Raw genomic sequence first — 141,495 nt, 5'->3', positions numbered from 1 at the left:
CCTGAGCGCTTCCTCCTCCACATCACAGCTACAGCGAGCACAACTCCAGTGAGCACAGCTCCAAAGTTGACCAGGCCCAAAATGAGGGCCACAAGGGGGATGGTGGCCCGAGGAGGCGGCTCTGGAAGGGAAGGGGAGGTGAGGGCCCTGACCCCCAGGCCTCAGCCCCGACCCCACTGAAGTCCTCCACAGGCCCCTGCTTCCCTGAGAAGAGGCTCTGTGCCCACGCCCCTCCTCACCCCATCTCAGGGTCAGGGGCTCGGGCAGCCCCTCGTGCTGCACATGGCACGTGTATCTCTGCTCCTCTCCAGGGGGCACCACCAGGGCCGCCCACTTCTGGAAAGTCCCATCCCCCGCAGGCCTGGTCTCCACCAGCTCCATGTCCTGGGTCTGCTCCTCCCCATCACGCTGCCAGCTCAGGCTGATGTCCGCAGGGTAGAAGCCCAGGGCCCAGCACCTCAGGGTGACCTCATGGTCAGAGATGGGGTGGTGGGCCACGTGTGTCTTTGGAGGGTCTGAGGAGAAAGGTGAGGAAATTCAGGGACTTGGCACTGTCACGGGAACCCTGCAGCAGCCCTCACGTGACCACCTGAGCGTGGACAGGGCACCTGGGGAGGGCGAGGGAGCACACAAGCACCACCAGCCTGGACAGAGCACCTGGGGATGACCTCTCCTCCTTAGAAAGTTCTAGTCAGAGTGACACAGCCCAGGGCAGGAGGCAGGTCTCAGGGGGAGAAAGGGATTTCTGGTCCTGGCCTGGGTGGAGGCCAAAGGACTCAGAAGAGTGGGTGTCAGACCTCAGATACACTGGGTGAGGGGCAGGGAGCAGGGCCTGAGAGAGCAAGTCCCCCATGGGTCCCAGAGCCACTGCAGGGTCAGTGGGAACCGCTGCTCAGTTCCTTCAGGCTTGGTCTCCCCTCTAATTGTCCCTGAGAGACTGCACCCCTAGGTGTCCCTGAGAGAAGGGAGGGCGTCACTGGATTCGAAAAGCCAGGCGGACTCAGTCTCCTGGCCCACAGGAGGGGGGTCTGACACTGATCCTGTGTCCTGTCTCCTTGTTGAGGCCCAGTCGCTGGTCTCAGTCCTGCCCATTGAAGGGGACACAGGCGTAGAAGCCACCATCTTCCACAGCCTCTCGGCTGATGATCAGAGAACCATCAGGCTACTGCTGGTGTCTGGGGAACCAACCAGCGTCAGGGGGATCTCCACCCATGCAGATGGAGATTGGTGGGGGGGGTGGGGGGGAGGGTCTTTTCCAGATGAGAGTGGGTCTGACAGGGCCCTTGGGCAACCAGCTGTCAGCAGGCTCATTTACTTGAAGGTGAGGGAGGCCCCAGGCCCCTGGTACCTGCGCGCTGCAGCGCCTCCTTCCCCATCGCCAGGACTCTGTGCAGCCACTCTATGCACTCCTCCTGCAGGTAGTGTCGCCTTTCCTCAGTCACATCTTCTGCCTCCCACTTGCGCCGGGTGATCTGAGCTGCGGTGTTGGCCGCGGTCCAGGAGCGCAGGTCCTCGTTCAGGGCGATGTAGTCGGTGCCATCGTAAGCGTACTGGTGGTACCCGCGGAGGAGGCGGCCGTCCGGTCCCATGTCACAGCCAAACAGCAACTGGAGTGTGTGAGACCCTGACCCGTCCCGAGGTCAGTCCCGTACCCTGAGTCCCCCCAACCCTCGCCCTTCCCGCTACCAGGAATTGAATCCAAACTGAAAGTAAAACCGGGTCAAATCCCCACGGGCTCCTCCCGGGTGGGAGCAGCGCAGGGCCCGCAGCCTCGGGGTGAAACTCGCACCCGGACACTCGGGGCGACCCCGGCCTGTCCGTGGGGATGGGGGCCGGCCCCCGTGGCTCACCGTCCTCGCTGTGGTTGTAGTAGTCGCGCAGGGTGTGCAGGTTCCTTCGGAACGTTTGTGCTGAGTCCCTGGCGTTCAGCCTGCTCAGGTCCCAATAGCCCGGCTCCACCTGCTCCATCCATGGCGCCCGCGGCTCCGCCCTCTGTCTCTCGGAGTCGCTGTCGAACCGCTCGAACTGCGTGTCATCCACGTAGCCCACGATGGTGAAGCGGGGTTTTAGCTGGTACGGCTGGGACACCGCGGTGTAGAAATATCTCAGGGAGTGAGGGCCTGGGGGCCGGAAAAGGGGGACAGGACGGAGAAGAGAGGGGTCAGGACCGGGTGGGTCTGGGTGTGGGCGGGGGATTGGGGAAGGAGACGCCCTTCCCCGGGGTTCCGTGCCCCCCGCCAGGTCCCCTCGCTCCTCCTCCCCGCAGAGGACGGTCCCTCCGGACCCCGCACTCACCCGCCCAGGTCTGGGTCAGGGCCAGGGCCCCCCAGAGCAGCAGGAGAGTTGGGGGCCTCATGACCCGCATCTTCCGGGTGTAGGGAGTCCAGCAAACTTGCTAGGAGACTGTGTTGTGCAGTGACCCTGATTGGCTTCTGTCGCACCTGACACCCAATGGGAGTGAGAACTGGGGACGCGTCACGAGTATCCAGGAAGGAGGGCCCCACACAGGTTGCAAGAGGGAGAAGTGAAACTGCGGGGAGCTGGGGACTCCCCAACACTGAGTTTCCCGCTTCAGTCTCCGCCCTGGGGCTGGGCCCCTGAGACCAGGCCTGGGACCTGGGACATTGCCCTGACCCCTCCCCCTGCACGGAGAGCTCTGTCACTCCCTCTCCCTCAGTCCTGCCCAGGGGCTGTGTGAGAACCAGGGAGACTCCCCAGGCTGGGACCAGCCCTTTCCTCCCCTTCTCCTCTTGGAACCCCTCTCCCTGGAATGCACTCTGCTTCCTACCCGTTATCTCTGCCCTGGACTCTTCTAGAGGGAAACTCACCCTGGGTCCTTGATGCCAGAGAGTGAGCTCCCTGTGAGAGGAGGCGGAGGACAGGGTCTCCTCTGTAATCCTGGGGGAGTTGGGCCTGAAAAGACCAGTGAAGGGCAGGGGGACCACAGTCTTGGGAAGCCTGGACATCAGGAAGCTAATCTGTAAATGAGTGATTTCAGAGGCTTCATATGCAAAGTGTCTAAACAGCCCTGCAGCCAGAGTGACAAAGCTCCTCAACTCTCCTTCCCACACAGGAAGTGTGTGGCTGGGGCTGTTACCTTGTGAAGTGACCTGCATTCCCCAGCCCTGAGCTTGTCCCTGTGAGTCCCCCACACCCTCCCTACAGGAGCCCAGGGAGCATGTGTGACTGCATTTCAGCAGGAGCCTGTGCATCCTCTCAGTCGCTGGTGCTCAGTGGGTCACAGCGCCCTTCACCAGCGCTCCTGCCCTGCCATCCTTATGAATTACTCACATGGAAGCAGTGAGCACATTTCATCGGGACACATTATTTTTTTTAACTGATTAATATAAAGTGACAATTACTTTTTAGGCAGCCCCACAGAATGTATTAAGTAACAATGGCAAGGAACACGCTGCTAGTTCTGTAGATATATTAACTATAGATCTATAAAGCAGATTTAAATCTGAGAGTTCCACTGCTTTAGAATATCTACCTCCACTTCTTTTCCTCGCCCCTGCTTCTCCAGCCCTTCTCTGACTCTCATCCCTCAGGCCTCTTCACCCCTTTGTCTCTATCACCCTCCCACTCTGGACTGTGGCATTAGCAGCACCTCCTCACCTGCCACACAGGGACTATTCCCCCCACAGGGTCAGCAATCCTGCTAATGTGAGTCAGGTTGTGTCATTTCCTCTCTAAAAAATGCACCAGTGACTCAGTCTCATTCTGGGAAGCCTCTAACAAGTAAGACACACAAGCACAGGGGCTTTGGGCTGTTTAGGTCAAAGTTGTCTCCTAGCACATGAAGCTGCTTCTGGTACATAGTAGACATTAAATTAATTGTTGTTGAATGAATGAATGAATGTCAATTGTATTACATTTTTAAATGTATTACATAAAATCATAAAAAATACAAAAATGTTAGCAAAGATTTTAGTACATGTACATGTACTACTACTGTGCATATCAGTTCATAAATTTATTCTGGGGGAAAAATGCTGTGTGCTTCTCTGTGGCACAGTTGAGCCTGTGTATTATATAAATGCTGTCACATATAAACACAACTATATAAACATCACCACAGACTTGTGGCTCAAAACAACCCTCATTTATTTGCTAACATTACCTTAATGGTAAATGCAGGTGTGGTGTGGATGGGTTCTCTGATCAGTCACAAAGCTGTGCCCTCATCCTGAGCTCAGACCCTTGTCTAAGCTTATATACAGACTAGTAGCTGAGCTAGTAGCTTGCCAGTAGCTCACTGCCTGGCCCTCTTGTAGCACCCTCCCAGCCCCCCCTACCCCATGCCCCCCTCATAGCTTGCTGCCCTGCCCCCTCCTGTAGCTCTCCACTTGCCACTTGCAGCTAGCTGCCCCACCCTCCTGCTGATCCTTGATCCGGTGGTTATGATGTTGGTTGGTCGTTATGCTTCACCAGCAGGCATAACGACCATTTGCATATTACATCTTTATTACATAGGATTGTCAGCAGAATTCAGTTTCTTCAGTTGTGGGTCTGAGGTGCCTGTTTCCTTGACAACTGTCAGGGAGGAGGAGCCTGGGGAGGGCTGCTCCCAACACCTGGTGGCACCAGGAGTCTTTACAGTGTGGCCCTTTGTTTTTCAAAGCCCCCAGTGGGGAAGATGGCTCACATTGAACTCCTCTCACCCTTGGGATCTCTTTGCTCAGGAGGAACCCCAGTCAGCCCTCATCTGATTAGGACAGTACCACCCAGGGCAGTCTAAAGGTCAACTGATTTGAGATCTACTTCCATCTGCAAAATCCCTTCCCAGCAGCCCTAGGTTAGTGTTTGGTTGAATGACTGGGGAAGGTGAATAACCAGGTTGGTTACCGGAGACCATCATAGCACGACCTGTCCTTCCGTTAGTGTTTATTGGTCATGGTTGGAAAATGAAGTGCAAATAAATAGATTGTTGTCAATGGTAATAAAATGCATCCTGCCTATTAGCCATGGAAATTCTCCTCCTCCTCCTCCTTCTTCTTCTTCTTCTTCTTTTTTTTTTTTAATATATTTTATTGATTTTCCACAGAGAGGAAGGGAGAGAGACAGAGAGTTAGAAACATCGATGAGAGAGGAACATCGATCAGCTGCCTCCTGCACATCTCCCACTAGGGATGTGTGCGCAACCCAGGTACATGCCCCCGACCGGACTCGAACCCTGGACCCTTCAGTCCGCAGGTCGACGCTCTATCCACTGAGCCAAACCGGCTTCGGCCCTCCTCCTTCTTCTTAATCCTCCTCCTCCTCCTCCTCCTCCTCCTCCTCTTCCTCCTCCTCCTCCTCCTCCTCCTCTCCTCCTCCTCCTCCTCCTCCTCCTCCTCCTCCTCCTCCTCCTCTTCCTCCTCCTCCTTCTCCTCCTTCTCAGGCTCCCTCTCCCACTCTGTCCTGCTCCTTCTTCTTCTGCTTCTTCTTCTTTCCTAGCCATGTAAATTCTTACATCTTAAAAGGAAATTATATATTTATATATCTTATAATTATTTCCCAAATGAAAATTAAAGTGTAATCATTCATTCTCCCATTGGAATCTGTTTTACTCATGTATGGCAGCATAACAAATTACTTAACACTAAATATTGTTTCAGGATTTTGCAAGTCAATGCTTCTTTTACCAGATTGTTTTCTTCAATACTCTAAATTTCACTTTGGAAAGAGTGGTTAAATGAGACAGAGTAAGAAGGAACAATAATTTGTAAGTTGCTTTTAGAGAGACCTTTAGTAGTAATGTTGCCTACAGTAAGTGACAGCAAAGTTGAGAACACACAGTAGGTAGATCAAAGACTTTAAAGACTGGGCATCTCAAATACGGGATTCATGTTCGTGTTGAATTGGTGCCAACAAATAACAGTTGACACTCACAGCTGTAATCTCTATCCCATCCCCTAGTTGTAACCTCTATCCTGAGCCCTGTGCTTCTTATACTCTTGAGATTCTCTAAAGATTTTCAATAAGTATGTACTTATCTCCAAACCGAATGTTATTTAGTTTTGCCAGTTTTTAAATTTCCTGCACAGAGGACTGGTACTGCATGGACACTCTGAGACTCAGCATTACCTAAGACAGTCACCTCTCACCTGTGAGGCTGTGCTTACACTTTTACTGTTGACGTCTTATATATTATACTTATAGTGAAATTTTTCTATTTTCCTATTGATGAATATGTGGCTATTCCAGTTTTGCCATAACCATTAGTGTACATGTCTCCTGGGGCACAAGGCAGGAATTTCCCCAGAGCAGGTGGGCAGGGGTGGGAATGCTGGGCCCTGTGGGGCCTGTATGGTGACCAGACTCCATGACCCTCATGTGATTTCCAAAGTGCTCCTGGCACACTGTCATTTCTCATGTGGCCAGGGTGGGACAGTGTCAGAGGTTTCTCTTTGTCCTTCAGCACAATTACAGCCCTTACTCCACAGACAGGAACCCAATGTGAAGGTCACAGCAAGGGCCACCTGTACTGAAGCCGATTCTGTATGTGGAAAGTGGGACCGTAACCCTGGGACTCATCCATGGACCCAGCAGTCACACTGGGAGCTTGCACCTGTAAGCTCCGCTGTCATAAGGGCAATGGTGATGCTGTGAGAATCGGTGTCAATGCCAAGTCTAACCCCAGGCGCAATACTCAGAGTTCTGGCCATTTTTCTCCCTGGTGGAGAGTCACTGGAGTAAGGGCTGCATGTTTCCATGCAGAGGGGTTGAGAGGATTGTCCCAGCTCTTACCACGGCTTCCCAGGGGCCTTCCTCCTAGAGCAGGGGTGGGCAAACTTTTTGTGAGTGCGTGCCAAAAACCAGCAAAATCTCTGACTCAAAATTCTTCTGTGTGCTAACCCTAATTTTTTGAGAACATGTTACGCCTACTTGTTATCTCTTAAGGTGTACGTATGTGAAGAACCTTGAAGAAATAATAAAATTCATTCAAGCGACAAAAACACAGTATAAGATGATGAAAAATACATTTATTTTTAAATGTATACATGTACACTGATAGTCCGACAGAAAACTTTATGACTCCGTTTGATATTATCATTGGGACTTTTGCTGCTGCACCACTGATTACAGATTTTATAAGTACCGCACGCTAACCGATTGCACCACTGGAGCTCCAGCAAGATGACAGAGATTCTACATCAGGTTTATATTTTGTGACCTTCAGAGATATTCATGAGCTACTACTTTCATCCGTCAGGCTACTCCTATTACGAGACTTAATAAAATTCATCACTGAGAACAAAGATTCACAATTGTAAATGGAAGATTATAAGAGAGGGTTTCGCGTGCCAGCAAAAGTTACTGGTTTGCCAGGTTTGGCACACGTGCCAGGGGTTGCCCACCCCTGTCCTAGGGATTTGGACACTTCTTCAGTCAAAAGGTTCTCCAGCTGAACACTGGCTGAGGCCTGGGTACTCAGCAAGGGATCCTGGCTTTTTATTGGGCCAAACACCCTCAGCCTCCTGACCCTAATTCTTGCTCTGTTATCTACATTAAGCACCATTCTTGTAGACTACCCTCCACCATGGTCTCAATTCATGTTTAAATCCTAACCCCCACGGTGCTAATATTAGGAGGTGGGGCCTCTGGGAGGCTGGAGCCCTCATGAATTGGATTAGTGCTCTCATAAGCGAGAGAACCCCTCCCACCTCCTGCCACCTGATGTCACAGCTAGAAGGCACCATCTATGAGAAAACACGCTTTACCCAGACCCCAATTCTGCCAGGGCCTTGATCTTGATCCCAGCCTCCATAACTGTGAGAAATAGACTTTTGTCGTGTATAAGCCACCCCGCTATGATATTTGTTGTAGCAGCCAATACGCACTAAGACGCAGTCCGTTCTGACCCAAGCGTCCCTCTGCATCAGCTTCTCCACAGCTCCCTGCAGGTCCAGTGCCCTCCCTCCTGCTCCACTGGGGTTGTGGTGGTGGTTGTGGCTTCTGGCTGTGGTTGGTTAACTGTCACCCTTTGGTCCCTGTGTCTTCAAGGTCATAACCTTGCCCTGATATTCATGAGCCAACTCTGGGACCACTTTTCCTACTGTCATCCCAGCTGCAGAGGACACAACACTGTCCTGATGGCTGTGGTGAAAGGTGAGCCTTCTGGGCCCCCTTGTGGAGCACAGTCCTCCGGTGGGTCTCCTAGCCTCACATCCTCCACCACGTGCCAGGGCAACTAAGTCATGTCGACCCCCATTTTGCAGTTGGACATAATTTTTTCCAGGTTATGAAGAGCTAGCCCTGCAGGGAGGCCCCATGTCCTGGGGTTCTTGATAAACCCATGGCCTGTGAAAGTGCCTCAACCAATACATTTTTGTTGACCCAGTCTGACATCCTGGCCCCTTGTTTTAGAACCCACACAACCCAATCTCAGAAGTGCTCTCTGGCTCCTGCAGGTATGTGCTACCTCTTTTTTGCCAGGATACCCATTGCATCAGAGGGCGAGAGCTCTGTGGCATCTGCCAGCAGGGGGAGGAACTAACCTTTACTAGAGAAGGACAAGCCTCTGCTCCATACCCAGAGGGTGCAGAGGGCATCCATGACGATAAACCTGTTCCAGTTTGCAGAATCCTGGCTTCTGCCCACCAGGGCCCTGACTTTCACATAACAGACCTGCCATGGCTGAGTATCTAAAATCTCTAGATGTTATGTGACCCTCAGAATTATGCCTTCAGCTGCCATTCAACTCTACCTGCCCTCCTGTGCAGGAGATAAAGTTTCTCTGTGATCCCTAGCGGAGGTTCTCACACTAGCCAGCAGATATGTTCACTCCCTCAGATTCTCATTGTCCTTCTCTAGGGCTTCAGCACAGCTTGTAGAAGCAGTCATCTCCCTGTCTTTGTCGGTAGCCCAATCCCAATTTTTTTCCAAAGGCTTCTGTTACAGAGAACTGGAATAAATCAAGCAATGCTCAGAGAGTTTGGAGTTATACTTTATTCACCGCGGTGGGCTTAGAGAAAATGAATTCAAATTCTAAGCAGAGCTACAAGCAGAACTTCCCTTTTTATGAAAGAGCCAGCCCTATGTGTGCTTAGTGGTTATCTCGCTGGTAGCCTTGAAAACTACACAGTTCTATCCAATTAAAAAATGCACCTGGCATGGCATTGAGAGTATGGGCATATCTAGTCTCTGGCCTACAAGGTCAGACAGCTAAGTTTATCTTCCTCAATATTCAAGCAGGCTAAAGCAGGCTAGAAAGCAAAGTTATTTTTAAAAATAAGAGGCTATCTAAAGAATAGCAGAGAATTCCAAACAGTAGTTTTACAAAATAGGGGTTAGCCTTCTCACTTCTATCTTCACACCTCTGATAGCATTCCCCCAAAGCAGAACATTGTCTCAGGTGATCACCAGTGACATCTAGCAGTTCCACAGCCACCAAGTGCCCCACCTACCAACCTGGACGCTGTCCTCTTGTTCTGCAGGCAAGGGGTGAGCTAGTCTTAAATCCCCACCTGTTGCCTGTGTTCTTGGACCACTCATGATGCTACTTGTGTTAGCGAGGGTCCTGTGAGGTGCAGACACCAATGCGGTATTACATGTGTAAGATATTATTGGAGCAAACACCTGCAAGAAAAAATGGGGAGGGAGCCAAAAAGGTCAAAGAGCCATCAAATCTCAATGGGTGTCTGCATCCCAGTGAGGGAAGAGAATGAAGGTTGGCTGAAGGCCTCCTAGACTCAGGAAAGAGGAAAGAATGTGCAGGGAGGGTGTCTGGGAGCCTGGAGCCCAAGTCAGCCTACAGAGGAGCAATGGTCCTGCCCTAGTTGCCGTGCTGTTCTCAATCTTTGACGGGAAGAAGCCCGTGAAGAGCGAGGTCCCTGAACAAATGAGGCAACACAGTTGTGAGCCCAGCAGCAAGACCACCAGTCAGTTATACCCCCCAGGCTTGGGTCTGGGTGCTTGTTCTCATGCTGCCACCTGGTCTAGCGGAGGGAGAAAATGATGAGAGGAAAAGGAAGACCTGCTGGAGCAGCACCTTTAGCAGACAAGAAGGAACGAGGTCGTGTGGACAGCTGACATTTCTCTTTGCTCCGGTCTGAGTCCCTCTGGGCCCGCTCTGTTCTTAGTCCCATGGGGGAATCAAGGTGTTGTGATTGCTTTGCCCATCTGTTTCATCCTCTTCAAGTTAATCTCTCTCTCTCTGTCTCTCTCTCTCTCTCTCACTGTCTAACATAGTGGTTATAAATATTCGTGCGTTAGTGAATGAATGAATGAGTCAACAAATAAAATGAACTGTGGGCTTGGAACGTTAAAAGAAACTCTCATATGCTTATGAAATGTGCATTTTAAATAGCCATCTCTAAAAAAATTTTAAAAAAAACAGACAGAAATAAATAGCCATTTCTGTTAGCATGTTAAAAAGAATTTCTCAAATTTAAACACCAGATCTAGTGTATTACACAACTGCTGAGATGTCACTTAATTGCATATGTGGTGGGCTGCAAATGTGTTTTTATTTATTTACTTATTTTTCATATACAATATATGTGTATATATGCATGTGAATATTTATTATTATTATTATTATTATTATTATTATTATTATTATTGAGAAGAAAGGAAGGGAGAGAGAGAATCATTGATCAGCTGCCTCCTGCACGCTGCACACTGGGGATTGAGCCTGCAACCCCGGGCATGTGCCGAGACCGGTAATCAACTGTGATCGCCTGGTTGATAGGTTGATGCTCAGCCATGGAGCCATGCCGGCTGGGCTGCACATGTGTTTCTAAATAGGATGCTCACCTGTTTGCTCACCCCATCCGGGGAGAGCTGGGAAAGGGTGAGCCACCTATGAGAAGCAAAGTCCTGCTTCAGCCCAGCCCTAAATAAGGGGAGCCTCCTGGAGGGTAGAGGAAAGTAGGATGGAAGTTCAAGGAACAAGAAGGGGCTGCCTTAGGGGCGATCTGCCTGCTATCTCTGTCATCATAGTGATGGCCAGAATAATTTTGGTCCATCTGGTGAGTTCTGTCCTTCCTCCTGCCCACTGGAGCTGGCGGCAGAGGGGAAAGGGTGGGCTAGCCTCCGGGGTCACCAGAGAAGACTTGTGTCTACAGTATCATTGCTAAGGCGAGATCCCACTTCTTGGCTTGGCTATCTGACCTGCCTCCTCCCCTGGTGCCTGGTGCCCCAGTTCCTGGGCCTAGAAGTCTTTCAGCCTAGAAGTCTTTCTCATTCAGCCAGCCATATGCCTCTCCCCACCCAACTGCCCAGTTCTCATGTGTTCCCGTCATTGTAATCAGTTAGCCCCAGCTTCTCCTCCACATTTATCAGTCAGGGAACATTTGTCAGTTTAGAAAAACAATTTTGAGACTTTTGGAGGTGACATTTACCCTTTTAGAGTGGAATCTTACCTGCTGTGACGAAACAGTACTAGGCACCATGGGCAGCCTGTGCTCGCCTCCTGCCGGACATGGCTCAGTATCACCCAGACACTGCTCTAGCTTCCTCTCTCCCAGCCTCTTCCCTCTCTGATTCCAGGAAGGGCAAATAGACACAAGCGATGAATGGGTTCTTTGGGTAATTTAAATAGTCATTATTGTACAAGAACAATACTCTTTGTGGAACCCTTGAAGGAACGCTCAGTTGCCTAGCATCGTTTGCAACGATGTAGGTAAAGTCATCTCTGACTCAGAAGGGAATATTAAAAAAGTAACTACTGGGGCTGTCCGAGGGGCGATATGTCGCAAGAGGAACATGCTACAGGTGTGGGCTCAGGTCCCAGCTCTGCCACTCAGCTGTGATCTTGAGCACGAAGGACCAAAGCTTCCAGTTCCTGAAATGTCAACTAGTCATAACACTGATAATACCTTGCAGGACCACCTCTGTGACATATGTGGCATGTGTCAGCTCCCTTCCCCTTCCCAGGTGTGGTCTGTTCTCACATGTGTGCAGTTCTGAAGGACCTCATGGGAGAGATGGACCAGTGCAGCCCATGGCCATGGGAAAATCTCAAGAGGAGGAGCCATTTGACTGGACCTTAGTGGTTGAAAGGTTTTGTTGACTGTTTGAGGGCTAAATCTTCCCATTTCCCATTTTCCCCAGTGGATTTATTTACTTGTGAGATAAGAATGGCAAAAGGGTAGGTACACAAAAACTCACACCCACAGTCCCTTCTGCAACTGCCCAGGTGGTGTGACAGGGAGGACTTGGGACTGTGGCCAAGAGCCCTGGGGTAGTGAGTGTGGTGAAGGGGTAGCCCCAGTCCGGAAAACTCATTTCAAAGTGTCAGAGCTAAAAGGATGTCGCCTCTATGAGTGGTGTCTTCAAGTTGGTCTGCTGCCTCACTTGCTCACTAGGGTTGACCCCCTCCTTAGTCCCATGTCTGCCCTCTGAGGCCTGTTCCCCTCTGCCCTGTCTGAGGTTGAGGACAGAGCAGGAAGGGTAGGTAGGGCGTTGTACAATCGCCCTGCCCACTCTCCCCACATCTTCCGTGAATCCACATCCTGTGGCAGCAGGTTCTTAGTGAACATTTGTTCTGGGCAGGGTGCTCTGGTAACCTACCCTCATCCCTTCCACACACCTGCCCATCTGATCTCTTTCTCACAAATCTCAGTGCACCTGCTGCCCCCCACCCATCACCCAGACCCTGTGCTCTCTGTTTACCCCAGGTCGGGGTTTACTCGATAGCTGCAACCACTGTCCATTGTTCACAATGAGAGAACAGCTTTCCTGCTTCCTGGCCAGCAATTCCTGCTAGGAACACACCTTCTCCTTCCGGGCCTGGTGGGGTGGGGGGGGGGTGGGGGGGACAGTGAAGGGATGGGTGGAGAGGGATCAAGGGTCAGTGCTACCCTGGGTGTCCTAACACCACTGTTGGTCCTACTGCAGGTGACACGCTTTCTGGGACTGAGGAGGACATATGAGAGGTCTCATCTGGGACTTGTGCCTACACAGCATCCTGCCTGACAAACCCCAGAGCCATAACGCCTGTGTGTGACAGAGTTGGACATGGCTGGTGGCTTCCTTGCACCCCCAGGGCCTTTCCCCAGTCTCTCTGCACTTTCAGTTCCCTGGGAGCACGCATCCTGGGCCTGCCATGGGGTGAGATACTGCAGCTTCTGACCCAGCCAGGAGGTGGGTCTAGAGAGCACTGCCCCCCCCACCCCCCGGGGTACTTATCAAGCCTACAGCGTGGGACACATGGAACAAGGATGGTCAGCGCTCGCTATGGGGCTGATTTACTCTGAACTATTCCTCACAACACCTGCATGCCACTGCTCACCTCCTTAGACACCCCTCTCTTATTTCACCCGGAAATCTGACCACTTCCGGGCTCTGACCTCTGGTCCCTTCCTCCTTTAGGCAGCAGCAAAGGCCCAACTCCCACCAGGCCCACTATTTGCAGGAGTTTGCACAGTAAAGGTGCTAAGCCCTTCGTGACTCAATGTCCTTCACTGCACAGCACAGACACATCTAAGGTGGGGCTGGGCCCAGGAAAAGGACAAGCACAGGCTCATCTGGACTGTACCCACTGGTGCCCTGGACCCCACCCTTCCAGCTCCACTTCTCCCCCCATTTTCTTTCAGGAGCAGCCACACCACTTTGGAGATCCCCAATGTGCTAGCTGGTTTACTCACATCTCAATCCCAGCTAGGGATTAAGGTCCTATCTCTCCCACCAGGTACCTGGCCCAGAGCAAAGTGTGGGGACATGGATGTGTATCTGTGTCAGTTGGGGATTCTAACATAAACTTTTCCCCTATGATCTTGGTGGAGCACTGGAACTAGAAGTTGAGAGGTGCTTTGAGGAGTTGATACAGGAAACTAGAAGTCACAATATTCAATTTTGCTGAAGGGGCAGCTGGAGGAGGAGGCATTTCCTGTTCCTCACTCCCTCTCTGACGCTGGCCTAAGGTGCTGGACGTGGGGATGCAGTAGGTGCCCCGTGGGCCTGACCTCAGCTTGTCCTCACTGCCCTCTTCTGACCATCACTGGTCATGGGCTGGCCCCTCTGGCTCCGTGAAAGGGCCTCCACCTGGGATCCTGGACACTGCAGAGTACCTGTAGTTTCCCCTTTCCAACCTTTGATGTTGAAATCTCTCTCTGTCATTCTCTCTCTCTCTGTCTCTCTCTCTCTCCCTATTTTTTAATTCTTGTTTTTGTCTTTTTTTGTGAAAAATTAACATAAAATACTGTATTAGTTTCAGGTGTTGCTAAGAGAATGAAAGTTCTCATTACAAGAAAATAATTGCAACTATGCGTGGTTACAGATGTTAACTAGACTTACTGTGATGACCATTTTACAATACTGTATATATGCAAATATCAAATGTTTCTGTTTACTCCCAAAATGCTATCTTGACCCCTCTGTGAGAACCTTGTCCCTCCAAAATCATTCCAGACCACCATGTACTATTGCGTGCAACACACACACACACACACACACACACACACACACGCCTTCTCTTCCTGAGCCAGGCCCTCCAAGAGCAGCAGGTCTGCACTCACCTGGGGTCTCTCTGCCCTGAGCAAAAGGGGAGCTCAGCATCACCAAGGACACCATTAGAGCTGCCATCCAGGGGGCCCCAGTGACCTGCAGGACCACCATCCTGGAGCCGGGGAAAGGACGGGCCGGCCAAGAGAATCCCAGTCACAGTAGCGCTCACTCCATTGGCCTCCCTCCTAAACTATTAGAGTTCATGAGCCAGGACAGCCTCCTGCATCCCCTGGGTGTGGCCAGATTTTAAAAAGGAACCAATTAGTAGGAATGGTCACTGTCCAGGCAGAGGGTTGGGGGAAAGCTCAGGATCCTCCAGGGATTAAGATTCACTGAAGACAGTGTCAGGGATCCTTCCTGAGCCACTGGTGCCTCATGGGGCTTGTTTATGTTTTCCTTGATCTGGAGCAGATACCAGGCATATCATTCCCCTCCATGGTGATGGCAATTCTCCCCCAACGCCCGCCCCGCGCATGTTCTGGGAAGAAGTCCTAAGCAGTGTGTTAAAGATCCAGGGGGATTAGCCCCCCCTACCTCAACACTCTGAGCACCATCCTTTCTTTGCATTTCAATATTATTTTTTATAATTTTAAAATACCAAATCATTCTCCCAAAGAAATTTACAGATGGTTCCTGGTAGGTGGTAAATATCCTCTTACCTAAATACAAAGCCTAAGGGACAAAATGAGTATGTTTCCAACAAAAAATTAAGTACCATAAAGATGTGGATACAGTAAACAAAACACTTAAAATTATTTAACTAGAGTTATCTATTTCAGCGAGGATGTGTTACAGGAAGGCAGTCACACAGGCTTTGAGTGACATTTCCTGTCTGTCAGGCCTCTCTCTGGCTACTTCCTGGCTCTCTGAACACGGACCAGTTATGTAAACGTCTGTGACTTAGTTTCCTCTCCTTTAGAATGGAGATTATTGTGGAGCCTATGTAACTGGTTTAATTGTAAATCTAATTGGGATAAACTCAGTATTTGTGATTCTCATAAAACAGAGCCTTGCGCATAGGAAGATATCAAGAAATGTTTGTTATAATACAAGACTAGTTCAAAGCAGAAAAACATTGGTTGGTTGTTGAATAAATATAACATAATTACTTTTAGTAAGTTCGATCATTTTGTTAATAAGTAACAGGCTTTTACTACACTTTTACACAAATTTATGATAAAATAAGTAATTTATGAAGCAAAGAATAAACTTCACATTCAGTGGAAAAATATTAGAGAAAGACATAAAGATAAAAATTCAAAAAGAAATAAAAGGATAATTAGAAATAAAGTAATTTAAAATTTTACATTTTGATTATATGTCTGGAAACATCCATCTATCATCAAATTCCTCCAAAATTAGCAAAGGTATAAAATGATAAATGTAATACATTTGATAACAATAAAATGAATTCCTATATGATACTAAGAATCAACATGAAATTATAAAGATAATTATCTATTTGTGTCAGTAATTAGACATAAAAAATACTCAAGGGTCCACTTCAATATCATATTTCCAAGCACCCCCATGAAAAGGTTGCTGGGGTGATCATAATGTCTCCTTTTAGGGTTCTGCTTCAAACCTCCAATCTCAATGCAGGCCCTGACAGCCCTCTCACCTCCTTTCCCAGCAGAGCCAGCATCCTGTTCCCATAGAGGTGCCCCTTCCGAGGTTGTCTGATTGGCTGAGCCCCATTATGCTGACTTCTCTCCCCCTCCTCCCTCCACAGAGGAGGGAAGTAAGTGCAGGAGTCAGCTCCTCCCTGCCCTTCCCTGCCTCCTCTCCTCACTGTCTGGCTCCTGTGGCCATAGCTGATGCTCCAAGAATAGATAAGGAAAAGAAGACAAGCCTGCCCTTGCCCTGAGTGAGGAGGGTTGAAGGAAGCGGTGCAGGCCTGTGGTCACAGGAGTCACGGTTGATTTGCCACATCCCCTGGCCACCCTCACTTCATCGCTCCATCCTTTCTGCACAGTAGGAAGGAGAGTGAGAAGCTAGGAAACTTCCTGGGTCAGTGGGAAGGGGACACTGAGACAGAAAATTAAACAAGGCCAAACAATTTGAGCCACTACAGCCAGCTAGTGAACTGCAAGACCTTATCTTCTCTAACCAGGACACTCCCCTCCCTAATTGGAGGGGACATAGCTTAAATCACCCTGGCCAGGGAAAATAGAGAACAAAGGCCCAACTAGTGCCATTATTGCCAGCTAATCCCAAGGACAAATGAAGCTGGGGTGCAAATAACAAAAACCCATTACAGCCAGATGACCCAAGGTAAAGTAAAACAGTAAAGCCGACCAAAGAATAATCCCAAACTCCCTATAGGCTCATTTTAATGCATAAGCATATTAAAAACGCACCTGGAAAGCTGATGAATATTTCACTGGAACCCTCCCCTATGATTGTCCCTGTTAGGTTAGGTGTCTCAGGAATCGGCATAAGAAATAAAGACTTGAGTGAATCAGAAAAGAAAAGGAAAGGAAAGGTTTATTGCGTCCCCAGGAGACCCACGTACCCCAAGGACAGGGCACGTGGATTCATGCCAACAGGGAGGGGGGCGCTTTTTTTTATACTGCAGTTGGGTGAGGGGCGGGAACATGAGCTGAGGTATTCAGCTGAGAAAGTTTCAGCTGCAGGGGGTCAGCAAGGTATTCAGGAAGGAGTCAGTATCTGTGGGGGGGTCGTGTTGATTCAGTGAGAAGCCAGTATCTGTGTCTGGCACGCTGATCTGTTAGAAATGGCAGGGGAAGTCCATTATCTGCATGTATCCGATCCTGGCCTCTCTCCGACCTAACAGTCGCCTGCAGGAAAGAAGATAAAAAGAACCCCAAGACAAAGACTCAGTGCAGCTCACTGTAGAGCACGCCCATGCCCCTTCGCAGGCATGAAGTTTTGGCCTCCTAAACTCTAAGGGTCCCCAGGAGACTTGCTGCCAGGGGAGCAGTGGGCAGCAGGAGCTCATCCTGGGCTCACCCCTGACCCTGTCTCCAGGGCCCGCTTTTTCTCACTTACCAGGGAGCTAACAGCAGCCCTGCCCTGGCTACTTCTTGTTAGGAGTAGCCTGAGGAGCTGAATACCTCAGCTCATGTCCCCGCCCCTCACCCAACCGCAGTATAAAAAAAGCGCCCCCCTCCCTGTTGGCGTGAATCCACGTGCCCTGTCTTTGGGGGTACGTGGGTCTCCCGGGGACGCAGAATAAACTTTCCTTCCTTCCTTCCTTTTCTGATTAACTCTTTTTATTTCCTTCGCCACCTCCTGAGCCATCTAACCTAACACTTCTTTCTTCTGTTTCTTGTGTTAAGGCAAAAACATTCAAACCTGTTAAGAATTGTTGTGAGTTCATTTGATCCAAACTGTCAACAATTGTGAGGAAGCAGAATCTCAACGGATTGGGATAATGCTCCAGAGAATGGCGTTTTTTCACCTTGTTTTATAGACATAAGTGGGATCCATGAAATCCATTGGTGATAGGTTAGAAAGGCAGGAGAAAGCAAAGCGGGGAAACCTCTGGGATTGGATAAAATGTAAAATGATAGACACATACTTCTTTTACTTAGGTGAGTGCAGGATAGTTAATAAACAATTAACATGAAAACAATAACAATGAAGGAATTTATGGTCTCTGGCGCATTTGATTGTGCCCTCTGCGGTCCAGAAAAAGGGAAGTTACAAGTTACCCAGACATTTCATAGTTATGTTTCTGTAGGTCCAAAAAGACAATAGGCTCAGTTAAATTGACCCTGTCAGTGAAGATACTGGCCTACGACATAACTACCCACCATCACTGCTTTCATTTAAAGTTTAATTTCAGACCATCCTTTGTGGTTGCTTCAGGTCTTTAAGTTTGCAAGACCACCATGCAGGCCTTTCCTGAGCTTGTCAGGTTCCCATGTGGCCTTTTTTCCATCCACTCTAGGGAGCCAAAGCCAAGTGCCACCTAGGCTCTCTTCTGTTGCTTCTTCTCCCCCAAGTCCTTCCTTTGGGGGCAAACAAGATGCAGGAGCTGCTCATGAGCAGGGAGAGAGGCACCTCTGTGGGTGTCACATCTGCTGAGCCCTCAGCCTGTGCCTCGGGGGGTCTCACTCTGCATCAGCGATTTGCACTTTTCCATCTCATGGCGCACACACTGACTGCAATTCTGCAGCTCACCAAAAATATAGTGTACTTTTGCCAATCTGATTCTTTTAAAAGGTATAATTTGGATTCATTCACACCAGATGGCCATTTTGTGTCGGTTGTTGACATTTTTTTCATTTGACAATCTAAGGGAAAAGAGGTCAGTGCCACTGACTAAAGCCGGGTACTGCATGTTTTAAAAATTGTGGCGGCCAAGGGTGGAAGTAGAATGTCCAAGGCTGCAGTCATGGTGCAGGAAGAGGAAGATACTCGGGACGACAGTTTGAAGGAGAAGCAGAAGGCGACCAAGGCCAAGTGTCCTCCAGTCAGTGGAAGTACGAGTACTGGATCCGACAGTGGGTGTCTAGGCAGATGCGTGGGGAGATGGTCCGGAGAAGCTTTCGAGCAACGTGCAATGGCCACGTTTGGGTCCATGACAGATACTGAGAGAATGGAGCCCCTCCTAGCAATATAAGTAGAAACACAAGGAGCGGGTTTCTGTTTCGCTTTTTGGATGATTGGCTTTGTAAGTTCAGTGCTGAGGAACTCTTCCTGCCTCAGGAAATGAAAGTACTTAGTCTTGAGCAAGTAAATGCCAAATTATGGTCAACTGGGTGTGGAGAAGAGTTCTCATTGCCCAAGCATCCTCAGGGAACAGAAGTCAAGGCAGTAGCATAGTCAGCCATGCAGGGCTACACTGAAGGGAAGCCAGAGGTGTTTGTGATCATTGACATTTAAGATGAAGAAGAAACTCCTATGAAGAACTGTTTTGTTTTCTCTTCCTTTTGAGAAGATACCATGATATAAATTCTACAGTCTCCGACGATATATGATGGTTTGCAGAACAGAAATTTTTTGCTTAAAGTGTGACTTTCACAAATGGAAAATCAAGGCACAGCCTTCATCTGTATTAACCAGATATTCGAATGTTAAAGAATTCTTCCGGTGGCAAGTGTTGTTCCTTATTTATTAACTCCTTGCGGTGGCAAAAGGTGCCTCACTCCCTTCCGATGGAATGCCAGCCCTCCAGCCTGGTCCCAAAAGGGAGCATTCATGTAAACAGTAACCTGAGAGATACTGAAGCCTTACGTTCTTATCGAATCCAATTTGGGAGAAAAAATGATAATTTGAGGAATTTTACAATCAAGATTTCACTTTCCCTCCAAATTGGTCAAGACATATATTTTCAATATGTATATTAAGAGAGGTTGTATTTCAGATGGCTGTAGGACAGAGCCATCCTGTATTTCAGTTGGATATCTTAGAAGAAATAATTCTAATTGGACAATTGGGAGACTTCTCTAGAAAGAGCCCTAATTTTCTATCTCACTTTTTTTTAAGCACTGATGTATTGACACTTTATTTTCCCACAAGAAAAAAATTTAATGCCCTTAAAAATGGGCTCTTCTATCATGTAATTTTATATTAAAGCCAATATTTTTATACAGTTAAATAAAAATGGGAGAATTAAAAACATTTTTTTTTTTTTTTTGGTTTTTAAAAATTATTTAAGCTCTTCCTTTCTGAGAAGACAGGAGGCCAGGAAAACAACTTTACAATTATCTGAACTTTTGCCCTGACCGGTTTGGCTCAGTGGATAGAGCATCGGCCAGTGGACTGAAGGGTCCCAAGTTCGATTCTGGTCAAGGGCACATACCTTGGTTGCGGGCACATCCCCAGTAGGGGTATGCAGGAGGCAGCTGAATCAATGTTTCTCTCTCATAGATGTTTCTAACTCTCTATCTCTCTTCCTCTCCCTTCCTCTCTGTAAAAAATCAATAAAGTACATTTAAAAAAATAAAATAAAATTATCTGAACTTTTGCCTGGCCACGGTGGCTCAGTGGTTGAGCATCAACTTATGAACCAGGAGGTCACAGTTCTATCACAGTCAGGCAACATGCCTGGGTTGTGGGCTCAATTCCCAGTGTGGGGCGTGCAGCAAGCAGCCAATCAACGATTCTCTTTCATCATTGTTGTTTCTAGCTCTCCGTCTCCCTCTCCCTCTCCCTCTCTGAAATGAATAAAAGTATATTTAAAATGTAAAAAATAAGTAAATCAATAAAAATTGTGATGGCACATGCGTTGAAAATCACTCTCTGAGAACTGCTGTGCTGGGTCAGCCTCTTTGCAATCCCACTCAAACCATCTCCTCCTGGGTTCAAGTTGCTCCCAGCTAAATCGTCCATGGCCTCCAGGGTGGAAAGGAAGGCTTTACATGCCCTGCACCTGAATCCTTCCTCCTCCTGCCAGTTCTTCTCAGGTAGAGATTTCTTCAAAAGATTCCTGAGTTACTTTGAATCCTGACTCAATCTCTGTTCTTTCCTTTGCAAGTTTAATGTACTGTATGTCTCAAGAATATCAATTGCCCATTATGTGTGCTTTTCTAAGCTGCCAACTTGGTCTCAAAGTCTGGTTGCCCAGCTCATGGTGCAGGGGGAAACCCCTTCACACCCCAATCTCCTCAATCATCCCCTGGGTGTCCTCGACGCTCCTCCTCCCAATGGCACCTCAGCAAATGGCTCCAGGAAGCAGCAGCCACAGTGCCCCACACCCATCCGGAGCAACAGGGGAGGAGGAGGACTTAACATTTTAAACTGCAGATTTTCCTTGCTGCTTATTTTTATTTTTTCACTAGAGGCCCGGTGCACAAAATTCATGCATGGGGGTGGAGGGGTGTCCCTCAGCCTGGCCTGTGCCCTCTTGAAATCCGGGACTTCTTGGGGTATGTCCAACTGTCAGATTAGGCCCGATCCCGCAGTTGGACATCCTTCTCGCAATCCGGGACCTCTGGTCCTAACCACTGGCCTGCCTGCCTGATTGCCCCTAACCACTCTGCCAGCCTTCCTGATTGCCCCTAACCATGGGTGGCTCCCTTCCTCGCAGCCTCAGGTGGCCACTTGGGCTGGGGTCCCTCCAACCATCTTGCCCCTCCCTCACAGACTCAGAGGTTTACTGGATCCTGCGGCAGACGCCTGCTCAGAGGAGCTGGAAGATCCGGAAGGATGACGGTCCAGAATGACTTCCACTCTAATTAGCATATTACCCTTTTATTATATAGGACTACAGGCCCAGTGCACAAAATTCATGCACTGGGGAGGGAGCGGGGTGTCCCTCAGCCCAGCCTGCACCCTCTCACAGTCTGGGACCCCTCAGGGGATATCCACCTGCCAGTTTAATCCAGCAGTCAGACATCTCTCTCACAGTCCAGGGCTCTCGCAGTCCGGGACCCCTCGCTCCTTACTTCCTGCCACCACTACTGGGCTGGCCAGCCATGAACCTGGCTTCTGGCTGAGCGGAGCTCCCTCTGTGGGAGCGCACTGACCTCCAAGGGGCAGCTCCTGCATTGAGCATCTGCCCCCTGATGGTCAGTGCACATCATAGTGACCATCGTTCTGCTGTTCATTCAATTTGCATATGCTTTTATTATACAGCATGTTTTTACTGATTTTTTTTTTCTCTTAGAGAGAGGAAGGGACGTAAAGGAACATGGATGAGAGAAAGAGATACATGGATAGGCTGCCTCCTCCACAGCCCCTACTGAGAATCAAGCCTGAAACCCAGGCATGTGTTCTGACCAGTTTCATTGAACCTGGGACATCTTAGTGCAGGGGCCCAAGCCTAGCCAACTGAGCCACACTGCCCAGGGCCTTCTGTTTATTTTGAAGTAATTCTGTATCTTACTTTGGGTTTGTGGCAGTATGCCACCTGGAATCAACTGTGGAGTCAATAAGTACAGGAGGCAGCTGATCAATGATTTTCTCATCACTGGATGTTTCTATTTCTCTCTTCTCCCTTCCTCTTTGAAATCAATAAAAATATATTTTTCGAAAAAGGAGCAGAGAGATGACCCAGCTGAGGAGAGACCACTGGACACAGGATGCACTGACCAGGAACTGGACACAGCCCCTGACCACAGTCGGTGCTCACAGCCTCTCCTGTTCCCACCTGCAACAGACTCAGCACAGAAAACACATGGGTTCTAGAAAGTTCTCAGTGATGACAATTATTCCCTCTCACATTTTAGAATCTTCTCCTCTTCTTAACCCATCAGCCCTTCATGGCAAGAAACGGGAAAACAAATTCACATCCAGAGTCTTATTTCAATCAGGCAGTAAGAAGTTGCCACCACGAAGTACAGACAGGGATGGGGAGGGCCCAGCCCTGGCTGTGCTGGACAGGAAAAATGGGGGGAGGGAGGCGAGCCTCCCACCTCCTCACGTTATGCTGATAGGAAGGCACACACATTCAGATGCCCTTTGCAGAAAGAAATCAGAGCTTGCTCTTTCTTTTTACTTTAATATATTTTATTGATTTTTTACAGAGAGGAAGGGAGAGGGATAGAGAGTTAGAAACATCGATGAGAGAGAAACATCGATCAGCTGCCTCTTGCACAACCCCCACTGGGGATGTGCCTGCAACCAAGGTACATGCCCTTGACCGGAATCGAACCCAGGACCCTTGAGTCCGCAGGCCGATGCTCTATCCACTGAGCAAAACCGGTTAGGGCATCTTTCTTTATTTTTTATATTGAAAATAATTTTAATTAATACATCACAAGAGCATTGAACATGCAAGTAATGTTAATAAAAATTTTTAAATGAAATATTTAAAACAAAACAGCAGTGCAGAAAATAAAATGTGTGCATAATCACACATATTTTAACACTTTCACATTCATTTGGGAACTCGGGCCTTTCAATTTTGGAACCATGTTAACTTACAGGCAAATGAAGGAATGTAATGAACATATTCTACAGAAAGTTATAACCTGGAAAACTACTTACCTAGCGTATTATTGCCAGATAGTAATTAAATGTTTTTGAGAATCACCAATCTGAATTTATTTTTTTTAAGTCAGAGATTCTTGATGTTTGGGCTATCAGACAATATAATCCTTAATGGCCATTTGTACGCTTCCCGCCACAGGGGAGCAAGAGCAGGAAAAACTTTTTTATTTGTTTTTTGTTATTTTTTTTCCAATTGTTTTATTGCTTAAAGTATTACAAAGAATATTACATATGTCTCATTTTTTCCCTGCCCTTAACAATCCCCCGGCCTCCCCTACATCCCAGTGTCTTATGTCCATTGGTTATGCTTATATGCATGCATACAAATCCTTCGGTTGATCTCTTATCCCCCGCCTCCCACCCCCCAACCCTCCCTGGCCTTCCCGCTGTAGTTTGACAGTCTTTTCGATGCAGCTCTGACTCTGTATCTATTTTTGTTCATAAGTTTATAATGGTCTTTATTATCCAGAAATGAGTGACATCATGTGGTATTTTTCCTTCATTGACTGGCTTATTTCACTTAGCATAATGCTCTCCAGTTCCATCCATGCTGTTGCAAATGGTAAGAATTCCTTCTTTTTTATAGCAGCATAGTATTCCATCGTGTAGATGTACCACAGTTTTCTAATCCATTCATCTACAGATGGGCACTTTGGCTGTTTCCAGATCTTAGCTATGGTGAATTGTGCTGCTAGGAACATAGGAGTGCATATATCCTTTCTGATTGGTGTTTCTGTTTTCTTGGGATATATTCCTAGAAGTAGGATCACTGGGTCAAATGGGAGTTCCATTTTTAGTTTTTTGAGGAAATTCCATACTGTCTTCCATAGTGTCTTCCAAGAGCAGGAAAAACTTGCTAGACACCAGGAGTTAGACCATGTAAACAACTGAAATTTTCCAAAAGGCACCTGATCCCACACCTGCATTCTATCCCCATTCCAAGCCACCTATTCAGCCCCCAGACCCACTGACCAGAGTTTCCTGCCAGTGACTGCATATAAGGATGAAACTCCACATCTTGGGTGTTGCCATCATCCACCCAACCTCCACTTGGCTCGGTGCTGTGCAGCCCTTCCCTTTGGGTATCCCATCCCCCACCCTCTTTCCTTAAATAAATTCAATTTTTTTAAAAAATTTTCATTCCAGATGGCTATGTAGCCTGCCCACGTATCACCATGCTAACCTTTCACTTGAGTCACAAAGTGGGAGTGTGGACAAATCTCGCATAACTCAGTTCCCTACTGAGCATCACAAAGTAAAGACAGGGATGGGGAGGGCCCAGCCGGGCTCTGATGGACAGGAAACTGTGAGAAGGGCGAGTGGTGGGCAGGTGTGGGCCAGCCTCCGACCTCCTCACGTTATGCTGATGGGAACACATACATTCAAATGTCATTTGCAGAAGGAAATCAGAGGTTCTTGAATCACAAAGTAGGAGCTCGAACAAATCTCCCATCACTGGTTCCCCCACAAGGCACGTGCCTCACGCTGTGGAAGAAAATGATCATGAAATATTCAGCTTTGTGGCTGTAAGTGGTGACATTCTCAACAACCCATGCAGGCTCACTATGTCCCAAAGAATCCCCATCACCCAGATCTGTCCCCTCATTACATCGGGGTTTTACCTTTAAAAGCCAAGAGAGATTGATCAGAGCTCTGGGTATTGTAGCTGCCTGAGGTAGAACAAAACAGGACATGGTCAGAGCCCCCAGGAGAGGGGACTAAAGGAGTAACTATGGGGGTGAGGTCCCCTGTGGGCTCTCCTATGCACTGTCATACGGTCTCAGAGATCACCCCTCCATACTCACTGGCAGCCTAAGCATAGCTCCCTCCTTGTCCACCTGTGGGAAGAAAACATCCTGTGAGAAGACAGGGAGGAGGCAGGGCCATGAGTTCCTAAAGCAGCGGTTCTCAACTTGTAGGTCATGACCTCTTTGGGGGTTGAAGGACCCTTTTACAGGGGTGGCCTAAATACATCCTGCATATCAGATATTTACATTACGATTCATAACAGTAGCAAAATTACAGTTATGAAGTAGCAACGAAAATAATTTTATGGTTGGGGGTCACCACAACATGAGGAACGGTATTAAAGGGTCGTGGCATTAGGAAGGTTGAGAACCACTATGACCTAAAGGAATTCCTAGTCCTAGAGCCCAGAGAAGTTTCTAGATCTGTGACTAGAAACCCAGGGCAGGATCAGGAAACCCGAGGAAACTACACATGTGGGGACTGACCAACCACCCTCCCAGAGGTCTGTCCTCAGCAGGGACCTTCCGCCCTGACCTGGGAGTGCTGGGAACCAGGCCCCATCTCTAGAACCATCAAGGTGATGAATCTGTCCCTCATTTCCACACGTGTCTTACTAAAGAGTGAGTGTCAGCAAACAGGGCCCCACACTGGGCAACCACACGTGTGGGGATGGTACTTGCCATTAATGAAACAGAACACACGTCTACCTGGGCTTGCACCCCCCAGTGAGACAAGACACTCAGGCCCCACCCCTTCCCTACCTGAGCGCTTCCTCCTCCACATCATCACAGCTCCAGCTCCAGCTCCAGTGAGCACAGCTCCAAGATTGACCAGGCCCACAACCAGGCCCACAGCGGGGATGGTGGCCCAAGAAGGCGGCTCTGGGAAGGGAAGGGGAGGTGAGAGCCCTGGCCCCCAGGCCTCCGCCCCGACCCCAATGAAGTCCTCCACAGGCCCCTTCTCCCTGAGAAGAGGCTCTGTGCCCACGCCCCTCCTCACCCCATCTCAGGGTCAGGGGCTCGGGCAGCCCCTCGTGATGCACATGGCACGTGTATCTCTGCTCCTCTCCACGGGGCACCACCAGGGCCGCCCACTTCTGGAAGGTCCCATCCCCCGCAGGCCTGGTCTCCACCAGCTCCATGTCCTGGGTCTGGTCCTCCCCATCACGCTGCCAGCTCAGGCTGATGTCCGCAGGGTAGAAGCCCAGGGCCCAGCACCTCAGGGTGACCTCACGGTCAGAGATGGGGTGGTGGGCCACGTGTGTCTTTGGAGGGTCTGAGGAGAAGGGGGAGGAAATCAGGGACTTGGCACTGTCAGGGGACCCTCCAGCAGCCCTCATGTGACCACCTGAGCGTGGACAGGGCACCTGGGGTGGGCGAGGGAGCACACAGCACCACCAGCCTGGACAGAGCACCTGGGGATGACCTCTCCTCTTTAGAAAGTTCTAGTCAGAGTGACACAGCCCAGGGCTCCAGGGCAGGTCTCAGGGAAGAAAGGGAGTTCTGATCCTGTCCTGGGTGGAGGCCAAAGGACTCAGAAAAGCCGGTGTCAGACCGCAGATACACTGGGGGAGGGGCAGGGAGCAGGGCCTGAGAGAGCAAGTCCCCCATGGGTCCCAGAGCCACTGCAGGGTCAATGGGAACCGCTGCTCAGTTCCTTCAGGCTGGTCTCCCCTCTAATTGTCCTTGAGAGACTGCACCCCTAGGCGTCCCTGAGAGAAGGGTGGGCGTCACTTTCGGGAACTGGATCTGAAAGAAAATTCCCTGGCCCAAAGGAGGGGTGTTCTGCCTCTGATCCCATTCTCTTCTCCTTGCAGGACCCGCAGCCCCAGGGGAAAGTGGGGAGGCCCCAGGCCCCTGGTACCTGCGCGCTGCAGCGCCTCCTTCCCCATCGCCAGGTATCTGCTGAGCCACTCCAGGCACTCCCCCTGCAGGTAGTGTCTCCTTTCCTCCGCTACACCTTCTGCCTCCCACTTGCGCCGGGTGATCTGAGCTGCGGTGTCGGCCGCGGTCCAGGAGCGCAGGTCCTCGTTCAGGGCGAGGTAGTCGGTGCCGTCGTAGGCGGACTGGTCATAACCGCGGAGGAGGCGGCCGTCGGGTCCCATTTCGCAGCCAAACATCAACTGGAAGGTGTGAGACCCTGACCCGCCCCCCTCGAGGTCAGGTCCGCCCACCCAGCCCGGACTCCATCCAACCCTCAGGATGAAGCCGAAACTGGAAGTGTAACCAGGCCCTCCCGGGTGGGGACCACGAGGGTCACGCGGCCTCAGGGTGAAGCTCGGACCCGGACGCTCAGGGCGACCCCGGTTCGGCCGTGGGGATGGGGGTCATGACCGGGTCCCAGGCCCCGGGCCCCGGGGCTCACCGTCCCGGCTCTGGTTGTAGTAGCCGCGCAGGATGTCCAGGTTCAGTCGGAAACTCTGTGCGGCGACCTCGGCGTTGCGCGTGTTCAGGTCCCAGTAGCCCGGCTCCTCCTGCTCCATCCACGGCGCCCGCGGCTCCATCCTCGGGCTCGCGGAGTCGCTGTCGAACCGCACGAACTGCGTGTCGTCCACGTAGCCGACGACCACGAAGCGGGGCTTGCGATGTCCGGGCCGGGACTCAGCGGTGAGGAAATGTCTCAGGGAGTGGGGGCCTGCGGGCCGGAGGGAGGGGCTGACACCCCCGACCATCCTCCCAGCGCCGTTCGGGGCCGAGGTCTGAAGGACAGGATGGGGTCCGGCTTTGGGGGTCTGGGCGGGGGGGGGGCGGGGGAGGTGTGGAGACGCGCCAATTCGGGGTCCTGCGCCCCCGCCGGGTCCCCTCCCTCCTCCACTCAGAAGCCGTTCCCTCCCGACCCCGCACTCACCCGCCCAGGTCTGGGTCAGGGCCAAACCCCCCCAGAGCAGCAGGAGGAGGGTTGGGGGCCCCGTGAGCAGCATCCTACTGGTCTGGGGAGTCTGAATCCCGGTGAGTTTGCAGAGACTTCTAACTGGGAGGGAGGTGACACTGATTGGCTCTGCCCTCTGAGTCCCGACAAGGCCCTGGAAGCATTGGACCAGGAGCAGCGGAGACGCTGATTGGCTTCTGGGACCTGGGACCTTGCCCTGACCCCTCCCCCTGCACGGAGAGCTCTGTCACACCCTCTCCCTCAGTCCTGCCCAGGGGCTGTGTGAGAACCAGGGAGACTCCCCAGGCTGGGACCAGCCCTTTCCTCCCCTTCTCCTCCTGGAACCCCTCTCCCTGGAATGCACTCTGCCTCCTACCCATTATCTCTGACCCTGGACACTGTTAGGTCGCTGAAGGAGGGACGCACGAGGCCAGAATGGTGAGGGATTACAAATTTATTCAATCATCCGCACACCAGGTGGCTGAGCCCCAGATGGCTCCAGCACCCAGTGACAGGAGTCAGCTGTTTTTAAAGGACTTATGGCAGGCTTTTGTGGGCGGAGAATTTTCTGTGCAGGTCTGGAGGGGAGAGATAACAGAATGTGGTCTCAGTAAGTAAACTGTGGTCTCAGCAAAAGGGAATGTCCACAGTGAAATGGCCTGAAAAGTCAGTTCCTGGGGGAGGGGTAATAATTCAATTGCTCAATCAAACCTAATAGACACTTCTAGAAAAAAAACCTCTCCCTGGGGACTTGATGCCAGAGAGTGAGCTCACCCTGTGAAAGGGAGAGGAGGGCTTTCTCTTTAATCCTGAAGGAATCTTACCTGAACATATTGGATAGAGATTCTCAAAGATAAGTCAACTGCAGTGGGGAACACAACCTGGGAAGCCTGAGCATCAGGAAGCTCATCTGTGAAATGAGTGATTTCAGGGCTTCATATGCAAAGTGTCTAAATAGCCCTGGAGCCAGAGTTACAAAGCTCCTCAATTCTCCTTCCCACACAGTATGTGTGACTCGGGACTGGTGTCCACCTTCCCCAGCCATTCCACCAAATAAAATATTGCTTGCTTTAATTGATTAGTTTCTTCAATGCTCTAAATTTCACTTTTGGAAAACTTTGAGATAGAGGAAGGAGTTACAACAATATTTGTCAGATTTTCTTAGTAATGCCATCAATCATAATATTCCCTACAGTAAGTGGAAACAAAGTTGAGAACATACAGTAGCTAGATCAAATAGTTTTAAGACTGGGCATCTCAAATGGGGCATTCCTGTTCATGTCGAATTGGTGCCAGCAACCATCAGTGGACACAGTCCTGTCCCCCAGATGTAACCTCTCACTAATTCCTGTGCTTCTTATACCCTTGAGATACTCTAAAGATTTTCAATAAGTATATACATATGTCCAACCCGAATCTTAGTTTTGCCAGTTTTACATTTGCCTGCACAGAGGACTGGTCCTGCATGACCCTCGTATACTCAGTGTTACCTAAGGGTCATCTCTCACCTGTGAGGCTGTCCTTCCATGTTGAGTGCTGAATCTTACATGTTATGATTATCCTGAAATCTTGCTATATTCCTATTGAGGTATATGTGGTTGTTCCAGTTTTTGCTCTAAACATTCGGGTACATGTCTCCTGGAGCACAAGACAAATTCCCCAGAGGGGGTGGTCAGAGGTGGGAATGCTGGGCCCTGTGGGGCCTGTACTTTAACCAAACTCGATGATGCTCATGTGATTTAAAAGTGCCTGTGCCAGTTTAAACGTTTACCAGGATGTGGAAGACTTCATGTTACTGATATAGTTGCTCTGAAAATAAACCAAACACAGATTAAGTAGAAGCATTACGAGTTGAAAGTCAGTTCTTTGGTTCCTTGCATTGCAGAATCACAGAGACATTTTCTTTTCAGACTAAAATTAGTTCCTTTACTTTTATTCCATAGCCCTTGTATTTATACTTTTAACATATACACCCATGTAATGCTTCCCTCGGCATGACCACAGAGCATTATTTTATACGATTGGGAGATCTGATGATAAGCACAAAGGAAGGAGAGAAGGAAAGACAGATGGGAGAAGGGAGAAAAGACAGAAAATATAGGAGAAAATAGAGGAGAATTGGAAACAGCGAGTGCAGGTAACATTTGCCAAGTGCAAGGAAACCAAGGTGCAGACTAAGAGAAACTGCAGAGAGCTTTATTACTTATCCACTGCCGAGCAACAAACTACCCCACACTTTAGTGGCTCCAAACAATAACACTAAAGCAGGGATGAGGTCGGGTGGACAGCTGGCCTGTGGTAAAGGTTTTGAAGCAGATGGTGTTGGAAAGCTGTAATTGTCCTCTAATGTGTTCAGTGTTCTCAGTGAAGCAGGCAACAGGACACTAGCAGTAACAGATGGGGAAGGAGGGCGGCTGTTTGAACAGAGGATGGGGGACTGAGGGAGCCGTGCACAGACAGAATGATTGTGGGCAGTGGAGTGGATGCCTTTGTGGTCTGAGTCATGACCTTAACGTGACAGTGTCAGCATGTCTGTATTGTTCCCCAGCCTCCTGTAGCTGCATGGGGCCAGGTGCACGGTAGGCAGAGGTAGAATTCACAAGCAAGAGTGACACAGCAAGGGAGAGCCAAGGGAGGGTGAATCATGAAATTTAAGAAAGTGAGGAGGGAGGAGGGGACATGAAGGGTGCGGGACAGTGAATAGATGGCTGGATAATCAGCTCGGATCCCAATGGGCTCCAAGGATTGTTGGAGTTGATGTACCTCAGAGAGGACTTAGGCCTGGGAAACAGGCACATCTGTGATGAATGGTTTACTGATATTGCATTACAACGTATGATAAAACTAGAGGCCCGATGCAGGAAAATTAGTGCAAGAGTAGGCCTTCCTTCCCCTGGCTGCTAGCACCATCCTGTACCCGGAATCAGGGCTGCTTCCCTCTGGCCCCTCTGCTATCCTTCTAGGGGACAGAAGGCCCTGGAGACCCTTGCTTTAGCCCCAATTGTCCCAATGTGCAACTCCTCACTGTGGAAGATAGTGTAGACATTGAGATGTTGTTCCCAAATAAGAGATGACTTTATTTTGAAAACTGACTTTGAAAAAAAATCACAAAACAGAAATAGGCAATAGAAGAAAATGTGTCTACTTTTCAGGTTTCCATGGAGTTGTCCTCAAGGGATTGGAGAGAGGGGTGGCAATTAGGAGATGGAAACCTCAGATGGCTCCTGAGCACTCTTCTTGGTCAATCCCTGTCCTGTCATGACCTTGACACTGTGGAGCCCAAGACTCGCCAAAGCTTCTTCACTCCCCGCCCTCCCCGCGGATGCCCCGCCTTCCAGTCAGCCCCCTCTGACCCACTCACAGCACAGCCCCTGCCAGGGCGCAGGCAGCCTCCGGAGCAGCGCGGCGGCGCCCCCGTGTGGCCACAGGGCTGAGAACAGAAGAGACCGCTCCCCTTTCTGCTGCTCAGCCAGGACCTCCCAGGGTCCTCTCTGCTCCCAGTACCAGAACAGGGCTTTGAACGCAGGAGGGGGGCCTGTCCTATGTCTAATTCGGGGTGCAAAGTGTTTCTCCAAATGCACACTGATGTCGATTCTTCCTCCCCATTGAGTCACCGTGGACGCTGCCTCAGGAAAGAGCGAGGTCTCCTGGGCCATAACCGCTGGCTCCCAGGTCCAGCTGCACCCCACAAGCAAACCAGGAGTCCTTAGTCTCCCGGATGGGACCTTGGACACCCAAGAACCTGCCCCCTGTTCCCGCTGCTGTCTCTGGAGCTAGAGCACCTTCCTCCTGGGAACTAGTGCCGCTGTCTCAGAGCTTGGGATGGGGGTGGGGCTGGGGTGTCAGGCCTGGGAAGGCAAGGATGCCCCTGAGGAGGTCAGGATGGGGGGGAGTCAGCACGCAGAGGGGTAGAGGTTTCAGGGAGAAGAGCAGCAGGGGAGGGTGTGCCATGGGGACCCCTGCTGGTGTTTGGAAGGGGTCTTCCGGGTCACAGACAGCAAAGGGCTGGGCTGCCCCTGTAGGGATGAGCCCTGGTCCCAACGTCCTGGGGTTTCCAGGGTCCCACTAACTGGGCCAGTGCTGCTGCCAAGTCTGAGCCCAGCCCCGAGCAGCCGGCCATCCTGGCCTTCAGTGGTCCCTTCCTCTCCTGGGACAGGACAGGCCTCGAGGGCCCGGAGGACCAGCCGTTGAACCTCGGTGTGGGCTGCGCACCTCGCTGGGCAACAAGGACCTTAGTGAGAAGACCCAGGCTGCCCATGGCCCAGCAGCTTTCCTGGCACCCCCTGCAGCGTGTGGCCAGAGGATTCTGGGGTCCCATCTCTTTCCATTGCTCAGCCCCTGGAAGCCTCTCCAGCCTGCAGCCCCTCCCAACCTCCCCACTGCCCCCTAACCTCCCACTGTTCTCAGAGCAGCAGCCACAGTGATCCTTTAAAGGGGGTATCAGGCCGGGCCTCTCCTGCTCTAAACTCTCCTGTGGCTCTTTCCTCATTCAGAGCACAGTCCCTGCCCTGCTTCCATCCTCCAGGCCCAAGAGGTCTGGCCTTGCCTTTATCTCATTTCCATTAGTCTCTGCTCCATTCCCACACTGGCCTCCTTGCTCTTAAACCAGACAGACACACTCCTGCCCCAGGCCATTCCCACTGGAGGTGCCACTGCTGAAAAGGACTTCCTTCCGACATCCTCAGGGATAATGCCTCGTCCCTCAATGCTTTCCTCAAGCCACCTTCCCAGGGAGGCCCCCACTGACTAGCCACCCAAATCAAACAGACAAGCCCTAGCTGGTTAAGCTCAGTGGATAGAGCATTGGCCTGCAGACTGAAGAGTCCTGGGTTGTATTCTGGTCAAAGGCACATGCCTAGGTTATGGGCTCCATCCCCAGCAGGGTACATGCAGGAGGCAGCCGATCAATGATTCTCTCCCATCATTAATGTTTCTATTTCTCTCTTTCTCTCTGATATCAATTAAAAAATATATATATACTAGAGACCCGGTGCACAAAAATTTGTGCACTCAGGGGGGCCCCTCCGCCCGGCCTGTGCCCTCTCACAGTCTGGGACCCCTCGGGGGATGACCAGCTGCTGGCTTAGGCCTGCTCCCCAGGGGATTGGGCCTAAGCTGGCAGTCAGACATCCCTCTGGCAGTCCGGGAGCCCTCGGGGGATGTCCACTTGCCAGTGGGGAGCAGGCCTAAGCCATCAGTCAGACATCCTTAGTGCTGCCGTGGAGGTGAGAGAGGCTCCCACCACCACTACTGCGCTAGCCATCCATGAGCCCAGCTTCTGGCTGAGCGGCGCTCCCCCTGCGGGAGCATACTGACCACCAGGGGACAGCTCCTGCATTGAGCATCTGCCCCATGGTGGTCAGTGCGTGTCGTAGCAACCGGTTGTTCTGCTGGTCTGTTGATCTGCATATTAGCCTTTTGTTATATAGGATAATGTCTTATTATGGGCAAGGCCTCTAATTCAATTTTTTTTAGGTAGTTAAAGGGAGGGGCAGAATTTTCACTTGAGTCTGAAGCTAAAATTGCCCTTAGCTCAAAAATCTGCATACCACTGAGACACATCTTGGTGAGGCTCATTCTGAACCCATACACTGTTCTATTATGTGTATAAGTATTGGGATCCATCTTATCTCTTTAGTGAAAAGAACCTTTTGTTATGTTACAATGACTAACTTTATCTCATGAGTTGTGTTTTGGCTTCAAGCCTGCAAGTATTCATGCAGCAACTTCAGCGCTTCTGTTCAATATTTACATGGCATATCTTTTATTTTATTTTCTCTAAATCTTTCTAGATTTTTATGTATTAGAGAGGAATAGCCCATGGACAGAGACAGTAGTCTGGCTAAGTCCGGAAGGGGTGGGTAAGGGTGGAGGAGATCAATGGGGGGGAAAAAAAAACTGAAACAAAGGGACATCTGTAATACTTTCAACAATAAAGATACATTTTAAATAAAGAAAAATATCTTAGTTGAAAAGAGTTTTATGTGAAATAATATAAGTAATTGCTCTACACTGTTCTTTATATTCTCAACTTCTCTCAAAGAGATATTAATTGACCCAATGTCACTTAATATTAATTGACCCCATGTTCAGTGACTGCAGGATTGACTTCCACCACACCGACCCAGCACTGACTGCCATGGGGCTGCGATCAGACCCTGCTTTTTTCTCCCGGTCTGTTCCAGACCGAGGGTTCCATCTCCGTGAAACCCGGGTCAGTCTTTGCATTGGGCAAGTGGAATCGCTGAGGCCTATTTGAGAGTTGCCAAGGCTGGGAGTATGATCTCAGAATAGTTAAAAACACATTCGTGAAGTGATGCTAGGGATTCTCATTGTGTCTGTGCTGCACCAACAGGGTTGCTTTAACACAGATGCCTCCATCCTCAAGCCCACCGGCTCCAGGAGCAGGCGGGAGGTTGAAAGTGGCCATGGGTAGATGAGGCCGGTGCCAGGTGACTTGGCAGGTGTCAGCAGCTTGGCTGTCTGAGCCCCAAGCGCGGGGAGACAGGCTCTGATGTCACCACCGCGCGGAGGATTTGACAGCAGCGGCTTCAGAGCTTGTTGCTATTTTGTTTTATTTATCTCTCCTTTTCCTTTAAACCTCTAGGTTGCCTTTGTTGGAGAGAGGAGCAGCCTTTGCAGCCTCCTCGGTGGAGAGCAGGCCTTCGATCTGGGTTCACACGCAGCGAGACAGACTCCTGTTTAGAAACAACGTGTGGGTCTTGCATTATTTGCTCTGTTACCCAAAAAGATGGTTTTAGATTCTGGCACGTAAATGTGTTTCCTGCTTATCCACGACTGCTGGCCAAGCGCAGCCACAGGCATAGCCACAGTTCTTCACTCCTTCGCAGGCCTCCGTCCAAGGGCGGCGGTGCAGGCGCTTCACACAGGGAGGGGGACGGAAACCAGGTGGGGCAGCCCTGCTTTTCCCAGACCTTCTGTCTCAGTCCCCATCTTCCTGCTCCGGGTCTGTAGGGTCTTCCTTTTGAGTCGGATTCAGGCGTCTGGGGGGACATGTTTATCACACGCTGTTTTCCGTGTGGGTGGTCAACAGGGGGGTGTTCCTGAATCAGGCTTCCTTCAGCATTGCAGTGGGGGTGGGGGGGGGTGGGGGGGGGGGAGAGACAGCATGAAGGTGCGAACACAACCTGTGGGGACTTCTCCCTGAGCGCCTTCTGTATACCTTCTGCATACCTGGTGGGCGTCTCCCCCAAAAAGGGCGCTCCCTGCATCTGCGACCAGTAGGTGTGTGTGTTGTGGGGTGGGGGGAGGAGGATGAGGCTGGTTGGCTGCTGCAGTGCCCTCATAGCTAGTGTCAGCGGGTGGGGCAGAGTACCTGGGACCCTGGATTCCCTCTGGGGTTTGCAGAATCTTCCCCTTCCTTTGTTCTCCCATTCTCCACGGAGGAGGCAGCTGTTGTCAGACAGCAGGGCGGATTGATCCTCCATCAGACCTACCGCCGGACCTCCAGGGAGGTGCCGCACCTCCAGGGAGGTTTCCTGACCCTTCTGTGTCCCCTGCTCACCTGAAGCCCCTAAAATAGTCGGGGTGTCCACTGCTCAGAGGCTCCCGTGAGCTCATGGAGGTGGGCCCTTGGTCATCGGTTTTTATTTTTTTACTACATTGTTTCCGTGTGCAGGGATCACACTTCATCTGGAGCAGGGCGGACTCAAGTGACCTTGTGGAGTGTCTAGGGCGGGGAAGCAGCCCCAGTGCTATGGTTGTCAGTGCTTGCAGCTCCGGACCACTCCACTTGGTTTTAAACACAAACTCGCCTTGGACAGGTCTTCAAGGTCTTTTTCCTTCTGTCTGCTCACATTCAAGTGCTGGCAGCGCTGGTCCCTTGGTGCCTGGCCTGTCCTCTTCAGATTCAACCTGCAGGACTACTAAGGGAGCCAGTCCAAGGGAGGGGAAGCAGCCTCAGTGCTGATCGCAATCACAGGGCGCAGGCAAGGCGGCACACAGGCCTGGGGTGCCACCTTGCCTGTGCCCAGGCTCTCCTATGGCAATGCAGCTCTCTCTCCTTCCGATTGCCATGCGATCACCGGGTGCAGGCCAGCCGGCACCCCTGGCCCCCAGGGTTCTGGCGGTGCCGCCTGGCCTGCCCCTGGCTCTCTCTCCCTCCAGTCGCCATGGCGATCACGGGGCAACAGGCCAGCCAGCACCCATGGCCCTGGGGGATCCGGGGGTGCCGGCTGGCCTGCGCCACAGTTCTCTCTGCCCCCGACTGCCATGGCGATCATGGGGTAGCAGGCCAGCCAGCACCCATGGCCCTGGGGGATCCGGGGGTGCCGGCTGGCCTGCGCCACAGTTCTCTCTGCCCCCATCGCCATGGCGATCATCGGGTAGCAAGCCAGCCCGCAACCCTCCCTGGGGGTCCGGAGTGCCAGCTGGCCTGCGCCGGGGCTCTCTCTGCCCCCAATCCACAATGCAATCAGGGATCACCACCGCCTTTGCCCGCCCCCTACCTCTTGCCTGCTGCCTGGGTTTCCAATCCCTTTCACCTCCCAGCTTTGTGGCTATGTATGCAAATTAACCACCATCTTTGTTGGCGGTTAACCGCCATCTTGGCTGGCAGCTAATTTGCATATCGCCCTGATTAGCCAATGGGAAGGGAAGCGGTCGTACGCTAATTACCATGTTTCTCTTTTATTAGACAGGATGTGTGTATATATATATTAAAAACACACAAATAAATGAAGAAAACACCCATGTTGTGTCCCCCACAGCCTTGAGTGGGATTGCCTTCCCCACGATGTTATTTCAGAACAGTTACCCCTTGTCACACAGACGCCTTCCTTGTTTCCTGTGCTTTTTCATTCACTCTGTGTCTTCCCACACAACGTATGTCCCACAGGAAAGCAGCTTCTCTGATTGTCCTTCAATGGACCCCACATGCGGAAACACTGTCACACATCTGGCACACAACTAATATTGGTTCATGAATGGTCAGTGTAGAGCACCTCCCTATGCTAGAAACACATCTTCATTAATGTGGTCTCAGACCACAGCTGTCCTGTGGCAGCTACAGCACAGCGAGCTCTCACATTGACATCAGGGAAGCTGCTCTTCCCACAGAACAGTGCTGGGGTCCAACCCCAGCAGGTCCAGGGGTCCCCAAAGGTGTGGACAGAGTAGGCGAAGAAGGAATGACACAGAGACAGCGTTCAGTTGATCAGCAGCCTAGCCAGGATCTCTAGCCAAGTTCTGGTCAGGATCTCCAGTGAAGTTCTGGTTAGGATCCAGCCAGGTTCTGTGTCCATGTTCTCTTGCTAGGTTCTCCAGCCAGGTTCAGTCACCAGGTTCTATTGCCATGTTCTATCCAGGTTTTGTAGCCAGGTTCTGTCTCTAGGATCTTCAGCCAGGTTCTCTCGCTAGGTTCTGTCTCTAGGTTCTGTTGCCAGTTTCTGTCCAGGATCTTTTGCCATGTTCTGTCTCTAGGTTCTGTCTCTAGGTTCTGTGTTCTAGGTTCTGAGTCGAGGTTCTGTGTGTAGGTTCTCTGTCTTGTTGTCTTGTTACATCTGTATTTATACCAGTTGATTCCAATCCTATCAATCTCTATTCCAAAGATTAGGGCGTTTCTTATCTCCATTCCAGGGAGTAAAGATTATGTAGCTTAATCGTGATTGTTCATAGTTAAAGTGATTAACTACCCACCTGGCACTTAGTTAAGGGGTTTTATTCCCTCCCTAACTTCAGGGGAAAATTCCTACCTGGGGAAACAACCTTTCTTGGAGAGGTGACCTTGGTTAAAACACATAGCGCCAAGAAGATGAGCAAACATATTAAGAACAGTATGCCATATACGCCAGGTCCCTTGAAACATATGCTGTGCAGATGTTTCTTCCCTGCAGCGACTGTGTCAAGCAGCAAGGATGGAACGGCTCCCAGCAGAGCGGCTCTCCCTGAATCTACAGGAGACTCTGCTTCAGAAATCCCAGGGTTCCCACTGCAGCCAGCATTAGATGGAAGGGCAGGGAGAGAGGGTGGGCGAGCAGAGCAGAATTCCAACAGGAACTTATCTAAGATGACCAGTTACAGGACCCCTCCTCCCTGCTAATTCCAGGACCTGGTTCCTTGGAGAGTTTAGGAAAAGATGGAAAGAACAATCAATTCCTAAAGGGAGCCAAGAGCAGCATGAGACTGAAAATTCATCTCTCCATACCACGGACTCTTGTGTGCAGGGAGCCCTGAGCCTTGTGGGCACAATGACAGACAAGTCACATCTGGCTGATGTTGGATAGGGGACACTCAAAAGAAGGATGAGACCAAAACTTATAACAAGAACACAAACAGGCACAATCCTCTCCACAAAGAAACAACAAATACAGTCCCAGAAGATGAGGGCTGAGGGCAGGACCCAGGTCTGAGCCTAGGCTGACACGGACACAGGAAGGCCTTGCTGCCCACGGGTTTGGAGATGTTCCTCATTAGGACAATTTACAAGGCCTGGAGAGGTTTGAGTCCCTGTGATGGAAAGTCCTGGGGGGACAAGGTTCTACTGAAGGGAGAAGGACAAAGGAACAGAGAGGTGACCCAGCTGAAGAGACCAGGGAACCAACTGGGCACAGCCCTGACCACACTCGGTCCTCACAGCCTCTCCTGTCCCCCCTGCAATAGCCTCAGCACAGCAAACACACAGGATCTGAAAAGTTCTCAGTGCTTTCATTTATTTCCTCTCAAATTTTAGGATCTTCTCCTTTAATTCTTTTTAAAAATATGTTTTTATTGATTTTCCGAGAGAGGAAAGAGGAGGGAGAGGCAGATTGAAACATCAATGATGAGAGAGAATCATCTATTGGCTGTCACTTGCATGACCCTGGTGGGAACTGAGCTGAAATCTGGGCATATGCCCTGAAAGGGAATCCAACCATGACCTCTTGGTTCCTGGGTGGACACTCAACCACTGAGGCACACCAGCCGGGCTTTTCTCCTTTATGGAACCCATCACCCTTTCATGGCAAGAAGTGGAGAAGAATGCATATCCAGACTCTAATTTCAATCAGGCAGTAAGAAGCCGCAGCTGAGAGCACCAGGAAGTAAAAATGAATGGGGAGGGCCTTGCCCCACCTCTACTGGACAGGAAAGGCTGGGGAAGGGGTGTGGTAGGCAGGGGTGGGACAGCCTCCCACCTCCTCACATTATGCTGATAGGAACACACACATTCAGATGCCCTTTGCAGAAAGAAATCAGAGGTTCTTTTTTTTTTCTCCCTCCGTATCTGGGTTTAATTGTTTGCAGAATGCTCGACAGAGAAGGGATTTGCGGATACTTTGCTGTGCAGAGGACAGTGCAAAGCACGGATGGTGTCACGATTTCCTTTAAATAAAAGCTACACACGATGGCCCCCAAGGCGGGGAGGGGCAGCCCTGCCTGGGACCCCGACAGGGCGTGGGGGTGCCCTCCCCCCCATCGAGGCTTTGAATGGAGTGTCAGTGGTCATGATCAGAAGGGTTTCGTCATAGAGCACCGCCCTGCGCTACCATGATCTGGCCTGCGAGGACGTTGGAATTTCTGGAAGTTCAATGGTCCGTAACCGTGAGGGGCCTCCGCGGCCCTGGGGTCCCGTGTCCGGGCAGGCGGGGCGCCTAGATGACCTTCTTCAGCCCATCGTACAAGACCAGCACGAAGGCCCCGCCCATGCCCCTCAGAGGTTGGACCAGGCTCCCTTGAAGAAGGCCTTGCCGCCCTTGTCCTTGAAGATCTTCAGCCAGCAGTCGATGGTGCCCGTGTACATGATGTCGGCTCCTTTGCGCCTGGACTGCATCATCATCCGTCGCCGCACGGTGTCAAAGGAGTAGGACACCAGGCCCGCCAGGGCCGTCACCGACTGGGCGATCATCCAGCTGGTGAAGATGTGGGTGTTCTTGGGGTCGAGGAGCATGCCTTTGGCCGTGTCCTACACCCCGAAGTAGGCTGCCGGGTAGATGATGATGCCTTGCACGGAGACGTTGAAACCCTGGTACATGCCCCCATGCCGTCTGACCTGGTGATCTGCACCAGGCAGGGTCCCAGGCCCTTGAACTGGTGCTCGTCGCCGCCCTATTTCCCCTCGTCGGCTGCCAGCCAGTCCAGGCGAAATCCAGGGGTGAAGCAGAGGGAGGTGGCGCCCGCGGCCCTGCCCCAGGCCAGGTTGCCTGTGAAGTGCCTCCAGAACTGGGTGTGCTTGGCCTCGCCCCCCCAGGAAGACCTGCTTATACTTATCCTTGAAGGTGAAGTAGAGGGCTTGGGTGAGGAAGTAACAGATGACGTTGGCCATGTTGCTCTGCCAGGACAGCATGCCCTGCTCCTTGGGGATGCACAGGATGCAGCCCATGATGCCCTTGTACTGTTTGTCGGCCGTGATCTGCTGGCTGGCATGTTGCACCTGCTACAGCAGCTTGACCCACTCCATCGGGGCCACGGCCGTCATGGAGATGGCGGCTGGGACACCTTCGACTAGGAAGTCCTTGGCGAAGGAGATGGCCTGTTCCATCCTGGCAGCACAGCATGGGGAGCCAGGGGCATGGAGCAGAGTGGAGGCGCGGAGAGGAGCCAGGAGTTTGGGCGCCCCTGGCTCAGCACTGCAGCCGCCACCGGGAACGAAAGGAAGGGGGAACCTCAGAGATTCTTGATTCACAAAGTGGGAGCGTAAACAAATCTCCCATCATTCAGTTCCTGACAAGTGCCTCACACTGTGGAAGAAAATGATCATGAACAAATTTAGTTCAGTGGCTTTAAGTAGTGACCTTCTCAATAGGCCACCGCAGGCTCACTATCTCCCAAAGAATCCCCATCACCCAGTCCTCTCCCTTTCGCCCAACCCCTGCTATCATCAGAGTCTCACCTTCAGAAGCTGTGAGAGATACATCAGAACCCTGGACACCATTGCTGCCTGGGGTAGAACAAAACAAGATGGAGTCAGAGCCCCCAGGAGAAGAGACTAAGGGAGGAACTATGGGGGTGACGTTCCCCATAGGATCCAGTCTGTACTATCATAGGATCTCAGAGGTCACCCTCCATACTCACTGGCAGCCTGGGCATAGCTCCCTCCTTTTCCACCTGTGGGAAGAAAACATCCTGTGAGGACCCAGGGCCATGAGGTCCTAAAGGAATTCCTAGTCTTGGATCCCAGAGAAGTTTCCAGAACTGTGACTACAGACCCAGGGCAGGATCAGGAAACCTGAGGTAAGTACGCATGTGTGGGGAGTAACCAACCACCCTCTGGAAGTCTGTCCTCAGCAGGGACCTTCCACCCTGACCTGGGAGTGCTGGGAACCAGGCCCCATCTCTAGAATCACCAGGTGATGAATCTGTCCCTCATTTCCACACGTGTCTTACTAAAGAGTGAGTGTCAGCAAATAGGGCCCCACACTGGGCAACCACACGTGTGGGGATGGTATTTGCCATTAATGAAGCAGAACACACTTCTACCTGAGCTTGCAACCCCCAGTGAGACAAAAAACGCAGGCCCCACCCCTTCCCTACCTGAGCGCTTCCTCCTCCACATCACAGCTCCAGCCACAGCTCCAGTGACCACAGCTCCAAGGATGACCAGGCCCACAACCAGGCCCACAGGGGGGATGGTGGCCCGAGGAGGCGGCTCTGGAAGGGAAGGGGAGGTGAGGGCCCTGACCCCCAGGCCTCAGCCCCGACCCCACTGAAGTCCTCCACAGGCCCCTGCTTCCCTGAGACCAGGCTCTGTGCCCACGCCCCTCCTCACCCCATCTCAGGGTCAGGGGCTCGGGCAGCCCCTCGTGCTGCACATGGCACGTGTATCTCTGCTCCTCTCCACGGGGCACCACCAGGGCCGCCCACTTCTGGAAGGTCCCATCCCCCGCAGGCCTGGTCTCCACCAGCTCCATGTCCTGGGTCTGCTCCTCCCCATCACGCCGCCAGCTCAGGCTGATGTCCGCAGGGTAGAAGCCCAGGGCCCAGCACCTCAGGGTGACCTCACGGTCAGAGATGGGGTGGTGGGTCACGTGTGTCTTTGGAGGGTCTGAGGAGAAGGGGGAGGAAATTCAGGAACTTGGCACTGTCAGGGGACCCTCCATCCGCCCTCATGTGACCACCTGAGCGTGGACAGGGCACCTGGGGAGGGCGAGGGAGCACACAAGCACCACCAGCCTGGACAGAGCACCTGGGGATGGCCTCTCCTCTTTAGAAAGTTCTAGTCAGAGTGACACAGCCCAGGGCAGGAGGCAGGTCTCAGGGGGAGAAAGGGATTTCTGGTCTTGTCCTGGGTGGAGGCCAAAGGACTCAGAAAAGTGGGTGTCAGGCCTCAGATACACTGGGGGAGGGGTAGGGAGCAGGGCCTGAGAGAGCAGGTGCCCCATGGGTCCCAGAGCCACTGCAGGGCCAATGGGAACCGCTGCTCAGTTCCTTCAGGGTTGGTCTCCCCTCTAATTGTCCCTGAGAGACTGCACCCCTAGGTGTCCCTGAGAGAAGGGAGGGCGTCACTGGATCTGAAAAGCCAGGCGGACTCAATCTCCTGGCCCACAGGAGGGGTGTCTGACACTGACCCTGTGTCCTGTCTCCTTGTGGAGCCCCAGCCCCAGGGGAGAGGAGGGAGGCCCGCCGGCCCAGGGTACCTGCGAGCAGCCGCGCCTCCTTCCCCATAGCCAGGAATCTGCGCAGCCTCTCCATGCACTCTCCCTGAAGGACATTCCTTAATTGCTCAGCCTCACGGGCCTCCTCCAACTTGCGCCTGGTGATCTGAGCTGCGCTATTGGCCGCGGTCCAAGAGCGCAGGTCCTCGTTCAGGGCGAGGTAGTCGGTGCCATCGTAGGCGAACTGGTAATAACCGCGTAGGAGGCGGCCGTCCGGTCCCATGTCACAGCCAAACGTCCACTGGAGCGTGTGAGACCCTGACCCGCCCGGAGGTCAGTGTCGCCCACTGAGCCGCGCCCCCGACCCACCCGCGGGGATTAAACAGAAATTCTAGGTAAAACCGGGTCCAAGTCCCCGCGGGCTCCTTTCGGGTGTGTCTATGTGGTGGGAGGGGGAGGGGAGGCGGGGGTGAAGCTCGAACTCGGATGGTCGGGGAGACCACGGCCCGTCCGTGGGGATGGGGGTGGTGACTGGCCCCGATCACCGATGCTCACCGTCCTGGCTCTGGTTGTAGTAGCCGCGCAGGGTCTGCAAGTTCAGTCGGAAAGTCTGTGCGGAGACCTTGGCGTTCCGGCTGCTCAGGTCCCAATAGCCCGGCTCCTCCTGCTCCATCCACGGCGCCCGCGGCTCCGCCCTCTGACTCTCCGAGTCGCTGTCGAACCGCTCGAACTGCATGTCGTCCACGTAGCCGACCTCCAGGTACCGGGCCTCCCCGCGGCGGGGCCGGGACACGGCGGTGGAGAAATATCTCAGGGAGTGGGGGCCTGGGGGCGGGAGCGGAGGGGCTGACACCCGCCACCCTCCTCCCGGCGCGGTTCGGGGTCCGGGGAAGGGGGGACAGGAGAGGGGAAGGGACCCGGGAGACGGAACAGGGGCAGCGGGACGGAGAAGAGAGGGGTCAGGACGGGGTGGGGTCTGGGGTGTGGGGGTGGAGACGCCCTCTCCCGGGGTCCTGCGCCCCCGCCGGGTGCCCTCGCACCTCCTCCCCAGAGGCCATTCCCTCTCGACCCCGCACTCACCCGCCCAGGTCTCGGTCAGGGTCAGGGACCCCCAGAGCAGCAGGAGGAGGGTGAGGGACCCCTTGAGCAGCATCCTCCATGTCTGGGGAGTCTGAGTCCTGGTGAGTCCGCAGAGACTTCTAACTGGGAAAAAAGGTGACGCTGATTGGCTTCTGTATCACCTGACACCCAATGGGAGTGAGAACTGGGGTCGCGTCACGAGTATCCAGGAAGGAGGGCCCCGCACACTGGTTGCGAGAGGGAGGAGTCAAACTGCGGGGAGGTGGGGACTCCCCAACATTGAGCTTCCCGCTTCAGTCTCCGCCCTCGGGAGACCAGGCCGGGGACCTGTGACGTTGCCCTGACCCCTCCCCCTGCACGGAGAGCTCTGTCACACCCTCTCCCTCAGTCCTGCCCAGGGGCTGTGTGAGAACCAGGGAGACTCCCCAGGCTGGGACCAGCCCTTTCCTCCCCTTCTCCTCCTGGAACCTCTCTCCCTGGAATGCACTCTGCCTCCCACCCTCACCTCTGCCCTGGACTCTTCTAGAGGAAAACTCACCCTGGGACCTTGATGCCAGAGAGCGAGGCCCCTGTGATAGGAGGCGGAGGGACAGGGCCTCCTCTGTAATCCTGGAGGGGTTGGGCCTGAAAAGACCAGTGAAGGGCAGGGGGACCACAGTCTTGGGAAGCCTGGACATCAGGAAGCTAATCTGTAAAATGAGTGATTTCAGAGTTTTCATATGCAAAGTGTCTAAGGCAGCCAGAGCTACAAAGCTCCTCAACTCTCCTTCCCACACAGGAAGTGTGTGGCTGGGGCTGTTACATTGTGAAGTGACCTGCATTCCCCAGCCCTGAGTTTGTCCCTGTGAGGCCCCCACCCCCTCCCTACAGGAGCCCAGGGAGCATGTGTGACTGCATTTCAGCAGGAGCCTGTGCATCCTCTCAGTCACAAGTGCTCAGTGAGTCACAGCGCCCTTCACCAGCGCTCCTGCCCTGCCCATCCTTATGAATTACTCACATGGAAGCAGTGAGCACATTTCATCGGGACACATTACTTTTTAACCGATTAACATAAGGTGACAATTAGTTTTTAGGCAGCCCCACAGAATGTATTAAGTACCAAATGCAAAGAACACCCTGCTAGCTCTGTAGGTATAGTTACTATAGATCTATAAATCACATTTAAATCTGAGAGTTCCACTGCTTTAGAATCTCTACCTCCACTTCTTTTCCTCACTCCTGCTTGTCCAGCCCTTCTCTGTCTCTCACCCCTCAGGCCTCTTCATCCCTTTGTCTCTACCACCCTACCACTCCTGACTGGGGCAATAGTGTCACCCCCTCACCTGCCACACGGGATCTATTCTCCCCACAGGGTCAGCAGTCCTGCTATGTGAGTTGGGTTGTGTAGTTTCATCTCTAAAAATGCCCCAGTGGCTGCATCTCACTCTGGGAAGCCTCTAGCCTGTAAGACATGGGAATGCAGGGCTTTGGGTCAAAGTTGTCTCCCATCACATGGAGCTGCTTCTGGTACATAATAGACATCCTGCCTATTAGCCATGGAGATTCTTCTAATCCTCCTCTTTCTTCTTATTCTTCCTCCTCCTCCTCTCCCTCTCTTCTTTGTCTTCCTTCTCCTCCTCCTCCTCCTCCTCCTTCTCCTCCTCTTAGTCCTCCTCCTCCTTTTACTTTTCCCCCCTAACTATGGAAAGTCTTACATCTTAAAAGGAAATGACATGTTTGTATATAATAAAAGGCTAATATGCAAATAGACCAAATGGCAGAATAACCGAACAACCGGTCACTATAACGTGCGCTGACCACCAGGGGGTGCATGTGGAACATGGCAGGCATTGGCAGCAGGCGGCAGAGTGTGGAACATGGCAGGCATCGACCATGGTGGGATGCTGGAGCAAATGACCAGGGGTGCCAGACCAAGGCGGGGCGCCAGTCACAATCATCAGGGCAAGCCTTTGGTGGTTACTAAAAATTCTTGGCTCCCATGCACCGTGGTCCCACCCAGTGCTTGCACCTGCTGCCAGCACCGGCCCTGCTTGCACCCTCAACTGGAGCTGCCACTGGCACCCACTGATGGTGCCAGCCCCACTCACACCTGCTGACAGTGCAGAGCGACTAGGGCCTGTGCCATCAGCGAGTGGGAGCAAGGCTGCGGGCAGACAGGGGACCTGGGGTTGTGGCAGGAGGGGTCAGGAGAGGGGATCAGAAGATAGGCCGAGGCCCGCCCCTGTGATCACTGCAGCCTTGCAGCTCACAGTTCCTTTTAAGGTGCACGAATTCATGTACTGGGCCTCTAGTATCTTATAATTAATTTAGAACAAATGAAAATTAAGTGCAATCATTCATTCTCTCTTTGGACACTATATTAGTCATGTTTTTCACCTTAACAAATCACTCTAAACTCAGCAGCTAGAAACAACAAATGTGTGTTATCTCCCAGTTTCCCAGGGTCAGGAATCCAGGGAGGGTTGCCCTGAGTGCTTCTGGCTCAGGCATCTCTCAAGGTTGCAGTCACTTGTCAGCCAGGGCTGCATGGTCTGAAGGCTGGCTGGGCTGGAGGACTCACTGACACATGGCTCACTCCTAGGGCTGCTGGCAGAGGCCTGATTTCCTGCCTGGATGGTCCCAGGAGCCCTCAGTTCCTAGCCATGGGGACTCAGCCATAAGGCAGTGAATGACTAGAGCAGGGGTGGGCAAACTTTTTGACTCTAGGGCCACAATGGGTTCTTAAACTGGACCGGAAGGCCGGAACAAAAGCATGGATGGAGTGTTTGTGTGAACTAATACATGTTAACACTGCTGCTGGTGAAGGAGCGGAGGGGAGAGCAAGAGAACCCTCCGCTCTTTCGGCTTGGCGGGCCGGATAGAACAGCCGAATGGGACGCATCCGGCCCGCGGGCGTAGTTTGCCCACGGCTGGACTAGAGCTTCTTGTCCTAGAGCAAGTGATGAGAGAGAGCAACCAGCGTGGAAGGTGAGTGAGGTGAACGTCCTAGGCTGAGAGTCACACACATTACATCAGCCTTACTCCTCAGTTAGAAGTGAGTGAGCAAGTCCAGCCCCACCCTCAGGAGAAGGGAATTGCTCAACCTCCGGAAGTGGGAGTGTCACAGAATTCACACACATGTGAAAACCAAAGTTCACACTACATGCTGTCTCAGGATTCTGTAAGTCAATGTTTCCTTTATCTGATTATTTTATTCAGTGCTCTAAATTTCACTTTTGGAAAGTAATGATTAAAAGTTTGAGACAGAGCAAGGAGATACAACAATATTTGTAAGTTTTTCTTAGAGTTGCCTTTAGTAATAATGTTCCCTACAGTAAGTGGCAACAACATTGAGAACACATAGTAGCTAGATCACACAGTTTAAAGACTGGGCTCCATAACAATAATGCCTTTAAAATAATTCTTTGCTATTTCTCAGAATTTTCAAATTTAGTTCATTAAGAATGTAAAAATATTGGCTAAAATGTCAGTTTTCGTACTCAGCATCTTCAAAAACCTGTGTGTCAGGAAATCGATTTTTAGTTAGAAAAATGTGGATTTTATACTTGGTCTACACACCCACCTTAGCGTCATGACAGCAATTGGGTGAGATGCTGCGGGCAGAGAGCGTAACAGCCCTGCTGTATCACACCCAGCTGTCCCACAGCCGTGCTGGTCTCGCTGACGAGCTGTATTACCATCCAGCTGATTGCAGTGAATATAGTGTCCTTCAGCCACCTCACATTGGGGACTCCTGTTGGCAGTGACACTAACAGTCCGGTCCCCCAGATGGAATCTCTGTTCTGAGTCTTGTATTTTATACTCCCTTGAGACTCTCTAAAGATTTTATAATCTATATATATATATCCCAAATGAATGTCTTATAGGTTTACCTGCTTTAAATTTCCTGTAGAGTGAACTTGTACTGCATGGAGTCTTCTGAGGATCAGCATTACATAAGGGTCATCTCTCATCTGTGAGGCTGTCCTTACACTTTTAGTGCTGAAGTCATATTTTACTAGAGGACTGATGCACGAAATTTGTGCAAGGGGCTTGGCCCCCCGTGGCCGTGGTGGCTGCCTCTGCCTCAGCCCACACAGCCCCGGCTTCATCCAGAAAGTTGTCCGGAAGGACGTCTGGCCTACTTACCATATTTTGCTTTTATTATTACAGATGGTTATAGTGAAATTTTGCTCTTTTCCTATTGATGAATATGTGGTCATTCCAGTTTTTGCTGCACATATTAATGTACATGTCTCCTGGGGCACAAGGCGAGAAATTTCCCAGAGCGGGTCGTTGGGTGGGGGGGAATGCTGGGCCCTGTGGGGCCTGTACTTTAACCAGTCTCCATGATGCTGATGTGATTTAAAAGTGTGTGTGCCAATTTAAACTTTTAACAGGAATGTGGAAGACTTCATGTTGCTGATATAGTTGTTCTGAAAATAAACCAAACACACATTAAATAGAAGCATTAAGAGCTGAAAGTCAGGTCCTTGGTTGCAGAATCACCTGGGCATTTTCTTTCAGGCTATTAATTACTTCCTTTCCTTTCGTTTCCTTTTATTCCATATCCCTTGTGTTTATACTTTTAACATATACACCCAGGTAATGTTTCCTTTAGCATAACCACAAAATATTATTTTATACTAGAGGCCCGGTGCACAAAATTCATGTATGGTGGGAGGTGTGTCCCTCAGCCCGGCCTGTGCTCTATTGCAATCCAGGACCCCTTGCTCCTTACTGCCCACCTGCTCACTCTTTTTTTTTTTTTAATATATTTTATTGATTTTTTTACAGAGAGGATGGAAGAGGGATAGAGAGTTAGAAACATCGATGAGAGAGAAACATCGATCAGCTGCCTCCTGCACAACCCCCACTGGGGATGTGCCCGCAACCAAAGTACATGCCCTTGACCGGAATCGAACCCGGGACCCTTGAGTCTGCAGGCTGATGCTCTATCCACTGAGCCAAACCAGTTAGGGCCCACCTGCTCACTCTTTACTGCCCACCTGCTCACTCTTTACTGCCCACCTGCTCACTTTTTACTGCCCTCCTGCTCCCTCCTAACCACCGCCTGCTCGCTCTTTACTGCTTGGCTTGCCTCTCCCTCGCACTTCAAGGGAGGCAGGAGAGGCTCCCACCACCTCCACTGTGCTTGCCAGCCTTGAGCTCGGCTTTTGGCAAAGCGGTGCTCCTGCTGTGGGAGTGCACTAACCATCAGGGGGCAGCTCCTGCGCTGAGTGTCTGTCCCCTGGTGGTCAGTGTGCCTTATAGTGACTGGTCATTCTGCTCGTTATTCTGCCCATTTGGTCAATTTGCACATTAGGGTTTTATTATATAGGATGGTTGAGATATCTGATAATAAGCATAAAGGAAGGAAAGAGAGAAGGAAGAATGGAGAAAAGACAGGATGAAAGCGAGAACAGGAGGAGAGGAACTGGAAATAGTGAGTGCAGGTAACGTTTTCCAAGTGCAAGGAAACAGCGATGCAGACTGAAAGAAACCAAAGAGAGCCTTGTGACTTATACACTGCAGAGCACGGAACTTCCCCGAACTTTAGTGGCTTGAAACATAAGCATCTGTTACCTCAGAAAGATAATACAAAGACCAGCACAAGGGAGCCGATGCTGGTGGAGAAGTTGGGGAAAGAGAAGGATTTTACCCGATGGGGTAAGAGATCGCTGGCAGAGATGCGAATGATTTTGTTAGTCCAAGTCCCCCAAGCAGCAGATTCTAGGGTGGGATTGCCCTCAGCAGTGTGTACCAGGGGACACCTGTCAGAGCCTATGGAGAGGGAGCCAGAACTCGCTGGGCGAGCCAGCAGACCCAGATCCAACCCGATGGTCAGGAAGAGGGGGTTTGTTAGACGTGTCTTAGGTCACTACTGGGCGATCTCAATGAAGTTGAGCGAGGCCATAGGACAGTCCTTGAGCCACTGTCAGCATCAGAGGAGGCCCTGACCCCAGGAATGGCTGCCTGGGTCTCTGCAGTGCACGGTCACTGTCTGGGAACAACCCGTGGGAAGGGGCCTCTGCTCAGGGGCTGCCATGGAGTTCCCAGCTGAGGGGTGGGGACCCCTATGACTTACCTGGGGTGTGACCCAAACCTTCCTCCTAAGGGGTCTGGGTCCTGGAACTCCAGCCCTCCTCATGCTGCGCTGCTGTACATGTCCATCCACAGGCACAGGGAGCAGAAGGGAAGTGCTGTACCCGGTTCCCCACCTGCTCCTCTTGCCCCCACTGAGTGACAGCAGCCCCACACCCTGTGGATCAGGGTCATTCCTCCTGCCTCACGGAGCGGGGACTCCTCCCCTACTGGTCTCTAGGCACCTGCAGTCCACACTTCCCTGGCGACAAACATAATATAGTTTGGGTGGCCCCTTGTAGAGCATCCCTACTTCTGAGAACCTGGACCTCCCACCCTGGAGAGCCCAGAGATGTGGAGACAGGAATTGCAACATCCCCAGTGGGTGATGCTGAGTGATGGGCAGTGGGGTCACCCTGCTTCCACCCCTTGGTCCTGGGCCCTCGCACTGTTCCTGTTGAGAAGTCGGCACCACACAGAGGTTCCTGCCCTGATGTCCACTGGGTCCCGAGAGATGTAACCCGTCCTCTCAAGGCGTTTCCTCAGAGCTGGTGCTTCCATTGTGACTTCAGAAGCCTGTCCAGGGTCCTGTGTGGCCGGCAGCCCCTGGATGGTGCAGATGGGATATGACCAGGGGATCCCATGGCACAGCCCACCCTGCACCTCCTTCACTGGGACCTGGGGCCCCAGGTCTGATACTGTGCTAAGAGCAGGCCCAAGCCCATGGATCAGGTGTTTGGAGCCCCCAGATCATGGTTCTAGCTGAAGTTCTGAGCACAGGAAAGAGAACCCACCATGGACTAGGGGGCTGTCCTGTGAGGATGACCCTCTGACCCTCCAAGAGGGCAGGGCTCACTGTAGTCACCTTGTCACGTGGTGGCTAATTGGTCACCTAAGGAAACTGAGCCACATAAGGGCCCTGTATTGGTCTCACTCTGACATCTGGACATGCAGAGGTGACCATAGCTTGGACAGCTTTGGTCAGAGGGAGTCAGTGCTGCTGGCCCTCATCTCTGCATGAGGTCCCTCCATTCCTGTGCCCGTTCTGCCCGTCCTGCCCGTCCTGGGCTGAGCGGTGATGCAGGCTGGCTGAGGCCATTCTGTCTGCCTGGTTGCTCAGAGCCTTGTCAGGGGAGGGGGTTTTCTGGTGGGTGCTGACCTGATTCAGTCTCAGCTGAGAGATGGGCCTTGTCCACCCTATGATGGACTGGTGGCCTGTAGAGTTACGACCTTGTGGGGGACCCAGAACCGGGCATGTGGGCACTTGTAGTCACATGGCTGCTGGTGTCCCATGGCCACGTGCTCTGTCTTCTCAGGTCCCAGTCACACACCCAGAGCAGCTTCCGAAGGGGGATATGTGTCTGCTGTGGATGGTGGGGCCTCACCCAGAACCCCCGGGGCCCGCACTGCCCTGCTCCACTGGTGCCTGGCTCAGCTCCACAGCGTCTTTCCCACCACTGACCCCAGCGCCGGGGGGGCTGCTGGATGGAGGCTGACTGCACCGGGATGTGGATCCGCTGCCGTGTCCTGCCAGGTCCCCGTCCCACTCAGAGCTGGCAGCCTCCCATGTCACCCTGAATGTGGGCCAATCAGCATGCCTGGGAGTGGAACGAGTTGTTAGAATCCAAAGAGACTGACCAGACAATACCCTGCCTTCACTGCAGGGAGGGGTGCAAGATGCAACCGTGTGTCTTACTGTGCAGGGCATCCCCTGGCTTGGTCCTCACCCTGACACCCAGAACTGAACCCAGGCGGCCACTGCCTGAGTCTCTGTGAGGTGCATCTTGCACCTTCAGGAGTGCATGTGGTTTACTACAGCCTCCACCCCACCTTCCCCTCCAGCCCCTCCATCCCCGTCCACATGATGTGGTAAATAACCTGAATTAATGGGACATTCTATGGAATGGCCTGGAGGCCAGATCTGTTAGAATTATAGTATAGAGAGCAAGAGAGTTAAAATGTCCCTGAAGCAAACTATGACTATATGTTGCTCATCCTACATTCACGGCAATAATTCCTACACCACTTTTCTAACGAGTTAAAATGAATGACTTTGGAGAGAGGGTGGGGCAATGGGCATAAAATGGGGAGGAAAGTAAGAAGTACAAACTTCCCGTTATAAAATAAATGATAGCATAGGGAATAATATTATAGTGACCATCAGTGGTGAGAGACGGTTACTAGACTTACTGTGGTGATCAGTTCTAAGTATATGAATGTTGAATCATTATGTTGGACGCCAAAACTAACATAATACTGCATGTCAACTACAACTAAATGTGAATTAAAAACCCAGAATGCACTCACTGTGTTAACCCCCGCAGGTGTGCCACAGCCTGACTGACCTGCACCAGGCATGGTCTCCCACCCAGGAGGAGGCTGCAGGCTGCGCCGTTCTCAGTCAGGTCTGAGGTCACCTCACGCCTTCTTTAGACCCTGTCAGGTTTCTGCAGGGACAGCTGGTGAATGAATGGAGATGAGAGTCAGCACCCACCCGGCCCCCGCTTCCCTCAGGTCTCTGATGGTGCTGCTGACCCACAGCACCTGCAAGACCTCCACACCTGCCCCTGGGACACAATCATTTCTGCTGTGACTGGGATGTCAGAGGTTCCCTTTGTCCTTCAGCACAATGAGGGACTAAAGCCCTGTGGTTGGAAGATGTGCTTGGTATGATTTCAACTTTCTTACATTTGTTGAGGCGAGTTTCGTGTTCCAAAATATGGTCTGTCTTTGAGAATGTTCCATGTGCAATAATGAAGAATGTATAACATGAGGTTCTGGAAGGAAAGGCTCTGTAAATGTCAATTAAGTCCATTAGTTCTAGGGTGTCATTTAAGGCTGATATTTCTTTATTGATTTTGTTTGATCTGTCATAGCTTTTAATGAGGATTTAGATATCCTACTGTGATTATATTTCAGTGCTCCCTGATTGGGTGCATATATATTGACAAGTGTTATGTCTCTTGATGTAATGTCCCTTGATCATTAAAAAATGTCCCTTTTTTGTCTCCTTACCTTTTTTTTATCTCGAAATCTACTTTGTCAGATGTGGGTGTTACTATATCTGCTTTTCTCTGGATGCCATTTGTTTGGAGACTCATTTTCCACTCTTTCCCTCTGAGTTTGTATTTGTTGTTGCAGCTGAGATGTGTCTCCCAAGGGCAGCATAGGGTTCGGTTTTGTTTTTTGATTGAATCCACTACCTTGTTCCTCATTATTGGTGAGTTCAGTTCATTTATATTTAGGGAGATTATTGTTGAACTAGGGGCCTGGGGCATGAAATTCGTGCCCTGGGTGGGGGGTGGGGGTGTGTGTCCCTCAGCCCAGCCTGCACCCTCTCCAATCTGGGACCCCTTGGGGGACATATGACTGCCAGTTGGGATTGGGACTAAACCAGCAGTTGGATATCCTCTCACAATCCTGGACTGCTGGCTCCCAACCGCTCGCCTGCCTGCCTGCCTGATTGTCCCTAACTGCTTCTGCCTGCCAGCCTGATCACCCCCTAACCATTCCTTTGCCAGCCTGATTGACGCCTAACTGCTTCCCTGCTGGCCTGGTCACCCCCAACTGCCATCCCCTGCAGGCCACCTTGTGGCGGTCATCTTTTGACCACATGGGGGCAGCCATCTTGTGTGAGGGTGTGATGGTCAATTTGCATATTACCTCTTTATTATATAGGATGAGGATTTTCTATAGGCATTTTGTCTTTGTTTTCTGGTAGTTCTGAGTCTCCATTGTTTCTTTCCCCTTGTGTTTCCATTTGTTTTATCAATTTGGTGGTATTCTATAATTTTTTCCTGTTTCCTCTTTTTTAAAGTTATATATCTTATTTTTGTGGGGGTTTTTTTGTTACCATTAGGTTTATGCAAGAGAAGGTTTCATCTATTCAGTAGTCCATTTCCCTCTGAATGCACCTTATCTCCACCCACCTTTGCAAATTCAAACCTTTATCCCCTCCCCTTTTATGTTCTTGTTGCCGCAAAGTATCCTTATTCATGCTGTGCATTCATTTCTGAATTGCAGTAGCTTTGTCTTCTTCTCTCTTTTGTAATGTTTTTACCTCTTTTCACCTTTATGTATATGTAAGTGCATAGTACCTTATTTTGAAAAAGGGTTGTACTATCTTGCTTCTGTCTCTGTTAGTCATCTTACTTAGAGGTTATTCTTTGTTTGAGGTTAGTATTGCCTGTAATGGAGGTCTACTGGTGGTAAATTCTCTCAGCTTCTGTATGTCTGTAAAAGTCTTCATTTCCTCTTCATATCTAAACGTTAACTCTGCTGGATATACTATTATTGGATGATCATTTCTCTTTGTCAGTAGTTTGACTATTTGATTCAACTCTTTTGTAGCTTGCAGGCTTTCCTTTTTTAAATATATTTTTATTGATTTCAGAGAGGAAGGGAGAGGAGAGAGAGAGATAGAAACATCAATGATGAGAGAGAATCACTGACCGGCGGCTCCTGCATGCCCCACACTGAGGATCGAGCCCATAATCCAGGCATGTGCCCTTGACCAGACTTGAACCCGGGACCCTTCAGTCTGTGGGCCAATGCTCTCTATCCACTGAGCCAAACAGGCTAGGGCAGAAAGGTTTTCTTAAACAGAACACAGAAGTGTTTACCACAGAGTAAAATCTGATACTTGTCACTACCTTAAAATTAATAACTGCTAGTCATCAAATTGCATCATAAAAAGGGAAAAGGGAAGACATAGAGTAGGAAGACATATGTGGCATATCCTCAACCAAAGGCTAATTCACAGGATATACGAAAATTGCTCAAATTAATGACTGTAAGACAGACTACTTAATAGCTCTAATGCTTCCAGGAACCAAGATGGCGGCATAGGTTAACGCCGGAGTTTGCTGCTTTGAACAACTACTTCAAAAGTGAAACCAAAAAACGGAAGGGACATCACCCAGAACCACAGGAACGCTGGCTGAGTGGAAGTCCTACAACTAGGAGGAAAGAGAAACGCATATGGACACTCAGAGGAGGCACAGTGCTGAAGTCAAATTCTGAGGTGCGGAGTGCGCAGAGCGGGCTGGCGGCGGAGGGCGCGGTTGGCGTTTTCAATCGGGAGGGAGTTGCAGACTCTGAGCTCCAGATCCGGGCGAGTCTTTAGGGACCCAGACTCAAACGGGAGAAGCGGGACTGTCTGGCTTCGGTCAGAGCGAGTGCAGCTTTCTCTCTGAGCTTTGCAGCGGGTGCTGGGACTCAGAGAGGCAGAGCCCCTGGGGACAGGACTGAGAGCCGCCATAACTGCTCTCTCCGGCCCACCCTGTTGATCCTGTGCTACCCGCCCCGCCCAAGCCCTGCACACAGGCATTTGCCGGATAGCCTCAGGCAAAGGCTAGATTAGCACCTCCCTAGAGGACAGAAGTTCTCTCACTGCTGACACAGCTGATTCTCATAGCCACTTGGCCTGGAGGTCAAACCCTCCCTGGAATTAGCTACAACAATCAAGATTTAACTATAAGACTGCGAACAAAGACCACTAGGGGGTGCACCAAGGAAGCATAACAAAATGCGGAGACAAAGAAACAGGACAAAATTGTCAATGGAAGATATAGAGTTCAGAACCACACTTTTAAGGTCTCTCAAGAACTGTTTAGAAGCCGCCGATAAACTTAATGAGATCTACAAGAAAACTAATAAGACCCTTGATCTTATATTGGGGAACCAACTAGAAATTAAGCATACACGGACTGAAATAACGAATATTATACAGACTCCCGACAGCAGACCAGAGGAGCGCAAGAATCAAGTCAATGATTTGAAATGCGAGGAAGCAAAAAACACCCAACCGGAAAAGCAAAATGAAAAAAGAATCCAAAAATGCGAGCATAGTGTAAGGAGGGGACAGCTTCAAGCGTACCAACATCAGAATTATAGGGGTGCCAGAAGATGAGAGAGAGCAAGATATTGAAAACCTATTTGAAGAAATAATGACAGAAAACTTCCCCCACCTGGTGAAAGAAATAGACTTACAGGTCCAAGAAGCGCGGAGAACCCCAAACAAAAGGAATCCAAAGAGGACCACACCAAGACACATCATAATTAAAATGCCAAGAGCAAAAGACAAAGAGAGAATCTTAAAAACAGCAAGAGAAAGAAACTCAGTTACCTACAAGGGAATACCCATACGACTGTCAGCTGATTTCTCAACAGAAACTTTGCAGGCCAGAAGGGAGTGGCAAGAAATATTCAAAGTGATGAATACCAAGAACCTACAACCAAGATTACTTTATCCAGCAAAGCTATCATTCAGAATTGAAGGTCAGATAAAGAGCTTCACAGATAAGGAAAAGCTAAAGGAGTTCATCACCACCAAACCAGGATTATATGAAATGCTGAAAGGTATCCTTTAAGAAGAGGAAGAGGAAGAAAAGGTAAAGATACAATTTATGAACAACAAATATGCATCTATCAACAAGTGAATCTAAGAATCAAGTGAATAAATAATCTGGTGAACAGAATGAACTGTCAATTATAATAGAATCAGGGACATAGAAAGGGAATGGACTGACTATTCCTGGGGGGGAAAGGGGTGTGGGAGATGCGGGAAGAGACTGGACAAAAATCGTGCACCTATGGATGAGGACAGTGGGTGGGGAGTGAGGGCAGAGGGTGGGGTGGGAACTGGGAGGAGGGGAGTTATGGGGGGGGGGGGAAAAAGAGGAACAAATGTAATAATCTGAACAATAAAGATTTAATTAAAAAAAAAATAGCTCTAATGCTTCCAATATGCCAAAAGGAAGGGGAGTACTGGGGTACATAGTTCATACCATAAAGTAATACAGTAGCTGCCACTTCCCAGGGCACAAAGCTCTCCTAGACAAATAACTTTAAGAGATGTATGCTTAGTGCACAAGCATACATGTAAAAGAAGACTTACAGCACCATTGTTTATAATTTCCACACCCTGAAAAGAAACCGAATGACCACGACAAGGGGAAGGAATAACATAAAGTGTGAGTCACTTATTCAATGTTATGTTTCACAACAACACAGATTAGCACTTCAGATACATAGAATGACATGTCAAGCATACTGCTGAGCTAAAACACAGCCTCAAGCCCTAGCTGGTTTGGCTCAGTGGATATAGCATCAGCCTGCAAAAGACTCCCGGATTCAATATCCATTAGGAGCAAATGCCTGGTTTTGGGCTCGGTCCCCAGTGGGAGGCATGCAGGTGGCAGCCAATCAGGGATTCTCTCTTATCATTGATGTTTCTATCTCTCTCTCCCTCTCCTTTCCTCTCTGAAATCAATAAAAATATATTTTAAAAATAAATAAAATACAGCCTCAAAAGTGTGTATGTAGCATGCTTTTATTTGTATTAAATATTCAAAATTTACATAAAGCTCAAGATAAACCGTATTGCTTGGAGACGCACACATCGGGGTAAAAAGTAGAGAGAAGCTTGAACATGACGACTATGAAATCAGGTGGGCAGGAGGCCTTTGCTCTTGGGGGCTGTGGTGCTCGGACACTGTGACCAGCAGACAAGAGGCAGCTCGTCCCGCTGTCCTCTGCTCCTTGTCTAGCCTGTCTTCCCAGCTGCCGGTCTGACCTGCCCACAGCAGCCGGCCCTTGGCTGAAGCCCACAGGACTGGGGGCCTCTGGTGGTGACAGTTCCCACAGTCGCATCTCAGCAGCCAACACAAGCAGTTTCTCACATCCTCCCCCAGGCATGGGCCCAGCTGGTGCTGCAGCCCGTGGGTGACTGTGTCTCTGGTCCCCCAGCTCTATATCCAGACCTTCCTCACCCCCCAACTCCCCTCCCATTCTGTGAGCTCTGAGGTCAATAGTGCCCCCACATCCCTGTAAGACTATAATGGCTGTTTTCCTGTTTGAACTGTGAGGGAGATTTGCCACCGTAGGTTTGACTTTGGATAAGAAAAACAAACAAACAAATAAACAAACAACTTGAGTAAGTGCTTAGGGATGAAGAAAATTGCTACCATTTACTGGAGTCTCCAACCCTTTAAGACAGAAGCTGTGTTCACCGTGGATGAAAGCATGAACTTGGCCATCAGACAAACTGGCTTCATCAATTAATAACCATGTCATCCTTATTTATTCTCTCAGAGCCTCATTGCCCCTCTATAAAGTGTGAAATTGATCATTCCTTCCTGATATTATTGTTTTAAGGATTAAATAAAATAATTCATTTAATATTTAGACACTACCTGACACAAATTTTAAAACAAAAACTACCGTCAGATTTCTTTTTTTCAAGTGTGAAAGTTTCTGGGCATATTACAGAAAATAATTCTAAAAACTTATGCTTACCCTATGAATGTTAGATTAAAAAATTATTAGAAGATCTTTCAAAATGAAGAGTTAAAACCGATAAGGAAATTCCCGGCCAGGAGGCTCAGTTTGTTGGAGCATCGTCCCATGCACCAAAAGGTTGCAGGTTTGTTTCCTGGTTAGGCACATACCTAGGTTTCAGGTTCCATCCCTGGCTGGGGCTTGTACCAGATCGAAGTTTCTCTCTCACATGGATGTTTCTCTCTCTCTCCCTCGGTCCCAAAAATCAATAAAAACATATCCTTGGGTGAGGATTTAAAAAAAAAAAATTAGAAAGGAATGAAGACAATCCATGCATGCACACATACAGAGTAAAAATGCAGAGGAAACTGAGCACCGAAGCCACAGGCTGCTCCAAAGGTATCCGCTGGGACCTAGAAATTTGATTTTCATAGCATGCTGGGATGCAGGGCTACATGGACGACAGGGTGCAAAAGTAGTCAGGTGAGTATTTGGATGCCACCATTGAAGCCAGAATCCTAAAGGGATGCCCACAAAGATGAAAAGTAGGGAACCTTGCTGGCCTCTCCCTTTCCTCTAAATAAAATGAGAAACAACAAAATAACAAAACAACAAAGTAGCAGCAGGTGGGGTTCAGGCAGAGCACTGGTGGACTGGAAGGAGCTGAGGAACTGCACAGACTGCACTGCGGAGAGACAAGATAAATAGAAAATATCACAGACAGGTTAACAAAACAAAACGGAAAGATCCAACGTGGAAGTTCCAGAAGGAGGAAAAGGGAATGAGGTAGAAGATATTCGCTAAGAATTTTCCAAAAGTGACCTGATTTGATGTGATATTCCAGAGATTCTGGAAGCCCCACGAGCCTCAAATAAAATAAATAAAAAGAAATTCTGACCAAGACACATCATCATAAAAGTTCACGTTATCAAACATAAAGTGACGCTCTGAGAAACAGCAAGAGAAAAGGTAGATTACCTGCAAAGCACTACACAGACTGAGAACAACTGCTCAACATCCTGATTCCCGGGAAGAAACAGTTGCCACAGACCAGCCAGCGGCCCTCATTACTCTCTGGCGACCGACCAGACTGGCTGCAGTGAGCCCAGGTGAGCCTCTGCATGCACCATCGGGATGACGTGCCAATGGCTTCTCTCAGGTGAGCGTGACTATGTCCAGCCTGATGTCTTCCCCAGAAGTCTGACCTAAAGGATTCTCCCATCCGAATCCCTGGCCCTCTGGCTTTCCATTAGGCTTGGCCAATGAGGACCCCGAAAGGACCTGGAGGGAGGGAAGAGAGTAAGGTCAGCATTGTCAGAGACATCTTATATAATAAAAGGGTAATATGCAAATAGACCAAAGAGCAGAATGACAGGTCGCTATGATGCACACTGACCACCAGGGGGCAGATGCTCAACGCAGGAGCTGCCCCCTGGTGGTAAGTGCGTTCCCACAGCGGGAGGGCCGCTCAGTCAGAAGCTGAGCTCATGGCTGGTGAGTGCAGCTGTGATGGTGGGAGCCTCTCCTGCCTCTGTGGGAGTGCTAAGGATGTCTGACTGAAGCATCCATCTTATATAAAAACTGCTGTTTGAAATTTTAACCCTGCTATTTTGGCTTCTGTATGTTGCGGCCAAAGGTAAACTGAGTGTGTGTGTGGGGGGGGGGGGGGGGGGGGGCGAGTGAAAGGATTACAGAATGGCAGACAAGAGAATGAAAGCTGGGTCTCAGTGGGACGCTGCTCCCTGATGAGAAGACAGCGCCAGCGCCCACAAGCCGAGTCTTTATTTTATAGCAGATGCCACGAGACAAAGTAGGGGCGTGATCACGTTGTTTACAGCATTCAAATGAGTTCCAACCTCACTCAACTACATGCACCCGAACTCTATCACAAGGCACATGGGGCTACGTGTTTGGACCATAGGTTCAAGCTTACAGTCACAGCCGTTGGCTATGATTGTGCTGGGAGGGCCCTGCCCTCCGGCTGGAACGTGCACGTGGCAATGAGAGGACCCTGTCCTTTCATTAGTCTGAGGCTTGAACCTGGCCAAAACACTGTAGCCATGCCCCATATCTCCCCCTTTACTTTTGTTTTTAAACACGCCTATTTACACTATCCAAAAAACTCTAAATAAATTATTCAGCATCATCAAAACAGTCTTCTGGCTATTTAACAAAAGCATAAACACAGCAACGTTAACAAGAGAACAAAACTCTGGCTAATAACAAAGCAATACCAATGCAAAATCAAACTACAAACATGTTAACGTTTTCAGGATATCTTACTCAAAGTCCTTAGATTTTAGCTCCACAAGATTTTACAGAAAACAGACAGTTCACCAATGCTAGCATAGCTTCCACTTGCTTTTCTAACCTCTGCTTGTCCTCAGTCGCCATCTTCTTCAGCTGACTGCATGCTGATATCTTGGTCACTAGCGTAGTAAGATGCCGCCGATGCGAAGATGTCTTGATGCAAAACTAGTCCTCTGGATCAGGCTGTTTGGACGGTTGACCCTGACACTGAGTCCGCACCAGTCCCAGTCAAATCAGCCCCGTCCACGCAGGTGGAAGTCTGGTCCCTTCTCAGCCTCTTTCTTTATCTGGGGCTGCATGGAAACGAGCAACCCTCGGTCCTGCAGAGCTGGAGACTTCCCACTCTGAGTCTGGCGTCTCACACAGACCCAAAGTCCCAGCGAGCTATCAGGTCGCTCCCTTATTTTGTACCTCCTAATTACTTCTTATTTTCTTTCTTCCTACCACTTGCTTCTTACTGCTCACTTTCCACTGCTTATTTTCTATTTCTACCACTTATTTCTACTTATTTCTCTATTTACAGTGGCTCAAACAAAACCTGGGAGATTTCTACCGTATTTTGTACCTATTTTCTACCGCCTATTTTCTACCACTTGCTTCTTGCTGCTTGCTTTCTACCGCTTATTTTCTATTTCTACAGTTTATTTCTACTTATTTCTCTATTCCTAAGCTTATTTCTACCACTTATTTCTACTTATTTCTCTATTTACAGTGGCTTAAACAAAACCTGGGAGATTTCTACTGTATTTTGTACCTATTTTCTACCGCCTATTTTCTACCACTTGCTTCTTGCTGCTTGCTTTCTACCGCTTATTTTCTATTTCTACAGTTTATTTCTACTTATTTCTCTATTCCTAAGCTTATTTCTACCACTTATTTCTCTATTTCTACAGCTTATTTCTACCACTTATTTCTACTTATTTCTCTATTTCTACCACTTATTTCTACTTATTTCTTACTTCTACAGTTTATTTCTACTGCTTATTGTCTACCACTTATTTCTCTCTCCTACCACTTTTTTCCTACCGCTTATTTTCTACTTATTTCTCTAACTATGAACTATAGGTCGGCTTGGCTGCTTTTGCCCAAACCTTCCTTGTTTCTACTTATTTCTCTATTTCTACAGCTTATTTCTTCTCTACCTCTAACTATGAACTATAGGTCGGCTTGGCTGCTTTTGCCCAAACCTTTCCTGGGTTGCAACCTCCACTTACAGAACCATAGGTAGACCTGGCTGCCCTTGCCCAAACTTTTCCTGGGTTGCAACCCCTGCTTATTTCTACATTTCTAGAGCTTATTTCTACTTATTTTCTACCGCTTACTTCTACAGCTTATTTCTACCTTACCGCTTGCTTCTCTATTTATTTCTCTATGCTAACATAGCCATAAACATGGCTGAAGGAGTAGCTTCCACTCCTTGCTTTTCTATTTGCTGGGCCTCAGTTGTTAGCTTCTTCCTCTTTCCTGTCATCGGGGCAACTCCCAGTCTCTTGAATGGAGGGACAAGGAGCTTCTCTGGGTCCATTGTGGTGTCGCACGTACCATTCTGGCACCCAAATCGACTGTACTGCTCCTTCTGGAAAGATACAAACACAACCTCTTCTCCCCCTTTTTGTTTTAGTAATTGCATTTTAAGAGTATGATTGGCTACTAAATCCTGAAGTGTCTTTCCCAGCCTGCCTAGCCTCATACAGAGACCATTGGAGTAGAGACAGAGACCCCACTCTTGTTCTTGTTTGTTTAGAATGCGACTGGAGAGGCTTACGAGTAACTAAGTGGAGTCGGAAGCCTCTGGTCACTTTCCACTATTTGTCTTACATCTCCTGCCACATTCATCCATCCCTTTTTGGAAAGGGGCTCCAAGTAGTCCCGAATCATGGGCCACAAACTGAAGATAGAACCAGGAATTTTCTCTGGGCCTTCAGCTATATAGCAATCTCTAAGTTGCTTCCGCTTATTTCTACCTTAGAAATTTAAAAATGCTTACTTTAAAAATGCTTCGATTAAGCATTATTCCCATGTTTTACACCGAGCTAATTTTACCACACTTCGGCTCCCTACCTTATTTTGTTTTTTGGCCCTCTTATGTTTGCTTTTTAAGCTTAACTTCTTATTTTCTTACTTTTGCTCTTTAAACTTACTCTCTGCGGGCGCCTTGGAGCCTCCTTTCACTTGACCACTTTTTAAATTCCCCCGAACTCAGTCCCTGGTCGAGCGCCATATGTTACAGCCAAAACTCAGGCCCTGGTCCCAGAACTCAGTCCCTGGTCGAGCGCCATATATTGCGGCCAAAGGTAAACTGAGTGGGGGGTGGGGGGTGGGGGTGAAAGGATTAATGAAAGAGACAAGAGAATGAAAGCTGGGTCTCGGTGGGACGCTGCTCCCTGATGAGGAGACAGCGCCCACAAGCCGTGTCTTTATTTTATAGCAGATGCCACGAGACAAAGTAGAGGCGTGATCAAGTTGTTTACAGCATTCTCGTGAGTTCCAACCTCACTTAACTACATGCACCCGAACTCTATCACAAGGCACGTGGGGCCATGTGTTTGGACCATAGGTTCAAGCTTACAACTACAGCCGTTGGCTATAATTGTGCTGGGAGGGCCCTGCCCTCCGGCTGGAACTTGCACGTGGCAATGAGACCCTGTCCTTTCATTAGTCCGAGGCTTGAACCTGGCCAAAACAGTGTAGCCGCGCCCCATATCTGTAAACCCTGGCTTGCTTAAATAATAAGGAAAATAAGACTAGTTCCATTCCAGCGAGACCATAACCTTCCCCAAACTAAGTTATCAGTGCTGGCACCAGGCCAAGGCTTTGGTTGAGGTCTCAAAGCCCCAGCACATAGGGCTTTTTAAGAACTTGAAAAGGGGACCGGAAAAACCCCATATTTGGGAGACAAAGAAAGTAAAAAGATATAAATAGGGAAAGTTCCTCCATGTTGGGGCCCAGGATTTAAAATACAGTTTTCTCTCGGCCCGGGCATAATAATGATAAAGTGTAACTCCATCTCTCTAAGCGTTGTTTGGTTCTTCTCCAGTCTTCTGTAACATGACTGCTATCAGTCGGACCTCCCCTGGGCCTCTAGTGTGCTACATAATGACGTATCTGTCAATCAGGGACCACATACACAAAGGAGGACACATAGCTTACAATGGAGCTGAAAAATTCCTATTGCCTAGGGACGCTATAGCTGCCATAAGGTCATAGGGCAACACATTACTCATGTGTTTGTGGGGGATGCTGGTGGAAACAACCTACTGGTCTGCCAGGGGCATAAAAGTATGGTACATGCCATTACATACGGTACATAGTACTTGATAATGGATGTCTATACTACTGGTTTATGTATTTACTGTACTTCATATTTCATTGTTATTTTATTTTTTAAAATTATTTTTATTGTTGCAAGTATTACAGATGTTCTTATTGGTTTTTTTTTTTTCCAATTGACCTTCTCCTCCTGGAATCCGCCCCTCCCAGGCCTTCTCCACTCTATAGTCTGAGTCCATGGGCTATGCATATATGCATATAAGTTCCCCCATTAATCCCTCTCCATCCATCCCCCCACCCCCACCTTCCCATTGTCACTGTTATTTTACAGTCTACTCTTTCTACTTATGAAAAAACGTTTGCTGTAGAAGTGTGCTGGCAACAGCCTCATACATCTCATGGCTGTTGTGCCCCCTGATGGAATTATTTTCTCTTGTGCTTGATTTGATCTTGTGTTGTTTTGTGCAGTAACATGTTGTACAGTATGTAGCCTAGGAGCCACAGGCTCCACCATATGGCCTAGGTGTGCAGTCGCTTTACCATCTGGTTTGTGTAAGTGCCCTCTGTGATGTTGGAAACTGACAGGTGACACGTTTCTCAGGACGGTGATCCCCTGGGCTCCCTGTGGGGTCAGCTGGGGCTGGCTGCAACCTAAGGTGCCAGTTCCTCATAAGGAGGCCTTCTCTCCATCACTCTCCTGCAGCCTCCCCATTACTACTTCCTCCCTTTGTCCCTGATTCACGGGTAGTAACTGCTCTGCTGCTAAAGCTCTGGGTTCCTTCCTGCACGCTCTCTGCTGGGTCCCTGCACCTTCCCACACATTAGTGCATAAACCCTCTGTGAATTACCCTCACCTGGGCGTGCCACCTGCTTCCTGTGGGGACCCTGCCCGAAACTCTTTCCAGCTTGTCCAGGACTCTGTGGAAACTCTCAGAGAGCGAGAGCACACATCCCCTTGCTTTAATTCTCTTACAAAGCGCTGTGCTCAGGGGAGAAATGTTCGGTAAAGGAGGGGGTGGCCCCAGTGTGAAACAGCCCTATGTCTACGGTTCCCTTAGGGCTTGCTGCCTGACATCGGGGCAAGTGTGCGGAGTGACTGGGAGTGCTTCCTGGGACCCAGGAAGGCCAGCGTGGCCCCGGAGCAGCTGACTTATATCCCTGCAGTGGACGTGTGCCCTGTGCCTGGTGAGGGAAACCACTTTCACAGATGACCTCACATTCCCTTCTCTCATCTCTACAGAGCCCACTGTCATGTTCATGGCAGGAAGTCTCATTACTCAAAGTTGTTGAAAGCAAATGTCACCTTTCCCTCTAGCTCCCACTCTTCTGGTGAAATTGCAAAGGTACCTGCTGTAAGGACAGGAAAAAGGCCTGTCTTTCTCTGTGCGGTGGCCTTCCACAATTTATGAGAAGCACCTGGTAATTAAACCCCATATTTTTAGCTCTTCTGATTCAAACAGCTCAGCAGGACCAAGAGAAGCTACTCTCCAGATTACATTCTTGCATCCCTTCCTCCTACCTACTGTTCTCACAACTCAGTGGAAATTATCACCAAGGAGCCTCTAGTTAGCAGAAAGTTCCCTTCCCCTGCCCTCTTCAAACAAGCCTCTTTTGAGCTCTTCATAACCTTTGCTCTAAGCTGTAGAGGCTTCTGGGAAAATACTGATGAGACACCTCCTTAGAACACCTGCCAGACTGTTTCCTGGATAGCAGAGAAAATGTAACCTTTCAAGACAACCCCGGATACCTGCTCAACCTCAATAGAAATCCCCTCCCTTCATTGTCAGTTAGCAAATTGCCTCTGCTTTATAAGAGCAGGCGATCCTTTATTTCCTGCCTGTGTTGACTAGCAATACACCGGCCCTTTCCTCCCTTGGAAAGTAGACTAAATTTTCTCCCAGACCCTCTCTGTTCTCTCAGTTGTGAATTCTTTCCCAGCCCACATCACTGGCCAAACCCTAACACCTTCCTTGCTGGATACTTTATTCTGTGCCTGTTTGATGAGCTGCTCCAGTCCCTGACAGCTACAGCTGCCCCAACACGGAGCTCCCAGCATCCAGTGCTTGAGCTGCGGCTCTGCCCCGCCCTCTAGTGGCAGAGACGTGACAGAGCAGTAGAAGGGGAAATGTATGAGAGAGAGAGAGAGAGAGAGAGAGAGAGAGAGAGAGAGAGAGAGAGAGAGAATTCAACCTTTAGATCCTGCCCACCCACCCTGACAAGGCAATCTGCTTTGTTCAGTTCACCAAGTCAAATGCTTATCTCTCCTGGGAACATCCTCACAGACACCCAGAAATAACCTTTCACCAGATTATTTGGGCGTCCCATGGCCCAGGCAAGTTGACATACCAAGTAAATCATCACAGGGGAAAATTATTTGAAAGACTAAGTCACATGACAAAGGCAAGTAAGGTGTTAGCGTAATAATGAGAGGAGGTAACTGGTAGTAAAAGAAAGTCTTGCAGATGCTCTAAGATGAAGAATTCCACATGGCTGTCCCCACGTGTTCTCTGTAGGAAAGCACAGCGGCGCTGCCACCCACAGTCCAGGAGGAGGCAAGAGGGAGGTTGGGAGGCTGAGCATCTCCCCTGCTGTTCAGAGGCGAGGCTGGGACCTACAGGGGAGGGCAGAGCAGTACACAGAGCATCCTGAAGGGAGGACCTGACCATGCCCAGCTGAGGGGGAGCTCTAGAAATGAGAAGGTGACTCATGAGATCAGTAAAAATAAATACTGGGCAGCATTCCCAACCCTACTCCTTTTTATTTTAATGTCATATTATTTGTGATAACATTTTACCTACTAAACACTCCAGGTATTGAAGGTGGAAGGAAAAGCTACATAGAAGTTCCAATTCATTCCTGGGGCTCAAGAGAAGAAAGTGGAGATGCCCATGTCCTAATTGGAATATTTTGTTTCCCCTGTGAGATATGACTAGTGTATAGCGCAAGAGGCCTCCATCCTGCCTTTAAATTAGAATAATCTAGAGCATTTTCAAAAGTGAAATCAGAATGAAGGAGGGGTGGTGGGGCAGGACATTTGTTTTTCAGAAGCTCCCAAGTGAGGTTGTAGCAGGATGGAGCACCCCTGTGTTAGCACGTAGCACTCCAGAACACCGTGGGATGAAGTCACGAGCTGGAGAGATATCTAAGTGTACAGGTCTGCCCAGCATTTAGTCCTTACAACTTTCAACCTCCACTCTGGAGAAAGTGCTTGAAAACTGAAGTGGTCTGCTCCCCCCTCTAGTCGTGGTCAGGTTGCAGAACACCTTCAAAGACAGAATTACTATGTAAAAGCTCTCCAGAAGGTACTGGAGGCCAGCCTGTAAATAACCTGAGCACTGCATACCCAGTTGTCTTCTCAGCTTCTTTTGCTGCTTTCTTGGACAGGTTTGTGAACCTTTGGTCAAGAGTCTGTAGTCACATTCAGCAGGAGGGCTTCCCAGGAAGGGAGTCAGTGTGTTTAAGAACAGATTTCTCACCACACTAAATTTTAGGGTGCCTGTAGCATCCCGTAGGCCACTCTAGATGTTTCCTTCCTCTTGTACCCCAGATGTATGGGACACCTGTGCAGAGCAAGCTTGGCAAGGCTCTGGGTATTAAAGTCCCTCAGGGTAAGTCTTATCTAATAAAGATGAGATATGCAAATTGTCCATCACACCGTCACAAAGATGGCTGTGCACACAGCAGAGGCGGGGTTTTTGTAACAAAAGATGGTTGCACCCACAGCGGAGGCCAAGGTTCCGTAACGAGCCTTAAGGAGCAATCAGCAAGGACCTGAGGCTGCGCCCCCTATCCAGGGGGCTTGACAGGGGACCTCAGGCTGCACCTCCTGCCCCGGCGCCAGGCCTGGGGGCCTCAGGCTGTGCCCCCAGCCTGGCAGGGCTTGACAGGGGACCTCAAGGTGCACCCCTGCTTCGGTGCTGCACCGCGGGACCTCAGTCTGCACCCCTGGCCCCGGACCAGGATACCTCAGGCTGCACCCCCAACCCTGGCACCAGGGACCTGAGGCTGTGCCCCCTGCCCAGTAGGGCTTGACGGGTGACCTGAAGCTGCACCCCCCACCAGGCTGGGCTTGACAGAGACCCTCAGGCCATGCCCCCCACCCAGCGGGGCTTGACAAAGTTGGGGCCGCCCAGGTCTGGATCTTGCCCAATGGAGGTGGGGCCAATTGGGTCTGGGTCTCGCGTGATTTTTAGGTGCTGCGGGTGGGTGGGGACTTGACTCTGGGTCCCGCAGCATGCCCCAGACAGGAGGAAGATTTTCATATACATTTTTTTAAAAATATTTTTTATTGATTTTTTACAGAGGAAGGGAGAGAGATAGAGAGTTAGAAACATCGATGAGAGAGAAACATCGATCAGCCGCCTCCTGCACATCTCCTACTGGGGATGTGCCCGCAACCCAGGTACATGCCCTTGACCGGAATCGAACCTGGGACCTTTCAGTCCGCAGGCTGACGCTCTATCCACTGAGCCAAACCGGTTTTGGCGCATTTTACTAATTTTCTTTCATCTCTGAAACTTCTTTTATAGAGAAAGGGCAAACAGCAATATTAAAATATTTCCTCTAATTAATCCACTTTTAATGTGTATGAATTTCATGCATCAGGCCCCTAATATTCAAATAAAATTGCAGAGTAACAATGCAAGGTATCCCAATTTAAATGACCCAGTACGCACCGGAGGTGTTTCATCAAGCCTCATCAAGCTAAAGACAGTTACTTTGGGCCCTTTCTGATTTGGCTCAGTGGATAGAGCATTGGCCTGTGGACTGAAGAGTCCCAGGTTCGATTCTAGTTAAGGACACATGCCCAGGTTGCAGGCTCCATCCTCATTAGTGGCCCTGCAGGAGGCAGCCGATCAATGATTCTCTCTCATCATTGATGTTTCTATCGCACTCTCACTCTCCCTTCCTCTCTGAAATCAATAAAAATATATTTAAAAAAATAAATAAAAAGAAAGTTACTTCTGTTTCTGAGTTTTGTTGTTGACAGTGGTGGTGGTGTGGTAATTTTTTGGATTTTAAAAAATATATATTTTTATTGAGGCGCCCCTGGCAGTTATGTTTCCCATGGCGCGGTCTTGGTGTCATCTTTGTTTGCATCAGGGCCACAAACCGAGCTGCTCTTTGCACTGCTGGCATCGGTCATGTTACACTACTCAGAACCAGTGTTGCCTCACTGCTGTCACCTCTGGCCCGTCCTGTCAAACTCTGTAATACGCACTCAGGACAAAGTTAGAACACAGACCAGGAACTGGAAAGCTTTCTCGTGTATCCACATTGCATTTTGGGTTCTGCTTTACATAGAAAAAATGGGGAGAAGATGTAAACAGGCAATTCAGAAACGATTGTCCCCAAACGGAAATATCAGGAAAAAAACCAACACTGAAGGACTGCCTATGCATGAATCTGCGACAACCTACTTTTCCTGTCCCCCATCAAGTCCGTGCTACACGACAAGGAAAAAAAATTAAGTGCTATAGCAACAACAAGGATTAATCTCACAAATTTAACAGTAAGCAAGAGAAGTCAGGCCCCAAAAGTGCATATTTTTGTATGATTTCATTTATATAAAGTACAAAAAAAAAAAAAAAAAGGCAAGAGCCATTAGTAGGCAGAAGAATGGTAGCGTTCCATTTCTTGACCAGAGTAGTGGTTACAACAGTTGTTCTTTTTGTAATAATCCACCTGAGCTATGCACCCTGAACAAAAGTTTACTTTAAGAAGGAAAAGTATTTTATTTTGCTTAGTGGAGCGCACAACAATCTGTTCTCCCTGGGCGAGGCTTCCCAGCTGACTTCTGAGTGAGGAGGGAATGTGTACCAGGCCAAGAGGGGGGAGAAAGTATTTTGGGAATAGGAATTCCTTGGGCCCAGGAATGAAAGTGTGAGCCCGTTTGCTGTAAATCCGGGCTCTGCAGGAAATGGCCTATGACAGGCTAGGAGGCAGGGCAGGTGAGGTGGAAGCGAAGGAAAGGTCCGTGCCGGGTAATTCCAATTTCATCAGGCTGCTCAATGAAGACATCTCGAGGTTTTAAGTGTGGAAGCATCGGTTATGACTGGCATTTTAAAAATCAGGCTGGCTGCAGGACGAATCGGTAGGGTTTGCCTGCTAAACCGTGTCCACCTCCAGACACACTCTTCTGGGTTCTCCCTTCAGCCGACTCCAAAGGCTGAGTGAGTGAGGGTCAGGTAGTAGCAGCCGCTGACTGCAACGACGCTCACAGGGGCCCGCTCAGCCTCACGTGTCCCCGATCATTAGTCTAGAGAAGCCCTGGATGACCGGGACCAGGTGACAGGCACGGAATTCTCCGTGAAAACTGCTCCTCTGAAATGTTTTAATGGTGAGGACTGAATGCTTGTCCCCAAACTAAATACCACGAAAGACAGGCATACACTGAAGGACTGCCTGTGCATGAATCTGCGACAACCTGCTTTTCCTGTCCTCCTCCAAGTCAGAACTAGCTATCCTTAGGCTCTTCCTCATCAAACCAGGGATGCCTGTAATAACACTATACCTCCTACAGATAGATTGTTAAAGACATACTTTCCCCACAACTTCAGATTGAGAAAACCCACCTTGTTAAAGTGGATTTAACAAATGGCAACCTAAGAAACCACTATCAATCAGAGAAATGGTAATTAAAGCAAATATTTCACAGCTATCGAGGGGCGAAGATTTAAAGTCTAATAGTGTGACAGTGACGAAAGGGAAACTCTTAGGCTGCAGATGAGATTGGACACTGATTTGACCATTCTGGAGTGCGACATGGTAACAGCTTGTCGAGCCAAAGATGCACCTACCCATCAAGACAGAAACACCACTGTTAAGTAGGAACTGTGCAGAGATTCTCAAACTGTCTATAAGAAAAACCAACTTTTTTTAAAAAAGAATTCAACCTGTTGAGGCTCAATATTTTGATAAAAATGAATAAAACACAAAAAAATGTAAAAACAAACATGTAAATTAAAAGCCTGAGTAGTTTTTAAATTCTTAGACTCAGTAGACATAAAAGTACTCAGCTACGTTGCTTTCACAGTTTCCAAATGCTGTTCTCAGTTTCTGCACTCACCGGGTCCTGAGCCGGAAGGAGTGCGCTGTCCCCAGTGTGAGGAGCAGGAGCCAGAGGTCACACCAGCCCACAGCAACGAGGAGATGCATTGAAGGAAGGATGTTCGCTGCAGCACTATTTTAAATGTAATATTTTAAATAATCACTTGCATAGGGGAAAATGAGCATTATAGTCAGACAATGAAATACAACAAAATGGAAATGAATAAACTAGATTTACAGATATTAACATGGATATATCTTGAAACCAAATGTTGAGTGAAAAAATATTGTCAAAAGAATATTTCTTGTATAAGCCATTTATATACATTTCAAAAATAGTCAAAGTAACATTAGATAAAGGTCTTATAGATATTAATGAATGGGAAATCGCACACCACCTTCAGGTTAGTGATGTTCCTCTAGGAGAGTGAGAAAAAAAGGGAGACCTGGGAACTTGGATTTTATCTGTCATGTCTTATTTCTATAAAACATTGAAACAGATAGTGTATAATATAAATATTTGCTAAATCTAGGTATTTGGTACCTGGGTGCCATGTGTTAGGTCGGAGAGAGCCCAGGATCGGATACATGCAGACCTGTGATGAGATAATGGACTCCCCCTGGCATTCCTAACAGATCAGCCTGCCAGACACAGATACTGGCTTCTCCCTGAATCAATACGACCCCCCCACAGATACTGACTCCTTCCTGAATACCTGGCTGACCCCCTGCAGCTGAAACTTCCTCAGCTGAATACCTCAGCTCATGTCCCCGCCCCTCACCCAAACGCAGTATAGAAAACCCTCCCCCTCCCTGTTGGCCTGAATCCACGTGCCCTGTCCTTGGGGTACATGGGTCTCCCAGGGACGCAGAATAAACTTTCCTTCCTTCCTTCCTTTTCTGATCAACTCTCTTTATTTCCTTCGCCGCCTCCTGAGCCACCTAACCTAACACCATGTTATTTCCCTTTTTAAAAATGTTTCAATTACTTCATGATTTTTAATTTAAAAAGGCAATGAAAACAGTTCAAGGAAATTCACTATGTCTTTGAAGAATTGAAACAGTTCTAAGTGTCAAAGTTTATTTGGGCAGAACACACGTAGCTTTAGAAACATAAACTTAATTTAGATTTTAGGTTCACAGAACAATTGAGGGGTATGGAGATATCCCATATATGCGCGCCCCCCCCCCCCACATGCTAATGGCTCTCTCCCATTCCCCAGTATGAACCTACAGTGACACATCACTCAAGTCCATAGTTTAAACTATGGCTCACTCTTGGTGTTGTTCACTATGGTTTGGACAAATGTATTAATTATGTAGTTTCCGTTACAAAGTTCTGTCTTAAAACTGGAATTATCTAAGACTTAATGGGAAAAGCTGCTCCCTTCTGAACATAGAACATCTGTGTCTCAGCCCCAGCTCTTCCTGTGCTAATGGGAATATCAATGTCTCCAGTTACAGAGGGAAGCAGGTCACCTCCTCCCACCCCTCATCATGAAGGAACCAGCTCACAGATGCAGTGAATGCACCAAGGCCACACTGATTGTTCCTGAAACGACTGGCGTTAGACATTCTCTCCATTAGGAGAGTCACGAATCATTGTGAAGCAAACAAAAGGAAATTAGGGTATGGAAACTGCTCGGTGCTTCTGCAGGTCTGGGTTTGAACTCCATGTAGCTCACACTGCTGCTGCTTGAAAATGTAGCTTGAAAATCTCTGGCCCATAGGAAGCCGGGAAAGAGCCCTGGCTGTGAGCAGGTCTCCGTGTGAATTCCAGCCTTGGCCTTGGCTGTGACCTGCGTGACTCTGGGCCTAAGTTTACTTACCATCAAGTAGGGGGAAGAATCAATTACACACAGAGTCCCCAGCACAAGATGGACACAAAGAGTGCCTTAAAATGTTATTTTTTTTCACCCTCCTTAACTACCCAGGCACAGGGCATAGAAGACCCTATGCTTGACTGGAGGTGCTGAGGCAGACAGGGAACCAATAATTGCAATAGAGTGAGACAGGGACCAATCTGGACACATTCAGAGTACTCTGAGGTAATTGAAAAAGCAGCAAGTAACTACTACGCTGTGTGGCCATTTAGCAAATCCGGATTTCAATGTCTCCCCTTGTAAAATGGTTGTCTGCTCACCAGGCTACTGATTCAAAAGTGAGAGCATAAAACATGAAAGTGTTTGGCCTGTCAGGAAGCATTGTACTAATAGGAGGCATTGCTCAGTTTGCCCTCCTACAGGCCTCACCCAAGAACTATGTGGTGGAGACACTAAGGCCTATGATACATGGCAAAGAGGAATTGGGGTGGCTCACCATCTGTCCTGAAAATAAGGCCAGCTTGGGTAATCTGGGTGAGCCTGTTATGCCCAGAATTCAAGATCCCCAAGAAACCATGCCAGGGAGTCAGTCCGATGCAAAAGCAGGAGGTCCTTTATTGAGTTAGCTAACCCGACCCGGACCTCCAGCCGACGCAGCGACCGGAAACCGAGTGCGACCCATGTGAAAATCCGGGCTTTCATAGTGAGGGGAGGGGAGCTGGCTGTGACCCTGCCGATTGGCCAGGCGCAAGTCTGAGCAAATGGCCTCTGCCCCATCATTCCCCCCTTGTCTTGGAACTTCCGGCTCAATCATGAGACGGACTGCACTTTTATTTCACCGTCGCTAGGGGCCCGTAGTGAGTTCACAGAACTATCAACTGAACTATTTTATACACTTAACAAATGGTCCGGTGGAAGGGAAAGAAACCATTTTAGCTTTAACAACTTCTATTGAAATAGGATTTTTCTTCTTAAAATTCCTCCATGGCTATTAAAAAGCCAAATAAAGATTATACTGTCCTGATGTTTGCATAAACACAACAAGAATGGTAACTGACTACCTTTGCTGGAATTTCATGGTTGAACCTTAATGTGCCCCGTAGGGCCAGGAAGCCAAGCCATCCAGCTGCCATCAGGCCTGCCTGCAGTATCTGCTGAGTTAGGTGAATCCCTCACCTGTAGCAACTCCACCTGAGCCCATGCTCCAGGCTTTAAGGCCCATCTCAGTAGCCCTCCTACTCGTTGCGGCCCAGAGTGTGTGGGGGTTCTGCAGGGATGCAGAGGCATCCTTACTGCTCCCCTTCTACTCTTACCAACCGCCAGTGATGGTAGGGCATGGGCCTGACGCTCCAGCGCCAGCCGTCTTCAGGGCTCCCAGGCAGGATACCAGGCTTTCTTCGTGGCATTCTTAGTGGCTTCAAGTCTTTAGAGCTCAGATAGGGCTCTTTAAAACATGATACTCCAGTCAAAGTTTTCCGTTAATAAAACCACTACTAGGCACCAGTCTTACTGAATCTATGCAAAGAAACGTACTTACTTAGCATTGCCAGATTTTGGAGGAATTACATAAGGAGAAAAACATACTGATTTACTCTAAGATTTTCTGACTTTCCTTGCTAATTTCTTTTCATGGATTTAAAACAAAACAGTAATTGTTGGTCCATGCCTCAGACTTTCTAATCTAAACAGGCTTTTTCCAGCTTTACTACCCCTGACATGGGCATGGTGACTCAGGCCTGCAAGACAGTATTACAGGCTGTCAACTGTTAGCTGTCTCTCAACAGAGACCAAAACCTGATGGGCACCCTTCCCTGCCCAGTTGGGCACTTGTCCTCTTGGCAGCTAGACACCCTTTACTTTTGGGGGTCACCCCACACAGCTCCCTTCCAGGACAGCCAACATACAGTCAAACCTGCAAAAGAATCAAAGGTCAATATAACATATCAATACAATAAAACATGATACTAGACATGTGATCCTATGAATTGTCCTTGTCATTTTGGAGCCGTGTCCATGAAGGCGCAGGCATTATCTAAATCTATTTAATGTTACCAGCATCACGCAGGTCGAGCACGCCGTAGCTTGAGCTTGAGCGGGTTGCGTGGATCTCGATCGACGCTCTATTTGGTGATGAAGTCTTTCCGGATGGACCCAGGTCGTGACGCCGTCTACCTTGAGAGCGGTGGGGGTCTTCAGCACCACACCCTTCCAACGTGGCTCTAGGGTCTCCCAGCAGTACCTTCTGATGTAGACCCAATCTCCTGGTCTGTGCTGATGAGGAGTTGGGGTTGGGCTGGTCCCATAGATGGCTCGGAGGCGCGACCAAATGTCCTCGTGCGCCCTCTGGAGCCCTCTCAAGGAAAGAGTCCTCCTCTCTTGGAGAACTTCAAAGTCCTGATGGAACCCTGTTTATCAGTTACAGGGCTCTGCTTTCTTGTCTTTCTACCAGTTCCCTTTTTGGCAGAGCAGCAACCAGGCCTCTTTCAAGGGAGTGTGCTAGAAGTGGGTATCAGCCCCTCCTTTGCTAGCAGCAACAGGTACCAAACCCTTTCAGTACATTAGACCAGCTTCATTCCCGCCCACCTTTACAGATTCTAAGGCCCATTGTTTTCCTTTAACCAGCAAGCTAAATGACACTGGCCTGCATTATTTAATTCAGCACAGGCAGGGGGAAGGGCCCATGGAATCTCTGCCCTGAGGAACTGTGAGCCCCACCCTTAAATGTCCCAATCAGATTAGAAAAGCCACAAATACCTTTTAAATCTACCCCAGAATTCCAAAATCCCAACCTAGCACAGAATATACTTCCACATTTATATGAACAAATAATTATACCCAAGTAGACATACAAACATCAAATAAACATTTACACTCTTTTAGTGAACAAGTACCTTTACAGTCTTGGGATCTTGAGCAGACAGGAACAGATGTGGAGGCCTCCCTTTCTCACATCCTAGGACAGGACTTTTGACCTATGTCTCATCCAGATAGAAACGGTCCACATTTATACCACAAAATACCAACAAATCAGTTTCAGTTGTGTAGCCAGTTCGAGTTTTGACTTCTCTCTGGAAGTCTCAGAGATGGTGAATGCCATCTAGAAGCCATTAATCCATTCACACAATCCCCCAAAAGTTAAAGAGGAAGGAAAGAATCATTCAATGTCATTCAAGAGGATTTCGGCTAAACAACAAAATTGACAGATTAAACACATTGGAAAACCAAGGCCAGAAGTACCCTCTGACGTTTCAGGGGTACCAAGGAAAGAGAAGTTAGGCCACGTTCAGCCCTTCTCACAATTCACCATTAGTGACCAGTCCCAGCTCACTGGTCTACCATCCATTTAACATTTAGGCATATCCTGGGTCTCCCAAACACTGAGTTGGCAAGGTAACTGGAGCCCTTTAAGATCAGTATGAAACCACAGTTTCTACCTGAAATCCTTTTAAAGACTTTGACATAACCTTTAATTGTCCTTAGTTTAAGGGAAGCAGGGTTTTCTGGATTTCATTTCTCAATACTTAACCAACAGATTTAATTCTGTCTTCTAGATTTTTCATGAGGCAAATTACTTTTTACTTTCAAGCGGCTCTGGAGAACCACATTCGAGCCTTGCAAGACAGGTTTTTGGCCTCCCTGGTCTTTTCAGATGTAAATTGACGACATTCTTTAAGATTTTCCTGCAGGCAGGAGGCGACTATCTCCTCCCTCCATTAAGAAAAGCTTTCTTAATTAACAAAGGACCAGTTTTTGTGTTTTTTTTTTTTTTTTTCCCCTCTTTGGAAAAACTGTTCTTTATTATGGGTTAGGCTTGGGATTTATCCTGCACATTTGAAAGGAGACGCTAGCCCAAAACCCTATCCAAAATCGGACGGTGCGCACATTAGTTTTAAGCCAGCTTTTCTCCTTACACGTGCATAGAAATCCCAGACGCATTTACTTGGGGAGGGGGTGACCTGTTTACACAGACCCTCACTCAGGCGGCCGCCCTACCGCCACACAAAGGAGGGGGGAGGGCAGTCCCCCTCCCTCCACACTCACACACTTTCACCAGACATTTATTCAGAGTTTAAACAATCCATTCAATTCCTAACAACTTCCCCATTCCTGAGGGAGCTCTAAAGCCTCCCCCAATCTCCTTGAAATTATTAATCCAGCAAGTCCACAAAATAAAACGGAAACACAAACAACTAAAGGGCCCAAAAAAGTACAGCCTTCCAACTCCATGGAAGCAAAAACCGAAAGCTAGACGATGGCTGCGCGCCAACCAGCAGGAGCGACCCGCCTTTTCTCAGATTGAGGGGTTCCTACAGACCTTCCGACTCCGCAGAAGCAAATTTTCCCCTCTTCAGATGGAGGATGGGGGGGCGCCCCCCGACTCTCCTCCTGCCTGTCTCAGATTAAGGGGTTTCCTACAGACCTTCCGACTCCGCGGAAGCAAAGCTATACCCCTTCAGATGGAGGACCAGGGCGTCCCCCGGCTCCTCCCGCCTATTGATCCTGTGCATCCACTCAGATCATTATAACAGGCATTTACAGGCATTTACAGATTTCAGAAGTGAGCTCACACCGGATAGATACAAAACAAAACACACGACACAAACAAAACATAGACCTACCGCGGTCAGTCAGGCCCTCCGGACTGGGGGTCCCTCCTCATGGTGTTGGGGATCCCGGCGAGCCCCCAAAATGTTATGCCCAGAATTCAAGATCCCCAAGAAACCATGCCAGGGAGTCAGTCCGATGCAAAAGCAGGAGGTCCTTTATTGAGTTAGCTAACCCGACCCGGACCTCCAGCCGACGCAGCGACCGGAAACCGAGTGCGACCCATGTGAAAATCCGGGCTTTCATAGTGAGGGGAGGGGAGCTGGCTGTGACCCTGCCGATTGGCCAGGCGCAAGTCTGAGCAAATGGCCTCTGCCCCATCAGAGCCCAGTGTGGATACAAGCGTCCTTTAAACGTGGAAGAGGAGGCAGAAGTTCAGGGTCAGAGAAAATTTTGAAGATGCTCCACTGCTGGCCTTGAAGACAGAGGAAGGAGCCACAAACCAACGGAATGAAGTTGGGCCCAAGAAGCTGGCAAAGGCAAGGACACAGATCTGTCCTCAAGTCTCCAGAATAGGTGTGATTTTAGCTCTTAAACCCATTTCAGACTTCTAACCTCCAGAACTGTAAAACAATGCATGTGTGCTGTTTCTAAGCCATTTAAGGTTGAGGTAATTTGTTAACAGTGGCAACAGGAAACAAATACAAACCCAGCCTCAGTCCTCAGAAGACAGCAGCATGAGGATGGGTGACTGCAGAAGGCAGCCCAGAGTGTGAGTCCCACTTTTCTTCTTTTAAGTGTCACTGTCATCAAAACGGTGACACTGACTTAAATGGCCCCATCGTGATCTATCAGGAGGACGAGGCCTTTCATTAAAGTTCTAGATCCATCTGGCTCTGGCATGTAAAGGCTGTGCCCATCTCTGCACACTAATGGCCCCAGTATATTCCATGACGGACACCGAGCATGGATGCCTGCAAACAGTCCCAACTCCTACCCCTCATTTCTTTTAGGCCAAACACTGTGCACCAACTGCTGGAGTCCATTCATTGTCTTCACTACCTGAGTTTAGACAGAGACCCCCCAAAAGCTAGTAACCTTTGAAGTCCTAGCAAAGGTCAGAACTGTGCACCACCCAGTTAATCTAGGAACCACCCAGTTAATTTAGGTAATAATAGTTGAAGCATCCCCACCTTAGTTCACTTAATTCCTTAGATACTTATGTAGATCCTTGTTGATTATTGTTAATCAGATACTCCCGGAAATCTATTGATGAGCTAATCAAATAGTTTGTCTATTCCTGGAAATTGTCTGCTGATCTGTGTGTCATTGAAACCTCCTTACCCTAAGGGCTACTCCAGATCAATAAAAGATTGGAGCGGCCTGAGCATGGGTGGAAGTCCTTCGGGACTTGCCCGCCTGGTCCCCCAATACTGCAGAATTATCTCGTGTCATTTTCTCTCATTTGTTGTGCGGCTCCTCTTTCAGATAGGATGGCTTCACATTTGTCAGTTTCTTCCCACTTTGTAGGCTAGAAGGGCAGCACTTAAGAGCTATGAACTATAGTTTCAGGAGTATAAGCCACTAGATTTCAGCAGTCTTCGATAAATATGGCAAGGAATTAAAGTGAAATTGGATTCAAAAGAAAGTAAACACACCATTAAACCACAACATTTTGCTAAATCTTGTAAAAATCACTGGCCTCTGCTTTGAAGAACTTCCTCACCAAAAAATAAATAAGTAAGTAAGTAAGTAAATAAAATCCAGCAGTTAGCAGCCACCTGTGCCCACATAGGTCAATCCTACAGCCTCCCGATGTTCGGGCTTGTGAGGGTTTTCCAATATGGGCGAGTTAGTACTTTGAGTAATATTTCCAAGTCTGGTATCACGCACGGGTCCCAAACAGCCAGGAAAACGAAAAGATAGAATGAAATATGTTACAAGAGTTTAGTAAAACGCATGAAAATTAAAATGCTAAGAAGACCACTCCGTTTTGAACGCCTATAAATAAGTCGCATCCACGGATGGGAATCCGGAGACTTTGTTCTAGTCCGTAGGTAGGTACCGCACCCGCCACAACGCGGTGGAAAGCAGGTCCGGGTGCACAAAGGAATATCCAACAGGTAAAGGCATCAGGGTACCGAAGCCCGTGACATTGAGCGGGTGGCGGACATAGTCCCAGGAGCTGGCGCGCAGGCCCAGGGCCCAGGGCAGCTCCCACAGGCAGATGAGCGTCACATAAACGGGCCCCCGCTGCCAGGAGCTCCAGCCGCGACTGTAGCGAAGGTAGAAACAAAGCTTTTCCACCACGAAGTTGCAGCTGCCGCACATGAAGAACGACCAGAGCGACGTGTGGCCACCGGTGGCCCGGTCCCCCTGTCCCAGCTCCTCAAAGAAGAAGGTGAAGATCTCACCCCCAAAGGCGTGCATCCCGTGAAAGAAAAAGCGGAGCAGGTCCGGCAGCCCCTTGCTGGGGGCTCCGGCGCCGGGAGGGGGGGAGGGGGCAGGGGCCGGGGCCGGGGCAGGGGCAGGGGCGGGGCAGGGGCAAGGGCAGGGGCAGGGGCAGGGGCAGGGGCAGGGGCAGGGGCAGGGGCGGGGCAGGGGCAAGGGCAGGGGCGGGGCAGGGGCAAGGGTAGGGGCCGGGGCAGGGGCCGGGGCCGGGGCCGGGGCAGGGGCGGGGCAGGGGCAGGGGCAGGGGCAGGAGCCGGTGCAGCGCCGGGTCGCGGCTGCAGCTCCGCCGGCACCGCAAGCGCAGGAAGCGCCGCAGGAGCACTTGCAGGAGGTGGGGCGCCCGCAGGTGCTGCAGCGCCATGTCCTGCGCCCCGGCGCCCCCGCGCCCCCCGGCCCGCGCCCTGGCTGAGCAGCGGCGCCCGGGCCGCCAGGGTCCGCAGCCCCACGGGCGCCAACGGGGAGAGGAGGACACTGAAGACGGAGGCGCCCGGGCAGCGCCGCCGCTGCAGGTGGACCTTCTCCAGGGCAACGGGGTGAGCAGGTGCAGGAGGCGGCGGGGGCAGGGGGGCGGGGGTGGGGGCGAGGAGAAGCCCAGCATCCGGAGGTCTGGGCTGCTAGCCAAGCGCCGCGCGGACGACACCAGCACGTCCAGGGGATCCGTGCCTCCCGCAGCAGCAGAGGCGCCTCCAGGCGGCAGCTCGGCGCCCTTGGCCGCCGCTTCAGCAGCGGACAGCGGCTCGGGGCTGCCGGCGGTGCCTCGCCTCCTCGCCCGCTGGGGCCCCCCGGCCGCCCCTCCGCGCCGACCCCTTGCGGTCCGCGTCGCTGCCCGCCATGGGGCTCCTGCAAACCCCATCTTCTCTGGGGCCCAGCCCGCCGCCTCCGCCGCAGGCTCAGCAAAGCATAAAGCGAGCAGCGACGCCCCTGCCCCTGGCCCTCTCCTCTCTTTTCTTCTTTCAACACTTACCCAGTTCATGTAGGAAGCTATTTCCCCCCTTATAAAAACACACTGGTGGGTGAGCATGTACAGTAGTACTGGTAACTAAACATTCATTAAGAGAAAGTCAATTTTAAAGGAAAAACAGTAATATTATTGATTGTGAACATTAATCAGGTGTTTATCATATACCTCACTCTCTGCCAAGCAATTTATATGCACTTCCTCATTCACTCAGTTCAGATAATGAAACTATGGCAGCAAGAAGGAACTTGTCCAGGTCACAGAGACAGTACCTGGTCTGAACCATCATCAGTCTGATCAGAGCCCAGGCTCTACCAGGGGGGACAGAAAGACAGCTGTTCATGGCTAATGTGACCCCTCTGTGGGGTGTTCACTCCCCCCTTCCCACACCACAAGCAGTGGTTCTCTTCATGTTCCTACAGCACTGTGCTCACCCCCTCCTTCTGCTCTGATCACATCAATGCCAGGTGTGTGTCTGACAGGGTGAGCTGGGTCCATTTTCACTCATGACCAGTGTTAGGAAGCATATACTCTCCTTTCTCATTGCCATGAGGGGGTAACAGAAGCAGGAGAATAAATACAGAGATCAGAAATCTGGTGTTGCCTACTTATCAGCGGTATAAAGTCGGGCACATTGTTTAACCCTCTGAACCTTAGGTTACTCAAATGGACGTGGGGATAATGATGCCAGTGTTACCCTGTAATGAGAATGAATGGGAAATGTGTCTGTGTGTCTGTGAGGGGCTGGGATAATGATGCCAGTGTTACCCTGTAATGAGAATGAATGGGAAATGTGTCTGTGTGTCTGTGAGGTGCCGGGATAATGATGCCAGTGTTACCCTGTAATGAGAATGAATGGGAAATGTGTCTGTGTGTCTGTGAGGGGCTGGGATAATGATGCCAGGGTTACCCTGTAATGAGAATGAATGGGAAATGCGTCTGTGTGTCTGTGAGGGGCTGGCACAGTGCCTAGCACAGCACAGGTACATGTGAGCATTCTTCTCTCCTCTCTCCTGTTCAGTCCCCTGACGACCTTGATTGTGACTCTTCGGCTCCACCTTATATAGCATTCCAGCTGCTACGTGTTACCTGTTCTGGGCTGCATTCATTATCTATTACTGTGCAACAAATTGCCCTAAACTTTGCAGCTTGAAACAACAAACATTTATGATCTCAAAATGTCTGTGGTTCAAGGATCCAGGAAGCTTCGCTGCTGGTTCTGGTTCAGTCCCTCCCGAGACTGCAGCCAAGATGTCAGCTGGAGCTGTGGTCATCTCAAGGCTCAACGCCGGGAGCATCTGCTCCAGGTTCACTCATTGGCTGTTGACCTGCTTTAGGAGGCTGGCTTCCCAGCTGACTCATGTGGGTCTCTCCACAGGGCTGTCACAGCCTGTGGCAGCTTATTTCCCCAGAGCACACAATCCAAGAGAGAGCAGGAGAGCATCCAAGATGGAAGCCACAGACTTTTTAAGAAAAAATCTTTATTGTTGAAGGTATTACATGTGTCCCCCCTTTCCTCCACTGACCTCTTCCAGCTGGCCTTCACCCCACACCCCAGGCCTTTACACTATTGTCTGTGTCCATGGGTTATGCATACATGCATACAAGTTCACTGGTTGATCTCTTCCTACCCCACCCCCACCCTCCCCTGCCTTCCCTCTGTGGTTTGACAGTTTGTCAATGCTTCTATGCCTCTGGATCTATTTTTGTTCATCAGTTTATGTTGTGCATTATTCCACCTATGAGTGAGATCATGTGATACTTACCTTTCTCTGATTGGCTTCTTTGACTTTGCATAATGCTCTCTAGGTCCATCTATGCTCTTGCAAATGGTAAGAGTTCTTTCTTTTTCACAGCTGTGTAGTATTCCATTGTATAGATGTATCACTATTTTTTTAATCCACTCATCTGCTGATGGGCACTTAGGCTCTTTCCAAATCTTAGCTATTGTAAATTGCGCTGCTATGAACATAGGGGTGTGTATATCCTTTCTGATTGGTGTTTCCGGTTTCTTGGGATATATTCCTAGAAGTGGGATTACTGGTTCAAATGTAAGTTCCATTTTTAATTTTTTTGCGGAAACTCCATACTGTTTTCCACAGAGGCTGGACCAGTTTGCATTCCCACCAGCACTGCATGAGGTTTCCCTTTTCTATACATTCTCCCCAACACATGTCGTTTGTTGACGATAGCCATTTTGGCAGGTGTGCTGAATAGCAATCTTGAGAAAGAAGAACAAGGCTGGAGGCATCAAGCTTCCTAATTTCAAACCATATTACAAAGTACAGTAATCAAAACAGTATGGTATTGGCATAAAAACAGACACAGAGATCAATGGATCAGAACAAAGAGCCCTAAAATAAACGCATGCATATATGGTCAATTAATTTATGACAAAGGAGGCTAAAGTATTCCAGAGGAAAGGATAGACTTGAAAGGCGCGCTGCCCGCCTCTCCAGGCGGTGTGGGAGGAGGAGTCCGGCCACTGGGCTCTGGAATCCCTCCACGCCCGCCGTAGGGCTTGGCCTCCCCGGAACGGGTCCGAGTGTCTGGACCGGCTGCGCGGCCAGCGGAGGGTCGAGGGGGTGGGGCCAGGTGGCGACCGACCACGACCACGGGGGGAGGTCGTGGGAGCGGAAGGCCTCACTGCCTGGCTCTTTCCTCCCTTCCCCCGTGGTGGGCTCCCCACTTGCCGGCGCTGGGGCCGGGGGTCCATGCGGCCCTCGGGCCCGGTCAGGGGGGCCGGGGCTTGTGTGGGCCGGCCGCCAGGCCCCATGAAGCACGGCCTGGCCGTGCTGCTGGCGGCCTCAGGTATCGACTCCCTGGCCCACAGCAGGAGCCCAGCGTGGGCTGCCACCCGCCCGCTGCCCCCGGCCCCCCGGCCCCAGTGCGGCAGCGGAGGCAGTGGAGTGGGGCGCGTGCCCTAGCCCAGGGAGGCCGCCGTGCTGCAGTGCGCCGGCCCGTGGGCCGGGCCTGCTCCGAGCGGATGCCGCTCTTCCAGAGCTGGGCCGCTCTGCCGGCCGCACCCCGTGTGCTGGGCCTGTGCCGCCCAAACGTGCCGCTGCGGGAGTCCCGGTCCGCCCGCAGGCTGGCTGCAGGTGCTGTGTGAAAGGGCCATCCTGCCTTGCAGCGTGTTTGAGCGGCAGCAGCGGGAGCCGGGCGAGGACTGCGCCCTCCATCTTGCCTTGGGTCTTCCATTTTGGGACAGAGCCATGTGCTTCTTCCCGGAAGAAGCTGCTGCTAGCCATACCCAGGATTTCTCTGGACTAACCAATAATAATCAAGGGAAGTGCACGCCATCACTATGACCACATCCTGTACCGACTCGCACCTGGCCAATCGGCGGGGCACACAGTCCCCTCTCCTGCCCTCACTCCACCCCCCTATAAAACCCCCTGTCCATCAGGCTTCCCACTCTCAGCCACTGGACTTTCCATTGTGTCGGTGGGTCTGGTGAACGGGGAGCGCAAGCTGGCTTGCATTAAAAGGATTCTTTGTTTTTGCATCAGACTGACTGGCTCCCTGGGGGTCTTGGGAACCTTGAAATCAGGGCACAACAGACTCTTTAATAAATTGTGAATGAAAAGCTGGACAGCCATATGCAAAAGAAAATTGGACCCCTATCTAAGACCACACATAAAAATCCATTCAAAATGAATTAAAGACTTAAATTTATGACCTGAAACCATAACACTCCTAGAACAAAACGTAGAGCTTCTTGACAATGAATTTTTTGATTTGACACCAAAAAGAAAAGGCAACAAAGCAAAAATAAGCAAGTGGGACACATCAAACTAAAAAGTTTCTGTAAAGCAAAAGAAACCATCAACAGAATGAAAAGGCAACCTATGGAATGGAAGAAAATATTTGTAAATCATATATATGATAAGGAGTTAATATCCAAAATATGAAAAAGAACTCATACAACATGCCCTAACCGGTTTGGCTCAGTGGATGGAACGTCGGCCTGCGGACTGAAAGGTCCCAGGTTTGATTCTGGTCAAGGGCGTGTACCTTGGTTGCAGGAACATCCCCAGTGGGGGGTGTGCAGGAGGCAACTGATCGATGTTTCTCTCTCATCGATGTTTCTAACTCTCTATCCCTCTCCCTTCCTCTCTGTAAGAAATCAATAAAATATATTTTTTTAAAAATTTAAAAACTGCCATATGTTCCAGCAAGGTCACTTCTGAGTCTATATTCAAAGGAAATGAAAATAGGGTCTTCCAGCCATATCCAAATGCATGCAATAAAATATTATTCTCATTAGGTATGACAAAAAAAGAAATCCTGCCATTTGCAACAACATGAGTAGATCTTGAGGGCATTATGCTACGTGAACTAAGTCAGACAGAGAAAGACCAATACTGCATGGTATTACTTATATGTGGACTTTTTAAAAACTTCAAACTCATAGAAACAGAGTAGAAAGGTGGTTTCCGGGGGCTAGAGCAGGCGGGAGGGGCCAATCCATGAAGATGAGGAGGGAAGGTGGTGGACAGAGTGTGGGAAGCAGAGATGGAGACTCAGGGGAGTGAGAAGCAGGGGTTGAGAGCATCCTCACTGCTGGGTGGTGCCTGTCCTGCTGGACAATGACCACAAACCGAGTTCCTGTGAACAGACCCATTTACTAGGTCGCGGTTGTACAGGTTCCACGTCCCACATGTCCTCTCCGGGTAAGCACACGTGTGGCCAGGTCTCTGCTCCTCACTGAGCCCAGTGCCAGGCTCACTCACTTGGTTGTGTGAAGGCAGATTCCTGCAGATGGGGGACTGAGGTCCCCATCTCCTTGCTGGCTGCCTGCTGGAGCCACTGAGCTTCCAGAGGATGCCTGCGGCCCTGGACCGCGGCCCCTACAGCACACCCAGGCCTTCCCCAACGTGGAGCCACTCTGACTCCCCTCAACCCCATCCCTCCTGCAGCTCCTGTGCTTCCAGCCAGAGAAACTTCTCTGCTTTCAGGGTCCATGTGCCCTGATTGCCACCCCCCCTCCCCCCCCCAGATCTCCCAGGACAGTGTCCCCATCCAAGGTCCTTCACCTTCATTACCTCGCCCTCGTCCCTTTGCCAGGTCAGGAAACCTGCTGACAGGCCCCATGGATTCCGGGTGGGCATCTCTGGGGAGCACTGTTCAGCCTTCCGCAACTGATTTTATTGAAATCATCGAGGATCAAAGGGGGAGCCCTCTGGGGATGGTGGCAGTGAACCAGGAGCTGAAAGAAATCAGGAATGGCCTCTGGGCCCACAGCAAATACCTACAAGGAGGGGACTGGGGCTCAATCTGATGGCAGAAGATTCATAGGAGAAAATGTTCAGGAAGGAGTGGGGAACATGGAGCACCAGGTCTGGGGAGGGGAGACACCCCATAGGAAAGTACTTCAGAGGGAGCCGTGTTCCAGGGAGACCAGGTTTCCCTCAGAGCTGGGAGGTGCAGGAGCATCCTGGGAGGGCTGTGCACATTGGGCTGGGCCTGGGCAGAGAACCCTGGGAAGGGCAGTGGGGAGGTTTCAGGAGTGGGGGAGGTGTTGTGTGAGGAGATAATGTGTGTGTGGTGGGCAGGGGGTCCTGTGGAGAGGAGCCTGTAGGAAGTTTGGGAGATTGAGTGACTGAGACAAACAGGGACAGGACAGAATGAGGTTAGTCCTGATGGATTCAGGACTGATGGTGGTGGTGAGTGTGTGAGAGAGGAGGTGGGAGGAGCACAGTTTTGGGGCTGTCACTTGGGCTCTGAGGATGGAGATGAGGAGGGTTAGGGTGGTTGGGTCTTCATTCCAGTGTGTGGAGCCTTTCTGGATCAGGGGGTGGATGCCTGAGGGAAAGGAGGGTCTTAGAGGATGTGCATGGGCTCATACTAGACCAGGGGTGGGCAAACTTTTTGACTCGAGGGCCACAATGGGTTCTTAAACTGGACTGGAGGGCCGGAACAAAAGCATGGATGGAGTGTTTGTGTGAACTAATATAAATTCAAAATAAACATCATTACATAAAAGGGTACGGTCTTTTTTTTTCAATAGATTTATTCATTTCAAACGGGCTGGATCCGGCCCGCTGGCCGTAGTTTACCCATGGCTGTTCTAGACCCTGAGAGAGGGGCTGTGCTCACAGGAGGTCTCAGGGACAGCTTGGGGTTGGAGCTGTGAACTCTCGGGTGCCAGGTGTGACCCCTGGCACAGGGGCCCCTCTCCTGTCCTTCTGGGGGACATAAGGCCCTGGAGAGCTGGGCTTTAGCCCCAAGAGTCCCAATGTGCATCCCCGCACTGTGGAAGATTGTGTAGACAGTGAGATGTTGTTCCCAAATAAGAGATGACTTTATTTTGAAAACTGAGTTTGAAAAAAATCACAAAACAGAAACAGGGAATAGAAGAACATGTTTCTACTTTTCAGGTTCCCATGGTGGTGTCCTCAAGGGATTGGTGAGAGGGGTGACAGTGAGGAGATGGATTCCTCAGAGATGGCTCCTGGCTCCTGAGCACTCTTCTTAGTCAATCCCTGTCCTGTGCTGACCTTGACACTGGGTATCCCAGGACTCGCTAAAGCTTCGTCATCCCCCTCGGATGCCCCGCCTTCCAGTCAGCCCCCTCTGACCCACTCACAGCACAGCCCCTGCCAGGGCGCAGGCAGCCTCAGGAGAAGCGCGGCGGCGCCCCCGTGTGGCCACAGGGCTGAGGACAGAAGAGCCTGCTCCCCTTTCTGCTGCTCAGCCAGGATCTCCCAGGGTCTCCCTCTGCTCCCAGCACCAGAACAGGGCTTTGAACGCAGGAGGGGGCCCTGTCCTATGTCAAATTCCGGGTGCAAAGTGTTTCTCCAAATGCACACTGATATGGATGCTTCCTCCCCATTGAGTCACCATGGACGCTGCCTCAGGAAAGAGCGAGGTCTCCTAGGCCATAACCGCTGGCTCCCAGGTCCAGCTGCACCCCACAATCAAACTAGGAGACCTGAGTCTCCGGGATGGGACCTTGGACACCCAAGAACCTGTCCCCTGTTTCTGCTGCTGCCTCTGGAGCTAGAGCACCTTCCTCCTGGGAATTAGTGCTGCTTGTCTCAGAGCTTGGGATGGGGGTGGGGCTGGGGTGTCAGGCCTGGGAAGGCAAGGATGCCCCTGAGGAGGTCAGGATGGGGGAGGGGGAGTCAGCACACAGAGGGGTAGAGGTTTCAGGGAGGAGAGCAGCAGGGGAGGGTGTGCCATGGGGACCCCTGCTGGTGTTTGGAAGGGGTCCTCCGGGTCACAGACAGCAAAGGGCTGGGCTGCCCCTGTAGGGATGAGCCCTGGTCCCTAAGTCCTGGGGTTTCCAAGGTCCCACTAACTGGGCCAGTACCCCTTCCAAGTCTGAGCCCAGCCCCAAGCAGCAGGTACCAAAGTCCTGGGGTTTCCAGGGTCCCCCTAACTGGGCCAGTACCCCTTCCAAGTCTGAGCTCAGCTCCGAGCAGCAGGCTTCCTGGCCTTCAGTGGTCCCTTTGTCTCCTGGGACAGGACAGGCCGAGGGCCAGGCCGAGGGCCCTGAGGACCAGGCGTTGAACCTGGGTGTGGTCTGTGCACCTCGCTGGGCAACAAGGACCTCAGTGAGAGGACCCAGGCTGCCCATGGCCCAGCAGTTGTCCAGGCACCCTCCGCAGCCTGTGGCCAGAGGACTCTGGGGTCCCATCTCTTTCCACTGCTCAGCCCCTGGAAGCCTCTCCAGCCTGGAGCCCCTCCCAGCCTCCTCCTGCCTCCCTACTGCCCCCTAATCTCCCAGGTGTTCTCAGCTCAGCAGCCACAGTGATCCTTTAAAGGGGGTATCAGGCCAGGACTCTCCTGCTCTAAACTCGCCTGTGACTCTTTCCACACTCAGAGCACAGTCCCTGCCCTTCTTCCATCCTCCAGGCCCAGGAGGTCTGGCCTTGTCTTTATCTCATCTCCATTACGCTCTGCTCCATTCCCATACTGGCCTCCTCCCTCTTAAACCAGACACACTCCTGCCCCAAGCCATTCCCACTGGAGGTGCCACTGCTGGAAAGGACTTCCTTCTGACATCCTCAGGGATAATGCCTCATGTCCTTCAATGCTTTCCTCAAGCCACCTTCCCAGTGAGGCCCCAACTGACTGGCCACCCAAATCAAAGAGACAAGCCCTAGATGTTTAGCTCAGTGGATAGAGCGTCAGCCTGCAGACTGAAGAGTCCTGGGTTGGATTCTGGTCAAGGGCACATGCCTGGGTTGCGGGCTCCATCCCCAGCAGGGGACAAGTAGGAGGCAATCAATGATTCTTTCCCATCATTAATGTTTCTATCTCTCTCTTTCTCTCCCTTTCTCTCTGAAATCAATAATATATATATATATATTTAAAAAACACAAATAAACGAAAAAACACACCCATGTTCTGTGTCCCCAACAGCCTTGCGTGGGCTTGCCTTCCCCATGGCATTTTTTTTTCCAGAACAGTTACCCCTTGTCACACAGATGCCTTCCTTGTTTCCTGTGCTTTTTCATTCACTCTGTTTCTTCCCACACAACGTATGTCCCACAGGAAAGCAGCTTCTCTGATTTTCCTTCAATGGTCCCCACTTGCAGAAACACTGTCACACATCTGGCACACAACTAATATTGGTTCATGAAAGGTTAGTGTAGAGCCCCTCCCTATGCTAGAGACACGTCTTCATTAACGTGGCCTCAGACCACAGCTGTCCTGTGGCAGCTACAGCACAGCGAGCTCTCACACTGACATCAGGGCACCTGCGCTTCCCACAGAGCGGCTCTCCCTCAATCTACAGGGGACTCTGCTTCAGAAATCCCAGGATTCCCACTGCAGCCAGCGCTAGAGGGAAGGGCAGGGAGAGAGGGCGGGCGAGCAGAGCAGAACTCCCACAGGAACTTATCTAAGATGATCAATTACAGGACCCCTCCTCCCTGGTAATTCCAGGACCTGGTTCCTTGGAGAGTTTAGGAAAAGATGGAAATAACAATCAATTCCTAGAAGGAGCCAAGAGCAGGATGAGACTGAAAAGTCATCTCTCCCTACCACGGACTCTTGTGTGCAGGGAGCCCTGAGCCTTGTGGGCACAATGACAGACAACTCACCTCTGCTGATGCTGGATAGGGGACACTCTAAAGAAGGATGAGACCAAAACTTATAACAAGAATGCAAACAGGCACAATCCTCTCCACAAAGAAACAACAAATACAGTCCCAAAAGATGAGGGCTGAGGGCAGGACCCAGGCCTGAGCCTAGGCTGACCCGGACACAGGAAGGCCTTGCTGCCCACGGGTTTGAGATGCTCCTCATTAGGACAATGTACAAGGCCTGGGGAGGTTTGAGTCCCTGTGATGGAAAGTCCTGGGGGGACAAGGTTCTCCTGAAGGGAGAAGGACAAAGGAGCAGAGAGGTGACCCAGCTGAAGAGACCAGAGAGCCAACTGGGCACAGCCCTGACCATACTCGGTCCTCACAGCCTCTCCTGTCCCCCCTGCAGCAGCCTCAGCACAGCAAACACACAGGACTCAACAGTTCTCAGTGCTTCCCTTTATTTTGTCTCAAATTTAGGATCTTCTCCTTTAATTCATTTTTCAAAATATGTTTTTATTGATTTTCAGAGAGAGAGGAAAAAAGAGGGAGAGACAGATTGAAACATCAATGATGAGAGAGAATCATCCATTGGCTGTCCCTTGCACGACCTTGGTAGGAACTGAGCTGAAATCTGGACATATGCCCTGAAAGGGAATCCAGCCATGACTTCCTGGTTCCTGGGTGGACACTCAACCACTGAGGCACACCCAACCGGGCTGTTCTCCTTTAAGGAACCCATCACCCCTTCATGAAAAGAAGTGAAGAAGAATGCATATCCAGACTCTTATTTCAATCAGGCAGTAAGAAGCTGCAGCTGAGCACCAGGAAGTAAAAACAGGAATTGGGAGGGCCAGCCCCACTTCTCCTAGACAGGAAAGGCTGGGGAGGGGGTGTGGTGGGCAGGAATAGCCCAGCCTCCCACCTCCTCACATTATGCTGATAGGAACACACACATTCAGATGCCCTTTGCAGAAAGAAATCAGAGATTCTTTTTTTTTTTTTTCCTCCGTGTCTGGAATTTCTGGAAGGTCAGTGGTCCGTAACCTTGAGGGGCCTCCGTGACTCTGGGGTCCCGTTTCCGGGCAGGCGGGGCGCCTAGATGACCTTCTTCAGCCCGTGGTACAAGACCAGCACGAAGGCCCCTCCCATGCCCCTCAGAGGTTGGACCAGGCTCCCTTGAAGAAAGCCTTGCCGCCCTGGTCCTTGAAGATCTGCCAGCAGTGGATGGTGCCTGTGTACATGAGGTCCGCTCCTTTGTGCCCCGACTGCATCATCACCCATCGCCGCACAGTGTCAAAGGGAAGGACACCACAGCCATCACCCAGTGAGCAATCATCCAGTTGATGAGATATGGGTGTTCTTGGGGTCGGGGAGCATGCCTTTGGCCATGTCGTACACCTTGAAGTAGTCCGCCCGGTAGATGATGATGCCTTGCACGGAGACGTTGAAAACCTGGTACATGCCCCGGAAGCCGTCCGACTTGGTGATCTGCACCAGGCAGGGTCCCAGGCCCTTGAACTGGCGCTCGGCGCCTGATTCGCCTGATTTCCCCACGTCGGCCGCCAGCTGGGTCCAGGCCTGGGCGAAGCGGCCCTGCCTGAGGCCAGGTTGCCCGCGAAGTTCCTTCAGAACTGGGTGTGCTTCTCCGCGCCCCCCAGGACGACCTGCTTATACTTATCCTTGAAGGCGAAGCTGAGGACTTGGGTGAGAAAGTAACAGATGACACTGGCAATGTTGCCCCCCCCCCCCCCCAGAAGGACAGCACGCCCTGCTCCTTGGGGATGCGCAGGATGCAGTCCATGATGCCCTTGTACTGCTTGTTGGTCGTGATCTGCTGGCTGGCATGTTGCACCTGCTACAGCAGCTTGACCCGCTCCATCCAGGCCATGGCTGTCTCAGAGATGGCGGCAGCAACGCCTCTGGCCAGGAAGTTCTTGTGGAAGGAGATGGCCTGTTCCATCCTGGTGGGCTAGGCTCCCTCGAGAGCCAGGGGTGGGGAGGGAGTAGAGTGGAGGCACCCAGAGGAGCCCTGAGTGGGGGCGCCGCTGACTCAGCGCTGCAGCCGCCACCAGGACCAAAACGACTGGGAAACTCAGAGGTTCTTGAATCACAAAGTGGGAGCGTGAACAAATCTCTCTTCACTGGGTCCACAACAAGTGCCTCACGCTTGGAAGAAAATGATCATGAACAAACTCAGTTCAGTGGCTGTAAGTAGTGACATTCTCAACAGCCCACTGGAGACTCACTATGTCCCACAGAATCCCCATCACCAGTCCTGTCCCTTTTGCCCCAACCCCTGCTATCTTCAGGGTCTCACCTTTATAAGCCGTGAAAGATACATCAGAGCCCTGGGCACTATCACTGCCTGGGGTAGAACAAAACAGGTAGAACAAAAGAGTGAGTAAGATGGGCTCAGAGCCCCCAGAAGAGGAGACTAAGGGAGGAACTATGGGGGTGAGGTCCCCCATGGGATCCAGACTGTACTATTACAGGATGTCAGGGGTCACCTCCATACTCACTGGCAGCCTGAGCATAGCTCCCTCCTTTTCCACCTGTGGGAAGAAAACATCCTGTGAGAAGACAGGGAGGAGGCAGGGCCATGATGTCCTAAAGGAACTCCTAGTCCTGGAGCCCAGAGAAGTTTCTAGAACTGTGACTACAGACCCAGGGAAGGATCAGGAAACTTGAGGAAAGTGCATGTGTGGGGACTGGACCAGCCACCATCTGGAGGTCTGTCCTCAGCAGGGACCTTCCTCCCTGACCTGGGAGTGCTGGGAACCAGGCCCCATCACTAGAATCATCAGGTGATGAATCTGTCCCTCATTTCCACACGTGTCTTACTAAAGAGTGAGTGTCAGTAAATAGGGCCCCACACTGGGCAACCACACATGTGAGATGGTACTTGCCATTAATGAAGCAGAACACACTTCTACCTGGGCTTGCAACACCCAGTGAGACGAGAAACTCAGGCCCCTCCCCTTCCCTACCTGAGCGCTTCCTCCTCCACATCACAGCTCCAGCCACAGCTCCAGTGACCACAGCTCCAAGGATGACCAGGCCCACAACAAGGCCCACAGGGGGGATGGTGGCCCAAGGAGGCGGCACTGGAAAGGGAAGGGGAGGTGAGAGCCCTGACCCCCAGGCCTCAGCCCCGACCCCACTGAAGTCCTCCACAGGCCCCTGCCTCTCTGAGACCAGGCCCTGTGCCCACGCCCCTCCTCACCCCATCTCAGGGTCAGGGGCTCGGGCAGCCCCTCGTGCTGCACATGGCACGTGTATCTCTGCTCCTCTCCAGGGGGCACCACCAGGGCCGCCCACTTCTGGAAGGTCCCATCCCCCGCAGGCCTGGTCTCCACCAGCTCCATGTCCTGGGTCTGCTCCTCCCCATCACGCTGCCAGCTCAGGCTGATGTCCGCAGGGTAGAAGCCCAGGGCCCAGCACCTCAGGGTGACCTCATGGTCAGAGATGGGGTGGTGGGTCACGTGTGTCTTTGGAGGGTCTGAGGAGAAGGGGGAGGAAATTCAGGGACTTGGCACTGTCAGGGGACCCTCCAGCAGCACTCATGTCACCACCTGAGCGTGGACAGGGCACCTGGGGTGGGCGAGGGAGCACACAAGCACCACCAGCATGGACAAAGCACCTGGGGATGACCTCTCCTCTTTAGAAAGTTCTAGTCAGAGTGATACAGCCCAGGGCAGGAGGCAGGTCTCAGGGGGAGAAAGGGATTTCTGGTCCTGTCCTGGGCGGAGGCCAAAGGACTCAGAAAAGTTGGGGTCAGACCTCAGATACACTGGGGGAGGGGCAGGGAGCAGGGCCTGAGAGAGCACGTCCCCATGGGTCCCAGAGCCACTGCAGTGCCAATGGGAACCGCTGATCAGTTCCTTCAGGCTGGTCTCCCCTCTAATTGTCCCTGAGACACTGCACCCCTAGGCGTCCCTGAGAGAAGGGTGGGCGTCACTTTCTGAGTTTTGATCTGAAAACCCAGGCAGACTTAATCTCCTGGCCAAAAGGAGGGGGTCTGACACTGATCCCATTTCCTTCCCTTTGCAGGACCCCCAGCCCCAGGGGAGAGGAGGGAGGCCCCAGGCCCCAGGTACCTTTGCGCTGCAGCACCTCCTTCCCCATCTCCAGGAATCTGATGAGCAACTCCAGGCAGTCGTCCTGCAGGTAGTGTCTCCTTTCCTCAGCCTCACCAGTTTCCTCCCACTTGCGCCGGGTGATCTGAGCTGCGGTGTCGGCCGCGGTCCAGGAGCGCAGGTCCTCGTTCAGGGCGATGTAGTCGGTGCCATCATAAGCGTACTGGTGGTACCCGCGGAGGAGGCGGCCGTCCGGTCCCATGTCACAGCCCAACATCAACTGGAGCGTGTGAGACCCTGACCCGCCCTGAGGTCAGTCAGTCCTCTCAGCCCCGCCCCCCGCCCCGCCCACGGAGATTAAACAGAAAATGATTGTAAAACCTAGTCAAATCCCCGCGGGCTCCTCCCGGGTGGGTGCCGCGCGGGGCCCGCAGTCTTGGGTTGAAGCTCGCACCCGGACACTCCGAGCTTCAGTGGGGATGGGGGTGGTGACCGGCCCCCGTGGCTCACCGTCCTCGCTGTGGTTGTAGTAGCCGTGCAGGGTGTGCAGGTTCCTTCGGAAAGTCTGTGCGGAGTCCCTGGCGTTCCGCCTGCTCATGTCCCAATAGCCCGGCTCCTCCAGCTCCATCCATGGCGCCCGCGGCTCCGCCCTCTGACTCTCGGAGTCGCTGTCGAACCGCTCGAGCTGCGTGTCGTCTAAGTAGCCCACGATGGTGAAGCGGGGTTTTAGCTGGTCCCGCCGGGACACCGCGGTGTAGAAATATCTCAGGGAGTGGGTGCCTGGGGGCCGGGGGAGGGGGACAGGACGGATAAGAGAGGGGTCAGGACGGAGTGGGATCTGGGGTGTGGGTGTGGGTGATGGACACGCCCTTCCCCGGGGCTCTGAGCCCCCGCAGGGTCCCCTCGCTCCTCCCCTGCAGAGGCCGGTCCCCGGACCCCGCACTCACCTGCCCAGGTCTCGGTCAGGGCCAGGGACCCCCAGAGCAGCAGCAGGAGGGCTGGGGGCCCCGTGAGCAGCATGCTCTCCAGTCAGGGGAGTCTGTGAGTCCTGGTGAGTCTGCGGAGACTTATAACTGGGGACAAAGGTGACCCTGATTGGCTTCTGTATCGTCTGGGACCTTGCCCTGACCCCTCCCCCTGCACGGAGCGCTCTGTCACACCCTCTCCCTCAGTCCTGCCCAGGGGCTGTGTGAGAACCAGGGAGACTCCCCAGGCTGGGACCAGCCCTTTTCTCCCCTTCTCCTCCTGGAACCCCTCTCCCTGAAATGCACTCTCCTCCCACCCTCACCTCTGCCCTGGACTCTTCTAGAGGGAAACTCACCCTGGGACCTTGATGCCAGAGAACGAGCTCCCTGTGAGAGGAGGCGGAGCACAGGGTCTTCTCTGTAATCCTGGAGGAGTTGGGCCTGAAAAGACCAATGAAGGGCAGGGGGGACCACAGCCTTAGGAAGCCTGGACATCAGGAAGCTAATCTGTAAAATGAATGATTTCAGAGGCTTCATATGCAAAGTGTCTAAACAGCCCTGCAGCCAGAGTTCCAAAGCTCCTCAACTCTCCTTCCCACACAGGAAGTGTGTGACTGGGGCTGTTACATTGTGAAGTGACCTGCAATCCCCAGCCCTGAGCTTGTCCCTGTGAGTCCCCCACACCCTCCCTACAGGAGCCCAGGGAGCATGTGTGACTGTGCATTTCAGCAGGAGCCTGTGCATCCTCACAGTGGCAAGTGCTCAGTGGGTTAAAGTGCCCTTCACCAGCGCTCCTGCCCTGCCATTCTTATGAATTACTCACATGGAAGCAGTGAGCACATTTTATTGGGACATATTATTATTTTCACAATCATGGGTTTTACTATTATTATTCCCATTTTATAGACAAGGAAACCAAGGCACAGAGAGATTGAGTAATGTACTTAAGGTCTCACCACAGCTAATGAATAGATGTTTGGAATGGCTTTCAAATGTAGATAGCCTGGCTCCAGAACCTGTACTCTGAATTACAGGTTACTAGTTTATAGTGCTTTTCTTAAAGGAGTTTTAATCATATGTGTTTCTAAAAACACTTCTTTTTGTTGGTATTGAGGGAACAAATGGTCTCTAACCCTTTTGCTTCTTTACTTAGTATCAACCACAATTACTCTCACCATCACCACCACCATAACCAAAACACTTCTACTGAGCCAGCCCTTTAACTGCAGGATAGAGTGCTCAAAACAGGGAGACAAAAGGGTTTATGACTCATAGCCTTTGCCTTCAAATAGCTTAAACTCCAGTTGGAAATGTGACCATGTACTTGGAAGATAAATATCATTCCAGATAGTCGGCACATATTATTTTTTAACCGATTAACATAAGGTGGCAATTAGTTTTTAGGCAACCCCATGGAATGTATTAAGTACCAAATGCAAAGAACACCCTGCTAGCTCTATAGATATACTTACTATCCCATCTAATAATAGAGAAACATGGTAATTAGCCATACCTCCGCTACCCTTCCCATTGGCTAATCAGGGCGATATGCAAATTAACCGCCAACCAAGATGGCGGCCAGCAGCCAGGCAGCTTGAAGCAAACAGGAGGCTTGCTTGCTTCAGTGATGGAGGAAGCCAACATTCCCCGCCTACCTTGCTGGCCTCTGAGCTTGCAGTTTAAGAAACATTATTACAAATATAGAAGCTAAACAAAACCTCAGAAACCTGCTTTCAGCCAGCTGGGCTTCAGCCAGCAGGACCGTAACATTGTTTCAATTATAGAACAAACACAGATCCCTGCTTTCAGCCAGCCAGGATCTCAGAGCTGGAGTGAGCAGGACCACAACAGTGTTACAATTATAGAACCCAAAAAAACCAGATACCTGCTTTCAGCAGCCGAGGTCTCAGAGCTGGAGCCAAGCCTCAGAGCTAAAGCTGGCCCATAATAAAAAAAGAAAAAAAAGAAAAAAAGGACAGGTTGGGAGCTTCAGTCACCCGCCAGCCTGAAAACGGCCCTCAGCCCCTCACCCAGACTGGCCAGGCACCCCAGTGGGGACCCCCACCCTGAAGGGGCTGTGACCAGCTGCAAACAGCCATCATCCCCTCATCCAGGCTGGTCAGGCACCCCAGTGGGAACCCCCACCCTGATCCAGGACACCCTTCAGGGCAAACCAGCCAGCCCCCACCCATGAACCAGGCCTCTATCCTATATAGTAAAAGGGTAATATGCCTCCCAGCACCGGAATCAGCGGAGCCGTGAGGCCTCCCGTCACCAGGATCAGCATGACAGGGGGCAGCGACCAAATCCCCAGATCGCCCTGCGGCTCTGTGTGTGACAGGGGGCAGGGCCACAGGCATGGCGGCACCCAGGGCACTGGGTGCTGAGGTGCCTGTGGTCCCCTGATCTGAGATCAGGAAGTGAGAGACGGGGCCACAGGCAGGGGAGATAGGGGCTGGTGGGGCGTCCTGCAGAGGTCCGCCAGCACAAACGCCCCCAATCGGCTCTCCCTGGGAGTCCGGATCGGAGGGCGCTCTCCCTGGGAACCTGGAAATCCGCCTCCCAGGGCAACTGCGCAGAAACCAAGCCTGGCGAGCCATGGAGAGGGCAACCTATCCGGAGGCCACGCAGCTTTTATAGTTGAAGTCGCCCTGGATGGAATTGGGGTAGCAGGGATCAAGTCGGCCAAGTCAGCCATAGAACCCCAGGTCCCCGCTGAATGACTAGAACACATGGACTTCAATGGTCCTCGGTCACTTGCTGAACAGCAGTCAGCCTGGACCAGGAATCAAACCCAAAACCTGACAGAATGGAACCCAAACCTTTCCTCTGGCAGAGGAGCTCTGACCCACAGCAGGGGCCAGGGCACACCAGAGGGATTTTGTTGAGGGGCCCTGACAGGCAGCACCCTGAGCAGTGGGTTAGAACCTCCTCCTGATACAGCAAGGTTGCAGGTTGGATCCCTGGTCAGGGCACAGACAAGAAGCAATCGAAAATAGCATAATAAGTGGAACAACACACTGATGTTTCTCTCGCTCCCTTCTTCTCTCTAAAATAATCAATAAAAATGAAAATAAAAAATAAACCCTCTGGCCCTAACCAGTTTGGCTCAGTGGATAGAGCATCGGCCTGTGGACTGAGGGGTCCCGGGTTCAATTCTGGTCAAGGGAATATACCTTTGTTGTGGGCACATCCTCAGTAGGGGGTGTGCAAGAGGCAGCTGATTGATGTTTCTCTCTCATCGATGTTTCTAACTGTCTATCCCTCTATCTTCCTCTCTGTAAAAATCAATAAAATATATTTTAAAAAAATAAAAATAAACCCTCTGGCTTGCAGAGTTGCTAAAACAGTTAGAAAGCAAAGTCTCATCCTTTCCTGTTCATTCAACAAATACTTCATATGCTCCTTCAATAATCACACTGGGAATGGGTGTTTGTTTGTTTGTTTTGGTTAATCCTCACTTGAGGACATTTTTGCATTGATTTTTTAAAAAATTTTTATTTTTTTTACAGAGAGTGGAAGGGAGGGAGAAAGACAGAAACTAATATGAGAGACATCAAATGGTTGTCTCTTGCTGAATGCCTGACCAGGGCCCTGGATTAAGCCAGCAACCCAGGTATATGCCTTTGATTGGAATCCAACCTGGTACCCTTCAGTCTGCCTGCAGAAGCACCATCCACTGAACCAAACCAGCATTTTTTTTTCTTTTTAAGTCCTCTTTTAAGGATATGTTCTTTTAATTGATTCTAGAGAGAGAGGAAGGGAGAGGGAAAGAGAAAGAGAAACATCGATCAGTTGCCCAGCAACCCACAACCTGTGTATGTGCCCTTTGGTGCATGGGTCATGGTGAACTCATGACCCTTTGGTGCATGGGAGGACACTCTAACTACTGATCCACACCAACCACGGCCTGGAGGTACAATGAGTTCCCTCAGGGGGAGTGCTGCTCATCCAGAAGCCGGGCTCATGCCTGGTGAGTGCAGCGGAGGTGGCAGGAACCTCCGCAGCAGCACTGAGGAGCAGCGAGCTGAGTGGTAGGGAGCAGCAAGCAGGTGGGTGGTAAGGAGTGAGGGGTCCCAGACTGTGAGAGGGCACAGGCTGGGCTGAGGGATTCCCCCCACCCCCAGTGCACGAATTTCGTGCACCGGGCCTCTAGTAGATCTATAAACCACATTTAAATCTGAGAGTTCCACTGCTTTAGAATCTCTACCTCCACTACCTTTCCTCACCCCTGCTTGTCCAACCCTTCTCTGTCTCTCACCCCTCAGGCCTCTTCACCCCTTTGTCTCTATCACCCTCCCACTCCTGACTGTGGCATTAGTGTCACCCCCTCACCTGCCACCCAGGGTATATTCTCCCCACAGAGTCAGCAATCCTGCTAATGTGAGTCGGGTTGTGCACTTTCATCTCTGAAAATGCTTTAGTGGCTGCATCTCACTCTGGGAAGCCTCTAGACAGGGGTGGGCAAACTTTTTGACTCGAGGGCCACAATGGGTTCTTAAACTGGACCGGAGGGCCGGAACAAAAGCATGGATGGAGTGTTTCTGTGAACTAATATAAATTCAAAGTAAACATCATTACATAAAAGGGTACGGTCTTTTTTTTCAATAGTTTTATTCATTTCAAACAGGCTGGATCCAGCCCGCGGGCCGTAGTTTGCCCACGGCTGCGAGTCTAGCATGTAAGACATGGGAGCACAGGAGCTTTGGGTCAAAGTTGTCTCCCATCACATGAAGCTGCTTCTGGAACATAGTTGTTGAATGAATGGATGGATGAATACCAATTGTCTATCTTCTTATTCTCACCTGAGGATATTTTCCCATTGATTTTTAGAGAGAGTGGAAGAGAGAAGGAAAGACAGAGAGAAATATCAATGTGAGAGAAACATATCGATTAGTTGTCTCCTACTGGCGCCCTGACCAGTGCCTGGGCCAGGGAGGAGCCTGACCGCAGGCTGACACTCTACCCACTGAGTCAAACCAGCTAGAGCAATATCAATTATATTAAAATTTTAATTGCATTACATAAAATGATTAAATAAAAAACAATAAATGTTAGAAAAGATTTAATTACATGTAACTACTGTACATGTCAACTCATGACCCGGGGGAAGGGGGCCTCTGCACAGAGGCTGCCATGGATTTCCCAGCTCAGGGGTGGGGACCCCTATGACTTACCTGGGGTGTGACCCAAACCTTCTTCCTGAGGGGTCTGGGCCCTTGGAACTCCAACCCTCCTCATGCTGGGTTGCTGTGCATGTCCATTCACAGGCACAGGGAGCAGGAGGGAAGACCTGCACCTGGGTTCCCCACCTGCTCCTCCTGCCCCCACAGAGTGACAGCAGCCCCACGCCCTGTGGCTCAGGGTCATTCCTCCTGCCTCACGGAGCGGGGACTCCTCCCCTACTGGTCTCTAGGCACCTGCAGTCCACACTTCCCAGGTGACAAACATAATACAGTTTGGGTGGCCCCTTGTAGAGCACCCCCACTTCTGAGAACCTGGACCTCCCACCCTGGAGAGCCCAGAGATGTGGAGACAGGAAGTGCAACATCCCCAGTGGGTGATGCTGAGTGGCGGGCAGTGGGGTCACCCTGCTTCCACCCCTTGGTCCTGGGCCCTCACACTGTTCCTGTTGAGAGGTCGGCACCACACAGAGGTCCCTGCCCCGATATCCACTGGGTCCCGAGTGATGTAACCCGTCCTCTCAGGGTGTTTCCTCAGAGCTGGTGCTTCCATTTGGCTTCAGAAGCCTGTCCAGGGTCCTGTGTGGCCGGCAGCCTCTGGACGGTGTAGAAGGGATATGACCAGGGGATCCCATGGCCACAGCCCAGCCTGCACCTCCTTCACTGGGACCTGGGGCCCCAGGTCTGATACTGTGCTAAGAGCAGGCCCAAGCCCATGGAGCAGGTGTTTAGAGCCCCCAGATGGTGGTTCTGGCTGAAGTTCTGAGCACAGGAAAGGAGGGCCCACCATGGACTAGGGGGCTGTCCTGTGAGGATGACCCTCTGACCCTCCAAGAGGGCAGGGCTCACTGTAGTCACCTTGTCACGTGGTGGCTAGTTGGTCACCTAAGGAAACTGAGCCACATAAGGGCCCAGTATAGGTCTCACTCTGACATCTGGACATGCAGAGGTGACCGTAGCTGGGACAGCCTTGGTCAGAGGGAGTCAGTGCTGCTGGACCTCATCTCTGCCATGAGGTCCCTCCATTTCTGAGCCCGTCCTGCCCGTCCTGCCCGTCCTGGGCTGAGCGGTGATGCAGACTGGCTGAGGTCGGTCTGTCTGCCTGGTTGCTCAGAGCCTCGTCAGAGGAGGGTGTTTTCTGGTGACATGATTCAGTCTCAGCCACAGATGCGCCTTGTCCACCTTATGATGGGCTGGTGGCCTATAGAGTTATGACCTCATGGGGACCCAGAACCCAGGCATGTTGTCACTTGTAGTCACACGGCTGCTGGTGTCCCATGGCCATGTGCTCTGTCTTCTCAGGCCCCAGTAACACACCCAGAGTAGCTGTGGATGGTGGGGCCTCACCCAGAACCCCTGGGGCCAACACTGACCCCAGCGCCAGGGGGGCTGCTGGATGGAGGCTGACTGCACCGGGATGTGGATCTGCTGCCATGTCCTGCCAGGTCCCCGTCCCACTCAGAGCTGACAGCCTCCTATGTCACCCTGAATGTGGGCCAATCAATAGACCCTTGTGGCATATGATGGGTGAAGAGACAAATGATCTAATGCTCCCAGTTTTCCAGAAGGTGGGGAGCACTGGGGTACGTAGTTCATACCATAAAGTAATACAGCAAGAGCCACCTCCCAGGGCACAGAGCACTCCTAGATGAAAAACTTTGAGAGATGTATGCTCAGTGCACAAGCATACAAGTAAAAGAATCTGAGAGCAACATTATTTATAATTTCCACACCCTGAAAACAAACCAAAGGTCATGACAAGTGGAAGGATAATATAAAGTGTGAGTCACTTATTCAATGCTCTGTTACACAACAACACAGATGAACACTCTTCAGATACATATAATGACTTTTCACCCATACTGCTGAGCTAAAACACAGCCTGAAAAGTGTGTATATGGCCTGCTTTTATTTGTATTAAATATTCAAAATTTATGTAAAACTCAAGATAATTTGTACTGCTTGGAGATGCACATATGGGGTAAAAAGTAGAGGAAAGCTTGAACATGACGACTGCAGAAATCCATTTATTGTCTTCACTAGCTGAGTATAGACAGAGACCCCCAAAAGCTAGTAACCTTTGAAGTCCCAGCAAAGGTCAGGTCTGTGCACCACCCAGTTAATCTAGATAATGGTAGCTAAAGCATCATCCCCACCTTAGTTCACTTAATTCCTTAGATACTTGTGTAGATCCTGTTGATTATTGTTGATCAGATATTCTGCCTATTTCTGGAAATTGTCTGCTGATGAACTAATCTGTGGGAGGAGCACAGTTTTGGGGCTGTCACTTGGGCTCTGAGGATGGAGATGAGGAGGTTTAGGGTGGTCGGGTCTTCATTCCAGTGTTTGGAGCCTTTCTGGATCAGGGGGTGGATGCCTGAGGGAAAGGAGGGTCTTAGAGGATGTGTGTGGGCTCATTCTGGACCCTGAGAGAGGGGCTGTGCTCACAGGAGGTCTGAGGGACAGCTTGGGGCTGGAGCTGTGACCTCTGGGGCACCAGGTGTGACCGCTGGCACAGGGGCCCCTCTGCTGTCCTTCTGGGGGACAGAAGGCCCTGGGAGGCTGGGCTTTAGCCCCAAGAGTCCCAATGTGCATCTCCTCACTGTGGAGGATTGTGTAGACAGTGAGATGTTCCCAAATAAGAGATGATTTTATTTTGAAAACTGAGTTTCAAAATAGAAAGAAAAGGAAGAAAGAAAGAAAGAAAGAAAGAAAGAAAGAAAGAAAGAAAGAAAGAAAGAAAGAAAGAAAGAAAGAAAGAAAGAAAGTAGGGAGTAGAAGAAAATTTTTCTACTTTTCAGGTTTCCATGGTGTTCTCAAGGGATTGGAGAGAGGGGTGGCAGTGAGGAGATGGAAACCTCAGAGATGGCTCCTGGCTCCTGAGCAGGCATCTTAGTCAATCCCTGTCCTGTACTGTCCTAACCTTGACAGTGTGGTCCGTGGTCCCTTCCTCCCCTGGGACAGGACAGGCCTCGGACCAGGCCAAGGGCCCTGAGAACCAGGCACTGAACCTGGGTGTGGACTGCGCACCACACTGGGTGACAAGGTCCCAGGCTGCCCATGGCCCAGCAGAGGTCCCGTCAACCTCCACAGTCTGTGGCCAGAGGATCCCAGGGTCCCATCTCTTTCCTCTGTGGGGACCCACCCACCTGCGTCCTCAGACAGGACCCTCCCCACCCTGCTCTCTGCTCCCCCCATCCCTTAACATAGGAACTTTGCAGCCTCCGCCCTAAGCCTCATTCCTACCCTGACAGCTGAGCCAGGACGCTGGGGGTGCTATAGGCTGAATGTGTGTGTCCCCTTGAGATTCATAGGTGGAAACCTAACCCCCATGTGATGGTATTTGGAGGCAAGGCCTTTGGAAGGTGATTGACATATGAGGGTGGAGCCCTGATAACAGACTCCAGAGAGCTGCCTGGCCTTGCCCGCCATGTGGGGACACAGTGAGTGGACGGGGGAATATGAACCAGGAGTGGGTCTCACCAGACACTGAATCTACTGGCACCTTGATTTGAACTTCTCAGCCTCTAGAACTGGGAAAAATAAGCTCTGTCATTCATAAGCCAGGCTATGGTACTGTTTAAGCTGCTGAACAGGCAGGGGGTCCGCAAGCCAGGGGAGGGCTCCCCAGAGCCCCATGTGTGGCAGCTGAGCTATGGCTGCCTCTGAGCATCAGTCATCCCTGACCCCAAAACCTACCCGGACCCCCAGACTCAGCCCAAAGGACTCAGAGGCAGGTGGTGGGCAGGTGCCAAGCTCTGTGGGAGACCAGAGTCTGGGGACACTGAGCATCAGGCTTGAGGAGGGGCTCCGGAAACAGAGACCAGTGGGTAGGTAACAAAATCACACATCAGAGGAAAAGCATTTATGGACTGAGCTGTGTCCCCCAAATTCATATGTTGAGGCATCAGCTCTCCAATGTGACTGCATTTAGAGACAGAGCCTTTAAGGCAGTGGTTCTCAGCCTTGGCTGCACATTAGCATCACCTGGGAACCTTGTTAAAATCCTGATTTCTGGGCCTCATCCTCCGGAAACTGTTTCTTTGATACTAATGATGAGGCCCAGAAATCAGGATTTTAACAAGATTCCCAGGTGATTCTAATGTGCAGCCAAGGTTGAGAACCACTTAAAGTTTAAGGAGATCATTAAGGTTAAATGAGGTTATGGGTTGGGGCTCTAATTGGATAAGACAGGTGGTTATAAGAGAAAGATATCAGATACCTACACTCCCCCCTCCCTGCACACACAGAGGAGAGGCCATGGTAAGACATGGGGAGAAGATAGCCATCTACAAGCCAGGAAGAGGGCCCTCAACCAGAAACCACATTGCCTGGCACTTTGATCTTGGACTTGAAGCCTCCAGAACTGGGAGAAAATAAACCTGTAGTGTTTCAGCCGCCCAGTCAGGGGTGTTTGGTTATGGCAGCCCCATCGGACTGAGACAGGCTCCAAACCAAGCACAGTGACCCTCCTTCCCGTCTCAGCTCAGCTGTAAGGAGCCTGGTCAGCATTTACTCACTCCTTCATCCACTAGGATGTCGTGAGGGCCTCTGTGCCAGGCTTCATGTTAGGCCTGGTGAACTTTTCATGAAAACAGACAGTCGCCCGCTCTCCTGATGCTGACAGTCTGACAGGAGAGACAGACAATAAGGAGAACATAGGAATAGCAGTGAATTCTATGATCTGCGTTCCTGTTATCACCCCTTGGTAGCAATCCCACAGTAAAACAACCTTTTGATTCTCTCCTGTTCTCTGGTTGACTGGGCTCAGGGGGAAGTTCTGTTCCATGTCACACGGGGTTGGGCTGCAGTCACTGTGAGCCTGACTGGTCCAGAACATTCTAGAAGGTCTCTGTTGGGGCTGCAGTTGGTGTTGGCTGTCCGTTGGGAGCTCACTGGGGCTGTTAACCGGGTGGCCTAGGGTGCTCTCCACCTGCTTCTCCACCTGGCGTTGCTGCTCCCAGCCAGAGCAAGGGCATGGGTGTATTCCAAGTGCCCAAGTCAGAAACCACAAAGCATCTTATGTCACAGCCTCAAAGGCCAAGCAATGCCCCCTTCCTCAGATTCTAGTCATCAGAGCTAGTCCCAGAGGTAAGGGGAGGGAGATAGACCCCACCTCTACCCAGGGGATGGAGAGGTCACATGGCAAAAGAGCATGTGGGAAGGCCATCTTTAGAAAGAGAACCCTTCACAGTATGTTAGAGAGTGATAGAAGATACAGAGGAAAAATAATTCACCATAGACAATCAGTGCATGGTGATGGCAGAGGTGACACCTTTATTTTCATTTTTCAATTACAGTTCACAGTCAATCTTATTTGATAGTAATTTCAGGTGTACAGCATAGCGGTTAGACATGTACATAATTTATAAAGTGACCCCTAATAAGTCTAGTACCAACCTGACACCATGTATCATTATTACAATACTAGATGCCCAGTGCACAAAATTCATGCACGGGGTGGTGGTGGGAGGGGTTCCTCAGCCCAGTCTTCTCCCTCTCACAGTCTGGGAGCCCTCAGGGGATGTCCTACTGACAGCTTAGTCTGGCCTCCCTCTGGGGGCTGATTAGAGGAAGATGCCACCTCCATCGCCCTGCCGCTGCTGCCATTGCCAGCTGCCAAGGTGTTTTCATCAATACGGATTCCAGTCCCTTCACCACAACAAAATGACAACTTTCTTCAGGCATTTTCAAGATGTCTCTTTCACAGGATATGACATTTTTTTCTTTCTTTTTTTTTTTTTTTTTTTTTTTATCCTCACTTGAGAATATTTTTCCATTGATTTTTAGAGAGCATGGAAGAGAGAGGGAAAGGCTGAGGGAAACATCAATATGAGAGGGACACTTCGATTGGTTGCCTCCTGCATGAGCCCTGACCTGGGCCCCGGCCAGGGAGGAGCCTGCAACCTAGGTACATGCCCTTGGTCAGAATCGAACCTGGACCCTGCAGTCAGCAGGCCGAGGCTCTAGCCACTGAGAAAACTGACCAGGGCAGGATATGACATTTCTTAGCCCCTCCAGCAGTGGACCATCATTTTTTCCTCTAGGAGTGAGGTGGAAAAACCCTAGATCACCTTCTTGGATTCTTATTACCTAAGTTACCAAGAACACTGCAAGTGGTGTACGGGGAGCTTAGCCAATGAGCAGTCAGAAAAGGTGTTTCCTCTGCAGCTTACACACAGAGGCGGGCCTGCTGGGGTGCTGTCTCCCGGTGTCGGCCTGGGCACGCCCCCCAGCATCTCTGCTCCCTCTCCAGGGCCTTGTGGGGCACTCTCTCCCAGCAGTGGCAGCCTAAGCACACCCATCTGCCTCTCTGCTCCCACTCCAGGGCCCGCTGGGGTCGGCGGCAGTGGCCTGGGCAAACCCCCTTGCTTGTTGTTCTCTCAGGCTCTGGGCTGCACCGGGCCCCTCCTCCTGAGCTGGTCGTGACCATTCTGGCATCCTGGCCTAATTTTCATATTACTTCTTTTTATAGATAGATAGATAGATAGATAGATAGATAGATAGATAGATAGATTATTAACTATACTAAAGGCCTGGTGCACAAAATTCATGCACTGAGGCAGCGGGGGGCAGGGGGGCAGTCCCTCACTCAGGCCTGCTCCCTCTCCCAATCCAGGATCCCTTGGGGGATGTCTGACTGCTGGTTTGGACCCAATCCCTGCAGTCAGACATCCAGCAGTCGGACATCCTTCTCACAATTTGGGACCACTCGCCCCTAACTGCTCACCTGCCTGCCTGCTAAGTGCATGTCACAGCGACCGGTTGTTTCACCATAACAGTAACTTAGGCTTTTATATATATAGACTAGAGGCCCAGTGCATGAAATTTGTGCACTGGAGGGGGGTCGCCCTCAGGCTGGCCTGTGCCCTCTCGCAGCCCAGGACCCCCCAGGGATTGGGCCTAAGCTGGAACTCAGACATCACTCTCGCAGTCTGGGGCTCTTATAGTCCAGGACCCCTTGCTCTTTACCGCCCGCCTGCTGCAGAGGCAGGAGAGGCACACGCCACCTGCCACCTCCGCTGTGCTCGCCAGCCATAAGCTGGCTTCTGGCTGGAGGGGGATGGGGAGTGCCACTCAACCAGAAGCCAAGCTTGCTGCTTCTTAGCGCAAGCCCCGCCCCCTGCCCACTGGTGGGGGTGGGGATCTGGGGCCAGGCCACTGGGGGAGGGGCCGTGGGAGGTTGTGTCATCATGGTTACACCCCGTAGCACCTCTGTGGAGGCTCCAAACTGCACCACCCCCTGTCCCCCTGCCTCTGTGGAAGGCATGGTGCTGGGACTGGGGCCACACAGCCCGCTGTCCCCCTGCCTCTGTGGAAGAGGTGACACTGGCCTGGGACCAGGCCCTCAATGCGACCTCTCCCACTGCCTCTGCAGAAGGGGGAGTGCCGGGACCACCATGGCTGGCCTGGCAGTGCAGGTTCACTGCCCCCCCCCCCCCGCCCCCAACCCCCTTGCCCACTGGTCCTTCCAGAGGTCATCTGAAAGGATGTCTGGAAGGTCTTTCGGCTGTCTGGTCTAATTAGCATATTATTCTTTTATATTATAGATTCTCTATACTGTACTTTACATCCCCAGCACTATTTTGTAATTGCCAATTTGAAATTCTCTTTTTTAAGTTATATCATTGTTTTAATTTTTGTTTTTGATAACAAAAATGTTAAATATTTTAAATAAGAGTTTTGGCTGTTTAAATTATTTCTTTAGGGAATTGTTCATATATATTTTTTGTCAGTCTCTATTTAGCCTCTACAACAGTGATGGCGAAACTATGACACCTCTGACAAGCGAACTCATTTTTTTGGTTGATTTTTCTTTATTAAATGGCATTTAAATATATAAAATAAATATCAAAAATGTAAGTCTTTGTTTTACTATGGTTACAAATATCAAAAAAATTTCTATATGTGACACGGCACCAGAGTTAAGTTAGGGTTTTCCAAAATGCTGACACGCTGAGCTCAAAAGGTTCGCCATCACTGCTTGACAAGATGGCAAGTTTGAAATTCTTAATCCCTTCACCATTTTCTTCCAATCCAAACTCCCTCCCCTCTAGCAAACACCAGTTTGTTCTCTGTATCTAGATCTGTTTCTATTTTTTTTTTCATTTATTTAGATTTTTAAATTCCACATATAAGTGACTTCTTTCATTTAGCATAATATTCTCTAAATCCATCCATGTTGTTGCAAGTGATAAGATTTCATTCTTTTTATGGCTGAGTAATATTCCATTGGATATGTGCACCACATCTTTTTTTATCCAATAGCATTTTTGTCAGGGTCCATTCTTGATATGATTTCAATTTTGTTACATTTATTGAGACTTGTTTAGTGGCCTAACATGTGCACTATTCCAGACAATGTTCCTTGTGCACTTGAAAAGCTGTATATTCTGCTGCTTTAGGGTGAAATGCTATGAAATATAAACAAATCCATCTGGTCCAATGTGTCACTTAAAGCTACTGTTTCCGACTGGCCAGTGTGGCTCAGTGGTTGAGCATCGACCCATGAACCAAGAGATCACAGTTGGATTCCTGGTCAGGGCCATCCCCAGGTTTCAGGCTGAATCTCCAGGAGGGGCCATGAAGGAAGCAGGAAATCAGTGATTCTCTCTCATCATTGATGGTTCTGTCTCTCTTTCCATATCCCTTCCTCTCTCTGAAATCAATAAAAACATATTAAAAAATAAAGCCACTGTTTGGTTATTGATTTTCTGTCTGGAAGATCTGTACATTAATGAAAATGTATAGATCTTCTATGACTGTATTACTGTCAATCTCTCCTTTTATATCCATCAATATTTGCTTTACATGTGCATTTAGGTGCTCCTATGTTGGGTTCATGAATGTTTACAAGGGTTATATCCTCTGGTTGGATTGATCCTGTTATCATTATGAAATGTTCTTCTTTGTCTTTTATTATAACCTTTGTTTTAAAATCGATTTTATCTGGTAGAAGTATTGCTATCCCAGCTTTCAGTTAGTTTGTTTAATGAAATATCTCTTTGATGTCTTTACTTTTGGTCTGTGTTTTTCCATCTGAAGTCAGTCTTTTGTAGATAGAGTATATAAGGGTCTTCTTTTCTCACCCATTCAGCTACCCTATGACTTTTGATTGGAGCATTTAATGCATTTACATTTAAAGTGAATATCAATAGGTATGTAGTTTTTACCATTTTATTATTAAGATTTATGTCTTTTCTCCCTTATTTTTAAAAAAGAGTTTCCTTTAACATATCTTGTAATACTAATTTGTCAGTGACTAACTGCTTTAGTGTTTTCTTGTCTAGGAAGCTCTTTACCACCCCTTCTATTTTATGATAGCCTTGCTGGGTAGAGAAGTATTGGTTGCAGGTTCTTGCTTTTCACCACTTTGAATATTTCATGCCAATCTTTTCTGTCATGAAAAGTTTCTGTTCAGAGATCAGCTGACAGTCTTATGAGAGCTCCTTTGTAGGTAACTATTTTTCTTTTGGTGCTTTTAAGACTTTCTCTTTATCTTTAACCTTTGCCTTTTTAGTGATGTGTTCTGGCGTGGGCCTCTTTGGGTTCATCCTGATTAGGGCGCTGTACTTTCTGGACTTCTGTGTCTATTTCCTTTGCCAGGTTGGATAAGTTTTCACTCATGATTTCTTAAAATAGGTTTCCATTTCTAAAAATTATTTTTATTTCTTAATCCTCACCTGAGGAGTGAGGACATTTTTTTCCATTGATTTTTAGAGAGTGGAAGAGAGGGAGGGTGAGGGAGAGGCTAGAAGATGGGAGGGAGAGAGAGATCAAAAGAGAGAGAGGGAGAGAGAAACATGGATATGAGAGACCCACATCAATTGGTTGCTGCCTGCATGTGCCATAATCAGGGCAGGGAAGTGTCATTGTTTGAAATCAAACCCAAGACCCTCTTACCACCGAGCAACACTGGCCAGGACTTAAAATAAGTTTGCGATTCTTCACTCTTATTCTTTTCTCTCTGGTATCCCTATCATGCAAATGTTATGACACTTGAAGTTGTCCCCAAGGCCAAGTTTTTTGGATTCTTTTTTTTCCCTGTTTCAATTCATTATATTCTGGCTCCTTGTCTTCCAAATTGTTCATGTGATTCTCTGCTTTATCTATTCTGCTGTTGATTCCATCTAATATATTCTTCATTTCAGTTATTGTATTCTTCATTTCTGACTGGATTATTTTATGGTTTCTATGTCCTTTTTCTACTTCTACTATCTTTTTGTTAAAGTTATCACTAAGTTACTTGAGCATCCTTATAAACAGTATGTTGACCTTTGTATCTGGTAGATTGCTTGCCTCCATTCTGTATAGATTTGTTTCTGAATTTTTGTCCTGTTCTTCTAATTAGAACATGTTTCTTTGTCTCCTCATTTTGGCTGCTTCTCAGCATTTGGTTCTATGTATTAGGTATATCTGCTCTCTCTCCCAGTCTTGGCAGGGTGACCTTATGTAGGTGTCCTGAGGCCTAGTGGCACAGTCTCCTGGTCACCTGAGGTAGATCCTCCAGAGGTGTCTCTGGTGTGGGTTGGTGTGCCTTTCTGTTCTGGTTGGGCTTTGATTATTGTTGCACATCCTTGAATGGGGTTGACCCTCATGCTGACTTACTGTGAATATGGCCACAACCACAGCACACCAGCAGCTGTGTGAGGTTGACCCCATAATGCCAGATTCACCCTAACAGGGCCTGTTCCCTGCTGAAACTGCTCTTCGGATATTCTCTTAGTGGAGCTAAAAGGGTGGTACTCTGTTGTAGTCTGAAGCCAGACACTGGGTGTGTTGGTTCTGTGGCCTCTTGGGAGGGGTTGCAGTGTAGGCCAAGGACCAACACTACCTGCTAGGAGTTACAAAGTGACCTGTGGCTGGCAGCTATCTCTGCTTGGCCTGGGGCACATGGGAGAGGCCATGCTGCAAACCAAGGCTAGCCACTCCCAGTCCCAGGCCTGAGATTGGTCAGCAATAGGCACAGGGCACCCTGAGTCATGCTGCCACCTGGTGGCTACCTGGGAGGCTCAGCCGCTGAAAGAGCGTTGGATGAGGTGGGGTATCAGGGAGTCATCAGGTTGGCACAAGTCGTGTTCACCAGGCTTATACACATTTATATCTGGCTGTATGGGTGAGGGCATGACATATGAAAGTGGCAGCTATCCCTCCAGCTCTCATCATGAAGCAACACAACTCAGGTTTTCCCTGAACATGAGTGGCACCCCCTGAGCCCCAGTACCTCTCAGAAGCCTAGGGTGAGTGTCCAAGTGAGTCTGTGCTGGCCCTTTAAGACGAATACCTGGGACTCCATCAGCCCTCTGTCTCACCCAGTGGGATGCAATCTCTTCTGATTTTCACAGCCTGATGTTGTGAGGGCTCCTCTTCCCGGCACTGATTTGTCCCCCTTCCTTGAGGATTGTTTTTGTTATTCATTGTGGGTTATAGTTCATTTTTTAGTGACTTTTCTAAACTTATTTTTAATAGATTCTATTCTATGTGTTCACTGAAGTCTGTGTTCTGGTAGTGTGTTGATCAGCTGGAGATTTGACAGATATTTTTTTAAAATGTCTGAAGAAAAAAAGAAAGTAGAAAACATCTCTCAGTTTTGCAGCTGGCGTGTGTGTGTGTGTGTGTGTGTGTGTGTGTGTGTGTTTGCACAAGTGTGTGAATTGGGGCACATCTTCAACCCTCATCTGTGCAGTTTACATGTCTTGCCTTTGCCATAACTTCTTGCCAGTGTAGATATTGAAAATCAGCCAGAGGTGTGATCTCATGGCCTTCTCAGGTGATCTCTGATCATGTCCCTAGACGTGGGCATGCACATGGACTTCTACATTCCCAGGGAGATGTGTACGTCTGCACAGCCCTATTGCCCATGGCACCTCACTTCCCAGCTCCTCCTCCCAGGATCATCTCAATGCCTATTAATTGCCCCAGCAGATGTTTTTTCCCAGAGTGACAGCAGGTCATTTATTGGCATTTAAATAGTTTTGGCAAATAGTCTTTGCCTTACTTCATTCTCCCTGACAGAGTTCTGAGTTAGGGGAAATAAAGATCAGCTACTTACAGTCCTCCTGCAAGGAGCCACCTGACAGATCAGAACAGAAAGTCACAATTATTTGACAACGTCTACCCTGCTTCCTCTGGCACCAAGAATCCACTCTAGTGGAACTATCTTCTGGGTCCCAGCTCAGCTGGGAAGGGAAATGGGCCAAGGGTAACCACGACAGTACTGAGCTGTCCTATTCAGTTTCTGATGCCTGCTTCTTTCTTTAGCATTTTCTTGGGATCTATAAATCCTCCATGGTTTTCCACAGTTCTGGGATAGTTTTTGCTAGTTTTTTCATTTTTCTATGTAAGGATGGGGCTTTGAAGTTGCCTACACCACCATTTTCTCTGATGTCACTCCATTCAGCCTCTTTTAAATTCTCCTTACTCATCACAATTCCTGGTCTTCTAAGGACTTCCAAGAAACTCATTCATTTAGTAACATTGACTAAATACCTACTCTATTCAGGGTACTGTGGTATAAAGAATGACATTTGAATAAAAACAATCAAGCTCTCTCACCCATCAAGGTTGTCACAGCCTAGGTATGGGTGGGAAGATAAATAAATTATAATACAACATGGTAATATCTTTATCTTTTGTTCTGTAATTTAACCTGACATTAGTAATATTCTATAAACAGTATTGATATATATGGATGCCTCATTACAAGTTGATTTATTTGCTTTCCTTCTTTCTCATATATTTCTATAACATTGTAAATATATTCAGAGTAGGTATTTTGGTAATAAATCAAATTATACATATACAGAAGTCTTTTTTTTACTCTTATACTTGAAAGATTGATTTCCCAGTCCTGAATCCCTACTTTGGTATTGGACTTCACTCAGTCTGTTATGAGGATACTTCACTGTCCTCAGGCTGCTGCTCCTGACAGGGGGCAGTGAGCCACATTCTATCTGAAGGTCCTTTCTAGTTGATCTGTTTTTCCTCTGTGGTTACTTTAAGATCATCATCTGCCTTTATGTCTGATGTTCCAGTGAAATGTGAATCTATGTGGATCTCTTGTTATTCATAGTGCTCTGTACACATTTGCTTATCCTTAGCCATAATCTCTTCACACAGTGCCTCCCTGCATGCTCTCTCTTTTCACCTCTGGGACTCTAACTAGACTCATGTCAAACCTCTTCATTCGATCACCACATATGCTGTGGTAGGCAGAATGATGGCCACACAAATATGTCCCAGACCTAATCCCTGGAACCTGTGACGATGTTAAATGCACAGCTAAAGAGACTGTGCAGGTGTAATTAAAGGTATGGACCATGGAATCAAGAGATTATCCTGATACCTTGGTCCTTAAAGGGAACATGACTGAAGAAGTGTGGGTCAGCCCTGACCGGTTTGGCTCAGTGGACAGAGCGTCAACCTGAGGACTGAAGGGTCCCAAGTTCGATTCCAGTCAAGGGCATGTACCTTAGTTGCAGGCATATCCCCAGTAGGGGGCGTGCAGGAGACAGCTGATCCATGTTTCTCTCTCATCAGTGTTTCTAACCCTCTATCCCTTTTCCCTTCCTCTCTGTAAAAAAATCAATAAAATATATTTTAAAAAAAATAAAGGTGGGTCAGATGGAGCATTGATTTCATCTGGAGTAGTTTCTACAGCATCTTCCCTGGATTTCGTTAAGAGATTTACAATTTGATTTTTGTTGCATTCCTGGGCTGCCTAACTTGGTCAAGATACTTAATTGCTTCTCACTACATTGATAGTCTACTATATTTTCTCAGGATTTTCACATGCCCTTTCTTAAATATGATTTTCATATTATCTTCCTTATTTCTTCCCTAATTGGAGCTGGGATCAAGGTTATTCATGCCTAATAATTGAGTTGTTTGGCTTTCCCTATATTTCTTCATTCTTCTAAATATTTCATAGAAGATCAGGAGTGTTTCTTGAAGGTTTAGTAGAACTTTCCTGTAGAAGATACTGGAGAAAAAAAATTGCCCAAGGCCAATGTGCATCCCTCTTTTTGCTTTTAGTTACCTAAAGAATGGATATGGATATGGTTGAAGGGAGGTAAATATTTTACAACCGCTTTCACTTTTTTCTTTGCAGTCTCTTCCATTAACAAATTTTTTTATAGTTTTAAGATTGGTTACCTCTCTCCTATATCTGCAGTGACATATTTATCTAAGACAACTCTGTTTTGTTCATAATTAATTTCACTTATTTTATTTCTCTTTTCAGGGAACAAGCTGCTCTCAGCAGGCTGTGCAATCAGCAGTGCAGCCACAGCTCAGCCTGGGTGAGTGGAGGCTGCGTTGCTGAGCCCATGCAGGCTCCATCCCAGTTTCACATTGTTCAGGGACTCCATGAGCAAGCCCTGTGGTGGGGGGAGAGGCTAAGTGACACATCCATCAAGGTCTCTCCCCAACCCAGGTGCAAGCAGCCCCACCACACAGATCCCCTCAGCTGGGCATCCCCTTGTACAGCAGTATCTCTACCCATAGCAAGAGGTCATGAACACAACTCCCCTCCACCTCTCAGTTTCCAGGTTAGTTTTCCTCAAGTTCCTGCCCGGCCAGCCAACCCATTGGCCCATGTCCATGAGTCTCTCATGCACGACTCACAGCATCTCTCACACTCCCAGGGGCCTGTTGGGGTTTTGATTTCTAATCCTGGCTTGACAGCCATTCCCACAGCTGTTCAGGAGTGAGCTCCCAGGATCACTGCTCCTGCCTTACATTCTCTTCTAAAAATATTTCCATAAGAATAATCCTACTTTGGCTGAAAGAGAATTATTTCACAAATCCAGGAATGTCTACTGTCATGAAGGACCACCACTGAGAGAGGTGGACAATCCTAAGTGTACAGGGGATTTTCACAGTGAATGTTGGGATAAACGGCACCCACGGATCAAGTCCAGCACCCCAGCAAGCCCTGTTAAATCTTAGTCATAAACTCCCCACCCCATCCCGAGTAATGACTACCTTGATTTCTACCACCACACATGAGTTCTGTCCGTTTTTGAGGGAATGGACTATTACAGTGGACACCCCTCTCTGCCTGGCTCTCACTCAACATTATGAGTCTCATCCCTATGGCTGTGTGGGGCTGTAGTTTATTCACTCTCATGGGTATAAGGGGCTCCATCATAAGAACAGACCACACTTCCTGTCCTCTACTGCTCATGGGCATGTGTTGAGCCCAGATTTTACAAATCGTGCTGCCATAAATAATTTCTTCATAAGTTTTGGCACACAGATCATGCATGTCTACTGGGTATATAACTACGAGTGGAAATGCTGATCATATTGTTAGCAAATGTTTGGGTGTAGTATTTTTCAAAGTATTGGAATCAACTTACTGATCTCAATATATTGTAATCTCAATATATGAGACGGAATTAGTCCCAATGATTGCCAATAGCTGATATTTTCTGACTTTAATTTTAGCCATTCTGGGAGTGTGCAGTGAAAGCAGATTATGGCCTAATTTGAATTTGCGCTCTGACTAAAAATGCTGGACAATTTCCATTAATTTATTGGCCATGTAAATATTAACAGGATGGAGTAGTCTTATTGTTAATGACTGAATGGGACTCTAGTAATGTGCCAGCATCTTTTAACTATTAGGATCCTTTTGTTATGAATGGATGTGCGGTCAAAGATCTGCAATATAATCCCAAATATTTGATCTTTGCCCCTAGTTCCTGACACAGCACTCCTAAATCTCTTGGGATCTCCTAAGTGACAGGAGTGTCTTTGGGACGCTAATGAGATGGCTCTTGGCTGAGGGTCCTGGGTAGCTTCAGGCTGAGACTGGCTGCCAGAAAGACCAAGCTTGATCAGAGGGCTGGAACTTTCAGCCTCACTCCTAACCTCTGGGGAGAACGGCTGGCATTCTGATTCAATGATTTAATCAATCAGATCTACAGAGTGAAAGCTCCATCAAAAGCCCTTAACAATGGGTTTCAGGGAGCTGCTGAGCGAGTGAACACATCCACATGCTGGAGGAAGGGGTGACACATTCCAGCTCCATGTGACAGAGGCTCCTGCACTCGGGACCCTTCCCCACCTGGCCCAGGTACCTCTTCCTCTGGCTGCTCACTTGTACCCGTTATAATAAACTGAACAGTAAGCACAGCATTTTCCAGAGTTCTAGGAGTTGCTTTAGCAAATTAATGAACTTTGTAGAAGAGTCAGACAGAAGGACAGGTAACAGGGGGCTTGAACCTCAAACCTTTATCAGAAGTGAGGGCAGTCTCATGGGACAGAGCCCTGAGAATGTGGGGTCTGATGCAAACTCTGGGTAGTTCTCCTCAGAATTGAGGTGAATTGTCGGAAACAGTCGGTGTCCCAGAATGCGAGAACTCAGTGAAGGCAATCTCTCACCATCCCACAAAGAAATTCAGAGTCAGAGCAAGCAGGTAGCCCTCTGGAAGGGATGTCATTTATTGGCACTTGTTCTTCCAGCCAAACCTAAGTGCCTACGACGTCCCGACCTTCCAGTCTTAGATCTTTGCTCCAAGTTTGAAAATTTTCATCCTTATCTGTCCCTCCCTGCCGGGAGCCGGTCCATCCTTGCTGTTTCAAGGGACCTGGCATATATGGCATACTGTTCTTAATATGTTTGCTCACCTTCTTGGCACTATGTGTTTTAACCAAGGTCACCTCTCCGAGAAAGGTTGTTTCCCCAGGTAAGGATTTTTCCCTGAAGTTAGGGAGGGAATAAAACTCCTTAACTAAGTGCCAGGCGGGTAATCACTTTAACTACGAACAATCATGCTTAAGCTACATAATCTTTACTCCTGGAATGGAGATAAGAAACGCCCTAACCTTTGGAATAGAGATTGATAGGATTGGAATCAACTGGTATAAATACAGATGTAGCAAGACAACAGGACACAGAACCTAGACACAGAACCTAGAGACAGAACATGGCAAAAGATCCTGGACAGAAACTGGCAACAGAACCTAGAGACAGAACCTAGGGAGAGAACCTGACTGAGGATCCTAGAGACAGAACCTGGCTACAGAACCTGGATAGAACATGGCAAGAGAACCTGACTAGAACCTGGTGACTGAACCTGGCTGGAGAACCTACAGAACCTGGCAAGAGAACCAGGCAAGAGAACCCAACCATGCTGATCAACTGAACGCTGCCTCTGTGTCATTCCTTCTTTGCCGACTCCGTCCACACCTTTGGGGACCCCTGGACCCGCTGGGGTTGGAGCCCAGCACCTCCCCCCAGCACCTGAATTCTCTTCCTACATGAGGAGAATTCGACACATAAAGAGACTTGGTGGGAAACAGAGACTATGTCCTTCCATAAAAGAGGGAAACCCACATCCTCCAACCTTCGTGTGTCTGGACATGGCATGAAGCTCCACCTACCTGACTCGGGACGTGGTGATGCAGAGGCTGGGACTGTGCAGGCTGCGTTTGGTAAGGGTGCCAGGAGAGGCAGTAACAGTGTCAGGTGCCAGGAGCAGCAGTGGTGGCAGTCCTAGCACAGGGCCCAGGGTCCAGCTTCAGGGGTCAGTGGTGTGAGCAGTGGCATCCGTGTCCAGCAGCAGGGCAGTGGCTCTTGTGTGGGGCCTGACCTGGGCTGAATGTGGATCAGTTTCTGGCTGTGTGACTTCAAGCCTGTGGTTTTCCCTAAAATACTATTAGACCCCAATATCATATATATATATATATATATATATATGCTACTTTATGTCTAAATTAGAATAGATAGGGATTCCATTGTTTGCTCCAAGAACTATATCTGGGGAACAGTTTCAGAGAGCAAGCCTTCAGAGATGTTATTGGGACCCAGGGCCCATGTCCTAGCTCTTCCACCTGACTCTACCCCATGGCAGAGAGAACGACACGTAACTCCCATCATGTTTCATAACTGGTGATAAATGCCCTCCTTTTTCTTTCTGAGGAAAAATGAAACCTTTAAATGTGGACGTAAAACCCCTCCCCATCCTGAGCTCTGGCACTGGCCTCAGTGGTTCCCAGGCTGGCTGAGCCCAGGATTCCTTGTGAGCTTCTTACAAAACCCCCAGCCTCTCCCAGACCCACAGACCCAGAGAATTAGGCACAGACAGGAACCACCTGTGTAACACCTGCAGGCGAGGCTGACACACAGACATGGGGATCCTGGTCTGGGTTCTCGCTGCTCACTGTGTGATCTGAAGACCAGCAGCATCAGCACCTTGGGATAGAGCCAGCCTCTCACACTCTGCTCCTGACATCCTGAGCCAACAAGAGGTCCAGGTGGTTCCTGTGCACAGGAACGCTGGGGGCTCCATGGTGCCTGTGCCTTCTAGACCTGGAGACAGAACAGTGCAGTTGGCTCTGGTGTGTGGTCTGATCAGATGGCTCAGCACTGGATCCTGGGTTTAGTCCTTCTTCCTTGGTCTACCGTTGCCATCAGTCCCTTGGTGACCTTGTCCGTTCTCAAGGCTAAAATGTCATTTATGTCTCACCTCCTTTTGTCTGTTTCTCCTTCTGACATCTCTCCTGATCCCCAGAATTGTCTGTCCAACTGCCAATCTGATGAACAAGCGAAGCCCTCGCTGCCCATGGTCCTGGAGATGTTCTTTATTAGGACGATTTACAAGGACTGGTGATGTTTGAGTCCCTGTGATGGCAGGTCCTGGTCTGACAAGGTTCTACTGGAAAGAAAAGGACAAAGGAGCAGAGAGGTGTCCCAGCCAAAGAGTGACCAGGTCAAAGCCAGGAAGCACTGGGCACAGCCCTGACCACACCTGCGTCTCACAGCCAATCCTGTCCCCACATGCAACAGACTCAGCACAGCAAGCACACGGGATCTGACAAGTACTTGGTACTCACAAATTTTAGGACCTTCTTTAATTTTTAAAATATGTTTTTATTGATTTTCAGAGCGGAAGAGAAAGGGGGAGACAGAAACATCAATGATGAGAGAGAATCATCCATCAGCTGCCTCTTGCATGCTCGCTACTGGGAACCACGCTGAAACCCGGGCATGTGCCCTAACAGGGAATCCAATCATGAACTCTTGGTTCATGGTTGTGTGGACGAAAGGGGCCACATGCTGACCTGACAAGCTCAGGGGAGGCCTGCATAGCAGTTTTGCAGACCCAGAGACCTAAAGTAACCACAAAGGATGGTCTGAAATTAAACTTTAACTAAAAGCAGTTATGGTGGGCAGTTACGTCCTAGGCCAGTTCTTCACTGATAAGGTCAAGTGAGCCCATCTGTCTTTTTGCATCTATGATAACATATCCTTGGGATGTCTGGGTAACTTGTGACTTCCCTTTTTATGGAGTCCCTGGGGCACAGCCAGGTGTGCCAGGCCCAGGACAGATGGCCCAGGACAGATGCCACAAATTCCTTCGTCATCATGTTAATTGTTCCTGCACCCACCTAAGTATGTGTCCATCATTTTACTTTGTATCCAATCCCAGGGGTTTCCCTGCTTTGCTTATCCCTCCTCCTTAATCTGTCACCAATGAATTTCATGTAACCCACCTATGTCCCTCCTTTGATTGCAAAGTATAAATATGGATGTAACCCCGCCATTCTCCAGAGCATTATCTCAATTCGTTGAGGTCCTGCTTCCCGGCATATGTCGACAGTTTGGCTCAAATAAACTCACAAAAATTCTTTAGAGGTTTCAATGTTTTTTTTTTTACGTTAACAGTTGGATGCTCAACCACTGAGCAATACCAGCCAGGCTTTTCTCCGTTAATGAACCCATCAGCCCTTTATGGCAAAAAGTGTGTGTGTGGGGGGGGGGGGGGGGAAGCTCATATCCAGACTTACTAGTATTTCAATCAGTGTGAGAAACTGCCTATTGTCTTCTCTAGCAGAGAGGGAGGTGTGGACATGGAGCCCAGAATGCTGGTGACCCTTGAAGCCCTGGCAAAGGTCAGGGCTATACACCCACTGTTTAGTTGAGACAATGGTAGCTGAAGCAATGTCTCCACCAGATAGTCATGTAAATCCTTACTGATAAGATAGTCTGCCTGTTACTGGAACTTGCCTGCCTAAGGGCTATAGGTGTATCCCAAACTGAATAAAAGGATGGCAAGGCCTGAGCACAAGCGGAGCCCATCCTCTTGGGATGGGCTCTTGCCTGGCCCCCCCAATTTCCAAATTATCTCTTGTCTCGTCTCTTTCATTTGTGTGCGGCCCCTCTTCCAGATCCTGAACCCTGAACCATGCAGGACGTGGGGGAACATTCACAAATCAGGAAGTAAGAAGTTGCAGCCCAGCACACCAGGAAGTAAAGACAGGAAGTAAAGACAGAGGTTACACCCTGCCTCTGCTGTAACAATTAAGTGTGGGGAGGGGCGTGGTGGGCAGGGTGGACCAACATCCCACCTCCTCACAGGATGCTGATAGGAACACACACATTCTGATGCCCTTTGCAGAAAGAGATCAGATTTTCTTGAATTACAAAGTGGCAGCGAGAATAAATCTCCCATCACTCAGTCCCAGACAAGGAACCTGCCTCATGCTATGGAAGAAAATGATCATGAACAAATTCAGCTTAATAACGCACTGCAGGTTCAATATGACCCAAAGAATCCCCATCACCCAGTCCTGTCCCTTTTGCCCCAAGCTCTCCTATTCTCACCTTTAGAAGCCATGAGAGATACATCAGAGCCCCAGGAACTATCGCCGCCTGGGGTGGTCAGGGCCCCCAGGAGAGATTACGGGAGGAATTATAGGGGTGAGATCCCCCACGGGCTCCCCTCTGCACTGTCGCATGGTCTCAGGGGTCACCCCTCCATACTCACTGTCAGCCTGAGCATAGCTCCCCCCTTTTCCGTCTGTGGGAAGAAAACATCCTGTGAGAAGACTGGGAGGAGGCAGGGCCATGAGGTCCTAAAGGAACTCCTAGTCCTGGAGCCCAGATAAGTTTCTAGAACTGTGACTACAGACCCAGGGAAGGATCAGGAAACTTGAGGAAAGTACACGTGTGGGGACTGGACCAGCCACCATCTGGAGGTCTGTCCTCAGCAGGGACCTTCCACCCTGACCTGGGAGTGCTGGGAACCAGGCCCCATCACTAGAATCATCAAGGTGATGAATCTGTCCCTCATTTCCACACGTGTCTTACTCAAGAGTGAGTGTCAGCAAATAGGGCCCCACACTGGGCAAACACACGTGTGGGAATAAATGTACTTGCCCTTAATGAAGCAGAATACACTTCTACCTGGGCTTGCAACCCCCAGTGAGACGAGAAACTCAGGCCCCTCCCCTTCCCTATCTGAGTGCTTCCTCCTCCACATCACAGCTCCAGTGACCACAGCTCCAGTGACCACAGCTCCAGTGACCACAGCTCCAGTGACCACAGCTCCAAGGATGACCAGGCCAACAACAAGGCCCACAGGGGGTATGGTGACCCGAGGAGACGGCTCTGGGTAGGAAAGGGGAGGTGAGGGCCCTGACCCCCAGGCCTCAGCCCCGACCCCACTGACGTCCTCCACAGGCCCCTGCCTCCCTGAGACCAGGCTCTGTGCCCACGCCCCTCCTCACCACATCTCAGGGTCAGGGGCTCGGGCAGCCCCTCGTGCTGCACATGGCACGTGTATCTCTGCTCCTCTCCAGGGGGCACCACCAGGGCCGCCCACTTCTGGAAGGTCCCATCCCCCGCAGGCCTGGTCTCCACAAACTCCATGTCCTGGGTCTGCTCCTCCCCATCATGCTGCCAGCTCAGGCTGATCTCCGCAGGGTAGAAGCCCAGGGCCCAGCACCTCAGGGTGACCTCATGGTCAGAGATGGGGTGGTGGGTCACGTGTGTCTTTGGAGGGTCTGAGGAGAAGGGGAGGAAATTCAGGGACTTGGCACTGTCAGGGGAACCTCCAGCAGCCCTCATGTGACCACCTGAGCGTGGACAGGGCACCTGGGGTGGGCAAGGGAGCACACAGGCACCACCAGCCTGGACAGAGCACCTGGGGATGACCTCTCCTCTTTAGAAGGTTCTAGTCAGAGTGACACAGCCCAGGGCAGGAGGCAGGTCTCAGAGGGAGAAAGGGATTTCTGGTCCTGTCCTGGGCAGAGGCCAAAGGACTCAGAAGAGTGGGTGTCAGACCGCAGATACACTGGGGGAGGGGCAGGGAGCGGGGCCTGAGAGAGCAGGTGTCCCATGGGTCCCAGAGCCACTGCAGGGTCAATGGGAACCGCTGCTCAGTTCCTTCAGGCTTGGTCTCCCCTCTAATTGTCCCTGAGAGACTGCACCCCTAGGCGTCCCTGAGAGAAGGGTGGGCGTCACTGGATCTGAAAAGCCAGGCGGACTCAGTCTCCTGGTCCACAGGAGGGGGGTCTGACACTGACCCTGTGTCCTGTCTCCTTGTGGAGCCCCAGCCCCAGGGGAGAGGAGGGAGGCCCAGGCCCTGGTACCTGCTCCCTGCAGCGCCTCCTTCCCCATCGCCAGGAATCTGCGCAGCCACTCCGTGTAGTTCTCCTCCAGGAGGTTCCTGTATCGCTCAGTCACACCCGCCTCCTCCAACTTGCGCCGGGTGATCTGAGCTGCGGTGTCGGCCGCGGTCCAGGAGCGCAGGTCCTCGTTCAGGGCGATGCAGTCGGCGCCGTCGTAGGCGAACTGCTGATACCCGCGGAGGAGGCGGCCGTCCGGTCCCATGTCACAGCCCCACATCCCCTGGAGGGTGTGAGACCCTGACCTGCCCCGAGGTCAGTGTCGCCCACTGAGCCCCGCCTCCGACCCACCCGCGGGGATTAAACAGAAACTGAAAATAAAACCGGGTCCAAGTCCCCGCGGGCTCCTCCCCGGTGTGTGTATGGGGGGGCGGGGGCGGGATGGGGTGAACCTCGTACTCGGACACTCGGGGAGACCCCAGCCCTTCCTTGGGGATGGGGGTGGTGACCGGCCCCGATCACCGATGCTCACCGTCCTGGCTCTGGTTGTAGTAGCCGCGCAGGGTCTGCAAGTTCAGTCGGAAAATCTGTGCAGCGACCTTGGCGTTCCGGCTGCTCAGGTCCCAATAGCCCGGCTCCTCCTGCTCCATCCGCGGCGCCCGCGGCTCCGCCCTCTGACTCTCCGAGTCGCTGTCGAACCGCTCGAACTGCATGTCGTCCACGTAGCCGACCTCCAGGTACCGGGCCTCCCCGCGGCCGGGCCGGGACACGGCGGTGGAGAAATATCTCAGGGAGTGGGGGCCTGGGGGCGGGAGCGGAGGGGCTGACACCCGCCACCCTCCTCCCGGCGCGGGTTCTGGGTCCGGGGAAGGGGGGACAGGAGAGGGAAAGGGGCCCGGGAGACGGAACAGGGGCAGCGGGATGGAGAAGAGAGGGGTCAGGACGGGGTGGGGTCTGAGGTGTGGGTGGGGGTGGTGGAGACGCCCTTTCCCGGGGTCCTGCGCCCCCGCCGGGTGCCCTCGCACCTCCTCCCCAGAGGCCATTCCCTCCGGACCCCGCACTCACCCGCCCAGGTCTGGGTCAGGGCCAGGGCCCCCCAGAGCAGCAGGAGGAGGGTTGGGGGCCCCGTGAGCAGCATCCTCAGGTCTGGGGAGTCTGAGTACTGGTGAGTCCGCAGAGACTTCTAACTGGGAACGGAGGTGACCCTGATTGGCTTCTGTCGCACCTGCCACCCAATGGGAGTGAGAACTGGGGACACGTCACGAGTATCCAGGAAGGAGGGCCCCACACAGGTTGTGAGAGGGAGAAGTGAAACTGTGGGGAGGTGGGGACTCCCCAACACTGAGCTTCCCGCTTCAGTCTCCGCCCTGGGGCTGGGACCCTGAGACCAGGCCTGGGACCTGGGACCTTGCCCTGACCCCTCCCCCTGCACGGAGAGCTCTCTGTCACACCCTCGCCCTCAGTCCTGCCCAGGGGCTGTGTGAGAACCAGGGAGACTCCCCAGGCTGGGACCAGCCCTTTCCTCCCTTCTCCTCCTGGAACCTCTCTCCCTGGAATGCCCTCTGCCTCCCACCCTCACCTCTGCCCTGGACTCTTCTAGAGGAAAACTCACCCTGGGACCTTGATGCCAGAGAGCGAGCTCCCTGTTAGAGGAGGCAGAGGACAGGGTCTCCTCTGTAATCCTGGAGGAGTTGGCCTGAAAAGACCAGTGAAGGGCAGGGGGGACCACAGTCTTGGGAAGCCTGGACATCAGGAAGCTAATCTGTAAATGAGTGATTTCAGAGGCTTCATATGCAAAGTGTCTAAACAGCCCTGCAGCCAGAGCTACAAAGCTCCTCACTCTCCTTCCCACACAGGAAGTGTGTGGCTGGGGCTGTTACATTGTGAAGTGACCTGCAATCCCCAGTCCTGAGCTTGTCCCTGTGAGTCCCCCACACCCTCCCTACAGGAGCCCAGGGAGCATGTGTGACTGTGCATTTCACCAGGAGCCTGTGCATCCTCACATTCGCAGGTGCTCAGTGGGTCAAAGTGCCCTTCACCAGTGCTCCTGCCCTGCCCATCCTTATGAATTACTCACATGGAAGCAGTGAGCACATCTTATCGGGAGACATCATTATTTTTTAACAAACATGGGTTTTACTATTATTATTCCCATTTTACAGACAAGGAAACTGAGGCACAGAGAGATTGAGTAATGTGCTTAAGGTCACACAGCTAATAAATAGATGTTGGAATGGCTTTCAAATGTAGATAGTCTGACTCAAGAGCCTGTATTCTGAATTATTGGTTACTCGTTTGTAGTGCTTTTCTTTTTTTTCTTTTTTTAAATATATTCTTATTGATCTTTCACAGAGAGGAAGGGAAAGGGATAGAGAGTTAGAAACATTGATGAGAGAGAAACATCGATCAGCTGCCTCCTGCACACTCCCCACTGGGTATGTGCCCGCAACCAAGGTACATGCCCTTGGCTGGAATTGAACCTGGGACCCCTGAGTCCGCAGGCCGGTGCTCTATCCACTGAGCCAAACTGGTCAGGGCTGTAGTGCTTTTCTTAAAGGAGTTATAATCATTCTATATAGTAAAAGGCTAATATGCAATAGATTAAATGGCAGAACAACCGGAACAACCAAACAACTGAACACCAGGGGCGTGCATGGAACATGCTGGCGTTGGCCACTGCAGGATGGTGGAGCAGGTGAGCGGAGCACCAGACCATGGTGGGGCACCAGTCGCTGTCATCGGGGTGAACCTCTGGTGGTTACTGAAAATTCTTTGTTCCGCACACCGAGGTCCTGCCCGGCGTTTGCACCTTCTGCCAGTGCCAAAGCTGCTGCTCACACCCATTGTCAGCGCCTGGTGCCAGGCCCAATCGCTTGACGCTGTCAGCAGGTGGGAGCTGCGGCCACCGACCCCAATCGCCCCTCAGGGCTTCTCCACCTCCCCCTGCTCCTGAGAGGTGATCAGGGCAGGGGAGGATGGGCCGAGATCCACCCCTGTGCCTACCACAGCCTCGTGGGCCACAGTTCGTGCCCTGGGCCCCTAGTATTATATGTTTCCACAAACACTTCCTTTTGTTGGTATTGAGGGAACAAATTGTCTCTAACCTTCTTGCTTCTTTACTTAGTACCAACCACAATTACTCTCACCATCACCACCCCCACCACCACCACCACCACAGCCAAAACACTTCTATTGAGCCAGCCCTTTAACTGCAGGATAGAGTGCTCAAAACAGGGAGACAAAGGGTCTATGACACATAGCCTTTGCCTTCAAATAGCTTAAACTCCAGTTAGAAATGTGGCCATGTATTTGGAAGATAAATATCCTTCCAGATATTCGGGTCACATTACTTTTTAACCGATTAACATAAGGTGGCCATTAGTTTTTAGGCAGCACCACAGAATGTATTAATTACCAAATGCACAGAACACCCTGCTCGCTCTGTAGATATAGTTACTATAGATCTATAAACCACATTTAAATCTGAGAGTTCCACTGCTTTAGAACCTCTACCTCCACTTCTCTTCCTCACCCTTGCTTGTCCAGCCCTTCTCTGTCTTTCACCCCTCAGGCCTCTTCACCCCTTTGTCTCTATCACCCTCCCACTCCTGACCGTGGCAATAGTGTCACCCCCTCACCTGCCAGCCACCCTGGGTCTATTCTTTCCACAGGGTCAGCAATCCTGCTAATGTGAGTCGGGTTGTGCAGTTTCATCTCTAAAAATGCCCCAGTGGCTGCATCTCACTCTGGGAAGCCTCTAGCCTGTAAGACATGGGAGTGCAGGGCTTTGGGTCAAAGTTGTCTCCCATCACATGGAGCTGCTTCTGGTACATAGTAGACAGTAAGTTAATTGTTGTTGAATGAATGAATGGATGAATACCAATTGTATATGTTTTTATCCTCACCTGAGGATATTTTCCTGTTGAGTTTTGAAGAGAGCGGAAGAGAGAAGGAGAGACAGAGAATAATATTAATGTGAGAGAAACACATCGATTAGTTGTCTCCTCCAAGCGCCCTGACCATGGCCTGGGCTGGGGAGGGGCCTGAAACCAAGGCACTGGCCCTTTACAGGAATCAAACCCGAAGTCCCTCAGTCCACAGGCTGACACTCTACCCACTGAGCTGAACTAGCTAGGGCAATACCAATTGTATTAAAATTTTAATTGCATTACATAAAATCATTAAATAAACAAAGAAATGTTAGGAAAGATTTTTTTTATTATTATTATTATTAGTTAAGGTATTACAAATGTGTCCTCATCCCCCCCATTAACCCCCAACCTCCCCCCCACACACACTCATGCTCCCATCCCCCTGTTGTCCATGTCCATTGGTATGGCTTATATACATGTATACAAGTCCTTTGGTTGATCTCTTCCCCTTACCCCTGCCCTCCCCTACTTTCCTTCTGGGGATTGATAGCCTGATTGCTGTTTCTCAGTCTTTGAGTCTGTCCCTTTTCATCAGTCTATGTTGTTCTCTATAATCCACAAATGAGTGAGATCATGTGGTATTTATCTTTCTCTGACTGGCTTATTTCACTTAGCATAATGCTCTCCAGTTCCATCCATGCTGTTGCAAAAGGCAAGAGTTCCTTTTTTTTTTACCGCAGCATAGTATTCCATTGTGTATATGTACCACAGTTTTCTAATCCACTCATCTGCTGATGGGCACTTAGGCTGTTTCCAAATCTTAGCTATGGTGAATTGTGCTGCTATGAACATAGGGGTGCATATATCCTTTCTGATTGGCGTTTCTGGTTTCTTGGGATATATTCCTAGTAGTGGGATCACTGGGTCAAATGGGAGTTCCATTTTTAGTCTTCTGAGGTAGCTCCATATTGTTCTCCACAGTGGCTGCACCAGTCTGCATTCCCACCAGCAGTGCAGAAGGGTTCCTTTTTCTCCACATCCTCTCCAACACTTGTTGTTTGTTGATTTGTTGATGATAGCCATTCTGACAGGTGTGAGATGATAACGCATTGTCGTTTTGATTTGCATCTCTCGTATAATTAGTGACTTTGAGCAGGTTTTCATATGTCTTTTGGCCTTCTGTATGTCCTCTTTCGAAAAGTGTCTATCTAGGTCCGTTGCCCATTTTTTTATTGGATTGTTTATCTTCCTTTTGTTAAGTTTCATGAGATCCCTGTAAATGTTGGAAATTAAACCCTTATCGGTGGTATCATTGGCAAATATGTTCTCCCATGTAGTGGGTCTTCTTGTTGTTTTGTTGATGGTTTCCTTTGCTGTGCAAAAGCTTTTTATTTTGATGTAGTCCCATTTGTTTATTTTCTCTTTAGTTTCCATTGCCCTAGGAGCATTATCAGAGAAGAAATTTCTTCGGCATATGTTTGCGATTTCGCTGCCTGTGGATTCCTCTAGTATTTTTATGGTTTCCCGTCTTACGTTTAAGTCTTTTATCCATTTTGAGTTTATTTTTGTGTATGGTGTGAGTTGGTGATCTAGTTTCATCCTTTTGCATGTATCTGTCCAATTTTCCCAACACCATTTATTGAAAAGACTGTCTTGACTCCATTGTATGTTCTTGCCTCCTTTGTCGAATATTAATTGGGCATAGTGGTTTGGGTTGATTTCTGGGGTCTCTATTCTATTCCATTGATCTATATGTCTGTTCTTGTGCCAGTACCAAGCTGTTTTAAGAACAGTGGCTTTGTAATACAGTTTGATATCTGGTATTGAGATCCCACCTACTTTGTTCTTTCTGAGGATTGTTGCAGCTATTCGGGGTCTTTTTTTATTCCAGATGAATTTTTGGAACGTTCGTTCTAGATCTGTGAAATATGCTGTTGGTAATTTAATGGGGATTGCATTGAATCTATAAATTGCTTTGGGTAGTATGGACATTTTGATGATGTTGATTCTACCAATCCATGAACACGGTATATTCTTCCATCTGTTTATGTCTTCCTCTATCTCTTTTTTCAGTGTCCTGTAGTTTTCAGCATATAAGTCTTTTACCTCCTTAGTTAAGTTTATTCCTAGGTATTTTAATTTTTTTGGTGCAACGGTAAATGGGATTGCTTCTGTAGTTTCACTTTCTGTAAGTTCACTATTGGTGTAAAGAAATGCCATGGATTTCTTAGCATTAATTTTGTATCCTGCTACATTGCCGAATTCATTTATTAAGTCTAATAATTTTTTGATGGAGTCTTTAGGGTTCTGTATGTACAGTATCATGTCATCTGCAAATAAGGACAGTTTTACTTCTTCTTTTCCAATCTGGATGCCTTTTATTTCTTCTTCGTGTCTGATCGCAATGGCTAGTACTTCCAGTACTATGTTGAACAGGAGTGGTGAGAGGGGGCATCCCTGTCTTGTTCCTGTTTTTAGGGGGAATGGTTTTAGTTTTTGCCCATTGATTATGATGTTGGCTGTGGGTTTGTCATATATGGCTTTTATTATGTTGAGGTATGATCCCTCAATTCCTATCTTGCTGAGAGTTTTTATCAAGAAAGGGTGTTGGATTTTGTCAAATGTTTTTTCCGCATCAATTGATATGACTATGTGGTTTTTCTCTCTCAATTTGTTTATGTGATGTATCACATTTATTGATTTGCGGATATTGTACCATCCTTGCATCCCTGGGATAAATCCTACTTGGTCATGGTGTATGATCTTTTTGATGTACTGCTGGATCCGATTTGCTAGGATTTTGTTGAGGATTTTGGCATCTATGTTCATGAGGGATATTGGCCTGTAATTCTCTTTCATTGTATTGTCTTTATCTGGTTTTGGGATTAGGGTGATGTTGGCTTCATAGAATGAGCTGGGGAGTGCTCCTTCCTCTTGGATCTTTTGACATAGTCTGAGGAGGATAGGTTTTAGGTCTTCCTTGAATGTTTGGTAAAACTCCCCTGTGAAGCCATCTGGCCCCGGGCTTTTGTTTGCTGGAAGCTTTTTGATTACTGCTTCGATTTCCTCCATAGTTATTGGCCTATTGAGATTTTTAGATTCTTCCTGGTTAAGTTTTGGAAGGTTGTATTTATCTAGGAATATGTCCATTTCCTCCAGGTTGTCTAGTGTGTTGGAGTAGAGTTGTTCATAGTATTTTCTAACAATCCTTTGTATTTCTATGGGGTCTGTTGTTATTTCTCCTCTTTCATTTCTGATTTTGTTTATTTGGGTCCTCTCTCTTTGTTTCTTGGTGAGCCTGGCTAGAGGTGTATCAATCTTGTTTATCCTTTCAAAGAACCAGCTCTTGGTTTTGTTGATCTTTTGTATTGTTTTTTTGGTCTCTATGTCGTTTATCTCCGCTCTGATCTTTGTTATTTCCTTCCTTCTGCTTACAGTGGGCTTTTTTTGTTGCTCTCTTTCTAATTCTTCGAGTTGTAGAGTTAGGTCATTTATTCTCATTGTTTCTTGTTTCTTGCAGTAGGCTTGTAGAGCTATGAACTTCCCTCTCAAGACTGCTTTTGCTGTGTCCCATAGGTTTTGGATTGTTGTGTTTTCATTGTCATTTGTTGCCATGATGTTTTTTATTTCTTCTTTGATCTCACTGGTGACCCAGTCGTTGTTTAATAGCATGCTATTTAGTCTCCATGTGTTTGATTTTTTTGGATTGTTTTTGTTGTAGTTGATTTCCAGTTTTATGCCTTTGTGATCTGAGAAGATACTTGATATGATTTCAATTTTCTTGAATTTGAAGAGACTTTGTCTGTGACCCAATATATGGTCTATCTTTGAAGATGACAAATGTGCACCCGAGGAGAATGTATATTCTGTGACTTTGGGGTGAAATGTTCTGAAGATGTCAATTAATTCCATCTGATCTAGTGAGTCATTTAGGATTGATGTTTCTTTGCTGAGTTTCTGTTTAGAGGATTTGTCCAGTGGAGATAATGGGGTGTTAAGATCCCCTACTATGATTGTATTGCTGTCAATCTCTCCCTTGATCTTCTCCAGAAGATTTCTTACGTATTTGGGTGCTCCTATATTGGGTGCATATATATTTACCAGAGTTATTTCTTCTTGTTGGACTGCTCCCTTTAGTATTATGAAGTGGCCTTCTTGATCTCTTTTTATGTCCTTCACTTTGAGATCTAATTTGTCAGATATAAGTATTGCTACCCCGGCTTTTTTTTCACTTCCATTGGCCTGAAAAACCTTTTTCCATCCCTTCACCATCAGTCTGTGTGCGTCTTTTTTTGTGAGGTGGGTTTCCTGTAGACAGCAGATATATGGGTCATGTTTTCTTATCCACTCATTTACCCTATGCCTTTTGACTGGGGAATTTAATCCATTTACATTTAAAGTTATTATTGATAGAAACTTGTTAGTCGCCATTTTTGTTCTTTACCGCTGCGTTCCTTCTTTGTTTCCTGTTTTTTCTCTTTACAGCAGACCCTGTAGCATTTCTTGCATTGCTGGTTTGGTTGTAATAAACTCCCGTAGACCGTTTTTGTCTGTGAAGCTCCTGATTTGACCCTCAATTTTGATTGATAGCCTCGCTGGGTATAGTATTCTTGGATTCAGACCCTTCCTTTGCATGACTTTGTATATTTCATTCCATTCCCTTCTTGCCTGATGTGTTTCTGTTGAGAAATCGGTCGCTAGTCTGATGGGGGATCCTTTGTAGGTAACTTTCTGTCTCTCTCTGGCTGCTTTTAAGATTCTTGCTTTGTCGTTGGTGTTTGCCAATTTAATTATTATGTGCCTTGGTGTCGGTCTTTTCGGGTTCATTTTGTTTGGGACTCTGTGAGCTTCTTGGATTTGTGTGAGTTTTTTCCTCCCTATATCAGGGAAATTTTCTGTTACTATTTTTTCAAACAGGTTTTCTATTCCTTGCTCAGTTTCCTCTCCTTCTGGCACCCCTATTATTCGGATGTTGTTTCGTTTAGCATTGTCCCAGAGTTCTCTTAGGCTCTCCTCCTGCTTTTTAATTTTTTTTCTAGAAGCTGTTCTGTTTGGGTATTTTTTTCTACCTTGTCTTCTAGCTCGCTGATGCGGTCCTCTGCTTCTTCTAGTCTACTGTTGATGCTTTCTATTGAGTTCTTTATGGCAGTGATGTCGTTTTTCATTTCTTCTTGGTTTCTCTTCATTTCCTCTTGGTTCTTCTTCATTTCCTCTTGGTTCCTACACATATTGTTGAATTGGTCTTCCATTTTTTTCATCCACCTTATGACCATTACTCTGAATTCTTTCTCTGACAGGTTGCTTGCCTCCATTGCCTCCATTTCGTTTACTTCCTTTTCTGATGATGCCTGTTTTTCTCTCATATTTGGGTTGGTTCTTTGTTTCACCATGATTTCTCTTCTCAAGGTGTTTGGTTATGTAGTTCTCTCTCTGCTGCGCTGATTCAAAGGCACAAAATACAACACAACAAGGCACAACGTACAAGGCAACAAACTAAATGCATTCACAATATTAATAACCCCAAATAAAGGTGACCCCCCGAGCGAAGAGAATTAGGGGATATAGAAGAAAAAAGAGAAAAAGATTAAAGAGAAAAATAAAAAACAAAAAGGAGTGCCTAAATGAGATTGGGAAAAGGGAGAGAAGAAAAAAAACAAAAATACAAAAAAAAAAAAAAAGTAAGAGAATGAAATAGAGGTGGGGAAGAGGCTATTTGTATGGGGAGAGCGAGGGATTGGAAATTAGATATATAAGTAGGGTGAAATTTAGACAGTGGTTAGAAAGAAGGAATAGGTAAAATCCAAAGCAGGAATAGGGTAAGAGAAACAGGACAACAAAAGGGGAAAAGTGAGGAAGAGAGTTTTGGCTTAAGGGTAAATGTGAGCTAGAGAGAAATGATGCTAAAGGAACGATGAAAATAGTGTGTATAACACTAATCCCAAAATAAAATAAAGAAAAATTAAAAAAATAATAAAAAATAAAATGACACTTGAAAAAATGGTAAAAGGATAGCAATAATACTGGTTAAAAAAATGTAGTAATTAAAAAGGTAAAATCAAGTGATGAAAAAATAAAAAATAAAAAAAATAAAATAAAATAGGTTCTTAATGAAATGGTGAAAAAAGAATTAAAAAAAAAAATATATATATATATATAAAAATATTCGGAAGTGAAGGTGCTTCAGATCTTCCACTCTTCTTTTTGGCACGCCTCAGTCCTGCCAGGCATTCAGGGGAGTGTTGAACTTCCCTGCGATACACTGTCCCTCCGTGCAGTAAACCACAGACCTGATTTTAAGGCAGCTTGTATTTGTTTACCAGACTGCCTTTATTTGTGATCGCAGAAGAGACAGTTCGTGGCTCTGCCTCTGGGTGGCAGTGTGTCTGGATTGACCTCCGAGGCTATAAGTCCTCTCTATCAGTAGGGTTTTTTTTTTTTTTTTTTTTTTCCTCTATGGTATTTGGAACTGATTCGGGAAAGACCACTGCCCAGAGCTGGTTCCTTGCCACTGCCCGCTGTTTCCCAGGCTCCCCAAAAAGAACTTTCCCCTACAGGCTCTGTGAATGACCCCAACTGGGGAATCCCATGCACTGGGTTTAATAATCAAATGCACGGATCTAAGGGGAACTGTAACAAGAGCCTGATAGTTGTGCAAATTCGCAAGCCTCCACCTTCCAGGTCTGCGCACAGTCTCCGCGCGCTCACTCGCCCCTGGCACCAAGCAGCCAGCAGATTGGCAAAGTCCAAGGCTGCTCCCTTACATCCAGTCCAGCTATGGGCTCATTTTTCGCGTTCCCTTCTGCCAGCAGCCCTGTGGGGCCCCTCCCCCACTCGCGGGTCACGCTGGTCCCAACAGCTGCAGACTCTGTGGGGCGCAGATTCCGCCCCGCGCGCGCGCGAGCTCGGTCCTCCCTCCAACCCGAACTTCAAACCGCACCTTTAGGGGATGTCCAACCTTTCCGTGAGAAGAAGCAGTGCTCGTCTGAGTTCAGGTAGTGACGCTGCTTGAATCCCTTGTTTCCAGGTTAGTAGCTGGTCTCTGGATGCCGGCAACAACCACCCAAGATGGCGCAGTCTCCACTGCTTAGCTGGCGCACCACGAGAGGCTCCAGCCGCAGTCTCCAACCGTCCTTTTTTTCCTGGGGGTTCTCGGTCTTTCCTAGCTGCAGACAGTCTCTCAGCTGAAAATCCTCTGCTTATTCGGGCTGCATGTTACCCGTTTCAGCTGCTCACCCTTATCTGCTCCAGGACAAGGCACAGGACACGTCCGTTTATACCGCCGCCATTTTTCCTCCACTCTAGGAAAGATTTTTTTACATGTAACTACTGTACTTGTCAGCTCATGAATTTATTTCAGTGGAAGTGAATGCTGTGTGCTTATGTGGCACAGCTGAGCCTGTGTATTAGTTTCTATTACTGTAAAAAATCACCACAACTTAGTGGCTCCAAACAACCCTCACTTACTTGCTAACATTACCTCTAAGCTCACAGCCCCGGCTTTGTCTGGAAGGTCATCCAGAAGGACGTCTGGTCTAATTAGCATATTACGCTTTTATTATTATAGATGGTTATAGTGAAATTTTGCTATTTTCCTATTGATGTATATGTGGTCATTCCAGTTTTTGCTGCAAACATTAGTGTACATGTCTCCTGGGGCACAAGACAAGAAATTCCCCAGAGGGTGGTCAGGGGTGGGAATGCTGGGCCCTGTGGGGCCTGTACTTTAACCAAACTCCATGATGCTCATGTGATTTAAAAGTGTGAGTGCCTATTTAAACTTTTACCAGGATGTGGAAGACTTCATGTTGCTGATATAGTTGTTCTGAAAATAAACCAACCTCAGCTTAAATAGGAGCATTAGGAGTTGAAAGTCAGGTCCTTGGTTGCAGAATCACCTGGGCATTTTCTTTTTCTTTTTTCTATTTCTTTTTTTAATTTTTATTATATATATATATACATATATATATATATTATTACATATGTGTCCTCATCGCCCCCATTACCCCCCCAACCCCCCCCCCCACCACCTATCCCATCTCCCCCCTGTTCTCTGTGTCCATTGGTTAGGCTTATATGCATGCATACAAGTCCTTTGGTTGATGTCTTCCCCTTGGCAATTTCTTTTCAGACTATTACTTCCTTTCCTTTCCTTTTCTTTCCTTTCCTTTCCTTTCCTTTCCTTTCCTTTCCTTTCCTTTCCTTTCCTTTCCTTTCCTTTCCTTTCCTTTCCTTTCCTTTCCTTTCCTTCTTTCCTTTCCTTTCCTTTCCTTTTATTCCATATCCCTTGTGTTCATATTTTCAACATATACACCCAGGTAATGCTTCCTTTAGCATAATCACAGAGTATTGTTTTATACTAGAGGCCCGGTGCACAAAATCGTACGGGGGGGGGGGTGGGGATGGGGGGGTTTCTCTCTCTCTGGCCTGCAGCCTCTCGCAATCCTGGACCCGCTGCTCCTAACCGCCTGCCTGCTCACTCCTTATTGCCTGCCTGGGTACTCCTTACCACTTGGCTTGCCGCTCCTTAGTGCTGCTGCAGAGGTAGGAGGGGCTCTCGCCAGCACCACTGCACCCACCAGCCATGAGCCTGGCTTCTGGCTGAGCAGCACTCCCGCTGTGGTAGTGCACTGACATTCTGGGGGCAGCTCCTGCGCTGTGTCTGCCCCCTGGTGGTCAGTGCACCTCATAGAGACCAGTCCTTTTGTCTGTCATTCCCCTGTTAGGTCGATTTGCATATTAGGGTTTCAATATATAGGATGGTTGAGATATCTGATAACCAGCATAAAGGAAAGAGAGAAGGAAGAATGGAGAAAAGACAGAATGAAAGAGAGAACAGGAGGAGAGGAACTGGAAACAGTGAGTGCAGGTAACCTTTTCCAAGTGCAAGGAAACAGCGATGCAGACTAAAAGAAACCAAAGAGAGCCTTGTGACTTATTCACTGCAGAGCAAGGAACTTCCCCGAACCTGAGTGGCTTGAAACATAAGCATCTGTTACCTCAGAAAGATAATTCAAAGGCCAGCACAAGGGAGCCGATGCTGGTGGAGAAGTTGGGGAAAGAGAAGGATGTTACCCGATGGGGTAAGAGATCGCTGGCAGAGATGCAAATGATTTTGTTAGTCCCAGTCCCCCAAGCAGCAGATTCTAAGGTGGGATTGCCCTCAGCAGTGTGTACCAGGGGACACCTGTCAGAGCCTATGGAGAGGGAGCCAGAACTCGCTGGGCGAGCCAGCAGACCCAGATCCAACCCGATGGTCAGGAAGAGGATGCTTGTCAGACGTGTCTTAGGTCACTACTGGGCGATCTCAGTGAGGCTGAGCGAGGCCACAGGACAGTCCGTGAGCCACTGTCAGCATCAGAGGCGGCCCTGACCCCAGGAATGGCTGCCTGGGTCCCTGCAGGGCACGGTCACTCTCTGGGAACAGCCCGTGGGAAGGGGCCTCTGCACAGGGGCTGCCATGGATTTCCCAGCTGAGGGGTGGGGACCCCTATGACTTACCTGGGGTGTGACCCAAACCTTCCTCCTAAGGGGTCTGGGTCCTGGAACTCCAGCCCTCCTCATGCTGGGCTGCTGTTCATGTCCATCCATAGGCACAGGGAGCAGGAGGGAAGTGCTGTACCTGGTTCCCCACATGCTCCTCCTGCCCCCACTGAGTGACAGCAGCCCCACACCCTGTGGATCAGGGTCATTCCTCCTGCCTCACGGAGCGGGGACTCCTCCCCTACTGGTCTCTAGGCACCTGCAGTCCACACTTCCCTGGTGACAAACATAATATAGTTTGTGTGGCCCCTTGTAGGGCACCCCCACTTCTGAGAACCTGGACCTCCCACCCTGGAGAGCCCAGAGATGTGGAGACAGAAAGTGCAACATCCCCAGTGGGTGATGCTGAGTGGCGGGCAGTGGGTCATCCTGCTTCCACCCCTTGGTCCTGGGCCCTCACACTGTTCCTGTTGAGAAGTCGGCACCACACAGAGATCCCTGCCCCGATGTCCACTGGGTCCCGAGTGATGTAACCCGTCCTCTCAGGGTGTTTCCTCAGAGCTGGTGCTTCCATTCGGCTTCAGAAGCCTGTCCAGGGTCCTGTGTGGCCGGCAGCCTCTGGACGGTGCAGATGGGATATGACCAGGGGATCCCATGGCCACAGCCCACCCTGCACCTCCTTCACTGGGACCTGGGACCCCAGGTCTGACACTGTGCTAAGAGCAGGCCCAAGCCCATGGAGCAGGTGTTTGGAGCTCCCAGATGGTGGTTCTGGCTGAAGTTCTGAGCACAGGAAAGGAGAGCCCACCATGGACTAGGGGGCTGTCCTGTGAGGATGACCCTCTGACCCTCCAAGAGGGCAGGGCTCACTGTGGTCACCTTGTCACGTGGTGGCTAGTTGGTCACCTAAGGAAACTGAGCCACATCAGGGACCGGTATTGGCCTCACTCTGACATCTGGACATGCAGAGGTGGCTGTAGCTGGGACAGCCTTGGTCAGAGGGAGTCAGTGCGGCTGGCCTTCATCTCTGCCATGAGGTCCCTCCATTCCTGTGTCCGTATTGCCCGTCCTGGGCTGAGCGGTGATGCAGGCTGGCTGAGGTCGGTCTGTCTGCCTGGTTGCTCAGAGCCTTATGAGGGGAGGGTGTTTTCTGGTGGGTGCTGACCTGATTCAGCCTCAGCCACAGATGCTCCTTGTCCACCTCATGATGGGCTGGTGGCCTGTACAGTTACGACCTCGTGGGGGACCCAGAACCGGTCCTGTGGGCACTTGTAGTCACATGGCTGATGGTGTCCCATGGCCACATGCTCTGTCTTCTCAGGTCCCAGTCACACACCCAGAGCAGCTTCCGAAGGGGGTACATGTGTCTGCTGTGGATGGTGGGGCCTCACCCGGAACCCCCGGGGCCCGCACTGTGCTGCTTCGCTGGTGCCTGGCTCAGCTCCACAGCGTCTTTCCCACCACTGACCCCAGCGCCGGGGGGGCTGCTGGATGGAGGCTGACTGCACCGGGATGTGGATCCGCTGCCGTGTCCTGCCAGGTCCCCGTCCCACTCAGAGCTGGCAGCCTCCATGTCACCCTGAATGTGGGCCAATCAGCAGATGCTTATGGCATACAATGGGCTAAGAGATAAATGCTCTAATGCTCCCAGTTTTCCAGAATGCAGGGGAGCACTCGGGTACATAGTTCATACCATAAAGTAACACAGCCAGAGCCCCTCCCAGGGCACAGAGCACTCCTAGATGAATAACTTTGAGAGATACATGCTTAGTGCACAAGCATATGTGTAAAAGAAGACTTACAGCAGCATTGTTTATAATTTCCACACCCTGACAACAAACCAAAGGCCATGACAAGTGGAAGGATAATACAAAGTGGGAGTCACTTATTCAATGTTCTGTTACAAAACAACACAGACGAACACTCTTCAGATACATATAACAACTTGTCAGGCATACTGCTGAGCTAAACCACAGCCTCAAAAGTGTGTATATAGCATGCTTTTATTTGTATTAAATATTCAAAATTTACATGAAATTCAAGATAATCCATATTGCTTGGAGACGCACATATCGGGGTAAAAGTAGAGAAAAACGTGAACATGACCACAATGAAATCAGTTGGGCAGGAGGCCTTTGCTCTTGGGGGCTGTGGTGCTCGGACACTGTGACCCGCAGACAAGAGGCATCTCGTCCCGCTGTCCTCTGCTCCTTGTCTAGCCCGTCTTCCCAGGTGCCGGTCTGACCTACCAATGGCAGCCGGCCCTTGGCTGAAGCCCACAGGACTGGGGCCTCTGGTGGTGACAGTTCCCACAGTCGCATCTCAGCAGCCAACACAAGCAGTTTCTCACATGCTCCCCCAGGCGTGGGCCCAGCTGGTGCTGCAGCCCGTGGGTGACTGTGTCTCTGGTCCCCCAGCTCTACATTCACACTTTCCTCACCCCCCCGCCCCATTCTGTGAGCTCTGAGGTCAATAGTGCCCCCCACATCTCTGTAAGACTGTAATGGCTGTTTTCCTCTTTGAACTCCGATGGAGACTTGCCACTTTACGTCTGACTTTGATTAAGAAAAACAAACAAACAACTTGATTAAGTGCTTAGGGATGCAGAGATCTGCCACGATTTACAAGAGTCTGCAATGCTTTAAGACAGCTGTGTTCACTGTGGCTTCATCAATTAATAACCATGCCATTCTGGGCAACTTATTTATTCTCTCAGAGCCTCATTGCCCCTCTATAAAGTGTGAGATTGATCATTCCTTCCTGATATGATTGTTTTGAGGATTAAATAAAATAATTCATTTCGTATTTAGACAGTACCTGGCACAAAGTTTAAAAACAAAAACTACTATCAGATTTCTTTTTTCAGATCTGAAAGTCTCTGGGCATATGACAGAAAACAAGTCTAAAAATCTATGCTTAACCTAACTATGAATTTTAGATTAAAAATTATTAGAAGATTTTTCAAGATGAAGAGTTAAAACTGATATGGGAATGCCTGGCCAGGTGGCTCAGTTCGTAGAATGTTGTCCTGTGCACCAAAAGGTTGCAGGTTTGATTCCCGGTCAGGGCACATTCCTGGGTTGCAGGTTCTGTCCTTGGTTGGGGCTCCTACTGGAGGAAACTGATCCATGTTTGGCTCTCACATCGATGTTTCTCTCTCTCTCCCTTCCTCTGTCTCTAAAACCAGTCTAAGCATATCCTCGGGTGAGGATTAAAAAACAACAACTGAGAAGGGAAAAGGAAAATCCATGCATGCACACATACAGAGTGCAAAATGCAGAGGAAACTGTGCACCGAAGCCACAGGCTGCTCTAAAGACAGCCGCTGGGACCTAGACGTTTGATTTTAATGATATACCGGGATGCAGGGCTACATGGAAGACAGGGTGCAAAAGCAGGCAGGGACTTTGCAAGGTGAATATGTGGGTGCCCCCATTTAGCCAGAATCCCGAAGGATTGCCCACCAAGATTAAAAGTAGGGAACCTTGCTGGTCTCTCCCTTTCCTCTTAATAAAATGAGAAACAGCGAACATTTCTATGAAGAATGTGTAACAGAAGACAGTTCCTATGCCAGCTTGGAGATCAAACTCACCCTCTCTGCATGGGCCCCCAAAATCCCAAGCCAAGAAGGTGAGGTTACACCACAGGCTGGTAGTAGCCCATCCCCCATGTACCCGCTAAGACAAACATAAATCCCTTTTAGAGAAACCACCAACACCAGCTATCAGAGCATTCCTACAAATGACGTTCCAAGAACTCTGACCTCAAAATCCAAATAATTACTTTTTAAAAATAAAAAGGAAACCCGGCCCAACAAGTAAGCATTAGCTGAGATAACCTGCTGAGGAGTCAGGTCTACAGAGGTTTCAGGTATTGAAGTCAGTGTTTCTAGAACATACATGTCTTACATTTTTGAAGAAAGAAATGAGGAAATGAGAATTATGACTAAAAAAGAGACCATCCACTGACAAGGCAGATTTAAACAGAAGCACATTGTACACCCACTCACTGAACACACAGGAAACAAGGAAAATCATATTCAGTGAATGTCCTGAGCAGCAGGTTGGGTTCAGGCAGAGCACTGGTGGACTGGAAGGAGCTGAGGAACTACACAGACTGCACTCCGGAGAGACAAAATAAATAGAAAATATCACAGACAGGTTAACAAAACAAAACGGCAAGATCCAACATGGAAGTTCCAGAAGGAGGAAAAGGGAATGAGGTAGAAGATATTCCCTAAGAATTTCCCAAAAGTGACCTGATAGGATGTGATATTCCAGAGATTCCAGAAGCCCCACGAGCTTCAAATAAGATAAATAAAAAGAAATCCTCACCAAGACACATCATAAAAAAATTTCACGTTATCAAACATAAAGAGATGCTCTTAAAAACAGCCATAGAGCCCTGACCAGTTTGGTTCAGTGGCTAGGCAGGGGTGGGCAAACTTTTTGACTCGAGGGCCACAATGGGTTCTTAAACTGGACCGGAAGGCAGAAACAAAAGCATGGATGGAGTGTTTGTGTGAACTAATATAAATTCAAAAGTAAACATTATTACATAAAAGGGTACGGTCTTTTTTTTTTTTTTTTTTAGTTTTATTCATTTTCAAACGTCCGGCCCACGGGCCATAGGTAGTTTGCCCATGGCTGGAGAGCGTCGGCCTGTGGACTGAAGGGTCCCAGGTTCGATTCTGGTCAAGGGCATGTACCTTGGTTTCGGGCACATCCCCAGTAGGGAGGGTGCAGGAGGCAGTTGATCAATGTTTCTCTCTCATGGATGTTTCTAACTCTCTGTCCCTCTCCCTTCCTCTCTGTAAAAAATGAATAAAATATATTTAAAAAAACAAAACAAAACAAAAAAAAAACAGCAAGAGAAAAGAGAGATTACCTGCAAAGCACTACACAGACTGAGAACAACTGCTCAACATCATGATTCCCGGGAAGAAACAGTTCCCACAGACCAGCCAGTGGCCCTCATTACTCTCTGGCGACCGACCAGACTGGCTCAGTGAGCTCAGGTGAGCCTCTGCATGCACCATCGGGATGACGTGCCAATGGCTTCTCTCAGGTGAGCGTGACTATGTCCAGCCTGATGTCTTCCCCAGAAGTCTGACCTAAAGGATTCTCCCATCTGAATCCCCGGCCCTGTGGCTTTCCATTAGGCTTGGCCAATGAGGACCCAAAAGGGCCTGGAGGGAGGGAAGAGAGTGAGGTCAGCATTGTTAGAGACACAGGCTACATAGTGAGGTGTCTGTCAGTCAGGGACCACCCATACAAGGGAGGTCCCATAGCTTACAATGGAGCTGAAGAATTCCTATTGCCTAGGGACACTGTAGCTGCCATAAGGTCATAGGGCAACACATTACTCATGTGTCTGAGGGGGATGCTGGTGGAAACAACCTGCTGGGCTGCCAGGGGCATAAAAGTATGGTACATGCCATTACACACAGTACATCGTACTTGATAATGGATGTCTATATTACTGGTTTATGTATTTACTGTACTACATATTTTATTTAAATTATTTTTATTGTTGAAAGTATTACAGATGTTCTCTTTGTTTTCTTTTCCAATTGACTTCCTCCTCCAGGAACCGCCCCTCCCAGGCCTTCTCCACTCTATAGTCTGAGTCCATGGGCTATGCATATATGCATATATATTCCCTGGTTAATCACTCCCCATCCATCCCCCCACCCCCACCTTCCCACTGTCACTGTTATTTTAGAGACTACTCTTTCTACTTATGAAAAAGCGTTTGCCGTAGAAGTGTTGTGCTGGCAGCAGCCTCATACATGTCATGGCTATTGTATCCCTTGACTGCATCATTTCCTCTTGTGCTTGATTTGATCTTGTGTTGTTTTGTGCAGTAACATGTTCTACAGTTTGTAGCCTAGGAGCCACAGGCTCCACCATATGGCCTAGGTGTGCAGTTGCTTTTCCATCTAAGTTTGTATAAGTGCCCTCTGTGATGTTGATGAAACTGACAAGCACAGGTTATCAGTTCCTCACAAGGAGGCCTTCTCTCCATTACTCTCCCCTTCAGCCTCCCCATTACTGCTTCCTCCCTTTGTCCCCGATCCAGGGGCAGTGACTGCTCCGCTGCTAAATCTCTGGGTTCCTTCCTGCACGCTCTCTGCTGGGTCCCTGCACCTTCCCACACATGAGTGCACAAACCCTCTGTGAATTACCCTCACTTGGGCATGCCACCT

At 49.7% G+C, this 141,495-nt stretch overlaps 3 protein-coding genes, 1 long non-coding RNA gene and 3 pseudogenes across 11 annotated transcripts in view; 1 reads left to right on the top strand and 6 right to left on the bottom strand.

The window, feature by feature from the left end:
- The window catches only part of LOC118659956 (patr class I histocompatibility antigen, A-2 alpha chain-like), a 3,335-nt gene extending 879 nt beyond the window's left edge, over positions 1-2,456 (bottom strand). The window contains exons 1-5 of one of the 3 annotated variants that reach the window (XM_036316722.1): positions 2,296-2,456; positions 1,851-2,120; positions 1,349-1,624; positions 240-515; positions 2-121 (exon numbers count right to left, since the gene is read on the bottom strand). In XM_036316722.1, coding sequence (XP_036172615.1) covers positions 2-121; positions 240-515; positions 1,349-1,624; positions 1,851-2,120; positions 2,296-2,365 — 1,012 coding nt within the window. In that variant the 5' untranslated portion in view covers positions 2,366-2,456. The remainder of the gene's footprint in view (position 1; positions 122-239; positions 516-1,348; positions 1,625-1,850; positions 2,121-2,295) is intronic. The other 2 variants (XM_036316724.1, XM_036316723.1) reach the window with 2 other exon arrangements.
- Positions 2,457-18,680: 16,224 nt separating this feature from the next.
- LOC118659960 lies at positions 18,681-19,325 on the top strand (annotated as a pseudogene).
- A 5,148-nt stretch (positions 19,326-24,473) lies between these two features.
- On the bottom strand, positions 24,474-28,024 carry LOC118659957 (patr class I histocompatibility antigen, A-126 alpha chain-like). The gene is made up of 8 exons (XM_036316726.1): positions 27,937-28,024; positions 27,454-27,723; positions 26,953-27,228; positions 26,089-26,364; positions 25,851-25,970; positions 25,146-25,178; positions 24,963-25,010; positions 24,474-24,825 (listed from the first exon to the last, which is right to left on the bottom strand). Exons 1-6 carry the CDS (start codon positions 28,007-28,009, stop codon positions 25,153-25,155), a joined length of 1,041 nt encoding a protein of 346 aa, XP_036172619.1. The 5' UTR covers positions 28,010-28,024; the 3' UTR covers positions 24,474-24,825; positions 24,963-25,010; positions 25,146-25,152.
- Positions 24,474-123,130, bottom strand: LOC118659954 (patr class I histocompatibility antigen, A-126 alpha chain-like). 6 transcript variants are annotated; one of them, XM_036316709.1, is made up of 10 exons: positions 123,002-123,129; positions 122,469-122,738; positions 121,961-122,236; positions 121,097-121,372; positions 120,910-120,977; positions 120,865-120,879; positions 41,425-41,473; positions 40,966-40,998; positions 40,784-40,831; positions 40,445-40,631 (listed from the first exon to the last, which is right to left on the bottom strand). In XM_036316709.1, exons 1-10 carry the CDS (start codon positions 123,072-123,074, stop codon positions 40,627-40,629), a joined length of 1,113 nt encoding a protein of 370 aa, XP_036172602.1. In that variant the 5' UTR covers positions 123,075-123,129; the 3' UTR covers positions 40,445-40,626. The 6 variants fall into 6 exon arrangements, with proteins under 6 accessions (XP_036172601.1, XP_036172603.1, XP_036172602.1 ...); XM_036316708.1 differs by lacking the exons at positions 40,445-40,631; positions 40,784-40,831; positions 40,966-40,998; positions 41,425-41,473 and adding exons at positions 24,474-24,825; positions 24,963-25,010; positions 91,873-91,905 and having other exon boundaries at positions 120,828-120,977; XM_036316710.1 differs by lacking the exons at positions 120,865-120,879; positions 120,910-120,977; positions 121,097-121,372; ... (1 more) ...; positions 122,469-122,738; positions 123,002-123,129 and adding exons at positions 41,660-41,935; positions 42,528-42,803; positions 43,041-43,310; positions 43,566-43,685 and having other exon boundaries at positions 39,543-40,631; positions 41,425-41,541.
- Positions 39,546-40,446, bottom strand: LOC118659958 (annotated as a pseudogene).
- LOC118659959 lies at positions 90,449-91,313 on the bottom strand (annotated as a pseudogene).
- Positions 113,154-118,527, bottom strand: LOC118659962. Its single transcript, XR_004968763.1, has 3 exons — positions 118,054-118,527; positions 116,969-117,896; positions 113,154-113,955 (listed from the first exon to the last, which is right to left on the bottom strand). It is a non-coding gene; the product is annotated as an uncharacterized LOC118659962 (long non-coding RNA).
- Positions 123,131-141,495: the final 18,365 nt, after the last annotated feature.

Source organism: Myotis myotis, unplaced genomic scaffold (assembly GCF_014108235.1).
Source record: "Myotis myotis isolate mMyoMyo1 unplaced genomic scaffold, mMyoMyo1.p scaffold_m19_p_7, whole genome shotgun sequence".
In the NCBI taxonomy this organism is placed as follows: Eukaryota; Metazoa; Chordata; class Mammalia; order Chiroptera; family Vespertilionidae; genus Myotis; species Myotis myotis.
Note: the sequence above shows the minus strand (reverse complement) of the source record. Positions and strands in the feature narration are given on the sequence as shown.

Coding starts and splice junctions, on each gene's coding strand:
- LOC118659954 (XM_036316706.1), bottom strand. CDS start 123,074: ATGCTGCTCACGGGGCCCCCAACCCTCCTCCTGCTGCTCTGGGGGGCC. Junction 91,906..120,827: donor GTGGAGGAGGAAGCACTCAG/ATAGGGAAGGGG, acceptor TTCTTCCCACAG/GTGGAAAAGGAGGGAGCTAT. Junction 91,719..91,872: donor GAGCTATGCTCAGGCTGCCA/GTGAGTATGGAG, acceptor GTTCTACCCCAG/GCAGTGATAGTGCCCAGGGC.
- LOC118659957 (XM_036316726.1), bottom strand. CDS start 28,009: ATGCTGCTCACGGGGCCCCCAACCCTCCTCCTGCTGCTCTGGGGGGGT. Junction 27,724..27,936: donor CCTGACCCAGACCTGGGCGG/GTGAGTGCGGGG, acceptor TCCGGCCCGCAG/GCCCCCACTCCCTGAGACAT. Junction 25,179..25,850: donor GTGGAGGAGGAAGCGCTCAG/GTAGGGAAGGGG, acceptor TTCTTCCCACAG/GTGGACAAGGAGGGAGCTAT.